At 39.8% G+C, this 120,264-nt stretch overlaps 1 protein-coding gene across 1 annotated transcript; it reads left to right on the top strand.

Moving 5' to 3' along the window:
* Positions 1-22,340: 22,340 nt before the first annotated feature.
* Positions 22,341-82,704, top strand: LOC148367677 (transmembrane protein 266-like). Its single transcript, XM_088334901.1, has 9 exons — positions 22,341-22,585; positions 48,438-48,592; positions 52,805-52,878; positions 54,213-54,269; positions 55,354-55,492; positions 59,718-59,833; positions 63,661-63,856; positions 77,167-77,229; positions 80,100-82,704. The coding sequence occupies exons 1-9, from the start codon at positions 22,341-22,343 to the stop codon at positions 80,537-80,539; spliced, it is 1,485 nt and encodes a 494-aa protein (XP_088191027.1). The 3' UTR covers positions 80,540-82,704.
* The last annotated feature ends 37,560 nt before the right edge of the window (positions 82,705-120,264 follow it).

Raw genomic sequence — 120,264 nt, forward strand, 5'->3', positions numbered from 1 at the left:
TACTGTGCGCATTCTTCTGCCGCCTCGGGATTTCCCATCATGCATCATTCCGATCACAAGTGAACTCGCAATGGCCGAACCTGAATTAAAACGCCGTAAGTCATTCTGATCTGAAAACAACAGCCGGGGTTGATTGAGTAAATTTGAAATACGTGTGGTCTTAAAAAACATCATATTTCATGTGGTAGTTGTGTAGTGAAAGGAAGTCTGTCTCTTTTTAGAGAACCGGCTTTTTCGGCTCAACTCATTCAAGAGAGCCGGCTCTCAAACGGCTCACTTGCTCTGATGCATTATATTACAAATTATTTAAATTTGTATAAAGAAGTTAAGAAAAAAGGAAGAAAGAAAGGAGAAAATGAAAAAAGACAGGTTTGTGGTTATCCCCTTAATCAATATATTACCAACAATAATTTAATGCAGAAAATGAAATAATAATTTGAATAAGAAAATGTATTATTCTACATAAATATATTTGCATGTAGTTTTTTCCTTCTGCAGTGAACGTCCAAGCTACCGGTACTTAATTTTTGAATTTTTTTTTTATAATAAACCTCATTCATGTGGAGCAACTCAGTATCTCACAACAAAATGTTAATTAACAATATATATTATAGAACGAAACACGTGTACAATATAACATGTTAAACTACATAAATAAACACGTTTGAAAAAAAATATGGTGTAATATTATTTTGTATTTTGTAAGGGAAAATACGACAGTTTGTAAGGGCAATGGAGCAGTGGAGGTTGACAGGTATGAAATCCCAACTGTTTGAATCTGCCCTCAAATAAATGCGAGACCTCAAACGAACGGAGTCGTGAGGCGTTTAAGTGCTTGTGTGATTTCCAGCTCCCACGCTGCGTGTCGAGCGTGTAACATGGGCAGCATTCATTGATTGATGTGCGCGTTAACCATCGGCTGGCTCATCCCGAAGAGTGACAAACGCTTAAGCCAATTGCCGCTAAGGAAAGCCTTTACTCCCATAGTTTCTTTATTTTTGGAATCCATAAAAAGGCTTTCTACAGGGGAGAGGGGAAACCTAGCGGGCGTAAAGCTAATAAAACATGCGTGCTTTTCGATAATCGTGAGTGAATCCATTTGCATGTTTGGCGAGCTCTTGTCTTGTTTACACTTTTGATTTGATTTTTTATTTATTTCTGTACATCGTGGTCGAAGCGATGCAAATTTGGCACGAATCGTCGGCAAATTTCCTCACGATGCCATTGGGGTGATGAGAATTCGCCCACATCGCTACCGCGGAGGAAGCCGGACCCCCGTTTCACTAGTCCCGGCCATCTCTTCGCACTTGCTCCCTCCTTCTCCTCCGCGGGAATCCCGCTGAGCTCACCGGGGAAGCCCTCTCATGGCTCGGCTTGGATTGGTGATGGTGGCACCGAACCGGGCTGCGGCTACTACTACGATTCCGGGCCACCTTTCGTGCCGTGTTTGAGGTTTACTTTTCGGCCACGTGAGCCGCGTGCAGGTAAGTGGAAAAGCTCTTTTTAATAATTCCAAAGTGGTTAAAGAGTGAAGTTTACCACAAAGCTACCAGAAAGTCATGAGGATTTGTGAAAAGTTTGACAACAGATGTCGGCGTTTTTGAAATGTTTATTATCCATCCATCCATCCATTATCTGCACCGCTTATCCTCAGTAGGGTTGCAGGGGTGCTGGAGCCCACCTCCGCTATCTTCAGGCAAGGGACATCCTGAACTGGTTGCCAGCCAACTTTGTCCTTTTCTGTTTATGCAACAAAACACTACAAAATTACTGCAAAATAAACATCAAATTTAAGGCTCGAAAACGAACATATTATTTTGTCTTCATTCTGATTAGAAAAATTATTCAGAATTTAATAAATACTACTACAGTAATATTCCGATCCAAAATACTATTACAAAAATGCCTCAAAAATACAACTCCAGTGATATGAAAAAGACTAAAGAAATACTACAAAGATATTGGTATGGAAATTATTCAAAATATTTCTACAAAAATACTATTGCAACACCACTACCGTAACACTATAGTACAAAAATGCTGCTACGTAGATATTACGACAGAAATACTACAAAGATCCCTCTACAGAAATAGTATGACAGAAATACTACAAAATAAACTCCTGTAATAGGAAAGAAAATGCTTCAGATATACTACAAAGCTTAAACTATGGAAATACTACACCAATACTACTAGAAAAATACAAGTACAGTAATACTATGAAAAATAGTACAGGAATATTACCAAAATCTTAGTACAAAAACCCAACTCAAGTAATACTGCAAAAATACTACAATATACTACAACAATTGTACAATGGAAATACTAAAAAAATACAATTGTAGACATACTACAAAAACACAACAATACTAAAACTATAGTAATACTACAGCAATACTACAACATTTTGAGTACAGGAATACTACAAAAAAATACAACTACAGAAATACTACAGATATACAACCAACATTATACTGTAGAAAATACTACACACATTTTACAACAGAAACACTAGGAATTAAATGGACTGAACCATTTCAAGGCAGTGGAGTAATTCTGATGCTGCGATGTTCACAGTTTTGATTTTGTTTTACTTGTTTTCATTTTTTTTATCTAGTGTTTTTAGCCTATCCTGGCCTTTATTAAGGAAAAAGAGTTTTAAATGCTATCATTTTTGGGGCTGCCTGGGTTGAATTTGGGGGTGCTGGTTATGTCCAGGGTTTATATAGTTTTATATAGGTTATTCCTCCTTCTCTGCCCCATAAGCAAAATTTGTTAATCATTTTTAACCCAAATTTATGGTTGAAAAAAAAACATTTTCATTCTAATACTGAGAAGGTTCAACCATTGCCAACATTGCTAATTTACACCTTATCTTGTATTCGAGTTAATGAGGCGTGAAGCCTTATGATGTGTTTTATTCATTTGTTGCAATCTTTTCGAATCATATTTAGGTAAATAATAAAAAACGTTAACTTCATTCCACGCAGCATCCTATTCCAATTTATTTTTCCAGCATCCTATTCCAATTTATTTTTCCAACAAAATGACATAAAGCAGTGTTTCGCCACTGGTCGGTTGGGACCTAAAAGTGGGTCTCAAATCACATTTCTGATGTAACGATTTAAATGAAATGAATCATTAAGCTGCCAATTAAAATTAAAGGGACAGTGTGTAATATTTAGTTCCTCCTTGTGGTACAAAAAACTTGTATTCAGTAAAAAAAAATATTGATTTCGAATGCTAGGCATGAACTATCATCCCAATGTAATTTTTTTTTAATATAAAAAAGCATATTTTTTTTACATAGTGAAATCCCTACTTAGGTCGCTGCGATGTTTGTCCGACTTCTTGTTTCTTGCTGTGGCATTGGTTTTCATTTGCAAGAGACAACACTGCCATCTAGTGGTCAAATATTACACAGCACAACTTTAAAAGTGGGTTGCGTAGTTTGAAATGACCTAAAAAAAGTAAACAATTAAATATGTTTTCTAGAATTTTGTGAGAACCCGGTGCGTGGACGGACTAGGGAGGTCCGGGGGCATGCCCAGGGCCCTAAAATATCTATCATTACGTTTGCGGCTTCTCTATCGCTTTCTGTTTAAAATTATCCACCTGTCATTGTTTGTTGTTACTTTTTCTTTGTGGAGGATTCACAAGGTCAATTCTGCACTGCCCAGTTCCTATCAGCGCGCATTTTGGCACGGTCGTGGAGTCGACCAAAATCAGCTTTCATCCTCCCGAGTCTTCACAAATAAAGCTTGTTGTATGCTTCGGGATTGGTCATTTAGATAAAGTTAATTGGTCGGGCTGGGTGGGTGTTTTTTTCATGCATATCGGGGGCATTAGGGATTTAGTTTATTGCCCAAGTACACTTCAACATATAACATGGATGAGCTGGTCATCGAATCTGCAACCTCTTGATCTCAAAACGAGCGCTTTACCTCCTGAGCTACTGCCGCCCCTAAGCCCGTTTTTACCTCTAAAGCACCTTTAGGGTAAAGTAATCTCCAAAAAACTAAATAGAATTTGTTGTCTACTACTTCCATGTCAAGATATCTTTATGTACAGCTGTTTCCTTTTTTCTGTGTTGCTTATTCTTTTATTCTGCCCAACAGGTTCAACATGAAATAACAAATGCTTTAAAGTTCAACATAAGCACAGAAAGAGAGACGGGTGGGAAAAGTGGGAACACGAAGAATACAACGCCATCTCACCAGACGACATGGCAAATGCCAGGTAAGTTTATGTACAAGTAGACCAGTCGATTGTCAGATTCTCGCCTCTTTACCAAGTCAGAAGCTCTTTGTTCACCTAAATCCACTCAAAATGCATGATTTCCTTATTTGCTCAACTGTGGCAGTGTTTTATTTCATTAGGAAATTTGCGAATAGAATTTACAGGGTTTATACGATTGCTTAAAATCCTGAAAAATGCTTGAATTTTAGGGTTGTGTTTTCAAGGTCAAGAGAATGCTTGAATTTTGGGTGAAGTGCTTGAAAATGATTGAAATTTGTGCCATTGCCATGTTCCTTGGTAGTCTAACTTTAGAAAACGCAATAAATGAAGATTTCTTTTAAACAAGTGCACCAAAATGACGCCCACACGCAAGGCATTATGGCGTTGTCATGTGAAGCTTCACCGCCCCCTTTTGGTGGCACCAAAGAGGACAGCTCTATTTAGAAAACTGGCTCTTTTGGCTCCTAAACGGCTTCTCAGATTTTTTTAATGATGTATTATCAATAATAATAAAACATGATGCACCAAACTATTTAGTAATTAGTTAATGTATTTGTTTTGCAGGGGTTTTACCTAAAAACAAATGTTCACGTATCTACTAAAGACATTTTAAAATACAAAACAATTTTAGCTTTTTATACACTGAACATATTTAAAGTCAAACAACAAGACAACATTTTTGAAATGCTAAACAAATACAATGTAAATTAAAAATATTAACTCTTCAGTGCTATAAATTATAATAAAATGCAAAAATATATCTGTTTACAATTACATTTTAACGAAATTAGACACAGATCCTCTGAAGAACACGCACTAATTATAGATCAAGTAATTCAAACAAAAAACAAGATCAGCTGTCTCTAGGATTAAAAGACTGCACTCTGCTTCAGAGCAATCAATAAAATTGTCACGACCGGTACAAGCAGGGGACCCAAATGCGTAATGTTTCACACAATGCTTTATTAAGGGATTTTATTAAGGAAACAGAATCAGGATACGAGTAGCCGGGACAGGAGAACGGAGCTCGGATCGAGGATCGATACTGGAAACAGAATCAGGATACAAGACAGGCAGGGAACAGAACGGGAGCTAGAGTAAAAAAATGCTTGCCTTGCAAGTGCGGAGGTTCGATGACGGACTGACCAGGAGTGAATGAGAGTACCGAGTTTAAATAGGAGGGGAACCAATCAGGAAACGAGCAGCAGCTGGAGCCAAATGAGCGGGCACAGGTGAGGGCAATGGGCAAATCATGACAATCATTTAAATGAGTCCATATTTGGTCAATTTTTTTTTTGCTTTTCATACATACAGTACTTTCTTTCGGTTTTGTCTTTCGTTCTGAACTCAATTATTACCTAACACCTATAGAACCTTCTGTTTTTGTAAACAAATGTGACATATTGAGGTTAAAGCAGAATGGCAGAATTCATGTTAGTTTATAGCAGCCCTTTGACACAAAAAGATCATAGATCGTAGATGGCAATAGCTCAAAATAGCACAAAGTATATGCTAACAGAGAGTGTGTGACTTTATTTTAGTCATCAAAGTAAACAAAAAAAACTTTTGATCCTTTGAAGTTAACGGATGTTGTATGTGTCAGAGTTTATAAAGATATAAACTCTTTGCTGGCGGAATTATTCAGATAAAAACACTTACTGTATTTTCCGCACTATAAGGCGCACCTAAAAGCCTTTATTTTTTTCAAAAGCTGACCATGCGCCTTATAATACAGTGCGCCTTATATATGGATCAATATTAAGTCGCAAAGTCTTGCAACTAAGGCAAGCAGCCGCCGACTAGACTTTCCCCCGAAGGCGAAGTAGTACGCGGTGTATGCTGGGATTTATATACCGGCGTTTCATTTCCTAACCAGTGTGTTAATCATCATTTGAATCAGTCACTATTGGCTAAAGTTATTCGGAGGTAAAGGGGGCGAAGCCTTTTTATCATTTACAGGCTCGCATAGGCTAAAGGGGCGAGACAAATTGCCCGAAAAAAATGAATGTGAATCACACGTTGGGTTGCACTACGGCATAGAGAAAACATTTTTTACTATTCTGTATTAGTAAATATTTTACTCTCCTGGATTTACTACACTCACGGTTGTAAGAAGACCATGGTTACGTATCATTATTGAACGTGATGGCTGCAAGAGAACTTAGGTGAGCTATGCGGCTTTATATTTTCCCGGTATCTTGTTTTAGAACGATCTTGATGTTTCTGTAATGAGTCTATTTTTAAACTAAATTCAATTCAAAGTGTTTATTGTCATATGCACAGTAAAGAACCTCGTTTCCCTGAACAATAAAATTCTTACTTTGCTGTCCACACAGTTGCCAGCAAAAAATAAAATGGAAACTAAAAAATGTTTGGCATTTCTTGAATCCCAAGACTTTAACCTTCCGAATGATATTTGGAACGATGCATTTGAGTGATTGGTGACATCGTACAGACACTGTTTCCGTACATGTCTGAGACACGTATTTGCTTCTTTGCAAGCTTTCGGAATGTTAAGGGGGTAATAAGTTTGACTGAACTATCTGACTGTTTTGTCGACCTTCCCATTGTAGCGCCTTATAATCCGGTGCGCTTTATGTATGGAAAATATAGGACAAAAACTATTTTTTGGGGGTGCGCCCTATAACCCGGTGCGCCTTATAGTGCGGAAAATACGGTATTTAGTTTTGACCTCCTTCGTGGATGAGGCGAGCACGGCCCAGTCGCCATCTTGCCCGGGCTGTCCTGACAACATCCGGTCAGTAGGCGTGGTTTATTGACGTCACACGTAAGCAGGAAATTGAGTCACACATGAGTGTCATATTACATTACAATGAAAATTAGACTGAAAACGTAATAGAAATAGACTGATCTTTGTAACGTGACTGTGTGTGTGTGTGATGATTACTTAGACTGATCTTTGAAACGTCACTATACGTGTGTGTGATGATTACTTGCATATTAGGAATATAAAAACAGGTTAATTTCATAGCATGGGAGTCTGAGAAATACACAACTAAAAATAGCTAACTTTACAGTATGCAACTCTGATAGCCTGTTGTATGCTGTCAGTCACACTGCGGGTGCTGCCTCCTTAAACCAGCTGGGAAGCATAGTGATCGCTAGCCTTTAGCAATTTGTTACATCGAAAAGAAATTCATCAAATAATTTGGACTCTGAGGAAAGTCAAAAGAGCGCAAAACAATTGTGACCACCAATTGTGTGGACTATTATCGGGTTCCCTAAGCAACTTTGGCAGCATCTGGGAGAAGCTGTGCTGCTGGTCTGGCCTACTGCTAACGGCTAGGCTAACAACTCTTTGAAGCCATCTTTTGCGGACCCTGTATCCTACCAACAGCTGGTCAATTAACCATGAAATGGACAACTTGGAGCAACGATTCGTCAGAAGCCCCTACATTTTAAACAGGTTGATTTTTTTCATTGCGGAGAAGTGTCTTGGATGGGTGTCACCAGGCTGTACTTGCTCAAGACACATCACTGAAAATGGTGCCTCTATGGTCCTAGGGGTTAAGGGATAACCAAACCGAACAATAAAAAATAATATATATGTATTGGTTGGTGGTTTCCTTTAAGAACTAGGGGCACCATTTCCTGTGGAATATCTTGGGCAAGTACAGCCTGGTGGCACCCATTCCTTTCCAGGCAAACAAATCCTTCCACCGGGTCTCTAATCGGAGCTAAGCACTGCACTGTTTTGGAGACTAGACAGTACTGTATTCAAATACATTTCATTTCTTCTAATAATAAAGATAAAAATAATAAAGCTCAATACACTATGGATATTTTAATTCCAACATTGGTTAGCCATTTAAAGCTAACTTGCTGGTCCTCTACGAGAGGTAAATGAGGGTCACCATAGCCATAAAACAGGTAGTATTTCCTGTATTGCAAGCTGGTATCTAATGCTCTTTTATATTTTATTGTGCTGGTAATATAAACAGCATGGTAAATTGTAAAAGGTACACAATAGTGACAAGACAAGGTGAGCTTGCTATGTTTTCTGCTCCTTTAGCTCTTTTCTTTCACTCACTGTAATCCGATTGCCAATAAAGGCGGAGAGGTTCAGCAGAAAAATTTGTCTTTTGCCTCATCTTCACTTTCAGTCGTAAAAATCCATATTACTGCACAAATGATTCTGCTAAAACCTTGCCCTTTTTACATTAAACTTCAATCACAAATTTGTATAGTCAAAAATCAGCATAGATTGTGAAGTTTAGGTTAATTGTTTGAGCTTTTTACACAGTAAATTGCCTGTCACGGGTTTTGTCCAGCTCTAGTCTTTTTTCTTGTCACCTCTTTTTGAGAGGGCCAAAAAAATGTTTATTTAAATAATGCATGACCTGGCAACTTTCCAGTTGCTACAGCAGGGGTCAGGAACGTTTTTGAACCAGAGAGCTTTTTTAGCAAAAATATTTTGATTTTGATTTTTCTTGAGAGAGCCACACCATACATTTAAAGACAAAATTCAACAAAAGCCCACCCCTCTCTCTAGAACAAAGCTCCTTTTTCCGTGCATTGTATTTCACTGTGTGACGTTAGATCAGTTACTTAAGATCATTTTTACCTTCGTTTTCAGGACAAAGTGCAAGCAAAGTTCTTTTGTAAAAATGTCACAGAATATAGCAAATGAAAAGTTTACGGCTGTACAATATTTCCTTTCAGTGCAATGGACGTGTGCGAGGGAGAGGGAAGCGTGCTATGTGCAGAGATCCGCCCACCCCTACTCCTCACCCAATCAAATTGCTCTTTTGGGGAGTTTACAGTTTGTTCTGTGGGTTTACATCCTAAATTGTCTCAACAGTGAACATAGATTATTTATGTGAGCTTCAATATAAAGGATTTCTTAGCGACATACAGCAAAAACTGGGACTGATGGTGTGACACCTTGACTGCAAACCAAATACATTTCCAGTGTTATATTGGCTTTGCTTGTGCCTAACACTGTTAAAGGAAAACCAGAATTGGAATAACACAAGTAAAAAATTGCATGAGCAAATGTTTATCTCTGCTCTACGATAAATTGAATCATACAGTAAATACATGGAGAGAACGTGTGATTTGTTGATTTTGGACTCGTGCCAATCAAATATTCTATTTTCAGCATCTGCAAGTGGAGTAAGTGGGTGCTGTAAGGCAGGAAAGCAGAGATGAAGAAGATTGTGAGCCCGTGCACACTTAAAGACGTTGCGACCAAAAAACGGTTACAACATCCAACTCAGTTCTAAAGAATGGGGTTCACATAGAATACAATCTAATCCTAAGATAATAAAAAGGGTTCGAGCTAGGGTTGGGTTAGCGCAGTGCTTCTCAATTATTTTCTATCGAGCACCCCCTAGGAAGAAGAAAACATCTCTACCCCCGACCCCCCTAAGGTCCCTCTCTTCCTTCAACACTTGACTTATTACTATATTTTATCTATAAAATTGTACACCTATGCACAATCCTGTATCCTTATCCATTTGTAAGAAAATCAGCTTATAACAAATAATTGCTTAATTAATTGTAAGATCAAAGATTTAAAGTGCATCGGAATTTCAAAAATAAAATTAATGTATTCATTTTTGCAGCACTTGTCCCATCTAGCATGACAGAGATCATATCTAAAGCTGTATCCCTTTATCACTTTTGTTTTTATCTTGGTCTCTCTCACACTCTCTTCTCATCCCTCATAAATATTTTCCCATGCCATCACCTGAGAACCTGCTACACTTTTTCGGTGCAAACGTAAACAATGCTTCAATTTGGTAGAGGGAGCGCCACTGCCCCCTAGCATAGTAAAGGTGCAACTGCACTTCGTTGTTAGATTAAAAAAAAACAACCACATGTTCCCAAAGGTTACGCGCGCCACCCCCCACTATCTGAGGATCACTGGGTCAGGGCTGGGGTACGGTTTTAGGGTTAGAGTTTAGGGTTAGAAGTTGGATCGGTGGTTAGGATTAGAGTAGCTTTAGGTTAAGGGTTAGTGGTTCGATTAGGTGTTAGTGCTAGGGGTAGTGTTGTAGGTAGTGTTAGTGTTGTATTTGGGGTAGGGTTAGAGTTTATGGTTAAGTATTAGGGGCAAGGGGTTAGGAGTTTGTTCAGTGAAAAGGTTAGGGTTTTCTTTGGGGGTTAGGTTAGGTTTTAGCAATAGTGTTAACAGTTGGGTTAGGGCAGGGCTCAGCAACCCAAAATGTTGAAATTAGCCCTATTGGACAAAAAAAGAACTTGTTTGGAGCCACAAAACAATAAAAGCCTTTTCTTAGCCTTATAATAAATGCAACACATGCTGTATCTGTAAATATAAGCTTGATTAGCCTGCTATCGAAGGGACTAAGTTTCATGCAGCACATCCTCTGGAGAATGTTACACCACTACTTTCTTGCAGGATAACTCCTCAAGTTTAACGTCGTTACAAAATTATTGAAGTATGATTCATTTATTTGATAGAACTGAATAAAGACAATAAAGAAATCCAATTTTGATGTCATTTTTATTTTGAGTATGAAAAAAAATGGAACATGCATAATGTGCCGCTTATCTGGGGAACTATGAGAATGCAATAAAACGCAGCGTGCATTCATAAAAATTTAACAGCAGCCTTTTAAATAATCGAATTAAAATCAAATTAATCCAACTAAATTTGATTTCTGTGCAAATGTCAATGCATGGGCAAAACACAGCAGCATCCTCTTCACTATCTTTTGATACCAAATAAACACAGCCATCCTTGGGTCTGAGCAACAAAACTCAAGTAATATTTTTCTGAGTTTATCATAGTATTTCAGGATTATTCCTATCATTCAGCCTACATTAGTAGCCTGCCCTACATATTATAATCAAGGACAATAAGGGATATTTTCCAAGCGTAACACATTTATCACAAAACAATCTGGGGAAAAAAAGATTTTAACTGCGTTATTTGGTTTATCATAACAGATTGAATGCAGTTTTACACCTGAACCAGTTCACCATGCTTTACAAACCTAAGTAGGAGATAATAAAAATATAGTTTTGCCTTAATTGTTATTACTGTTTTTTAATGAATTAAAACGTATTACAAAATAAAAGTTTTAGCCATGCATGTGCAATAAGTTTAGCTAAATCAGACCAAACTACAAGGCTGAGACTACTAAAGCTGATACGATATCTTTTACTGCAATTTAGTGGCCAGAGGGAGCATTTGGTTGGCATGTATCTTAAAAATCACTACTTCCTTCTATTTTGATATACTTGGACATTTTTGGCTTGCTGGATTAAATCATCCAACGAGCTGGGACTGGCCCACAGGCCATATGTTTGACATGCCTCGTCAGAGGTTAGGGGTTAGGGCAGTGGTTTTCAAATAGGAGGGTAGGGCATCCTGGGGGAACTTAACTCTGTTAAGGGGGGCACATCGGTAATTTTTTAATTATTTTTTAACTATCCCAGAATAAAGTGCAACTGCACTTCTACTACACTAGGGGGCAGTGGAACTCTCACTGCGGGGGCGCGAGAGATTTTCTTCTTCCTAGGGAAGGCATGACAGTAAATATTTAAGGAGCACTGGGTTAGGGTAAATTTTAAGGGTTAGGGTACTGTTAGGGTTTAAGGTTATGGGTTGGTTTTGGGGTTTGGGTTAAGAATTAGTTATTTGAACTGAGCTGTATGCAATTTGAAATTTGGTTACTCTATGCCGCCACCCCCTGGCTTAAAGTCATGATTGCAGCCATAGTCAGCTGGTTCATGAAACATGTGCAAGTACGTGTATTAATAAACTCTTTTTTTTTCTTCATCTCTTTTTGGGGTTTGGGTTGGCGTTTGGACTTTACCAGAAGTAAGCCTTTTCTTACTTTCACAATTTTTTGCTACTCTGACAAATAAAAAGCAAAATGCGGGTATAAGCATGACTTCCATCTCGAGCACTCCACCCAGGTCCCGTTCCTCGAACCTAATCTGTTCTGCCTCAAACAACTGTAAAAAATAAAAGCAGATAATGTTTTCCAGTGGTAAATTGTAATAGAAAGAACTTCCTTCCAACTGAAATGTAAGCTACATATTAGTTATCTTTTCCCGACGCTTCTATGGGGAGAGATTTGTCTCAAAAATAAAGATATTAGCATTTACTCAAGATCCTAGAACAGTGGTCAAAAACCTATGACTCGCACGCCAGATATGGCTCTTTTCATGGTACATATGGCTTGGAGATAAAATTGTTACAATGCATATTTGAACTGTAGCGTTCCAATTCTGACTAGCCCAGAGCCAGGTTTGGTATATGCATATCCCACGTAATGCCAGTAGTATGGATGGTACTTCCAGTATGTAAAGGGCACAGTCCCATTGATTGGTCACAGAGCAATATGATTGGGTGAGCGGTAGGGGTGGGCGGCGCTATGCTCACAGCGCATGTACTCACTTCTCTCTTACCGGCCCCGTCTTCACGCAAGGTAAATACGTCAGTATCCTTGTTCGCAGTATTTCGTGACAAAGGAACTCTGCTTGCACCTTGTTTTGAAACCATTAATCAGGACAAAATTAAAGTTAATAATGAGCCTTGATGATCTTAAGTAATTGGGGGTGGGAGACAAGTTTGAAGCGGCATATTTGTTGTTATGAGAAACAGGGTCTGGCATTATTATTCTATTTTTTAAATGTTATCAATTCATCAAATGTCACACAATAAAATAAAATGTGCTGAAAATTTAGATTTTGTCTGGAGAGCGGGTTTGGCAATCCTGTTGAATTTTGTCTTAAAATATATGGTATGGCTCTTTCTCAGAAAGAAAAATAATCAAAATCGTTTGCTGGTTTGGCTCTTTGGGTCAAAAAGGTTCCCGACCCCTTTCTCAGATCATATGTCTTGATGCGAAAGAATAAAAATCGAACATGTAAATCACAGATATACTTGTGGCTCTGATTCACACCGGATTTATTTCTCTGAATAGTACTAGAGGAATTAGAACATTTGCTTTGAAAGTCCTTAAAAGTTGCTTGAATTAGGCCATGAAAACGGACGATTTTATGGACTCCCTGGTTTTTCTTCAAAATGATGACAAGAAAGACACTCACGTTTGCTACATGTAGGATCATCATCGGCGGCAGCGCCTCGCAGTAACTTACATGACCTTCTGTTTTGGCCACTCAAATCCCCTGAGCGACTTTTGTCTCGTCATGACCTTTCCTACCTGGCGCTCAATATTACAGTCGGCTATTTAATTTTATCTGCCTCCCTCGGGGAAATTCCACTTCTCTGAATATGGCTTGGTTTTTGCATGTGCGTGTTCTACAGCTTGTTATTGTGTACATGTGCTAATGTCGCTCAGTGTATTTGCAATTACCGAGCGGCTTTTTGTCCAAAAGCGTCAGGGGGGTCTCAGAAAGGTCACAGTGTGTGTTGGAATGCAAAAGCATAGCAGTAAAAGATGTGAGTGCAATATCCCGGTCAATATTCCGGTTATGTACAATTTTTACTTTAGATCAAGAGTGTTCAGAGAGTCTGCCAAATTTGGTTAGCTGAAAATATGTGAAGTTTGACTAATCAGCCTGGCATTCTTTGTACAGTCTTTAATAAATAATAATAAATTCACCCTGCGTGAAAGGTTTGCAGTACTTGGCAATCAGCGTCGCGACTTCGCAGCTTACCTTTGTAGCATTTTCATTTGAATCCAACGGTCTCGGGAAAATCACCGCTGTGTCATTAAAACAGCTTCCGTTTGCTTCACCTTTTCACAGCAATTGTTTCCACTGAGCATAAAACAGAAAGCCAAGGGCAATGTGTACAAAGGCTACTGACATAATCTGGTAAAAATATTATTATTATTTTTTGTATCAATTTATTTTACACTGCAGTCAACATTACAATCGGACCACATATGATTAATTTTATGACCGCGGGCCAGTAAAAATTTCACTACGGGTTGTAACTGGCCCCAGAACCGGACTTTGGACTTGGCTGCTTTAGATGTTCTTGACTTAATTCTGAAACAGTTATGCTAAAGAAGATTTGCATAAGAAGTATTTTTGTGCAAACGTTCTTTACTTTATTTATTTTTGTACTGTTCAAGGTTTTAAATTGTACTCAGGGTTTGTACTAGTGCTTGAACTCCTTGAAAATGCTTGAAATCTAATAGTGTGTTTTCAAGGTTAGAAAAATGCTTGAATTTTAAATGAGGTGCTTGTTAATGCTTAAAAATGTTGCCATATTTCTTAAATTAGGCGTTCAAATAAGGCTTTTAAACTTATTTTATCGTTACAAAAGCGGATTGGGGTTAGAATTAGAAACTAAGGTTTAGTTCCTTTTTAGGGTATTAAACTGAATTTAGGGTCTGAAATAGGGTTGAGGCTAGTGTTACAACTAGGGTTAGGTGTAGCTCTAGGCTTAAGAACTAAAGTTTTAGCTCAATATCAGGCTTCTAAAACGAATGTAGGGTTCCAAAATACATTACAGTTTGACACATGGTTAAGGCTTCTGTTACAGATAGGGTTAGGTGGAGGGCTAGGGTTAGGAGCTTGGGTTTAGGCTGTAAGTTAGACTTTTATGGAAATTTTTATGGTTCTGAAATTAGGTTGGGGACAGAGTTAGGGTTCAAACTAAGGTTTAGGCTCCCAGTACTGGATTTCCTTTTTTATTGGTACTGGGAAAAAAACAAATTTGGCTTTGAAAGTTCTAAAAAGTGCTTGAATTTGTCCACGATAAAACGTACAAACCACGTGTACTGTTTACTTATACACAAATGACCGAATTTCCATAACTTTGTGAGATGGAATTCTTTTCATTTGTCACAATGACTGTTACAGTTTTAAGTGCAAGTCCTGTTCAATTGCAACATTCTGGTTGTGTATAATTCTTATTTAAGATGAAAATACTAGACAGTTATATTAGAGGCAAACACACTATATATATGTTTTTTCTATTCATGAGTCTTTATATTGTATATTTTTTTGCTAACTGAAAAATACAATGATAATAAAGGTAATTCCGATTGTGATTCTGTGTTTCTCGGAAACACGGCACACTATGTTAACTATTTTATATCGTGTCTTTGTTTTTTTTTTCAGTCCTCAGTTATATTCATGTTACATTAATCTTGTGCCTCTCAATTATTTTACGTCATGCTTCCTTCGGAAAAAGACATTTTCTTGCGGCCCCCTCATATATGACCGACATTTTTTTAAGTGATGACATAATGTTGATGGGGACAAAACAAAGATTTCTTGATCTGGATGCAAAATATCTGCCTTTCGGTATATTTTCGCTGAAGAAGGACTCAATTGTTTTATCAGCGTGATTGCGTTGTAATGGCCTTAAGTGACAGTTTGATTCATTTGGCTTCATGCTGTTTACTGCCAACATTTTTAACAAAACAAGCACACCGGTCGTTGATCGTCTCTATTTAAAAAAAACAGCTCTTTTGGTTCCCAAAACGCTCCTCAGATTTTTCTTTTTTTTAAAAAATAACATATTAACAGTAGGGCAGCACGGCGGCGCAGTGGTTAGCGCGTGTGCGGCACAGTTCTAAGGTCTTGGGAACCTCCTGTGTGGGTTCAAATCCAGCAACCGGACTTACTGTGCGGAGTTTGTATGTTCTCCCCGTGCTTGTGTTGGTTTCCTCCGGGCACTCCGGTTTCCTCCCACATTCCAAAGACATGCATTTCAGGTGGATTGGCTGGTCCAAATTGTCCCTAGGTGTGAATGAGCAAGCGAGTTGTCTGTGCCTGTGTGCCCTGCGATTGGCTGGCAACCAGTTCAGGGTGTCTCCTGCCCACTGCCCGATGATTGCTCGGATGGGCTCCAGCACCCCTGCAACCCTACTGAGGATAAGCGGTGCAGCAAATGAGATGAGATGAGATGAGATATTAACAGTAATCCTAAAACATTTTGCACCACATTATTTAGTCATTAGTAATTTTATATGTTTTGCAGGGGATCCCTGAAAAATAAATAAAATATGGGGCGGCAGTAGCTCAGGAGGTAGAGCAATCGTTTTAGGATTAAGGGATCCCAGTTAGAATCCCGGCTTGTCCGTGTTACATGTCGAAGTGTCCTTGGGTAAGACATTGAACCCCCAATTACCCCCAATAAGCAGGTTAGCGCCTTACATGGCTGCACAGATCACGGCCGCTATTGGGAAATGTGATCTGCAACCTCGGTGGAAATGTTTAAATCTAGGCTTAAAACTCACTTCTACTCTATAGCATACGAGTAACCTAATCTTATATGTAATAACTTGTGAAGCCCTTAGAGACTAATTGTGATTAAGGGCTATACAAATAAAAATGACTTGACTTGACTTGACTTGAAGCACAATGTAAAGCGCTTTGGGAAGTCATTGACTTGAAAAGCGCTATATAAATGCAGATCATTTCATTTCATTTCATATTCACGGATCTATTAAAAAAATTGTAAAATACGAATCATTTTTAGCTGTTTACACACTGAAAAGATTTAAAGTCCAACAACAACATAAAATCCCTGAAAATGTAAAACAATGAAATAAAATACGAACTCTTTGGTGCTATAAGTAAATGACAAATTGCAAAAAAATAACTATTTACAATTCTGGTTTAACCAATTATGACATGGATCCTCTGAAAAACTCTCCAAAATATAAACGGAAATAGATAAAACGAGAAGCAGAAGATTGACACACAAAGATCATTGATCATAGATTTGAACAGCACAAACACAGCACAAAGTATGTGCTAGCAGCAAGATAGCGACTTAATTTTAGTCATCAAAGTCAACAACAAAAAAAGTGTTCTTCTGATTGGTGCTGTATTTCTTCCTTTGAAGGTACTGGAAAATGTAAAAAAAAATGGCCTTGAAAGTGCTTGAAAAGTGCTTGAATTTGGCCATGAAAATAGTGTACGAACCCTGCAGATGGCATTGCTTATTCACACACATGCACACACACACACACACACACACACACACACACACACACACACACACACACACACACACACACACACACACACACACACACACACACACACACACACACACACACACACACACACACACACACACACACACACACGCGCGCGCACGCACGCAAGTTGCTGAACAGACAATAAAAAGTTGTAGTCCGCAGAAGCTCTTTTACTCCCCTACTTCAATATCAATTTTGTTGAATTGCACGATACATATTGCATTTGCTGGATGAGTCAACATCATCTGGGCCTTGGGTGAATTTGTTTTTGTGTATCTTCAAGGAAATGTAAGACCATCTCACGGAGGGAAATCATTTCATCAAATTGAGATGAGGGCAGCAGCTTTCGGGACGAGACCGCAATAACGTCCGATGCTCTGTCAAAGCTCTCTTCATTAACTAAGAGGAGCTGGAAAGTAAAGTATTGGGTCAAGTCATGTTTATTTGTATAGCCCTATAATCACACAAAGTCTCAAAGGGCTGTACAGTCTACAGACCACCATCCCCTGATCCAAAACCTACATGAGGGCAAGAAAAAAACTCAAAGCCTCAGCATGTGTAAATGACGAAACCTTGAGAAGGGGCTGCACATGAAGTGATCCCCTTTCCAGGATGACCAGTCTGCAATGGATGTTGCAATGGTATCAACAAAAAATACACATACAACATAAACATGAAATATAGGTCATTACAGAACTGTGTTTTAAGCCGAGATTTAAACATTTCCACTGAGGTTGCAGATCGAATCTCAGAGGGCGGAGCATCCCACAGCACCGGGGCCTTAACTGAGAACACTCTCAAACCTGCGGATTTCTTCTTGGTTCTTGGGATCTCTAGTAGACCAGCATTTTTGGAGGGAAAGCTCCGAGCAGGGATATTGAGGGAAATTAAATCGAAAAGATACGACGTGGCCATGTTTTTCTCCTACTCACCTGAGACACTTTATTTTCTTTTTATCTGTTACTGAGTTATTATAAATTCAATTCTAATTCAACAAATTCTCGTGATTCATTTAACTACAGAGGTACTACCAATGTTTCGTTAATTGAAGTTCGTGTCCGACTAAAATCGTCCTCTTTATACGATCAGTTTTTCCAGTATCCCAAATCACTATAGGTTGGCGTGGGTACGCACCAACAGCGTCCTTTGTGGTTTATCAGCTAAGTGAGACCCTACTCCCCTACATTAAATTGCCAAATGATTTAATCCAGGCATGTCCAAATTCGAGCCTGGGGCCAGTTACGCCCCCTGATCAAATTTTTACTGGCTCGTAAAATTATTAATATGTGGCCCACTAGTAATTTTGACTGCAGTATAAGCTACATTTGGACAAAAAAAAAAAATCACCATTTCATCAGATGATGGCAGTAACCCTTAGGCCACCTTGCCCTTGGCTTTCTGTGAGAATTTGAGCCCACCACATTTCCGACATGGCGACTGAAAAAAAGGAAACTTGACTGTGAGGTTTGACGCTTCCAGGACAAGTGGAAATTTCACTGAAATCCAAAACAACTGTGTCTGCCTAATTTGCCAAGAGACTGTTGCTGTTTTGAAAATATATCATATCAAGAGGTACTGCTAGATAAAACATGCCAACTACAAATAGTTAACTAGGAAACAAAAGGTGTGATTGGTGAAGCAACTGGGAGCTGTTTTAACAGAACAGCAGCGCTTTTTCACGAGACCTCGGGAGTCAAATAAAAATGCTACAAAGGCGAGCTACGAGCTGGCGACGCTGGTTGCCAAGCGCTGCAAACCCTACACAGAGGGAGAATTCATTGACGACTGTTCAAAGAATGCCCGGCTGAATAGTCAGCCCTCACACATTTTCAGCTTACCAAATCTGGCCTGCTTCCTGAAAAGTTTGGACACCCCTGCTTCATCATCTTATACTAAACAAATTAAGGTACTTCCCTCCCCTATCTGCAAATGTGTCAATCATTTTTTTGAGTTATTATTTGCAGATGGGCGTGACAAAGAAAGCCTTTTTGAACGATTCCAGAGCAGAAATAAATGTGCAAAAAGGCTGACTTGAACAGAATGTGGCAGCTCCATCTTTATGGCCCCTCATCATCTCCTTTCATTGCCCTCATCCTTCCCTCTCCCTCACATCCATCTTTCCCTTCCAATCTACAACTCCCTCTCATTCATTTATTACCTCCACCTTTCACATGCAAGACTCCCCGCCTCTTGGCACTATTTCTCCTCTTTTAGCGCTCGGAGCTCTCCTCTTTTTGTTAGTTGTCCCCTTGAGCTTGTTGCATAACCCTTGACGTGCCTCCCAGCTCCCACTCCACTTCCCCTCCCTCGCCTGACTTCCTTTGACGTTTGAAGTCGAGAGGGGATCTACTCGGCTGACAAAAGGAGAGGCGGTGACGTCACGGCAGACTCCATACACCGGCATCTGCTCCGGTCTAAAAATACAACAGTTACGCGCACACAATCACGTCTGCGGCCGCATTTGGCGTTTTGTTTCCACCTCCATGCCTCCTTGCCGAGGCGGCTCAGCTTTTGCACAACTGGGTCTTGGAGGGAAGCGTCAAAAGCTGCACATCCAATTTGTCTATCGAGACTGAAATCAGGGTTGCAACGTGTGCTTGAAGTTCTTAAACATGCTTGAATTTTATTATTGTGTTTTCAAGGTCGGGAGAATTCTTGAATTGTGAAAATGCTTGAAATCGTTGTCAATGCCATGTTTTTATGCAACAAATGAAGAAAAATGTAACAAAAAAACATAAGGGTGTGAAAATGACACTGACTCGTCTGCTGTGGTGGCTTACCATTATGGGATTCCCATGTAAGGTGTCCACTCTCATAAAGGCTGCAAAAAAACAAAAAAAGGACTCTACTTTCTTTCATGGGTGGTTCTGGTCCCTGATAACCACGAAAACCGAGGGATCTCTGTATATTTATATGGGACAAATTCTCTAGCATTAATAGCTTATTATTTCATACATTTATTTATATCATCAAAAGTCATTCGGTAAAATAAAATGTGCTGAAGAATACCGTACATTTTAATCTACAGAGTAGGTTCAGCGGTTTTATAGACTTTTGTCTCAATATGTACACTGGAGATCAAAATTAGAGAACAACTTATAAAACATTGAATAATTTTGTAATAATATCATATTCGCTTCTCAACAATTAAAGGACATTTTTCGTGTTTATACCATGCTAATACAACACTTTTTCACAAAATGACTAAAGGGATTTCACCCAAAAAATATTTTTCAGAAAACGCACTGATCAAAATGAGAGAACACTGATCAAAATTAGAGAACAATTATGACTTTAGCATGGTAACTAAAAATCGGAAGTTACAACATTTAGCAATTAGTAAGAAGTGTACTAATGTTAAAGACTTAAGCACAACTGCCGCCACCAGATAGCACTAGTCCCTTACACTGCTCTGGTGTGATTTTGGTCCATTCTTCTTCCAGCCTCCTCCACAAGTTCGGTGATTGTAGTGGGTTTCTTGACCTTAACTTTCTCACCAAAGGTTTTCCGAAGGTTTTCTATTGGGTTGAGTTCAGGATAGTTGGCAGGGTATGCCATTGATCCAATGTTTTCACCTTCAAAGAAATTCTTTACCCTTTTTGCTGTCCGACATGGGGCATTGTCCTGCATGAAGACTGCAGGGTGATCGGGTGATGAACGCAGGTAAGGAACTAAGCGCTGTTGCAGAAGGTTCTGCTAAACATTTGCATTTACTCGGCCACGTACAAGAAGCCCAACTCCTGCTGCAGTAAACAAGCCCCAGACCATGACACTTGCTGCTCCGCTTTTCACTGACGTATTTTACACACAGTTCACCTCAGTGATGAAAGCAAATTTAATGTATTTAGGTTCTATATGTATATGTATTTATTTATTTTTTCATTTATCTTTTTTAAGCAATCTCCCGCATGCACTGTAATTCTGGCCGAATATTATAGTGAATTAGTATGGCAATTTCGAACCCTGATTTTTAAGCACAGGATAGCTTTTCTTGTGCGTTGAGAGTGACTGGGCAGTGCACACGCTCGCAGCTTAGGGGAAACATTGGTGCTGACTATCCGGCGCTTTATAATGCATTAAACAGTGGTGGCAAATGTATGCGAGCGTTGCACTTGAAGCAAGACACGCCTCAGTTATTATGGTCCCTCCGAGCGAACGTCGGACCGGCAACTTCTCTGGTGTTGCTAAACTGTGCGAGCGCTCAGTGGTTTGACGATGCCGAGTGGGTGTTTGCGGCTGACCCTCAGCGGCCCAGCCTTGCCGCCCCAAGGGCACGGCACTGAATAAGAATGTGTTCTTCATGTTGCCCGACTGAATAATTAAAGTATTTTTCATCTGCACTGCTTTTATGCTGTGACACAGCTTGCTTTGTCTTGGAGCTATCTTCAAATGTTTTGTTTTTTCATCAGATGCTGCATAAAGCGGTAATACTTTATCAATTTGGTTTACTTAAACCTGGAGGTTGGTAGTAACGAGTTACGTTTACTCTGTTACATTTACTTGAGTAGGTCTTGAGTATTTTTAAATGACTATATTTTTTACTTTTACTTGAGTAGATTTGCCAAGAAGAAACTATACTCTTACTCCGCTAAATGATGCTACATTTAACCTATTACTTAAATAGGTACGTGTATTCTCCTTCGCTTGTTTTTTAAAAGGTCGCTATTCTATTTTTATAAATGTGTGATGCATTTTATTACATTATTTTTGTTGACCAGATAATGGGCACATTATAAACCTTTGTTCCGATATTCAAAGTAAAAATCAAATCAAAACTTAAATTTCATAATTGAAATTTTATTTTGTCAAAACAATTATATATTGTGTAATAAATAATATAATAACAAAGTTAAACTTGAGGAGGTATCATACAACAGAGTAGCCACGTCTTCTCCACAACTTACCGTAGTCATTTTAGGCTGTTATAGATACATACAGCATGTGTTGCTTTTATTATAAGGCCTATATAAGGCTTTTTTTTCCGGCTCAGCACAAAGTTAATTCTTTGTTTGTTTTTTGGTCCAATATGTCTCATTCAACATTTTGGGTTGCCGACCCCTCGGCTGGATTGTTCATTAAATCAAATGTAATTAATTGGCGATTGGATGGATTTTGATGATTTGATCAAATGGGTTAGGTAAAAATAATTAATTTTCCTTAGAACTTCCAATTTTTGAGGGATATGATGTTATGAGGAAGTGTTTACCATCTTGCGTTTCCATTGTTTTCTTGGTGTCCCCTAGGGATGTGGAGAACGCAGCTCTGTCAGACTTGGAGGTGATTTCTCAACAAGTGGATGATGAGAATCAGTTTTTGGCACCTCCAGTCCAGTTGGTGAGTTTGGGCTACCGAGACCTTCCGCTCGCCACGCTGGACCTCTCGCTGGCTGGCTCGCAGCTCCTTTCCAATGCTGATGACGACGAAAACCGGGAAGGGTGAGCCGCTTGTACGCAATTTTAAAAGGAATCATGTATTTAAAGTTTTGGAATAACTGAATGTGTCACTGTATATTAAGAGTGGGCGGATTGATGGTAATCTATATTTATCTATTATAGAGTTATTGCTTTAAATTATATTTATTTAAATCAGAATCGAATTCGGGGCAGCACGGCGGCGCAGTGGTTAGCGCATGTGCGGCACACTTCATGTCTTGGGAACCTCCTGCGTGTGTTCAAATCCAGCTCCAGACTTTCTGTGCGGAGTTTGTATCTTCTCCCCGTGCTTGCGTGGGTTTCCTCCGGGCACTCTGGTTTCCTCCCACATTCCAAAAACATGCATTTCAGGTGAATTGGCCGGTCCAAATTGTCCCTAGGTGTGAATGAGCGAGTGAGTTGTCTGTTCCCGTGTGCCCTGCGATTGGCTGGCAACCAGTTAAGGGTGTTCCCTGCCCACTGCCCGATGATTGCTGGGATGGACTCCAGCACCACCGCGACCCTACTGAGGATAAGCGGTGTAGCTAATGAGGAGATGAGAATCGAATTCGGTGGTGACTGATTCGGCCAGCAGGTAGAGCTCACGGTTTCCCAACCAAATTAATTCGACAAAGCTTCGTATAGTGCAGCATTTACTTTTAAGGATGCAATACTCTAAACATATTTTAATTTTAGCTTTGAATGATTGATTTTTCAGTTCATTGATGTGGATAATAATCGATCAGTCGAGAAGGAAAATAGAACAAACAAATAAATAAGGCACGTATTTGCTATGATGAAACTACATATATTTACATGACAATGAAAATTGAATCACACAAAATAATTAAAGGACATTTATGACCCACCCTTTCACAGTCTTAGAAAGCCGGAGTGCGAAAAGAAATTTGGTAATAAAGAAACCACTGATCCATAAACATGGGGTTAAGAGAATCAACTCATTTAAATGTGTCAGGACCAGAACGGAAACAGGATCTACTTGCGTAACGTTTACCATGAGTTTTATTGAGGAAACGAGGAAGGGCTGCGCCCACGATCCGATGTTCGCGGGAAGCGGGTCGCTCTCGGACTCGGCTTGAGATCCGTAGCGAGCGATGGCGGTGTCAGGGACGGGAAAACTGGTCGGTAGCCAGGACTGGAGAGCAAAAATGTGGTCAGGGTCGGAAACGGGTCGTAAGCCAGAACGAGAGAGTAGACGTGGTCGAGATCAAAACGGGTCGTAGCGGCAGCAAAAACGGGACAGGCAGGAGTCAGGGGTCGAAAAAAGGCTTGCCTTGACAAACAGAGGTTCGCAGACGGACTGACAACCGGGGATTGACAAGACAGGGTTTAAATAATGGGGAAGCCAATCCGTCAACAGGCTGCAGCTTGCGCCACACGGAAGGGGCCAATTGGGCGCAATGGCAACCGTGACAAAATGATCCAGAATTATTTCCAAAGCATGTCTCAAATGAAATATTATTTGCCCCTGCACCAAAAACAGTTTGTTGTGAAATCGTTTTTTGGTTTACCTTTGAGGACAAAAGGTGTGTCAGCCTCCTCTGGTTTGTGGCTGCATGGAGTACTGGCCTTCTGAGGAAACCATGACCAACCTGAGCTTTTAGCTCGGAAACAAAATAGAACTTTTGAAATTATTTAATGCATTGTTCCATGCAAAGCCAATTTTTCCACGTGCAAAGCCGCGACATCACTAAATGTGCGTTGGCTTCGGTATAGTATATACAGGGCACAGTTTTGACCCCGTTATGGCTGTACATTGCTAAATAATTCTTTATATGAAAGCTCAATAAACAATGCATGTTCACCGTTGAGACACTTTATCACGAAAACAGGGTCTGTACGGTTGACAGAAATACTTGAAAATGCTTGAAAATCTTTTATTTATTGTGTTTCCGTGCAGTCTGATTCGATTGACGACGTTTTTAAATTAAGAAAAAATGATGCCAATGGTGGTTTCAGTCCTTAGTATTGACTTTTCATGTGAAGTGTTACTGCCGCATACTGTTGCATCCAAGAGGATAGTTTCATCAGATGAGTCTTGGGAATTCCAGCACTTTTTTGAGAAATTGCTCTTTCGGCTCAGCTTACTGAAAAGAGCCGGCTTTTTGGCCCCCAACATCTCCTCAGATATATTTTTTAGTGATGTATGATCAATAATGAAACATTATGCAACAAATGATTTAGTAAATAGTAATTTCATATGTTGTTTTGGGCATCCCTGCAAAACACATGAAATATAAATTAGAATATTTACAGATGAACCAAAGCATTTGTATGAATCTTTACGCAATTAACAGATTTAAAGCCAGATGACAACACAAAATTTGTGAAAATGCAAAACAATAAATTATGAATAGTAAATATAAATTCTTCAGTGATATAAATAAAAAAATAAAATAAGTGAAAAATGTCAACAGTCTCTAAGGGCCCGGTCACACAGCCGTTTGCGTCTGTATCGCGGGTAAAATTTTGCGGCTTTTTTTTGCCCGTGGTTGCCCGCGATGGAAAATGCGCAAAATTGGCCAACCCGCTGTTCATCGGTGGTATGCCCGCAAAACAGACGCCGGCGACTGTTCCGCTTCCTCATCGCGTCATTTCCGCGTCATTTTCTCGTGTGGACCACGGGTATAAAAGCTGCCGAGCTGGCGTTATGCCGAGAAATGCATCCTTGCCGAGATTTGCATCCCCTCGCTACTACAACCACTTTTACCTCGTTTTATCTCACTTTTATATCACTTTTAGGGAATTTAATGGCAAACATATAACCAAAACCACTTCGTCTTGCATTTGTTGGGAATGTAATACAACTTAAACCATTCCGTCTTTGTATTTGTTGTGAATGTAATCGAACGGTAATGCACGCCGTATACAAATCACTTTTGAGCAGGTAACATGTTTATTTTGCCTTTTTCTATTCAAATCGCTCGTATTGAAACTGTTATGCACTCTACCATAGAGCTTATTTCTGCATAATAAACTTTACGGTAGAGTGCATGACAGTTCTCAAAAGTGATTTACATACGGTGTACATTACCGTTCGATTACGTTCACAACAAAAACAAAGACGTAATGGTTTATGTTGTATTACATTCCCAACAAATGCAAGAAGAAGTGGATTTGGTTATATGTTCGCCATTACATTCCCTAAAAGTGAGATAAAACGAGGTAAAAGTGGTTGTAGTAGCGAGGGGATGCAAATCTCGGCAGGGATGCATTTCTCGGCATAACACCGGGCTGTAGAAATCATAACCGCTCAAGACACAGTCCCGTGAAGATCAAGATTTCAAGCTATGACACCGAAGAAGCCAATATGTTATTATGGTAATAGTTTTTCATTTTTATTTTATCATCTTGTTATGAAATGAAAAGAAATGTCAAGAAATAAAAATGGATTAAGACGAGGTCACTACGGTGACGGGGATCCATGTCCACCCCTTGACGTCTCGAGCACAACTGACGTGTGCTCGGCAAATCGCGCTGTATATACGCGGAGAAAGGCGTTTGACCGTCACACGCGTAACACGCTAATTTCACGTAATAACACCGCGATACAGGCGCAGAACATGCTATGACCGTGCTCCACCCACGATTACCCGCTGAAATTTCGCGTCCTTCCCATGTGTAACCACGCCCTGGCCGCGGCCAGAGCACGTCGTTCCGCGTCATTTCTGCGTCATTACCACGTGTGCCGCCCGCGGTTAACACGTGGTCTAAAGTTTTGAGCAGCGCAAAACTTTTTCGCCGCGCGTGAATTTCCGACTGCGTGTAAAGCACTGCTGTATCTTGTCTATATGGCGATCTCAAAGCGTCCAATGTCGGCTGCTTCACGGGCAGAAATTTCTGGCCGTGATTCAGCCTCGATACGCCCGTGAAAGGCTTGATGACGGGGCCCTAAAGTTTTGAGCAGCGCAAAACTTTTTCGCGCTGCCAACCGCGTGTGAATTTCTGACCGCGTATAAAGCGCTGCTGTATCTCGTCTGTATGGCGATCTCAAAGCGTCCAACAGCGTCTGCTTCACAGGCAGAAATTTCTGGCCGTGATTCAGACGCAAACGGCTGTGTGACCGGGCCCTAAAATTGAAAGATTGAATGCACTCTGCTTCGGAACAATCAACATTATTAGAATTAGTCCAAATTTAGCTTTTTTTTGCCTTTTATACATACTCTACCTTCTTTCTGTTTTTGTCTTCCATATTGAACTTCATTATATACCAACACCTTTTCCATGTTTGTAAACAAGTGTGTTGTATTGAAGCTGCACGTGCATTGTTGAAGCAGAATGGCAGAATTCATGTCAGTTTATAGCAGCCCATTAACAAGAGAAAACAATGTAGATAATAAATAGGAACAGTGCAAAATATGTGGAAGCAGAAAGAAAGAAAAAACTATTTTGAACAGCACGGGATTTCTTCCTGCAAGGGTGTCAAACTCATTTTAACTCGGGGGCCACACGATAGAACAAACATTCTCTCGAGGGGCAGAGTAGTAGTTTAGAGAGAAATAAAAAAAGAGAGAAAGATATAAGAGAAAGAGAGGGAGAGAAAAGTATAGAGTGTGGGATAAAGAAAAGGAGAAAGGGAGAAAGAAAGAGAGATAGAGTTAGAGAGAGAGAGAGAGAAGAGAGAGAGAGAGAGAGAGAGAGAAGAGAGAGAGAGATAGTGTGAGAAACAAAAAAGATAAAACGAGAAATAATAAAAGAGGGGGAAAGAAAAAGAAAGAACACAATCCAAAGAGAGATAAAAAGAGAGAAGGAGAGAAAGAGAAGGAGAGAGAGAGAGAAGGGTAGGAAGAGAGGAGAAAGAAAGAGAGAGAGAGAGAGAGAGAGAGAGAGAGACAAAGAAAGAAAAGAGAGAGAAAAGGAAAAAAAGGAAGAGAGACCAAAAGAAGGTAAAAAGACACAGAGAGAAAGAGAAGAGGAACAAAGAAAGAGAAAAAGAGGGACAGAGAGAGTGAAAGAGTGAAAGAGAGAGAGGTAGAGAGTGAAAGAGAGAGAGAAAGAAATACAAGTACAGAATTTGTGAGGGGCACCTGGTTTTGGCAAGAGGATATATTGGATATACCTGCAGCTCATTTTTCTCTTGCGCTTCTCTGAACGTTGTCTTGAGGGCTGGATTAAATCCCTTAGCGGGCCTGAACAGGGCCACCTGTTTGACACCCCGGCTATCTAGGTAATAGAACAGTTTAAAATGCTTGAAAAGTGCTTGGATTTGGCCATGAAAATGGTGTACGAACCCTGTGAAAACAGAAGAAACTTTAAACACCCGAAAAATCAATCACAGAAACCAGAGCAGTTTGGGCGGAACTTTAAACACAGCGCACGCCATCCTTATGCTTCTTGCCCAGTGCCATCTGCGCCGAAGGTAAGTTATTTGATATCCTCAACGGGAATATTTTGTGACATTTTTACCATAGTACTTTGCCCGCATCTTGTAATAGAAATATTAATATTTGTTTATTTATACTAGGGGGCGGCACGCTGGATGAGTGGTTAGCGTGACTGCGGCACAGTTCTGAGGTCATGGGTTTAAAACCAGCTAGTAGCCTTCCTGTGCGGAGTTTGCATGCGTGGGTTTCCCCCGGGCACAAAACATGCATGTCAGGTTAATTGACGGGCCTAAATCGTCCCTAAGTGGGAGTGAACGCAAGATTTGTCTGTCTTTGTGAAACACAAAAAAGGCCTTTTTTCGTCAAAAGACACTCGTAATGTCAATTTTTTTCATGGAGGTTATACAGTTCCTAGAAAATCAATACGACCCAAAACTAGTGAGCAATTTTCAGAAGCTGTCCACTGCCTAGTCAGCTTTTTTAGGTTGGCTACCTGGTGCCCGCAGGCACCACGTTGGTGTTCTAAATCAGTGTTTTTCAACAAGTGTGCCGGGGCACACTAGTGTGCCATGAGAAATTGACCAATTTTAAATTTGCATGCCGTTGTACAGTATCTTTGATTTCTCAAACAACAATACATGTAATACATTAAATAATGTTAAAAGTTTTCACATGATTTTACTGATTTATTTCATTTTATTATTTCATTTTTTTATGAAAAAGAAAGATAGCAGTAAAAATAATTCCTTTTGTTACTTTTTGCTACTTTTTGTTCATTATAAGTATTGTTTTTGTTATGTTTGTTATGTTTTTGTTGTTTCTAAAATATCAAAATGCCAAAATGACAGCAAAACTGTACACCAGGGGTCTAAAACGTACCATCAGGGGGCCAGATGCGGCCCTTAATATGAAAGTTAAAAGGACAGTATGTATTATTTGAACATTAGATGTTGCTGTATTATGACAGGCATCCAAAAACGAGTGTTAAAACACACAAGGAAGAATAAAAACTACAGAGACTCAAAGTGACCATAAATAACTATTTTTCTTTTCATTTTTTTCTCAGCCTTTCCTAAAGTTTTTTCGGTCATAGAAGCATGATGGTGCACAATTATGAAAGCTACCTCAAGGTGAGACTTATGTCATGTTAAATAAATAGGCATTTCTTAATCTGCGTGTATTTAAAAACACATTCACATGATGCATTTTCAACCTTCCTGCTGTCCTAATGGATAATGGATCTATTTACTAAAAATTGAGTGATTCTGATGTGAATGTGTTTTAATCTTATTTTGTGTAGAAAATATAATATTTGGGAACAGTTGCCCCACCTCACCTAGACCCTTGATCGGGTGGCCCCACGTCAATTGAGTTTGAGACCCTTGTTATACACCAAAATGAAATATTAACCTGCATTGCCTGCTGAACCACGGTAACCACAAAAAATAAGAAAAACAATCATGCGAATTTAAGCAATCTGATTATTTAATCTGAAAATACAAACTGCCGGGGATTAAAAAGGTTGAACAACACTGTTCTAAATAATGAGTGAGTTTAATTTGGACGGGTAAAAACATTGATATTTACACATTAAACGTTAGCGAATGTGTGACATTTGGAAAACAGGTCACTTAGCACACATAACTTTCCAGCCTGCTCCAGTCTTTCCGTTGTGTTATTCACCTGCGCTTCCATCCCAGCCAAGCATACGCTCTCACCATGACACTCACTAACACCGTGGTGATGCCAATTGAGCCGTGCTGTTTATTATCAGCCGGACCCAAATGTATCAATTCGGTCACTAAACGGACTGTTTCACAGCAGTGGACTTGGCAGCACTCATACTCACTCAACGCTTGTACTACACTCCGTGTTCCTTTCATAAGGATAGATTTAGATCTGTATTGATAAACATTGAGCATCATTACCAGTGTTACCTTAAAAAAGTAATTAGTCATAGTTACTAATAGTAACTATTTCCGTTACTTTAAAAAGAAATTGTATGCCATTTTCTGAGCAAGTACGAAACACCGTGGTGACGTCTTTGACCGGAGTTTAGTTATAGAGATGGGAATTCTGTCTATTTTTAGAGAAACAATTTTTTGAGGGGCTCGCCTCACTCAAAAGAGCTCTCCTTTTTGGCACTCTTTTGAGTCCCAAATGGCTCTTCAGGTTTGATTTTGTTGCTTTAATCCCTACATTACCAATTGATATGTAACATTATGCACTGAATAATTTAAAAAGTGGGGAAAAATGATAAACTACTGTAATGTGAGAAAAAATTGTAGTTATTTACATTTTGATACAAACATTAACACTAAAAAACACAGGGCAGATAATTACATTTTTTAAAAATCCACAAAAAAAAGAAATACAAAACCATTTTTATGCTAAATACATTTAAAGTCAACAACACAGAATCTTCCAAATATGCATATTAACCCATCACAAAAGACAAAGGCGCCTTGGAGGAAACCAGCTGTTGATTGGTTGGGAGCAGGCTCCCCTCTTTCGCTTCCAAGAGCCGGCTTATAGAGACGTTTAGTTTGTGGACGACACGATTCGGGTGCTGTCAAAACTCAACTCTCATTCACCTTTGCTTTTAGCGTATGAGTGTGTTTCTTTCTGAACCAGGTCCATATGTACTTACAAACATCCATCCTTCTACACCCCACTTCAACCTCACCCACATAAATCTGGAAGATACCTCATTCTACTCCACCAGTTTTTCCTTTGCTTTCTCACTCACAAGCACAGCCACTCCTTCTCTAGCCTGTCCACCCGTTACTCCAGACCTTCTAACATACATACCTCCAAGCTGTAATTCACCCTTTCCTTTCATCTTTGTTTCACTCAAGGCTAACACATCAACCTTCCTTTTAGTCATCATCCTGATCTCCTCTTTCTTCCTCTCAGTCGCTTTACTTCCACATCCTCTCACATTTAGTGACCCTATAACTAGGGTTTGCGAGACCTTTCGGTCTCCCGCCCCCCTTTCTTTGCCTTGCTGTCTCTTAAGAAGTAGAGATAGAGAGGAGAGGATTCGCAGTCCCCTCGCTCCCTCCACTTTAGTCGCCTCTTACGACACGCAGCGGACCACGGTGGGAGAAATCTCTTACCTCTCACGAGGAGAGGTTTCCTCACCACAGGGAAGAAAGTACTGTTACTTCAGAATAATATTACTCAAGTAGAAGTAAAAGTGGTCATCCAAATACTTACGTAAAGTAAAAAAGTATATGGTGAAAAAAAATTACTCAAGTACTGAGTAACTGTAGGAATGTCGTATTTATTGATTTTTTTTAAACAACCAATCAGATCTTCAAATTATCAAAGTCCATGCAATCAGCAAAAAAAATACAATTTATTTAAAATTGGATTAAAATAATCAATGTAAATTCAAGTGCTTTAAGAAACAAAACAAAAATAGAAATAGTATGAATCAAATAAGTAAACTAAGAACATGTAGCACTAAGTAGCACCCAATACTTATCTTAACATGCTCTGCAAGCAGAACAACAAGCTAGCCTATGAACTCCAACAAAGGAGACATTGCATATTGCCGCTGGTGTTTGGCACCCTTTTTTAAGGCTTACATGCTTTTGATCTGAGGCTCTTCTGTGTTTTCATAGTCAGTCTTGCTAAGCGACATTTTCTATCTGTGTCATCCGTAAAAAATGTTTACCCCGCTGAAGTTGAATAGAAACACATGACGAGGCTGCTACATTTAATTGGTTGAACATGGTAGAGCCTTAGCAGAGACAGACAGATGCGTACTTACGTGAAGGGGATTTATAAAACAACGAAGTAACGGCTTCAATGTTGCCTAGTGTAGCGGAGTAAGAGTACGTTTTTTTTTCCCACAAATTTACTCCAGTAAAAGTAGTGGGATTCAAAAATACTCCTAGAAGTACAAAATGTCCTAAAACTTACTCAAGTAAATGTATCGGAGTAAATGCACTCCCTTACTACCCACCTCCGAAAGGGTTAGATTAACGCGTTACTGAAAACATAATGTTGTTATGTAACGGCGTTATTCCCAACACTGATCATAACTTGTTTTATCACAGTTTTTTTAAATCGTCCTGACAAAATCTAGGTGCAAACACAACTGTGTCTACAGTGTTGAATTATGCATGAAGTGTTTCCTATTGTAGCTCCACCAGTAAAGCACCTGCAAGGCAATGTTTGGTACACAAGCAAGACTATAACGCAGGGGTCAGATGTGGTTCACGCCACCTATATTTCCATTTATATCGCATAAGTTCTTGTCGCATTGAGAAGACGGTGTGTGTTGATTTATTAAATATATAATGCTTCAAGCAATTGAAATGAAATGAAATGAAATGATCTGCATTTATATAGCGCTTTTCAAGTCAATGACTTCCCAAAGCGCTTTACATTGTGCTTCACATTTCCCAATAGCGGCCGTGATCTGTGCAGCCATGTAAGGCGCTAACCTGCTTATTGGGGGTAATTGGGGGTTCAATGTCTTACCCAAGGACACTTCGACATGGGATCCCTTAATCCTAAAACGATCGCTCTACCTCCTGAGCTATTGCTAGCATTTTTAATATTATGGGTATATAAGGACATTTTCATCTTCATAGTCTAATCTAGGCATGACACTATACTACTTTTTCCAATTTAATTTGGATACTAAGGTAGTGTTAATAGTGTCTACAAAGTGCTGACCCCGTTTGGTAAAGTGCATTTGCCATTTCTGGTCACATTAGACCCGGCGGTGGGCAACTATTTTCAATTAGGGTCCGCCTTAAGTTGAGCAATTTGGGCTAGGGGCCAACCCTGGTGAACGATACAATTTTTTCATTTGGCAATAAATATACTTCATATTCGTTTTTAAATTGGTTTTGAAACAATCACAATTAAAGCAATGTCATATATTAGGGGTATAAGGGGTAAAGATCTGTAATTCACCACTAGGAGTGGAGAGGTGTTGTGAAAGGATTGTGGGATTGTGGACGCGTTCTTAAGGATGGGCTGGGCGCCCGTATGATGCGGCAGGGGTAAACCAGTGAAAGCTGTCGGGCCCTGCTGTAGAACAAAATAGTGTGTTGGGTCACCCTGACCCGAGTGACATGGCCACTTTCTGGTGTCCCTTTTCATCTGGAGGGACGAAAGCATGACCAACTTAGGTGCCGAGGGGCCTAACTTGTTTGGGTGTTTGGGCAATTGGGTTGGCCATGGTCCAAAAATGTTTGTGTGTGTTTTTTGCTATTTTTTTCCCCTTTTATCTTCTTTGTTATTGTATGTGTTTGTCTTGCTGTCGGTCACTCCTCTTGAGGGATATGACCAAGGTAGATAGATAGATAAGGGGTAAAGATATAAGCTTTAAAAGGAAAAAAAATAATTAAGCACAAATTTAATTTTTAGTTTTGTAACATTACTCTACCTATATTTTTGTAGTATATCTAGTATTTCCAGAGTTGAATGAATGTAGTATATTTGTTGTATTTTTGGAATATCACTGTAGTTTATTTTTGTAAGTTTGTCTGTAGTATTTCCATTGTAGAATCTTTGTAGTATTTCTGTCGTATTTTTGGAATATTACTGGAGTTGTGTTTTTGTAGTATTCATTAAATTTTTCTAGTAGTTTTTTTTTAGTATTTCTGTCGCAATATTTCGTATTTTGTATTATATAAATACTGTAGTGGTATTTTTGTAGTATTTATGTAGAAGCATTTTTGAAATTTTTATAATGTAAAAGTTTTGTAGTGTTTCTGCAGTTTTTATAGTATTTTCTTTGTCATTTTTTGGTAGTATATACGTAGTATTTTGTAGTATTTTCTTGGTAGTATTTTTGTAGTGTTTTATTCGTAGTATCTTTGTAGTATTTATTTTGCATGTGTGCCATATTACTGTTGTTGTATCTTTGCAGTACACCTGTACTAATAATTCGGTAGTAGTATTTCTTTGTATTTATGTTGTAATATTTCTGGAGTAGACTTTTCATAGTATTTCTGTTGCATTATTTCGTATTTTGCATTTTAATGTTACTAGAATTATATTTTTGTAGTATTTTTGTTTTATAAACACAAAGGGACAATAAGGGTATACTGTAATTGGCACCCAAAAAAAGGTTTATATGTAGCACCTATTACTTTATTTATATATATATATATATATATATATATATATATATATATATATATATATATATATATATATATATATATATATATATATATATATATATATATATATATATACACTGTGCATCCGGAAAGTATTAACAGCGCTTAACTTTTTCCACATTTTGTTATGTTACAGCTTCATTCCAAATTGTATTAATTTAATCTCTTATCTCAAAATTCTACACAAAATACTAATTGCTTCCCGCGCTAATAATTACTAATAATAGTTTTTTTTTTACATTTTTTCAAATTTATTAAAAATAGAAAACTAAGAAATCACGTTTACATAAGTATTCACAGCCTTTGCTTAATACTTTGTTGATCCACCTTTGGCAGCAAATACAGCCTCAAGTCTTTTTGAATATGATCCCACAAGTTTAGCTCACCTATCTTTAGGCAGTTTTGCCCATTCTTCTTTGCAATAAGTCTCAAGCTCAATCAGGTTGGATGGGACAGCCATTTTCAGATCTCTCCAGAGATGTTCGATCGGATTCAAGTCTGGACTCTGGCTGGGCCACTCCAGGACATTCACGGAGTGGTTCTGAAGCCAATCTTTTGAGATCTTGGCTGTGTGCTTTGGGTCGTTGTCCTGCTGAAAAATGAACCTTCGCCCCAGCCTGAGGTCAAGAGCGCTCTGGAGCAGGTTTTCATCCAGGATATCTCTATATATTGCTGCATTTATTTTTCCTTCTATCCTGACTAGTCTGCCAGTTCCTGCTGCTGAAAAACATCCCCACAGCATGATGCTGCCACCACCATGCTTCACTGTAGGGATGGTATTGGCCTGGTGATGAGCTGTGCCTGGTTTCCTCCAAAAATGGCGCCTGGAATTCACACCAAAGAGTTCAATCTTTGTCTCATCAGACCAGAGATTTTGTTTATCATGGTTTGAGAGTCATTCAGGTGCTTTTTGGCAAATTCCAGACGGGCTTCCATGTTCCTTTTACTAAGGAGTGGCTTTCGTCTGGCCACTCTACCATACAGGTCTGATTGGTGGATTGCTGCAGAGATGGTTGTCCTTCTGGAAGGCTCTCCTCTCTCCACAGAGGAACGCTGGAGCTCTGACAGAGTGACCATCGGGTTCTTGGTCACCTCCCTGACTAAGGCCCTTCTTCCCGATCGCTCAGTTTAGAAGGCCGGCCAGCTCTAGGAAGAGTCCTGGTGGTTCCAAATGTTTTCCATTTACGAATAATGGAGGCCACTGTGCTCATTGGGACCTTCAAAGCAGCAGAAATTTTTCTGTATCCTTCCCCAGATTTGTGCCTCAAGACAATCCTGTCTCGCAGGTCTACAGACAGTTCTTTTGACTTCATGCTTGGTGTTTGTGCTCTGACATGCACACTCAACTGTGGGACCTTATATAGACAGGTGTGCGCACCTTTCCAAATCATGTCCAATCAACTGAATTTACTGCAGATGGACTCCAATTAAGCTGTAGAAAGATCTCAAGGATGATCAGTGGAAAAAGATGCACCTGAGCTTAATTTTGAGCTTCATGGCAAAGGCTGTGAATACTTATGTAAATGTGATTTCTTAATTTTCTATTTTTAATAAATTCAAAAAAAGTAAAAAAAAACTTTTTCACATTGCCATAATGGAGTATTTTGTGTAGAATTTTGAGAGATTAAATTAATACAATTTGGAATGAGGCTGTAACATTACAAAATGTGGAAAAAGTGAAGCGCTGTGAATACTTTACGGATGCACTGTATGCAGCTGAACAACAAACTGGACTGGACTGCCAACACAGAAGCTCTATGTAGGAAAGGGCAAAGCCGACTTTACTTCCTCAGAAGGCTGGCCTCCTTCAACATCTGCAAAAAGCTCCTGAAAATATTCTATGAGACAGTAGTGGCAAGCGCCCTCTTCTATGCGGCAGCGTGTTGGGGAGGCAGCGTCAAGAAGAAGGATGCCTCTCGTCTCAATAAACTGGCTAGGAAAGCGAGCTCTGTTGTGGGCAAAGAGCTGGACAGCCTAACAACAGTAGCTGAGAGACGAGCACTGAAAAAGCTGAGGTCAATCATGGACAATCCATCGCATCCACTACACAGCATTATCTCCAGACAGAAGAGCAGTTTCAGCGACAGACTGCTGTCACTGTCTTGTACTACGGACAGACTGAAGAGATCTTTTCTTCCTCATGCCATGAGGCTCTTTAACTCCAACCGGCAGAGTAAAGGCCCACATTAAACCAAACCACCTACATTGGATATTACCGAATCTTACTGCAATATGTATTCTGTGTAGCACTATTTAGTTACTCTATATAACACGCTACAGTGGGCATTTGCACGTCACACTGGGTATTTGTATATTGTATTCTTTTGGCTTTATTATTGTACTGTTCTCAGCTCAGGGATGCTGCTGGAAATGTGAATTTCCCTTAGGGGATGAATAAAGTATCTATCTATCTATCTATCTATCTATTTATCTATCTATCTATATATATATATATATATATATATATATATATATATATATATATATATATATATATATAAATGATGTTCGTGTCGATACCTTGCGTGTTGTTGGTCAGTACTTATGTTTTGTTTTTTTGTGCTGATTTCCATCCCATACCGAGTTTTTCTGGTCAACATTACTGATACTAATTTTATGACAGAGCTTTGCGGGACAGTAAAAATTTGATCACAGGCCGTAACTTGTCCCTGGGCCGCACTTTGGACATGACTAATCTAATGGGAAGCTTCCGCGCATTTTATTGCAGCAGATTAATCAGGACGTGAGGCTCCGGCACCTAGCCGCCACTGCATGATGAAGCACTTCCTGTCGGCCTTGTTTGCATATTATAGCCGGCAGCATTGCAAAGGTGGACCTGACCTTTGCGCGATCTCCCCCATTGTATAGCGATGCATTCTTGTGCAAGCGCCAAAGGAACGCTGGCAAATGTATTCCTAGAACCAGTGCCGACAAAAAAAACGGAGCTGTGTGGCGGTTATTATCTAATCCCATGTACTCATGCTTCACTTCATATTCCAATTTATCCTGGGCTGTCATACCTCGTTAGGGACAATGACGTAGCTTCATTGATGCCTCTGTCTATTCATATAGACTTCATTTCAAATATACATTTATTTTTTTCTTAAATCTTATTATTTTTCTGTCCACGGGAGGACACCATAATGCAGGTGTCGGGAGCCATAATAGCAAAATATTTTTATTATTTTTTAATCAAAAGAGCAACACTGTACATTTTAGGACAATTTCAACAAAACCACCAAAACACGGTCTCCAGACAAAAGCTTTTTTTTCATTGTATGTCTTTGTGTGACGTTTAATCAGGTGTCTCAAACTCGTGGCCTGTGGGAGGACAGTTTGAGGCCCCCGCACTGATATGATAGTTTAAAGGGATAGTGTTTATTATTAAGAACCTCTTGGAGGTGAAATCATTCATTCCAAAAAAATATTGATTTAAATAAAAGCTATAATACATTAACTATGATATAAAAAACAAGCATGCTTTGAAATACTTGTAGGTGGGAAAATGTGCTTTTGAAATACTCGTAGGTGGGAAAATGTGCCTTTATCTGACATAACTTGACCTAATTGTCTGCCCTTGTGCTAGCAGGGTACCCAAAAAACATGAGATCAAACCTTCCTGTGTGGAGTTAGCATGTTTTCCTCCGGCACTCCCGTTTCCTGTCACATTCCAAAAATATGCATATCAGGTTAATTGGCTGGTCCAAATTGTCCCTAGGTGTGAATGGGAGAGTGAGTGGTCTGTCACTGTGTGTCCTGCGATTGCCTGGCAACCAGTTCAGGGTGTCCCTTACCCACTGCCCAAAGTTCGCTGGAATGAGCTTTGATAGGTGCAGATATGATAAGCGGTGCAGCTAATGTATGTATGTATGTGTATATATATATATATATATATATATATATATATATATATATATATATATATATATATATATATATATATATATATATATATATATATATATATATATATATATGTGCATGTCAGGACCAGAACGGAAACAGGACCCAAACGCGTTACGTTTCTCGCAAGTTTTATTGCAGGGAGAAAAAAGGGCTGCGCCCACGATCCAGTGTTCGTTGAGCGCGGGAAGCAAGTCGCTCTGGTGCTCGGATTTTGCTCCGAACACGGAATTGGATCTTCCGTAGCGAGCGATGGCAGTGTCAGGGACGGAAAAACTGGTTGATTGCCGGGACAGGAGAGCAAAAACCTGGTCAGGGACTGAAACGGGTCGTAAGCCAGGACGGGAGAGCAGACGTGGTCGGGATGAAAAACGGGTCATAAGTCAGGACGGGAGAGCAGACGTGGTCGGGATCAAAACGGGTCGTAGCCGGAGACAAACGGGAGCAAAAATGGGACAGGCGGGGGTCAGGGTCGAAAAAAGGCTTGCATTGTTAAAAACAGAAGTTAGCAGACAGACTGACAAAAGGGGACAGACAGGACTAGGTTCAAATACTGACAGGGAGCCAATCAGATCCCGCGGCAGTTTGTGCCAAATGAGTGGGCACAGCTGAGTCACATCAGTAATCATGACATATATATATATATATATATATATATATATATATATATATATATATATATATATATATATATATATATATATATATATATATATATATATATATATATATATATATATTTAATTTATGTTCTTTGAATGTCCGCAAAAAGGGCTTTGTTATATCAAGGACAATCCATAGAATCCAACCGTCTAAAATATTTACTCCAAAACACACAATAATGCCCACAGATGAATAGGATCCTGCTTCGTTGGACATTGCTTATTGTTAAACCAGATTCAGACCAACGTTATTTAGACCCCAGCTCAGGCGGCTCCTGAGTCATTTGAGTTGGAGACCCCTGCGTTAGCTGATAAAATTCCTCAGAAATATGTTAATGCCAGAGCCTGTGTCCCATATCAACAATTATACCACTTTAAACTTCTCTCCCCTGCAGTTATACAAGATCGTTGAGACTCATTTTGATCTTCATTTTTTTTTTTTGTAAATAATAGTTTCTGACAAGGTGCAAGCAGTTGTAAAAAAATTATCAAATACACTGTACTGCAAATAAAAAGTTTGCAGCTGTACAGTATTTCCCTTCAGTGCAGTGGGCGTGTGTGAGAGAGAAAGAAGCGTGCTGTGTGCAGAGATCTGCACTTCCCCTACCGATCACCTAATCAAATCTGTCCACTTCTAGAGGTAACCCAATTATTTCCTCTGTGTACATGGCTGGCACTTTTGGGAATTTACACTTTTTTCCTCGGTTTTTATCATAATAAGTCTCAGCAGTGAACACACATTGTTTAATGAGCTTCCATTTAAGGATTCCTTAGTGAAGTACAGCCAAAAAAGGGTCTGTTGGTGGGACATTTGACTGTAACTGTAGTGGAAACGGTGCCCTTTATGTACTGGACCAAATCAATTTCAAGATTAGTCTTCAATTGGCTTTTCAGCTGACTATGATAAGGGAAATCAGAAGGGATTCAATATATATTAAATATGTATTAACAAATGTTATGTGCGAGTCATATGAATTAATGAAAAGAACCATATATGGCCCGCAAGTCTTCAGTTACCGATCCCTGTGATAACGTGTTGTAGATTGCATTTTGCTCATTCATGGCTTCATCCATCATTGGCTTGCAGTCATTAGATCCAAGACAACCTCCAAGTTGCGCTTTGAGTGTTGGGTTAACTTCAGTGTGTCTCCAATCAGGTGGGCGCTGTTGTGATAGGTGGTATTCAGAGCTAGTATCAGGGGCCGATTGCAGTGTTAGCAGTTTTGGCGCCCTGATGAGTAAGGTTTAGCCTTTAATAGATTTGGGCCCATCCATCTTTCTGTCTGTAAGAAATGCTGAGAAGATCAGGGTGGGGTGGGCTTGTGTTCAGCACTATTATAAACGCCCATACTCCTCTGCAATTTTATATGTTGACCCGCCTTATTTCGATATTATTTCAGGTTTCACTTTATTGCTTTTGCATGAGCTAATGGAGTTGTCAAGGCTTGTTCATTCAACCTTTTTAGGACATCTTGGGCAACAATCAAAATGCTGATGGTTTCTCTTTCTGCATCCCTTTTTACTTTTTCTTTTTTTTCATCTCCATCCTCTGAGTTGGGGGAGTCGTTTTTTAACACAATTAAAGGCAAATGAATGCTTACGAAAAGCGGGCGAATCTGAATATACAGTAAAATACGGACTATAAGGCGCATCTGATTATAAGCCGCACCCAGTATTTTTCACATACATAAGCCAACCCGACTATAAGCTGACCTGACCATTAGCTGCCCAAGAGGCTCGAATGTTAATGACCTTCCCATTCAAAAGGCTATGAAAAGGACCGATGTAGCAGAGCTTGTTAGGGGCGTGCTGCAAAATCAGCATCTTCATTTCGACTCAGGTGTCAACAGTGTTGAGTATGTTACTTTAAAAAGTAATTATTTATTATTAGTTACTCACTACTCCTTCCCAAAAGTAACTGAGTAAGTAACTGAACAGTCTGAATCAAGATACTTGTAAACTATAAAGCTGGCTTAACACACCTTTATGTCGTCTTCAACTTCTTTGAATTTCCGCAAAAAATGGCTTCGTTACATCAAGGACAATCCATAGAATCCAACCGTGTAAAATATTTACTCCAAAACACACGATAAGCCTACAGATAAATAGGACATTGCTTCTTGTAATCCGTTTGTTTCGTCACAATATTTTTGTTTACAATTAAACAGACTCTTCAAATTATTCCCAACAATGGAAAGTTCAACTGGGGCAAAATTTGTGATTTAAAAATAAAATTAGATAAACGTTAGTTTAAAATTGCCCCTAATTCATATGGTGTTTTATGTTCTATTTACTTCAATTGTGCTTTTTCTGTTGGATTGGTCTTGAATTTGGTTTCAAAGACCATTAAAAATCTTAAAAAGTCTTGAATGGAACATGCTTTAAGCTGTAGGAACCCTGCTTTAGGATAAAATAAGATTTTGTTTATTGCTTGACATTTGCTTTTTCTCAGTAACTGTACTCAGTGTTGTCAGACTACAATTTTCCGCTTCTTTGGTTTCTTGGCTTTACCAAAGCACACCTGAGCTGCACCATCATGTCACCTTCCATATTATCAGAGTGCTTTGAGCCTGCCAGTGACATATGCTGCTGAAGCGACCGTTCTAAATGTGCAAACGCTCCATATGGTTCATCTAAATGTGACGTGAGCGAAGGTACAAAAGTGGGAAGTTTATCATCACCACCCACCACCTGATTTTGGACAAAGGTGGAAAAATCCAATTTTAGAAACAGCTTGTTTGGTTTTAGGATGTGGGGGGTGTATCCTGCCTGTTTTTTGGTGTTGCATCAACTACCAACGTCAACTTCACTGTCAAATATGCTAGATACACAACATACAGTACACATGAACTTACTCCCTCTTCCCAGCGTCCAGACATGCAATAATAAAAAACCAATAACAAATAAACACCAAGGTTAAGAAAAGAAAATGTATGCACATAAAAATGGAAAAATATATTGGGTTTAGAGTAAAAAGCACAAAGTTTAGCCGGAATCTAAAGAGAGGTTTAAGAGGGGGTAGGACTGGCGGAGATAGTTCAGAGTCTTGACAGACAGATAGAAAAAGCTGTCCTTGAGCCTGCTTGTTCTGGCTTTTAGACTCTGCAGTTTTCTCCCGGACAGCGGCAGGTTGAGGAGACAAAGTGGGTGGGGTCACCTGCAATCCTGGTGGCTTAGAGGTGAAGTGGGAGTTGTAAATGTCCAGGAGAGGGATGAAGGGGACACCAATGATCTTTTCCGCTGTTCTTACGATTTCTGCTTTCTATCAGAAGTGAAACTAAAGCGAAAGTCTTAGCTCGTTGAGCCAATTTAGCTTTAATTAGCCAGTTCAGGAAGAGAGACACTACTTCATATTATTTACATCATGGAATCTAGCCAGTGTGATAAAAAAGTGTAAGGGAAACCTACAGCTAAAATCTACATTTTGTATGGATGTAGTATTAGTCGTAAACCAAGAGTTGCTATACTGCCCATATAGACATTAGTAGACTTTTATATCTGAGCTCACGATCAGATTCATGAGTTCTCCATTTCCGTGGCCCAGTCAGGTTGCTGTTATCGATTACCCTATGTGATTTAATCTCCCTCCGCTGATACCCTGTTCAGGACCACTCCATTTCAGTCCTGACAGCCGTATCAACACATGCTATGAAAGTACAAAGAGAGAAGTACTACGGGCAGGGGGCAGGGGAGGGATTTCAGCCGTTAAATGTTATTTCCAGCTGTAGTAAGTTTCTTGTTTGATCATCACATCATTGCTTTGATGATCGCATTGTTCATTTAGTAGTTGTAGATGGTTATCATGTTAATCAATATATTTTAGTGTAGTATTTACTCGCTGTATCTTTTCTTATCATTACTTTCCTACCAATGGTCTTATCTTATCATACAACCTTTGACGTAGTGCCTGTTAGAGTTTCATGTTCCATTTTGCAAATCCACACCCCTTCCCCGATAAGACAGGGGCCAAAACATTCTTCCTGTCCTTTTGGAGGGAGCACACTCCTGGCCAATATCTTGGTAGGAGGGCGCTTCCCATCGACTGGTCCTGAGTGTATTCTGATTTTATTTTTATGTTGAAACTTTGGAATAAATGTCCTCAACTGCATTGCTTCTCTCCAGTCCAAATACTCGGTCTGGTCCTCGCAACAGAACACGCGGCGAGACATTGCAATGTCATTTCGCCATTACTAGTTACTTCTACTATAGAGTAGTTCAGTTACTTACTCAGTTACTTTTTAGAAGGAGTAGTGAGTAACTAATAATAACTAATTACTTTTTCAAAGTAACATGCCCAACACTGTTGACACCTGAGTCAAAGATGAAGATGCTGATTTTGCAGCATGCCCCTAACAAGCTCTGCTACAGCGGTCCTTTTCATAGCCTTCTGAATGGGAAGTTCATCAACATTCGAGCCTCATGGGCAGCTAATGGTCAAGTCGCGAGTTGACAAAGCTTCCCTGTTCCTCCTTGCGTCAATGGCCTCTCTCATCTCAAGTCTCAACGCCATCACCTTCGCTCAATTAAGGTATCATGTGTACAAATGTCTGACCTCTGTTGGCCACATTGGAAACTGCATATTTTTTTTGCAATACTAAATTGTCTGCCTCTTTCCCCTATGTATGCCACATGACAGTTGATTTAGAGCAGTGGAGTCCAACTAATTTGAGCTTGGGGGCCACATGGTCAAAAGAAATATTCCTACGGGAGATGGACTAGTAGATTAAACCGTGAAAAAGAGAGGGATAGTGAGAGAGAGAGAGAGAGAGAGAGAGAGAGAGAGAGAGACAGAGAGAGAGAGTGGGGGGAGGGAGAGAATAATATACATAGATATAACAAGAGAGAGAGAGAGATAAATAGAGATAAAATAAGGGGGAACAAGTTTGCGATAGAGAACAAGTGAGAGAACAAGAGAAAGAACAAGAGAGAGATAGAGAACAAGATTGAAAACAAAAGTGAGAAATAGCAAACAAGTGAGAGGACAATAAAGAACACGACATAGAGAAAGAACAACAGAAAGAGAGAACAATAGAGAGGAAAAAGAGAACAAGAGAGAGAGAACAAAAAAAAACAACAGAGAGAGAATAAAAGACACAGAACAAGAGAGAAAACAGGAGACACAGAGAAAGAACAAGATCGATTGAACAAGGGAGAGAGAACAAGAAATAAGGAAAAAGAAAGAAAAAAGTACTAGAGCTCCAGTTGCTTTGCAAGTGGCGCCTGGCTTTGGCAACATCAAGTAGACATATCTCGAACCGCAGCTGTTTTTTTCTCCTGTGCTTCTTTAAGTGTTGTCTCAAATAACAAACTGTGGCGGGCCTGATAAATATTTGATTTTTTTTTTTTGCATTTACTTTTCACCAACGTTACATTTGACGGCTGCATGTTGATAGATTTTAAAATGACATATTTCAATGTTAAATAATGAACAGTAAATGTCAGGTTCTCACATGTGCTTGAAATCCTTGAAAACGCTTGAATTTTAATGTTGTGTTTCCAGGGATTTAAAACTGCTAGAATTTTGCACTCATAAATGCTTTAACTTGTTGCCATGTTTCACAACATGTCTGCTTAAAAATAATGTTGACGCTACTCGCTCAAGGATTTTGTTTCTTCTCCAGTAATTAACTGCAGCTGGCATTAGTTTTTATGATATTGTTCTATGAGTCGTCATTGCCTCCAATGGGTAGAGCTCATAAGGACAGGTCCATGCAACATTTAAACAGGGCACTATTAAATGTGTATAGGTGCAAGGGTTTACGTATCAATTATGGACATTTATTTTGCACAAAATTAAGACAGTGCTTCCCAGTGGTAAATTGTAATAGGAAGAACTTCCTTCAAATAAAATGTAAGCTACATATTACTGTCATTTTACCCAACTCCTATATCTAGAAAGATTTGTCTCAATAACAAATATATTTGCAATTTACTCAAAATCTTAAATTCACATGTCTTGATAAATGTGCATGCACGATTAAAAATCACATATGTAAATCGCAGATATATTTATTCACCCCAGATTTCTTCTTTAATGGTTCTGAATAAATTAAAAATGGCATCAAACGTCTTTAATATGTTCTTGAATTGTACTATGAAAAAGGTGTAGGGACCCTGAATTGTAATAAGTTCAATGTTAGCAAGCTGAAGCTTGCTTATTTGGACTTATTTGGAGAATTGCGTGCCTCACTCTGCATCTGCACAGAAATAAGCTAGATACTAATTGTATTAACCCTCGTAATACCGCGGAGGCGCCTGCACCAAGTCAAGTCAAGTCATTTTTATTTGTATAGCCCTTAATCACAAAGAGTCTCAAAGGGCTTTACAGGTTATTACACAGACTATTTTTTCAGACTATTATTACACCATCCCCTGATCTGGAACCAATATAATGGCAAGAAAAAACTCAAAAACCTCAACATGAGGAAAATGAATAGAATAGAATAGAATAGAATATACCTTTATTGTCATTGTTACAAATGGGCTAACATATTGTGACAACGAAATTGGGCATGACACTCCAGTTTTACACATAGTGAAGGTATGAGCAAGAAGATAAAGGAACAGAGAAGATAATGTTGTAAAACAAGGGGAATAAGGCTATAGTTATAATTTACATGGTATTTACACAAGAATGTCAGCATGTGGGATGTTACATACAGGGTTGTCGTGATAACGTTGTATCGTAACGGTTGTGCAATATTGCATTTGGTGCAAAGTCATCATGGTGCAAAAATAGTCCGCATATACATTGGTGCAAGCATAGACATCATAGTGCAGAAAAAGGAAATGGTCAGACATTGTGCAATTTGAGCATTAAACGTAGTGCAGTCGACATGTGCAAGAACAAGACTTGAGTAACATTATATTCGTATGAGGTAGTGTTGGCACGAGTTTTCAGTTTTTGTGCGGTGTCTGTTGAGCAGTGTACAAACATAGTGCAGACAGCATGTACGTGAGTACCATTTTACATACGTGTGAGGTATTTTTTTTTTTTTTTGCAACAGTTTTCAGTTTTTTGTGCGGTGTCTGTTTAGGGTGGTAATGGCTGTGGGGAAGAAACTGTCTCTGAGTCTGTTCGTTTTTGCTTTGTGTGACCTGTAGCGCTTGCCGGAAGGCAGCAGGTCGAAGAGATGGTGGCCGGGGTGAGAAAAGTCCTTGACGATGTTTTCTGCTCTGCTGAGGTAGCGAGAGCAGGCAATGTCCTCCAGACTGGGCAGAGAGCAGCCGACGATTCTCTGGGGTGTTTTTATGATCCTCTGGAGCTTTTTCCTGTCTGCTGCTGTGCACCCCGCATACCACACCGTGATGCAGTATGTTAGGATGCTCTCCACTGTGGCTTTGTAGAAAGACACCTGCAGCTGCTGTTTTAGGTTATTTTTCCTGAGCAATCTCAGGAAGTGCAGTCGCTGCTGGGCCTTCCCTACCACCGCTCTGGTGTTTGCAGACCAGGAGAGGTCGTCGGAGATGTGCACGCCCAGAAATTTGAACGAGTGGACTCTCTCTACGCAGTCTCCTTTTATGATGAGTGGTGCTGGATTCCTGCCATTCCTTCTGAAATCCAGAATCAGTTCTTTTGTTTTTGTTGTGTTCAATATGAGGTGGTTTTCCGAGCACCACGTTGAAAGTGACTCAACCTCATCCCTGTATGCCGCCTCGTCCCCTTCAGAGATGAGGCCGATCAAGGTGGTATCGTCAGCAAACTTAATAATAGTGTTTGTGGGGTGGGTCGGTGAGCAGTCGGAGCTGTAGAGGGTGAAAAGCAGGGGGCTCAGTGCACAACCTTGGGGGGAGCCAGTGTTCAGTGTTAGGGTGGGAGAGACGTGGGTACCGAGTTTCACCGACTGTGGGCGGTTGGAGAGGAAGTCCATTATCCAGTGGCAGATGGAGGGAGAGAGTCCTAGGTGTGCAAGTTTCTCCACCAGGATCTCCGGGATAATGGTGTTGAAGGCTGAGCTGAAGTCCAGGAAGAGCATTCTGACGTAGCTCCCCCGGTGGTCCAGGTGTTTCAGCACGGTGTGAAGTGCTGTGTTTATGGCGTCGTCAGTGGAGCGGTTTGCCCTGTAGGCAAACTGGTGGGACCTTAAAAAGGGACCTCACATGTGGTATCCCCCTTTCAGGATTACCAGGCAAAGGATATTGCAATTACTAATAATACAGATATAATGTCCACAAAAAGAATAGCTTATTCATATGCTATAGAGTAGAAGTGTGTTTTAAGCTTAGATTTGAACATTTCCACTGAGGTTGCAGATCGGATCTCAAAGCGCTATTTAAATTACCATAACCAATATATGAAAATCGAAATAAATCAAATTATTTATCCAAAAACACCCACAAGATGGCAACTTTCTACAATGGTATTTCACAGTTTCCATGTGTGGCAACAGACCAATTACAGACAACAAATAACACAGACGGGGAATAATAAGCAATGGATTTTGTAAAGCATTTTGGGTTATCTGTAACCAGTTATATAAAAACATTTAAATCCTTTAAACATTAATTATTTGTGTTGATTGTCAAAGGGGCAATGCATTGGGGTACTGATGGCTGGGTATGTATGATGTGGGTCTCCAGGATTTTCACCTTCTACCACTCAGGCTCACAAAATGCCTGGTCATGGTGAAAATTAGTTGACAGTACTGTATATGGACAACTGAGAGAGCAAGACTTAAAAATGTGTTTTGTATCTATTTATAACAGTTTATATTTCTAGTTTATGTTGTTTTACAATGTGTTCATGTCCAGTTCAGATTCAGATTCAGATTCAGATTCAGATCTACTTTATTGTCATTCTAGTACACGTGTATACAGAACGAAATGTCGATACATCCGACCCGCACAGTTTCCTTGAATGTACAGATATAAGTAAAAGTTGTATTTTATTATGGCTACGTATAGTATTTTACCATAGTGCCGATAGTGCAAGAGGAGTAGCTAACCAGATGTGCAAAATGGGCAGTCAGGTTAACAAGTCAGGTAAACAGTAACATTTCAGTTATAACAGTCATAACAGTTCCGGTCCCTACTTCATTAAAATCCTTAATCATCGAAGTCTACTTTTTGATTTGCTTTTTATTTTAAACTCTTATTTCATGATTTTAATATAGTTATAGTAAATATTGCCAAATATTGAAAGTTTGGTTTGTTATGAAATACAGTAAAGGGCATACAGTAATCACTCAAAACATCATTAAACAATTCCAAGTTGCCTGTATACTACTTGGTCAATAAAGGATTAATAATACTCATTTTTGAAAAATCAGCGTATTTTGAAAATGAAATAGTAATGTCAAATGAGAAATAACTTTAACACGTTGAGTTGAATTGTTCTGATAAAAGTGGCCAAAAGCGATCTTTTATAACATGATTTCAGACTTTTACGCAGCCAAAATAACAAATCATTTCCAGGCAGCATGTACAGTATGATACTTGGTCTATAAAGGAGCTATCATTCAGCGCCTCTTAGGGGTAAAATAAAACGTTATTCATAATTATAAACTAACTCAAGGGGTGAGCAGTTCAATTATTTAATGATCATGACATTTCTAAGCAGAAGGTAGTTGTATCGCAGCATTAGCTATCAATAAGATGTATTTACTTAGATCGGATTGAGACAACATTTTCCAGTATTCCCCACCCCTAAAAAACAGATATTTCAGTTAACTTGATCACTTGTCATATGAGCCTTGTGGGTAAGTCTTAACTCTTCCAGAAAACAATGTCATTACACCTTAGTAGTTCAAATGGGAAATATGTTGGACTCCTCAAACCTGCCTTGCCTACTGCTAAGCTCGGCCTCTGGTTGCAGGTCCAACTGGCTCAAGCCTTGCTGCGGCCGGCGAGTGTCCCTGTGGCAGGTGGTTCTGCACAGCGCCGGCTTCAACTGTGTCCTGGTGGCCTGCGTTATCTTGGTGGTGCTCTTTCTCTCCTTGGAGCTGCTCATCGACACCAAGCTCCTTCAATGTAAGTTACTTGGAGCAAGTATTTGGTTCATACTATACAGTAATAATAATGATGTTATTACAAACGTACACAGTACCTTTAAGTTAAGGGCTGTGTATCAGACAGAAAAAATAAATCTAAATTTGTTTGTTTTTATATATTCGAGGTGACCCCCACAAAACGTTACATTTCAAGAAAAGGAGGAGTGATGTAATGTTTTTTTAGATATAGTAAATTAAACATTAAAATGTGCCATTCTAGAAAAAAAGTTTTTTCACCGACTTTTTAAGCTTTAATTCTGGAGGACTCTTCAGTAGATTTCAAGAATGCATTTGTACAAGAGGACTAAATCTACTGGACGTCTTTTAAAAATGTAATCGTTTATAAAATGGCATCTTTAAAGGTGGCACATACTTTGAATTAAATATTATCTTACATCACTCTTTATTCTATTGGATTGTTAAAAAATTAAGGGTCACTCTGTATATGTCATACCCACTGAGTAGTATGGGGAAACTGTCTTTGTTAATATACAGTATGGACAATTATTGTACTTGTAAAAAAAATACATACACAATTATTAATTGCGAATCATTTTTTCTTTTAATCATCCCTGTTCTGAAAAGACATCATTAGCGTGCACGGCTGTGAAACGTGCATGATGCCAAACGGTGCCAAACGGCAGAGCCGAGACACGATAACGAAGCAGGCATTTTGTCAATGGCCGCGGGCACACATCGCCATTGATTAGTGTCTAGCACTCCGCTTTAACGACAGCAGTCTGCAGGGAGCGTACTGCAAGATTAGCCCGGTGACACTTTGACACCGGAGTAAATGATGGTCTGGTGATTAGATGCGGCTTCCTTGCTTGTCCAGGGGCTGCTTCATGTTTTAGGGGTTCAGCGATTATTTGTTAAAAGGTGCAGAATAATTATCTTATAACACCTATGCAAATAGTAAAGATCGACCAATATAGTTTTTTTCAGGGCCAATACCAATTATTAGTATTAAGAGGAGCACAGACAGCACGGATGTCCTCCACTCCCTTTGGGTGGCCTGGGAAGTGGCAAGGGCCCTGGTAGAATGGCAGTGTACCCCCAAGGACTGGAGGCGGCCAGCAGTTGCATAAGACCACTCTCCCTGGGTAACTGTACGCTAAAGTATGCAGAACGGCATTACCTTGAGGGAGTCGTTGAGGCTCTTCAGGTCCAGTACTGGTCGGAAGCCACCTTTCTTCTTTGACACAAGAAAGTAGGTCGAGTAGAAGCCAGGGGAATGTGTTGACTGATCTACCGGCTCGATGGCATCTTTAGCCAGGAGGGTGGACAGCTCAGCCAAGGCCTTTGCTCAGTCGGGAATGAAGTTTCACTTAACTGACTGGAGACATGGGTCCAGAGCGCCTTCAGCCCAGCAATTGAGCTGCCGCCGGGAAAAGCTTCCGACGGCGCCCCCAAATCCTCAGTCCCTGGACCTCCGGGCCCCGGGAAGAAGGGGCAGTTCTCTAAGGCCATTCTGCTGTTTACCTGGAGATTTTGAAGGATAAGTTCCGGGCAGTAGTATGTGCCCTCAAACTCAATTGCTCTTGGATCATGCTGCAGGACAACAATCCAAAACACACCAGCAAGTCCACCTCTGAATGGCTCAAAAAGCAACAAAATGAAGGTACTTGACTGTCCAATTAAAAGTCTGGCTTTAAATCCAATTCAGATGATGTGGTCTGACCTTAAACGGGCAGAAACCCCTCCAATATGGCGGATTTAAAAAAAATTTGCGAAGCAGAGTGGGCCAAGATGACTCCAGGGCGTTGTAAAAAACTCATTACCAATTATTGTAAATGTTTGTAAACGTGATTCGGTATTAGGTTCAGGACCAATTACCATTTCACATAGGGCCAGATAGGTTTTGACTTTTTTTGTCCCGTAATAAATTGAATCAACATTCCAACACTGCATTTTGTATTTTTTTTAGGTTGTCTCTGTGTGGTATTAAAATTGGTTTGATGATCTGAAACCTTTGAAAATGATAAATATGCCAAAAACACCAAAATCAGGAAGGGGGCAAATGCTTTTTCACAACACTGCTAATTACAGTAAAGTAATACTCTTTTTTTGGTTTAAGGTGTTAGATGGGAAATCATAAATTTGTTTCATCTTTTACCAACCCTGTCTTTTTTCCATGTCAGTTTGTGACCGGTCATCTTCGGGTTCTCTAATTTATTAGTCGCACCACCGATTTAAATCTGTTGTGTTGGAATTTGAAGTCAAATGTTTCCCAACTCAGGGAATCCCTAATCCATGCGTATTGTTGTTTTTTTCCAAATTCATGAATCCACGTTCAAGATAAAAGAAATTACACAATTCCTACCGCAACCTTGATGTAGAGCACTTTGTGTCATGATTGCCGATTAAGCGCAGCGGCTTAATTGGCGCCAACGGCCCGGACAGCTGATTGCCTGCCACTCTCTTTTTAAACCCCCAGCTTCCCCTGGAAAGCCGTCAGATCGTTATGCGAACTGTTGCCTTCAGCTCAGTAAGCCTTTTTGTCCGACTCTGCCCCGCTTTTTTCTTCCTGATCTTTGTTGCCAACCTGTTTTCAGACCTGACTACGCCCCGTTCTGCCTGCCTGTTACCTGACCTGTTTTGCCCCGTTACCTGCATTGCCTCCTGCTACCGACCTCGCTTATGAACTCGACACCGCCTTTGATCTTCAGTCCCGGGCCAACGACTTGCTATTCCCGCCTGTCTCCGATCCTCCTCGCCAGACACGGAAGTGCCACTTCCGCACCACTTGCTCCTTTTGTCCGTCAGCCATCGGATTGTGGAAGCAAGCCTTACTCTCCCTCTTTTTCAATAAAAACTGAGAAAACAATTTCTATTGGGTCCAAACAATAGCTATTGGGTCCTGTGTCGGTTTCTGGTCTGTGACACTTTGATGAATCAGAGCCTTGTTGGTTTCTTGGGCTGGGGTGGGTCACCACGATTTCCAATCATCAAAGGGATCTAGTATATTTCCGGGTGGGAAAAGAACCTGCCCAAAACACCTTTAGTTCGGGTTTTTCGTCCATTGTCATTCACACCATCACTGGGTGGAGTCAAAAAGAAGAAAAGGAGAGATTTGTTATTTCCAGGCAATGTTTTGTTGTGAAATGCTTTTGATAATCTAAGGTCCTGTCTGTCATCTATGCTGGGGTTTCTGTTCTGCCAGCAACGTGCACTGACGAAAAACATGCAATTGGTTCTTGCCATGATGTCTTTTCTTTTCTTTAATTCAAATTATCGGGCGGTACAATTATCGGCTTGGTCGATTATCGGCACTAATATTTGGGAATTTGACGGATATCAGTATTTTTCCGATGGGCCAATTGTTAAGCACAACACCGAGCAAATACCAAGCCTTTATTTCCCTCTCCTACCTTCTGTCCCTGACACTACAACCCAACCCCCCCGGACTCTGCTTCATTTGAACGTGCACTCGGTTTTTCCTACACTTCTCTGCACTGCACCTCCAATAGAACGAGTGTCGAGATTGTATGTATCACGTGTTTATTAAGAAATATGGATTGGCGTGATTAAAACAAAAAAGCAAATATTCTCTATACAAAGAGTTTATTAAAACATATTCATACGAACGTCACTGGAGGGGACCCAATGTAGCTAAAGCCTTATTGTAAAGCACGTTTATTGTACCTAGTTCTTCACTAATTGCAACATTGTGAATGAAACCCTGGCTTTATTGGATTTCCTCAAATAAACAAATGTTTGAATTGAATTTAAAATTGGACTCCCTAATCTATTATTTGCAAAGATAGACACACTTCAAACCTATTGTTTTGTAAGGCTTTGTGAGACTACAGAGGAATACCACACTTATTGTGTGAAAGTGAAACATTAGTCATGTTAGTTGTGTTGAAATTCTAATTTATTCTCTGTAAATGGTTTCAGAGCACTATTAAAGTTTTATTTGAATGCATAGCAAATATTCTTCATTTTATTTTATTGTTTTGCATTATTAAAAACGCTTTACGCCGAATTTAAAGCTTTCACAGCAAATGAATATCGGCTCCGAATAATGGTTATCAGCCTCCTCCTAATACTAATAACTATCTGTGTCGGCCCTGAAAATTCCATATTGGTCAATCCTTTACCTTGATTTTTAACAGGAGTTTCATTCTTTGTTAAAAAGGCACCGAATTGTGATCGATTTTGACGTCTGTCCACTTTCTCTCCCTTGCAGTTAGCAATGCATTCCAGTTTGCCAGCATCATCCATTGGATCAGTCTTATCATCCTCTCGCTTTTCTTTTCAGAGGTAATGGGATTATACTCACTTATAAAAACTTTACTTACTGTAGCAGTTAATTTGGTAAATCAAATAAACTTGTTTACACGCATTAGCTTTGTTTTCATTCAACACAGTCCGTCTTGCTGTGAGTCAATAGGTATTGCATTGTTCTTAAGGTTTATTATTGTTTAATAAGAGTAGTGGCAATCATTAATAAAGTTGTTGGAAGCAGGAAAGGACAAGGTGGTCAAAAACAGATGGCATTAAATAACAAACTCATCAACAAAAAACAGACAAACAGTCTAAAACAACAATTAAACTGTCTGAAACAAAAACCAAACCTCAGAAATTACGATAGACTGGAGAAGGTGGAAAACCAGGGTAGAAAATAAAAATCACCCAACACTGGGTGCTTTCTTATTTTACTGTTTAAACACATCTAGGGTAATACAATAAACTAAACCCTTAACATAAGCAACTTTCTGACAGATTTTGGTTTGTACAAAAGCGTTCCCTAAAAACCAGGGCAGATCATTCACTGTGACAAAAGACATTCAAATGACAGCATACCAATTTACAACTCTTCAAATCTCTAATTTATTGTTTATGATTGTAAAACAGTAAAATATTTTTTAATAATGTGTTTTAGGAAAGTTTGGTGATAAAAAAGTGTATTTTCCTCTGATCCAAACAGATTTAAATTATGAGTATCTTATGTGTAAATTTGTCAGCAGGGATTTAAACTTAACTATAAACCAGCTTTTTTTGATTAAGCTCTTATAAAATCTAATTAAACACTTTTTGCCTACTAAGTGTATTTCAATATACAAATGCAATTTTCACACTTTTAAGATACAACTTTTAATTTGTGCAATTCTAAACTATGAGGAAAGCGTTTGACCTGCAGGCCCGCTCCAGTGCAAAACAATTAAGCTGACAGTATCGGCCTCAGTGCCCTAAACCAAACGTTAATTACCATCTTGCCCGCAGCAGCAATAATTGAAGAGGAATTTAATGAGCATCAGAAATAGGTTCCGGGCGTTATGATCCGTCCGAGCACCTAGCCGATGACGTCATATGTGAAGAGTCAACGGGGGACATTTAAAGAGTGTTTAATGACTTTGGTGTTGTGCAGCAGTCAGAACGCACCGTTCAAGTTTGGCTTTATTGACTCCTACCTGTTGTCTAAATGGCACAGAGGCATGATGGATTTGTAGGCCCACTTGTTGGTGGCCTCTCATGCTAATCTGTGGGTGAATCAATGATGTTGCTGAAAGTGTCCACATTGGTCAAGTGCAAGGTGGACGTTAATGCGGAGGGTCACATAATCTGATGTCTTCATTTGTCTCCCTGCCCACTAGACTGTCTTCAGAATTGTGGTGCTCGGTATCTGGGATTACATAGAAAACAAAGTAGAGGTAAGTTTGTTCAGCGCTATTCGATTACAAAATTTATTGGTCCCATCAGTGAGGTAGTATAATGAAACAGTAGTTAATCGAAACACGTTTTCCCATTGAAAAGTATTGAAACAAAATTAATCTGTTCCAAGGTCATCAATTGCAACTAAACCCCTAATAAATCAACTGCAACTGCCCTGTAGGTACACTAATGTTCAGTCAATGTTAATAAAAATACCAAATAGTATGAGTAAAATGATGAAATGTCAGTTAAATGTTTTGGCATGCTTTTCCAATCACTGCCGGTTTCGTCACTGGACGTGTCAAATAGCGATTGACAATTGTTGTTTCTGTCTAGATCTCAGAATATTTTGTCAGTTTTCATCGATCATCTGCATTGTCCGTCCTCTTGTATTAAAAGCCTGCAATTTTTCCCAAGAGCTAACGCTTCCTTAATTTCTGCTGTGGATATTGTGATCATGTCCCCAACGAGTTATTTTTCTCGTATCTAAATCATGAAAACAGGGTTTGAACATTTGCTTGAAATGCTTAAAAATGCTTGAATTTCGGGCGAAATGCTTGAAATGCTTGAAATTGTTGCCATTGCCATGTTTGTGTGAAAATGATGCCAACAGGCCTGCTCTGTTGCCTTGTCATTATGGCGTTGTCATCTGAAGCGAGTGGCACCCAAGAGATCAGCTCTATTTAGAAAACTCGGCTCACTGAGCAGAGCACCTTCGGCTCCCAGACGGCTCCTCAGATTTTATTTTTTCGAATGACATTTTATCAATAATAATAGCAAATTATGCACTAAATTGTTTAGTTATTATTAATTTAATATGTCCTGCAGCCGACCTGCCTCGTCTCAATTTACACAGCTCTTTTCACCAGCAGTAACAGTAACGCTGTTGTAACGGCGTTATAACGGCATTGTAACCAGCCTTGTAGCAGCAAACTTTTTTTTTTGTCAGATTACCCCATTGTGTAACAGCGTTAGTTACAATGGCATTATTCCCAACACTGATTTCTGGGCAATCATGAAAAGTACAGTAACAACAAATCTATCAGAATCTTGTTCTGAGTTTTCTTGAAATTTCGCCGTTAGGTTTTTGACGGCGCCGTCATCGTCTTGTCCCTGGCCCCCATGGTGGCCTCCACGGTGGCCAACGGGCCCAGCAGCCCCTGGGATGCCATCAGCCTCATCATCACACTCCGCATCTGGAGGGTGAAGAGGATCATCGATGGTGAGTTACACATCGTCCACACGAGAGTTGGGAGTAACACATTTCAAAATGAAATTAGGGTATTTTCCGGACTATAAATCACAATTATTTTCATTGTTTGGCCGGGGGTGCGACTTATACTCCGGTGCGACCTACGTTTAAAATTGCCAATACATTATTATATCATTTTGCATGTTATTTTCTCACTTAAACGTGAGTCAAGACTTTAAGCCAGGAGATGGCGGGAGATGGCGGCAGAGTAACACATGATTTGTGTGCATTTCTTGGTTGTGATAAAAGAAACTTCTTTTTTCATCTTTTGGGGTGTTTGTTCCCCCCTGGAATATATACACAACATAGAGAAAATATTTTACTTTCAAACTTTTAAGGACACCTCAAACTACGGACCCCAATTTTAACCTTATGTTAAAAATCATCCCATTATTACATCATTTCACATGATATTTATCGTTTTACACTAAACCCTATGTGTGAAATTGTTTACACTTTGTTACATAATTTCACATGCTATTTTCACAATAAAACCGCAAGATGGCGCTCTAGGCCCATGTTGATTATTTCAACAATGCCCGTAATTTATAAAAACAACTGAGAAGAGCCAAACACAACTGTCACTGAAAAGAAAATCATATCACAAGCTGCAAATAGAGAAAGATGCATCCTAAAACCGTCATCGAGCATCAGAAAGAAAAATTGGAGTTGGCGATAAAGAGAATGGCGAAAAACAGAGGTGACGATGAGTCTAACGTAAGCGACATGGAAGAGGGAGCGGCGGATCATCTACTTCTCGAGTTGCGGGAGTTGTTTAATGGTAAAAGTGACACTGGGAAAAACGATTTCATTGGGTTTAGTGATTTGGAGGGAAACCGATAGTTTGATAAGTCTGTTATTTATGCTAGAGTTACCTGAATAACTCTTAATATGTTAATTGTTACCTTACCAGGCATGTCAGGCATGTAACATTTGTATACCCTACAACAGGGGTCTCCAATGTGGGTGCCCCCATAAGGACAGTTGAGGTTCCGAGAGACATGTTCTGAAAATATCTCCCCAGTACTGGGTCATTATGATTTTCTAGTAAAATAATATGTATTTCACACATTTTTATAACGATAGGTTTCGGTGTTTCCAAAAGTGGCCCGTTGGAAAACGTCTAGCTCAAAGCACTAAAACTGTGTATTTAACTTTGGCCATTTTAAATGTCTAACATTTTGAAAGACTTGCCTTTTCTGAAGTCAATCAATGATTTTGCACGCTTGCGTGTAATAATAGTGTGTAAAAATGAATCACGAGTGTTGTTACACACATTTATTTTGGGGTTTAATTTGAATACACTCTGTACATCTGCGTGTCGGTTTTTCAGATTTAATTGGCTAACCAAGGTGTCAATCCTCTTTTGATTTGGTTACTACTGGCTAAAATTCTTCAAAGCTTAAATAGGTGATGTCCGTTTATAAATACAGGCCCTTATAGGCTAATAATCCAGGCTGTGTGAAACAAGCCTGTTTTAGGCTGAGAGGGATGTCAATCAAAAGGTCATACGCAAACAGCCATATTGGAAGTCATCTGAGTCTGTTTATTTTCCAAGGGAAGTTTTGGAACCAATCGCATTGATTACAACAAGGATTGTCAATTGATGCAGGAATTTTTTTTAGGCTGATTTTTCTTAATCAGTCAGCATTATCGTGTGTTTTGGAGTAAATATATCACACAATTTGATTCACTACTTACTATATGTTACCAGTCCACGATTGCGGACATTCAACTGATTTGATGACTACCATGGGACATAATTGGTGAGGTACGTGAGCTTTATCGTTATCAGGTATCTTGTTTCTGGTTGATTGTGATGTTTCAGTGATGAGTACATTTTGAAATGGTCACCATATCTTGAATCCCAAAAGTTTAGGTTTTTTGATAATATGTGGCATGATGTATTTCAGTGACGGGTGACATCGTGAAGACATGACGGCCGAAGTAACTATTAACTGTAACTAATTGCTTTATGTGCCCAACGCTGGTCCACACTCTTATCAGGCCATACAGACACAGTTAACTTCTTGATGGGAGGACCTGATTTCCCCTCAACCCAATTCTACGAGGGGATAGGAAACCTTGTTCTCTCTGTGATTATACAAATGGTTTACTATTCAGAGCAATATAGCTATTGATCATCCCCGAGAGTAATTTGCTGTCACTCGTCTGCTCCAGCCTGTATCGATTCTAGGGTCCGTATAAGAGCATTCACAGGGACCATAATGAATATAGTGGTTGTTCTCCTCTATGCTAATGTGCTCTGGTTCAATATCCCTATCGAGGTCACCCTCAGCGTGGTCTTTCTGCTGCATGCAGGATCAGCCTACCAACAGACCACACAGCAACTTTGTTTGCACTTTAGTCATCTGTGAGCAAGATATTTTTCTCCGATAATCCTCAGATTATGTCAGCCACTACAAACTTAAACTATCCCAAATGTATCCGCCTAAAAATCAATTAATCAATCCTGTTCAGAAGCTATGGCTTCCCTCTAAACATGTTGGATAGTATTTTATGGTTTGTAAGATTTAGTTTTCTTCAAATGTTCATACTTATTAAGGGTGGGGTGCATTGTTTGGGGTGTCCTTACAAAGTTGAAAGTTAAATATTTTCTTTAATAAGTATGCGTGAACAATGCCCAACTGAGTCTAAAGAACCTTTATGCCAGGCGTGTCCAAAGTCCGGCCTGGGGGCTAGCACGGCCCTTGATCAAATTTTTACTCGCCCGCCGCCTCTGTCATAAAGTTAATAATATGTGGCCCACCAGTAATGTTGACCTCAGTAAAAAATACATTTGTACAAGAAACAAATATCACCCTTTCACCAGATGATGGCTAACTTGCCCTTTTCTGTGAGAATTTTAGAAAACACGTGTACAAGTGTTGATCATCAGTATATTGATAAATAATTAGTCATTACACTTGAAAAACATTTTTAATTTCCTAATCCTAACCCTAACCTTGCATTTACTAACCACATGCAAATGACTAATTCATAAAGGAATCCTGTAATCAAAGCCACCACCTCTTTGACCTGTTGCCCTCTGGAAGGCGCTCCAGGTCCCTTAAAGCAAAGACTAGCATGTAACCCCCTTTAAAAAAGTGTGTTAGAAATAAATAAAATACATCAGGGTTAGAGACAATTTATTCTCCAGGGTCGTCACAACCCTAAACAAGCGCACAATATTAGTACTTTTTTTTCTTTTCTTATTCTTGTTTTATTTCTCGACTTATTTTGAAACTGTGTCGCTGCTAAATGGCATTGCAATACACTTTCATTACACTATTGTTCTTGTGTACTTAGAATTTAGGTCAGTCTCCAGGCACTACCTTGGACTTATTTTTGCCTTTTTATCCGGACTTTCTTTTTATCAAATTTTTCTATTTTAAGTCGTTGTTAAGTGTTTATCCTGGTGTGCCATGTGTAATCTTATTAAAACAATGTTCACTACGTTGTTAGTCATGATAATAAGGGCAATTGGGATTGTAATCATTTTAAACACACACTTTATAAATAATGATAATTTAATGATAATTATAAATGATAATGATGCACTGTTCTTTCTCATTCACGAACATTGCACTAATTTTGGAATTTAGGCCCGTATCTAAGCACTACATTGTAAATATACATTATTCAATAGCACCCAATTACTATGTTAATGTGAAAAAAATCAACATCAACAAAATTTTGACCACTCTTTGGATAATATAAAAATGCTGTAATTTTACAACGTTGGGTCTTACAGGGTTAACGTCCTCATTACACGTTTACTCTGGCGTGCCATGTCCAATCTCGTTGCATACAATGTTTCACAACGTTGATATCAAGGACAATAAAGACAATTCCATTGGTAATGATATCTGTATGTATTAATACTCAACTAATATTTAATACAGTCAAATAAAAGAACTGTAAAATAAAAGTACCGGTATTAAAAATCAAAAGTATTTTAACTTCTTTTCACTCGCAAAATGCAGTGAAACTATATTTTTAATAAATAGGAATTATCTTTACTGGCACTGTGAATGACAACATAAGCACTTTGCTTCCATCTAGTGGTCAACCTACTGCATAAAAAATTGCACACAGTCAATGGATTTTTTGAAACTATTTACTAACAAGTATTTTTGCGGGTATCTTTAGAAATACGAACCTCTTCCCCTCATGAGCGGTCACTTTGTGTCAGCTTACGTGCTCCAGGTCAAAGTGGAGATGGAGCTTGAGATCCAACAGTGCGAGAAAACCAAAGCAGTGCGGGAGGAACAGCTGGAGCGTCTCACTCAAATCTGCCAGGAACAGGCGGTGAGCGCATTTTCTTTATCCCTCAACTTACAAAAAGATAACAGAAAGAACATAATAGAAATAACGATGCAGATGCTGCTGATATTAGTTCATATTGAGCCTTTTCTGTGTTTTTAAAACAAGTGTGACACAGACAAGCTTGCTCACACAATGCTGAGGCAGAATGGAGAAATTCACGGCAGTTAATAGCAGCTGATTGAAATGAAAATATCTAGATAGTAGATAGTAACATCTCAAGTAAGCACAACGTTTGTGCAAGCAGCAAGATAGGGACTTTAGTGATCCGAGCCAAAAACAACAAAAGAAATGTTTATTTGGCGTTAGACATTGCATGTGCGAGTTACATTTTGGTCCGGTCTGTATCGGGTAACTAACGGGTAAAATATATTTTAATGCCAGCAAGTTATGATGACCAGTTCATCTCCACAGTAGCCTCGTTAACACATAAGTTCATGTTGGGAATTTAATATCAAATGTACCGTTTAACAAATTGTTTGAATAAGTTATCTCACTCCATTAACCAAACACAACCTACATTCACCCAACAATTTGCACACTCGTGTCTTGATGGAAGAGATGAACAAGAGAACCGACATTTTCACACGGGGGCAGATTTAATTTCATTAACAATTTAACTAAATGTAATCCATCAAAAACGGCCGAATTAGTGTCGTCAAAGTCTCTGGGCAGCCTTCTCTGAAGTCCTCCAGTCTTCTTTTCTCGGCCCACGTCTCCCTGCAAGATAGTGTGCCGGCTCCTCCCATGGGCGTGCCAATGAAGCCCAACGCGAGCTTCACAATCTCAGAGACGAGCGTTCCGATGTCTGTGGTTCCTCAAAACAACGGAGAGCGTTTCTCAAAACAATGCCTGCCGTCCTCCGTCATAAGAGCCTTTCTGCGTCTGGATGTGCTGATTATTTTATCAGCCTTACGTCCCGTTCCCGCCATTCCTGTAAACAATATTTCCTACTAGGGTGCCCTGAACTTTCACTGCCTATTGAATAAAGGCACAGTCAGTAAATGACTACAGCATTAAACTCAATAAATGTAACTTGTATTCAATCATATAAAATCCTTTATAGTCAAATGTATAAAATTCTTCAATAGATCCCTAAGTTTTTGCGGTTAATGAAGACCAGAACCACCCGTGAAAAGTAACGTCACACTTTCATAAAAGCTCCCAAAGGGTTAAACTTAGCTTGAGATGACTTCATTACGTCTGAGATTATACGACTGTAATATAAAGATAATGATAGATCTCCAAATATTAACACACATCACATAATAGCAGATGAATTTATTGTTTTATTGTAAATATATAAAATTAAAAACGAAATTGGAGACATCCGTCAAAAGCACACGCAGATACATGTATTAGCGAAGAGCTTGTCCACCCTTGTGTGGTCCGGGTTTTATCACCCTCCGACCACCACAAGAAAACCGGAACACTTGGACCCTTGGTTTTATGGTCATTGTACAACAGTAGAAGGAAATTGGAGGGTTTCTCCTTTTTAGTGTAAGAAAACCATTCATAGAGCGGCCGGTTAGTTGCATGCTAGCATTGAGTGTCCTTGGATTGAGACAGATCTCCTCAATTATTAAAAGAAAACCGTCTCGAATGTAGTGGTTCACGACAAGTTTTGGCTTCAAGTCATCAATTTCATGGCTTATGGACCTGGCATTGGCAAGATAAAGGGTCTGTAGCAGTGGCTTTGCAGAGTTGTTAGCCTAGCCATAAGCAGTACGTCGGACCGGCAACACCACTCTTGCTTTTTCTTAGACGCCGCCTGAGTCGCTTCTGGAACTCGATAATAATTCAGGAAGCACCCACTGGTGATCAGCATTTCTATGCCTTCTTCTGACTTTCCTTAGAGTCCCATTTAATCAATGAGTTTCTTTTCAATGTTACGAGCCGCTAAAAGCTAGCTGTAGCTGTGGCCTAGCACAGAGTTTGTTTTGATTCAGAGACGTAGACTGCACATGCCCACCCCGGCTGTTTGACTGACGGCATACGGCAGCCTATCACTGTCGCGCATACAAAAAGTCTCACCCAAAAAAAAAAGACATTATCAACACTTGAACGGATTTTTTTTGTCTACGAAGCCCATGAAGTGGAATTTTTTATCATATTAGTATGTTGTTACTGTGTTATAAACAGGTTAATTATTAAAAATAGGGTTCAATGTACTTAATGGATAATGGACAATATCTGTTTATTATTTGTAATTGCATCTATTGCCGCCTGGTCACCCTGGAAGAGGGATTACTTCATGTGCGGTCCCTTCTCAAGGTTTCTTCATTTTTCATGAGTTTTTCCTAGCTCTCGTGTAGGTTTTAGATAAGGGGATGGCGTAATAATAGTCTGTAGCCTGTACTATTCATTGTTCTGTGCAGCCCTTTGAGACTTCCTGTGATTAAGTACTATACAAATAAACATAACTTGACTTGACTTCGTCAACCAAGAAAACAAAAAGTTTTTACTAGAAAATTACAATGAGTCAGCACTGGTGAGCTAGTTTCAAAATGATCCGTATTCTCTCAGGCCTTAAAAAACAGGTGCTAAAATCCCAAAGGAAGAAGACAAAATATGGAGACTCCCAGTGACCCATGTGACCTTATAATTTGAAAAAAGAAAAAAAAGAAAATAGAGAAAAAAAGAAAACAAAAACATGAAAAAAAAAGACAAAAACAAAAAAAGGAATCAGACAAATACTGTAGTAAATATCAAAAAAAAGGAAAAAAAAAGAAAAGGAAAATAAAAAGAAAAATATAAATAATATAATTGCAATTTATGTGTGTTTTGTCCCCTTTTTCTCAATTTACCTGTTTTTGCTTTCTTTTTCCTTTCTTTCTTTTATTCCCGTTTTAAATTGTTTCCTCTTTCTCCCTCCTGATATTTCTATTACTTTTCTTTTTTTGTCTTTCTATGAGAAAGGTTGAGTAAAAATGGAAGAAAAACGGGTACTTTTGCTCACTTTCAGTCTCCGTAGTTTGTAGTCTTCCTTGTTTTCATTTTTTGTTGCACTACACATTACAGCGACATCTCATGGACACATATAAAACACTGTCTCTTTAAGAACAGTGGAATGTTTTGTTGAAATCTCATCTGTCCCAACCTCACCCGGATCCTGGCTTCAGCGGCCCCCAACTCAATTTCCTTCAAACCCCAAATGGAAGTGAATTCGCGAGTGGAAGTGTGTGCCAAGCTTATGCCAGTAGAGGGCAGCAAAGTCTCATGGACATTAAGTCTCTTCCAAGCAACGTCACGACCCCCCACAAGCAATCTATTTTGTATAAAACACGTTTTTAGAAAACGTCATGAGTGAAAATGTTCAATGGCTGCTAACAAACAACTTTTACTTTAATACCAATTTACCTAACAGATGAAACCGATTGAATATGTTTATACACAATGGTGTCACTATTCACCAGTCGCAGGTTATCAAATGCATGGGGGGGGGGGCACAAATATTATAACCCCCATTTCTCTCTCTGCTTTTTTCTTCTTTTTTATTTCTTTCTTTCTTCCCTTTTTTTTTCTCCCTAGATTTTTGCTTATTTTTTCTGCTGCCCCCTTCTTTTGTTCTTACTTCCCCATTTTTAATTTGTTCTTATGTTTCATTTTTCCTACATCCACTTTTTGGGGTGGGCATTGCGTATCTGTGGGTGGGTACTCCCCACCCCTTTGGCAAAGCCCCTGTTAATACACAAGCTTTGCTTTTGCTTTTTTCGTCTTGCACTTTATTAATCTGTTTTCTTTCCGCCTCCCCTCCGTGTCTTCATCTTCATCCCTCCTCATTTGCAACACGGTCGGTTGCATCTTTGCAGTTTGAGATCAGGCAGCTGCGGGCACATCTGGCCCAGCAAGACCTGGACCTGGCGTCGGAGCGCCAGGCCGCAATGCGGATCCATCGCGTGTGGGCCAAGCAGGGCAGGAGTCTCGAGGTGGTGGAGGGTGCAACGCCTGGGGAATCGGACGACGAGGGCGCTCACAGGAATGCCAGGGAGCTGCACAATACTGCAGGTCAGGGCCGTTGCCAGACATGAGTCTCAGGAAGGGGTGGGGGATCTGGAGGGGTCATATGCACGGAGGGGCACAAATATTATTACCCCACAATATTTTTTGCCCAGCACTGTTGCCAGTGTTTTTCCAGGACTTGTTTCACGTTTATTTTTCATTTTTTATGTGAATAGTTTATTCTTGTATTTTGTAGTGTATTTGTTAATGCACCTAAAGTCAATATTCTTAATTGACATTTTGTTGTGTCATGCAAGGATTCCAGTTTAAAGTTGTTTGGTATAAACAAGTTGAAATTAGTTAAAAACTCATGGCAGAGTAAAAAACAAACGTTTTTATAATTTGGTAAAATAGTAGTTTAAAAATACATTTTATCTATATATTTTGTGAAGAATATTACATTCTTATTAGAAATAGACTGAACAAAAGGACCCCCAAAACTTGTATTTTGTCTGCCTTTTTTCCCTTCTTTTTATTTCTTTTTTAATTTATCTTTTCCTTTTTCTTCTTTTGTTTCTTTTCCCCCTTTGCTTTTTACTTGTTTTTCACTGCTTTTTATATTTTCGTCTCCACTTTTCTTAATTCTTCTCTTTGATTTTCTTTTCTTTTTTCTTGCTTTCTCATCTTTTTTTTTGCTCCTTTTACTTTATTTCTTTTATTTTTAAGTTCCCCCTGAGCTTTTACTTAACTTGCTTCAATATTTTTTCCTCCTTTTTCTTCCTTTTTTCTTTGATTTTTTTCTTCTTTTGTTTGTCTCTTTTTCCTTTTTTTCACAGTGCCCTCACCACATCCAATTTTCTTTGGGTGTGGAGAGCGTGTTCGTGGGTGTGCAATGTACAATTCCCCCCACCCCTTAGTTGTGCACCTGCTGCAGGTACCATTTCCTCCATCTCATCATGCACGTCATGAAAAATCAAGGCACTAGACCACAAGTGGACAAACTTTTTGAGTCGTGGGCCTCATTGGTTTGAAAAATTTGCAAAAGGGCTTTAAAAGAATAGAAGATTGAGCTATTTCATTTTTACTTATGCTGATAATGTCTGAAATCACCATTATAATTACTCTCCTAGTTGTGCTTGGCATCCAATTTCCTTCAAATTCAAGTGATGAAAAATGCTGATTTTAGTCTCACTGCATGGGGAATAATACACATATTTTACCAAATTACACACTCGTAGTAAAGTAAAAAAATAAGCCAATATGAGTCCAGCGTGGAACAATCTACTAATCAGGATTTTCTCTGGCCTCAGCTTCCTGGGTTATTTTGCTCAACCAAACCCCCAAATTCTGTCAATTTAATAAATAATGATAATAATAATATTAATATTATTAATATTCTGAAGTAACAGTAATTCTACTTGAGTAAAATACCCTCCACTGCTTATGCCTATATAACTCCAAGGGGTGGGACTAAAAAAAGAAAATCGATTCATGTATATATGGTGATATATATATATATATATACGTATACATATATACATATATATATATATATATATATATATATATATATATATATATATATATATATATATATATATATATATATATATATATATATATATATATATATATATATATATATATATATATATATATATATATATATATATATACACAGTGTTCTCGTTTGCCTGCGTCCCTGCGTCCTAGACGCATCATTTTTGCTGGGGACGCATAGTGTCGAATCAACGTGCGTCCCCGGAACGCAACTTTTTTGACACAAAATTGTCATTATTACCCCATTATTGTTTTTAACAAAGATTTATAGCACTCCAAACTTTTCGTCAGGCAGATCTGCCATTGTTGTTTTGGTCTCGCGGTTCGAGTTTTTGTCTGCACGCCGATCTCGGCCAATGAGATCTTGTTGCTTCGAGATTACGTCATTGTTGTGGTGCTTGTTGTCGAGTTAAGGTGAAAATCAACACAAAATTGGTAATTTCTTCAGTGTCAGTAATATGTCGAAACATAATGCAGAAAGTGATAACAATGGCAATAATTCCGGTACAAAAAAAACGGTGGAGAAATTCTTCAGAAGATCGCGAAGGCAAGGAAAACACGTGCGTTGAAGCGAACGATTCGACGAAAGAAAATAAAAGAATACTCCTAGCAAGAAAAGGACTTTTCTGCCAAAATGGACTAAATTATATTCCTGGTTACGCTATGAGGAGGATGATAATGGAGGCTACATGTTCTGTGATGCGTGTGCCCAGCGTGACAAAAAAACTGGACTGCATAAATCATTTTGCAATACGAACTTTCAGAAAAGCACATTGTATGGGCACAACGACAATGAAAACCACAAATTAGCTATGTAAATTCTGTTGCTGCAGGAAGAGAGAGGCAAGTATGAACGGATTTGACATCAAAAAGAAGACTTGGCCATGCTTTCACTGCTAAAGATAGTTTGGTGGATGGCAGTATTTTCAGTATGTTGTATAATGTACAATATTGTGAACTGAAAATTCTGAAGCGATAACTGCTTTGTATTACCAATTAACTGTGATGATTAAAACTGAATGAAAATATCTCATCTCATCTCTTAGCTGCACCGCTTATCCTCAGTAGGGTCACGGGGGTGCTGGAGCCCATCCCAGCAATCATCGGGCAGTGGGCAGGGGACACCCTGAACTGGTTGCCAGCCAATCGCAGGGCACACAGGGACAGACACCTCGCCCGCCCATTCACACCTAGGGACAATCCACCTGACATGCATGTTTTTGGAATGTGGGAGGAAACCGGAGTGCCCGGAGGAAACCCACGCAAGCACATACAAACTCCGCACAGGAAGTCCGGTAGCTGGATTTGAACCCACACAGGAGGTTCCCAAGACCTTAGAACTGTGCCGCATACGCGCTAACCACTGCGCCGCCATGAAAATATAGATTTATATAATTATTTCAGCAATATTATTTTGTATAATTTACAATATTGTTGTAAACTGAAAAATTTTGAAGAGATAACTGATCTGTATTACCAATAAACTGTGATGTTTAAAACTGAATGAACACATAGATTTATATTACATGTTTGTCGCCGATTTACAATTTCAACCTCGATAACACAAAATTTTGGGGACCCATAGATCTCTGTTGGGACCCATAGATTTTTGAGCATGCGAGTCCCCGGGACCCATAACTTTTCAGAGGTAAAATGAACATTGTATATATATATATATAGAGTTTTATTTTGTACTGTGGTCAGTATTACTGGCGGGGCACATTAATTTGATGACAGATGCCGCAGGCAAGTAAAAAGTAACTGGCCCATCGGCTGCACTTTGGACATGCCTGGCTTATGTGGTAACAAGGGAGTCTCTGAAAGGTTGATGCAGAAGTTTTGAGTTTTAGCGCGAATAATCAGGGCAGGTAAAGGGTCCGCTCAAGGAAGCAGCATGATAAACCAGGATAGAAGGGCAGCATCCCGTTTGTGCATAATTCTGTGGAACAAACAGTCCCTAATGGCGCAACATCGGGCTAAGCGGATGCCGGCACAGCTCGGGGTTGACATGGCCCTGGAGCCGCCTCTTAGCTGCCTGCGTTGGCACGCAACGCAGCCATCTGACCGCAGGCGCTCAAGATCAATGCCGGGGCAAAAAAAGCTTTTAGGATGCGCCGAACGCCACAGAAAACAAGCTTGTTTTTTCACACCGTGTCACTCTACGCTCCTCTCGGCTCAGCCTATCAGGGCAACAGAGTGCTCTGTGCATTGGGCCTTGTTAGGAGGGCAGTTGGCTCCTGTCAACATCTGTTCCCGTTCACCTGCAAACCGCAATCGGGCACCGCAATATCGCCCCGAGGGCGCGCAGGCGTGGCAAATCTGGCCGCGGGATACTAAGTGGGCTTAAGGAGCGCTTGCAAGGCGACGGGCGCAAGCTCGGGTCATGTCGCCTCCAATCAATTCAGACCACTAACTTCTTTCTCACCTGAACGTTGACACCGTGCCCCAGAAAGCCGTCTCCAGGGACAAAGTCTTGCGACGCCTTCCAAGTACTAAATCGTGTCGCGCGGCGACGTCATCCGCTGCCACTCAAGCTCCAAAAACCAGGTCATTGAGTGTTTACGGCTGGTGTGTCCAAACTTTTCAGAAAGCGGGCCAAATTTGGTAAGCTGAAAATGTGTGAGGGCCGACTTTTCAGCCTGGCATACATGGAACTGTCTTGAATAAAATCGCCCTGCATTAAAGGTTTGCAGTGTTTTGAGATCAGTGTTGTGACCTTGTAGCTCACCTTTGTAGAATTTTCATTTGACTCGCAGGTCTCGCGAAAAAGCGCTGCTGTGCCGTTCACACAGCTTCCAGCTGCTTGAGGTTTTCACAGCGCTTGTTTCCAGTTCGCTTTTTGTAGTCAACATGTTTTGTCCGGCAGTGCCTCTTGACATAATACTCTTTGCAAACAGCCACAGTATCTTGGCAAATTAGGCAGACGCAGTTGTTCCGGATTCCGGTTAAAAATACTCCAATGGCCCATTAGCCATGAAATGGATGACTCATGGTGAACCACTACACTTCTTATTTTAAAATTTCCAACACTGCAAATAAATGAACCTTCATCATATTCATCATTTGATTGGCAAAGCAAGAAAGCGATACATAGAAGAAAATGTTTTATTGTCTTACAGTGGAACCTCGGTTCTCGACCATAATCCGTTCCAGAACCCTGTTCGAAAACCGATTTGTTCGATCACGGAAATCATTTTTCCCATTAAAAATAATGTTAATCGTTTTAATCCGTTCCAACACCCTGAATGTTTACCATGAATGTTTAACATAAACATAAAGCTAGCCCAGGCTAATCGTACGTTCTCGTTATCGTAATCTTCCGTACGAAAGATTACGCTAACATGAACGTGTAAAAATAAAAAAATCAGGTCGTTTACAAGTCATTTAGCCCCCGGGTCTCCACAACAAGTGGTGAGCGGTTCATTGGAAAGGGGGCTCCGTTCCAACACCCTCAATGTTGGGCTCCGTTTCAACACCCTGAATGTTCAACATAATCATAAAGCTAACCCAGGCTAATCGTACGTTCGCGTTATCGTAATCTTATGAATAGGATTTCTTACCTTTGTGGTGGTCAGCAGAAGGCGCTCGCACACCTCCTTCATATTTGGCTATTATTTCTTTCTTAAATGCAATAGTTGTACCCACTACTTGCTGCTTGCACTGACTTTTCGGAGGAATAATAAGGGGCTAAAACACCCGTACGGCGCTCAGCATCGCACCCTAGCGTACGCACTCATTACCGGCGTTCGAACTGTGATACCTGGACTGTAAACTTTATCGAAATTTTTGGTCGGACTCCGATTTGTTCGAACTGAGAGGTGTTCGAAAACCGAGGTTCCACTGTACTTCAATTTATAAATATAGTCTATGGGCTGCTCCTTTTGGATAAAAGCAATCAATATCCTCCATTATTGGTAATACTATCACAAATTCTATTGTTTGGAGATTCGGTGTGCACCTAATCGGAATCCACAGTCTCATTATCGCACTCCGCCATGAGGTGGGAGAACTGCGTGCCTTACTCTGCATCTGCTGACACTCAGCATGGAAATAAGTTAAATACTAATTGTATCAACCTTCTTAGTACCATGGGGCACTAGCGGCCCTGTTTTACAGGCGCTATTTAAATTATGTTCACTCCGCGACCATATAAAAAAAATCAAGTATTTCTCCAAAACACTCACGAGATGGCAGCAACTTCCCACAATCTTACCTCACAGGCATCCACTTGTGGCAATGGGCCAATCACAGGCAAGAAATGACACAGACCAAGCATAAAAAGTAATGCATTTCGTAAAGCATTTTTTGTGATCTATGACCAATAAAAAACATTTAAATTCTTTGAAACTTACTTTTTGTGTTGATTGTCAACGGGGCAATGAATAGGGGTACTGTTGTGTCATGTGTTATGTGGCTCTCTGTCTTAAGGAATGGCTTCACCTTCGACCACACAGGCCCATAAAACACCTGGTCATGGGGAAAAATATTTGACAATATATGGATAAGTAAGAGGAAGACTCAAAAACCTTTTTGTCTATATTTTAAACACTTCATATTTCCCGTTTGTGTTATCTTATAATGTGTTTCTGTTTAGTTCCAGTCTCTACTTCATTCTAATCCTAAAAAGTCCAAGTATCTTTTTTATTTTAAACTGCTCTTACATTGTCTTAACACATATTTATTGTAGAAATTTTCAGATATTTAAATTTGGGGTCAGGGGTTGGGAATCTATGGTTTAGAGATAAAGTCACACAAATTCAATTAATTTCTGAATTTGGCAAGCAGTAATGTGGATGCATGGCTGACATATTACATCTTGTGCCAGTGGTTCAGTTGTCTATAAGGAGCATACTCCCCGCAACACTTTACAGTCACCGTCTCACACCAACAGACCCAGTTTTGGCTGTAAGTCACAAAAAATCCTTTAATTGGAAACTCTTCAAACAATTTAGTTTCACTTTTGAGACACTTAATGATAAAAAACCCAGAGATAAAAAACAGACGGAAATACCAGGCACAAAGAGCCATTTGGGTGAGCTGTAGGGGTGGTCGGAGCTATAGACATAGCACATTTTTGTCTGCCTAGCGCCATTTAAACCGAAGATAAATATGACAGTATTCACGTTTGCAGTATTTTGTGACATTTTTACAAAATAACTTGTTTTGAGACAATTTTTTATGGAAAAAATTAACTGTCAAAATACACTTCAACGATTTTAAGTAATTGTGGGAGGTTCAAAGCTGTATATTTGTTCATATAGAGAAACATTTTTGCTGAATTTTCTCTTAAAATATATGGTATGTCTCTTTTTTTAGATAAAAAAGCCAAATAATGTTTCTATTATGGTATTTATTGTTCAGAAACGTTTCCGACCCCTGGTTGGGTTGTTTTGAAAAAACGACTAAAAGCAATCACTCATAGCATGATTTTTGAATATTTCATGGCCAAAATCACAAAAAAATCCTGAGGCCAGTCTGATACTTGGTAAATGAGGGTTAATAATAACCGTAATGTTAAAAATAATGTGAAAAAAGAACGCTATGATGTTAAACAAGAAAGAACTTTAATCATGAATACGTATAACCATTTAATATATGTTTAATGTTATATTTTCATGAAGACAGGTGAGGTACTACCTCACTTGCCTCACTTAATTGTACGTGTCTGTCTATGGATCTAAGAGTGATCGCTTGAACTAAAAGGGTCCAGCGTGCCACCTTTCCTCTTCCACGCACTGGTGGCAGCTCGGTAACTGGGCCGACTGACTAGAGAAGAGTCGAGAGCCTTTCTATGTTTGCTGGACAGCCAGTCCCAAGTCCCCCACCACACCTCACCTCACCTCCATCACTCATGTGTTATTAATTGCGCGGCAATTGTTTCCGTCTTGTTTTAGAGAGTGCAATGCCTCCTCTCCGGGGTGGCCCAGGGATTAATATTTTAGAATGAAAAATAAATGAGATTACCCATCAGAGTCTGCAGCGGCGCGTCCCTCGGGACCCCGGTTTGCACTCAAGCTACTTGCGCTTCGCACTCAGCCAGCAGACAGCGAGCTCAAGGCCAATCAAGCGAGCACAAGATCAGCGCCATTCAACCACACACGTGAGATACCCCCGCCCGCATGCATGACCCCTTTCCACAACAAAGAGCTCTCATGCGGGCCCACTTTAGTCAAGCCGAGCCTTGGCTAAACGGGGCTGGTGTTGTGCCCCAATCCGACTCCCCTGCAAAATCTGACTCCCCTTTGCGTGAACGCGCACAATGCTTCTCAGCACTGCGCTTCCGAAAGAACGTGTGTCGCGAGCGTTGTCTACATATATAGGAATATTGATTGCTGTGATTGAAATAAAAACGCGATCCTAGTCTATATAATAAGTTTATTAAGACCTATTCATGCAAATGTCACCAACACTGGAGGCGACCCAACGTAGGGTCGAAAACATAGATAGATAGATAGATAGATAGATAGATAGATAGATAGATAGATAGATAGATAGATAGATAGATAGATAGATAGATAGATAGATAGATAGATAGGTAGATAGATAGATAGATAGATAGATAGATAGGTAGATAGATAGATAGATAGATAGATAGATAGATAGATAGATAGATAGATAGATAGATAGATAGATAGATAGATAGATAGATAGATAGATACTTTATTCATTCACATTTCGAGCAGTATCCTTTGTTGTTTATTAACAGAATGCCCTCGGGGTGCTTTGTTGTAGTTTAGCAACAGCAGAGTGGGTGACGTCACACGATAGTCCGAAAGTTCGACGTCCCTGCAGCAGATGGAAATCTTTGTGCCCAGGGTTGCACCACCTCATGTTCACCTAGATAGAGAGTCTATCTCTCCGCTTCCCGCAGGCTTTTGTGTCTCTGCCTAACAGCGCTGGCAGCTCCGGATAGCTCCACATTAGCGTCCGGGATGCTAGACGTGAGCCACGTTTCCGTAAAACATAGCAAACTGCACTCCCTGTACGCTTTGCTGGTTTACACCAGCACAGCAAGTTCGTCTGTCTTATTTGGTAGAGAGTTCACATTTACCATGATTACAGACGGTACCGAAGACTTATAACGCCGCTAGCTGCTTAGCCTTCACTTTAGCTCAGGCACTGCAGCCACGATAGGGCCCCCTCATTACGCCGGCACGAGAATTCTTCAAGGCAAGGAGTTGATTCCTCGAATAAACGCATTTTTGTGCGTTAAAACCCAGAGCGATAGGATAGAAAGTAATCCAAAGTGTAAATACGGGACAAAAAACACCGAAGATAGAAGCAGTCACTTAAAACAAAAAATCACAAAAAGTGTGGAATAACATAGAGCTGCTGGAAAGGCTGCCGCTCGTGGCGGCGCCGCTTTGATGTTTGGCTGTGCTATGGCTGAGTACGTATGTGCAATTTTAAGTATATTACTAGATGTGGAGCCAATTGTCATATATGCGAAACCGAAACAATACTGATATAACAAGGGTTCAGTAGAGTATATATTGGACACAATCTTTACTACAGTTTACAGTCCAGGTATCACAGCAACAGACCCTGCTTTGGCTGTAAATCACAAAGTAATCCTTCATATGGAAGCTAGTTAAACGATTTAGGTTGACTGGTGAGACATTTTATGATTCAAACTTGCAGAAAAAAAAACTGGCAAAGCACCTAGAGCAATTTGATTGGGTGAGCGGTAGGAATGGGCGAAGTTATACACACGACAGTACGTGTACTCTTTCTCTTTTGCCCAGTGCGGTCTGCACTGAAGTTAAATTTGTTGGTATTCTACTTGGCAGTATTTTGTGACATTTTTAGAAACTTTGCATGCACCTTGTTTTAAACCCATTATTTAGGACACAAATTACAGCTAAAATGAACACTTAACTATTCCAAGTAACTGCAGGAGGGAGACAAAATTTAAGATTTATATTGATATTTATAATGGATATGGGAAACCATCAAGCCTCACACAATGAAATAAGATGGATTAGCTTTTGTGGTTTTGGGGAATTTTGTCTTAAAATCTATGGTGTGGCTTTCTCGAAAACAAATCCCCCTTCTATATGCTATAACGGGTCAGGAACCTTTTTGACAAAAAGAGCCATAAAGGCAAAATATTTTTATTTTTTATTTCAAGAGAGCCACACCATATAGTCTAAGGCAAAATGCAACAATACTGCAAACTATTCCCCATATATATAGGAGTGAGCCCCTTGTAGTTTTAGTGTTAAATCGGGTTTGTATATACTTAAAGTCTATGCGACTCACATTTGGAATGTCCCAAAGGAGAACTCCATATTTTTGATTTTATTTCCGAGCCATATGTACCATATATGGCTCGCAAGCCATAGGTTCACGACCCCTTTACTATAAAATCATGATCACGAATAGTTGTACACAAGTAGGTTGTATTGGGTGTACTTTATTAGCCTTATTGTAATGCAAGTTTATTCTACGCAGTTGTTTACTGATCGCTGTAACCAGAGGACCATTGGGAATGAGACACCTGCCAAAAACAGACTCCCCCCTTAACTTCTGAGAAAAAAGTCTGAAACACTTCAAAATTACTGTGGTGACACATTATACATCAAGGTTACTATAGTACACAAAATAAAGCCTACTTGTGTCCAACTAGTCGTGATAGTAAATCAGCGTTCAAGTCCATTGGGTCGCCTTTGGTGTTGGTGACGTTTGGATTAATATGTCTTGATAAACTCATTTTATATACTGGAGATCAAAATTAGAGAACAACGTAGAAAAAAATCTACCATGTTCTACAGTTAAAATATATTTTATTGTGTCTATGTTATGGTATTGCTACACTTTTTTCACAAAATGATTTAAGACATTTCACACTAGTCAGCAATTAATTAGAAGTGTAAAGGCTTCTGTTGTAAATGACATCTGCAGCCACTGGAAAGCACTAGTCTCTGACATTGCTCTGGTGTGATTTTGGTCCCTTCTTCTTCCAGCGCTCCTCCACAGTTCAGTGATTGGGTTTCTTAACCATAACTTTGTCACCAAGGATTGTCCTTTTTCAGATTTGTTCAATTCTTTATAAATTGTTCTCTAATTTTGATCTTCAGTGTAGACTACGATGTTTTTTTTTTTTGTTTAATCACGCCAATTAATCTTTGTCAGAAAACACATTGAACAGACGACGATCGCGACACACGTTTTGTCTAAAGCACAACGCTGAGAAGCCTAGTTTACGCGAGGGGGAGTTTTGCAGGGGAGTTCGATTTAGGCACCGGTGTATCTCCTGGTGCACTGATGCAGCGGCAAGCAGAGCGTGAGCTCCTGTAGCACCTGTGGCCTGAGGCACAGGCTGTTTCTGTTGATATATTTTCTTGTTAGCAATAGAGATGATTTACCATTTGGTTTCGTTTTTCGCGTTAACCCTGAAATGGATCGGAACCCACAAGGGTGCAAAATCGAATTACCGTATTTTTCGGAATTTAAATCACACCAGCCAAAAACATAAATGAGAGGGAAAACTTATATAAGTTGCATTGTTAGTCAAATTATATTTGATCAAATCCAACAGCAAAAACACAAATGACATCTTGAAAGACAATTTAAATTCAAAATGTAAAAAATGTCCCACTACGTGAAATGACCCGCCTGCTCCGGTAGCTTGTCATAATGGCGTTGTCACGTGAAGCGTCACCTCCTCATATGGTTGCACACAAGAAGATCGCTCTACTTAGGGAACCCGGTCTTTTGGCTTGGCTCATTGAGAGGACACATTTAATGTGTTTAAAACACATGAAATATAAATTGAAATAATCACGGTTCCCCCCCAAAAATTGCAAACTACAAAACAATTTTAGCCTTAAGCCCACTGAACGGATTTAAAGTCAAACAACAACACAAAATTCCTGAAAATGCAAAACATAAAATATAAATTGAAAATATTAACTCTTCAGCACGGTGGGGCAGTGGTTAGCGCGTGTGCAGCACAGTTCTGAGGTCATGAGATCGAACCTCCTGTGCGTAGTTTGCATATTCTCCCCGTGCTTTCGTGGGTTATCTCCGGGCACAACGGTGTCCTCCCACATTCCAAAAACATGCATTTAGGGTAAATTGGCCGGTCCAAATTGTCCCTAGGTGTGATGAGCGAATGAGTTGTCTGTCTTTGTGTACCCTGCGACTGGCTGGCAACCGGTTCAGGGTGTCACCTGCCCACTGCCTGAAGTTAGCTGGGAGGGGCTCCAGCACCCCCGCGACCCTACTGAGGATAAGCGGTGCAGATAATGGATGGATGGTTGGATGGAAATCTTCAGTGCTATAAAAATAAATTGTAAAATGCAAAAACAACTAACTTTTTGCATTTCAATTTAACCAATTTAGACAAATGTATGAAAATAAAGGTTGAAATAAGTAAAACAAAAAGCAAAAGTTCAGCAGTTGATTGAAAGATTGAACGCATCATGCTTCGGGGCAATCAATATCATTAAAATGAGTCAAAATGTGCTTCATTTTTTGTTTTTTATACATACAGTTTTTTATACGTACAGTACTTTACAGTATTTTTTTGTATTCTGTATTGAACTCAATTAATACACAACACCTATAGAGCCCTTTCTGAATTTGTAAACTAGTGTGACGTAGCCAAGCTGCATGTGCATTGTTGAGGCAGAATGGCTGAATTCATGTCAGTTTATAGCAGCCCATTGACACAAAATGATCGCAGATTAAAAATAGGAACAGCTCAAAATGCAACGATGTATATGCTAGCAGCAATATAGCGACATTATTTTAGTCATCCAAGTCAACAGAAAAAACATTCAATGCTGGATTTCTTTCCTTGAAGGTATTGAAAAGTGCTTGAATTTGGCCATGAAAAAGGTGTACAGTAAAACAGAACATTTGCACCTTGTGTAGAAATCCCTTTTACTCTGGCTGAATGACACATTATCTTCTGAACATTCATCTCTCCTTTTATCGGTTGATGATTTGACAGTTCCATCCATCCCTTATCTGCACCGCTTCTAATCACTAGGGTCGCGGGGGTGCTAGAGCCCATCCCAGCTATCCTCGGGCAGTGGCAGGAGACACCCTGAACTGGTTGCCAGCCTGTTGCAGGACACACAGAGACAGGCAACCCACTTGTTCATCCACACCTACCGACAACTTTTGGGGGTTTTATCAATTGAATGTCAGTTTTAAGAATAGAATAAAATATACCTTTATTGTCATTGTTACAAAATGGGTTGAACATATTGTGACAGCGAAATTGGACGTGGCACTCCAGGTTCACATTTTACAGTGAGGATAAAAGAAAACAAAGAAGATAAAGAAACAAAGAAGAGAAAGGTTATAATTTACACAATATTTACACAAGAAAGTGTGGGCATGTTGGATGTTACAAACAGTTATGGGGTTGTAAGGGGGCGAGATCAGTGCTAGGAATCAAATGGACTGAACCATTTCAAGACAGTGGAGTATTTCTGAAACTGCATTGTTCATTTATTTGTTTTGTTTGAATTCTGTTATATTTTATTTTAGTTAAACCTATCCTGTACTTTATTAAAGAAAATAAAGTTTTTAAAAATAATTTTGAGGGAGCTTGGGTTGAATTTGGAATGCTCAAGCACCCCCCAAAAAGGCCTGATCAGCTGAATGCTCTGCTGCCCACGGAGCTGAGACGGGCAGCGAGATGGAGGGAGCAGGATGATCTGAGGGTGTGGGATGGCGTGGCAATGTGAAGGGGGTCATAAAGGTAGGGAGGAGCAAGGTTAGAAATGGCCATGTAGGTGTGTCATACACAAATAAATACGGTACATTATCATGATTATGATTTATTTTTTCTCCATCAGATCAACTTGCACGTGATGACATGAACAACTACATCAGTCAGTATTACAGTGAAGCGAGCAATGGTAAGTTGTGGTCACCAGAATTTTTTTTAACCAGAATGTGACTGATTTTTAATAAAAAAATATCTAAGAATATAAATTAATCGTTCTAATCATTATCCATGCGCAGCCAAATATGCACAATTAAAGCAGGGAGACCACCAAGTCAATAAATGGTTTGGTCCTGTATATAAACGGAATGTCTCAACTGCAGCTTACAGTCAAGATGTCACACCATCAGACCTCGTTTTGGCTGTAAGTTGCTAAAAAAATCCTTTATATAGAAGATCATTCAACAACTTATGTTCACTGTAGAGACATTTTATCATAAAAACCCACAAAACAAATTGCAAACACACAAAAGTACCAGCAAACCACCCAGGGCAATTTGATTGGGTAGCAGTAGGGCTGTGCGGAGCTATAAACCCAGAACACTCCTTTCTCCCCCTTACCCAGCGCCGAAGATAAAAACATCTCGATTGATATATTTGTTGAAATTTGTACATAATAACTTTGCTAGCACTTTGTTTTGTCACGAACCAGAAATGGAGACAGGACCCAGTAGCGTTTGTTTACTCAGTTTTATTAATAAAGAGGGAGAGCAGTGCTTGCGCCCACAATCCGATGATCGACGGACACGGGTAGCAGGTGGCTGGAACGCGGAAGTGGCACTTACGTGTCGAGCGAGGATTATCGTAGATTTGCAGGAATACTAGTCGTTAGCCGGGACGGGAGAGCAAGGGCGGTATCGAGTTTGGAAACAAGGTCGGCAACAGGTGTGAGGCAGGAAGTAGGGAAAAACAGGTCGGATGTCGGGATGGCAGAACAGGGCATAAACGGGTGCAGAAACAGGTCGGCAACGGGTATAAGGCAGAAAAAAACAGGGCAGGAAAAATGTCGGACGGAATGAGCTTGCCTAGCTGGGAGCATAGGGTCGCAACGATCTGACCGGGCCCTCTTGAAAGCCGGGGGTTTACAAAGAGTCTCTTAGCCAATCAGCTCTCAGGGCTGTTGGCGCCAATTGGGTAGTCACAGGTGCCTTGAATCGGCAATCATGACATGTTTTGAAACCGATATTTAGGACAAAAATAAGCCCAAAACTCTTAAGTTACTGCTGGAGGGAGACACATTTTAAGTGATTTGTTTATATTGATATGAGACACAGGCTCTGGTATGATTATTAATAAAGAGATTTAATTACATCATCAAACGTCTCACAGTGAAATAAAATGTGCTGACAAATCAGCCTTTGTCTGGAGAGTGTGTTTGGCATTTTTGTTGAAATACGTCTTCAAATATATGATGTGGCTCTCTTACTCCTCAAAAAAATCTAAATATTTTTGCTTTCATGGCTTTTTAGGTCAAAAGGTTCCCGACCCCTGCTCTAATGACTGAGTACTGTGCCTAATTGGTTTTAGATTTTATTTTATTGTTTATATGAATCTGCAGTATGTTCAATAAAAGAGGTTTTTTTCTCATAGTGCCTTGTTTTTCTCCAGTGTTTATTATGATTTTCCACATACCTAAATCAGAGTGTGTTTTGGCATTTTTGTTGAAATACGTCTTCAAATATATGATGTGGCTCTCTTACTCCTCAAAAAAATCTAAATATTTTTGCTTTCATGGCTTTTTAGGTCAAAAGGTTCCCGACCCCTGCTCTAATGACTGAGTACTGTGCCTAATTGGTTTTAGATTTTATTTTATTGTTTATATGAATCTGCAGTATGTTCAATAAAAGATGTTTTTTTCTCATAGTGCCTTGTTTTTCTCCAGTGTTTATTATGATTTTCCACATACCTAAATCAATTTCATGCACAATTTAAGAAAACAATAATAACAATCTAGTTGTTGAACTAGTCGACTATCAAAATAATCGATAGTTGTAACCCTAATGTTTTAACTTGTATTTTTTTATTTTTCCTCTTTTTCATTGCTCTTTTATTGTCTTTCTTTTTTCCTAATTCTTGCCCTTTTCTCCCGTTTTACATCATCCATTTTTTCTTCTTGTAGTCTTTTTTTCCCTTTTGTATTTTCGTTTATTTTTTTCCCTTTTGCCCTTGCCTTTTTCATCCTTTCCCTTTTTCTTATTTTTTTTCCTTCTTCCTTTTTTTCTCCAATTTAATTATTTTTCTTTTCCTTTTCCCTTATTAGTTCTTTAAACTTTCTTTTTCATCTGGAGGGACGAAAGCATGACCAACTTAGGTGCAGAGGTGCCTAACTTGTTTGGGTGTTTGGGCATTTGGGTTGGCCATGGTCCAAAAATTTGTGTGTGTGTTTTTTGCTATTTTTTCCCTTTTTTATTTTTTTAATTGTATGTGTTTGTCTTGCTGTCGGTCACCTCTCTTGAGGGATTTGACCAAGGTAGATAGATAGATAAATAGAACTTTCTTTTTTTTCCCTTTTTTGTCTTGGTTTTAGCCATTTTTTTTCTTTCCCCCCCCCTCTTTTGCTTTTCTTTCTTCGCAAAGGGCCAGGCATAAAAAATAGAAGGAAATTAACATTTTAGTCCCCGTGAGTTTTTGTAGTTTGTTGTCTTCCATGAGCTTTTTAGCACTCGTTTTTAGTTGTAAAACACAATACAGCCACATTTCGTGGTCAAATCATACACACTGCCCCTTTCGTGTCAGTGCAGCATTTATTTGTTACTGATTAATTGATTTCCTTGTTTTTTTTTCTTTTTCAGATCTTATTATGAGAAGCAAATTTCTTATTACATATTTTAGAACAGTTTTACGTCATTGGTGAAAATTACGTTTCAGCCCAACCTCAAACACCCTAGTTCCTGCGGACTTTTAGTCAATTGAGTTTGGGAACCCTGTAGCAAAAAAGTTGTGGCTCAGTACGGAATTGTCGGTAATCTTTTTTTCTCTGACGTTTTCTTCCAAATGGTTTAGGGACCGGCGTCACGACAGCCTCTATTGATGTCCACCTCCCCACCAATCACATCCAGTCCAATGTCAGCTACAGCTCCCTCCCCTGCCGTCCCCCTTCCTTCTCCGGCCAGGACCAGAGCACGGTGGTCCAGGAGCTCCTCTCGTCTCTTTCCGAGGACTCCTGCCTGTCTCGGAAAGGACTGACGGTGGATCCGGTCAACTTGAAGCTGCCCAGCCCCACCGGTTCCGAGAAGGCAAGCCCTGAGCTGGACAACAGGATCAAAATCTTCAACCGCAGGAACCACCAGGAGAGACGGAGCCGAGGGGGACGAGGTTGCGTCCTGCTGCAAACAAAACCCCTCATCCACCTGCAGGGGGGCGCCACTGAGGCCTCGTTGGAGGAGAAGTACCGTCTTCTCAGTTCGGCCAACACGCCACTGGGCCACGTGTCGGACACATAGTACAGGACACTGCTTTTTCTGTCTTCTCATCCACGAGTTGTTTTGTATTCACGAGGGACCGAGACGAACATTTTCCAGGATCTCCAACATTCACTAGCTCTCATTGGTGGAATAGAGGTGGAGAGATGCCCTCAATGGAGTACAGCACAACAAATACAACAAAGTCCCTTCTCGGGCCAGCACATTGGACGGTGGTCCAGGACCTCCTCTTGTCTCTCTCCGAGGACTCCTGCCTGTATCGAAAACAACTGACAATGGATACGCTCAACTTGAAGCTCCCCAGTCCCACCGGCCCGGAGATGGACGACAGGATCAAAGCCGTCAACCGCAGGAACCACTAGGATAGGTGGGGCTGAGGAGTGCAGGGTTGCGTACTACTTCAAACAAAACAGTGAATCCACCTCATTGGAGAAGTACCAGCTTCTCGGTCTGGCCAACACGCCCCTGGGCCATGTGTTGGACACATATCACAGGACGCTGCTTTTTCTGTCTTCCATCCACAAGTTGTTTTGTGTTCACAAGGGTCCTAGCAGTACATTTTTCAAGATCTCCAACATTCTCTGGCCCTCAATAGTGGAATCGAGGAGCGATGCCCTCGATAGAGTACGGCAAACTATACTACAAACTCCCATCAAGTTGGACTTCAGGGATGGGCAGAAAATGATGTCTTGAAAACCGCTTACAAAAATCTAAGGGAAGTACTTGGCTAAATCTGTTTTCCACAACACTGAGAGTACTCACGCTAGGTTATTGGAAACGTGCCTGATTTCTATACTCTCTGGTGTTCAAGGTGTGAGTGCCTTCAAGTCAAGGTATAAAATAAGTCGGTTTTCCTGTTCAGAGGGTTTTTTTCTAGTCCAGGGGTCTCCAACCTTTTTCAAGCTGAGAGCAACTTTTTGTTACTAATTAGCGCAAAGGGCATCCAAATTTATATACATTTATAAAATAGCAAAATAGCTAGAAGGCTTGCTAAATGGCTAAAAAGGTAGCTTGATAGTTAGCAAGCAAAGGTAAACAGGTAAAAAACGTAAAGAAAGCCAGAAACCCAGCTATAAGAGTAAAAAGCTAAGTAGGCCAAAATTTTGCTTGATATTTGACAAAAAAGGTTAGTGTAAGGTAGATAGCAAGCAAAAACTTAATAAGCTATCTTGATTGATTGCTAAATAGCTAAAAGGTAAGAAGACTACTAGCTACATGAACTGGAATTTATTTTTGGGGGAATTTCTAAAATAAGACTTATCATGTTATTATTAAGTTGTTACTATGTTATTATTAGGTCATTGTGAAAAATAGGCTTAAATAGACTCATTTAACTGATAAAAGAACGATTTTACAAGAAAAAAAGCTATTTTCAGAACATGTCCGCGGGCACCTCAACTGTCCTTAGGGGGCACCCACAGGCACCACGTTGGAGACCCTTAGTCATTCTCTTCTCTTGTGTTTTCATGAAAAGTATGAATGAATGAATGAAAATAGTGAGTGTCATATTAGTCACACGCAAAACGTGTAACGAAACGTGATAGGAGATTGGATTCAGATGCTCGGAGTGGTCGGGAGTTGCAAAACGCAATTTGGCCGCCAGAGGGCAGTAGAGACCGCATGAAAACAGACATCACAAAAGAAGATTCTTATTGATTTTATTGGTATTTATTGGGGGTGCCTTGGCAGAAAACCTGGCTAAAGACATTTGAGCCTATATATCAGGGGTCAGGAACCTTTTTGACTCAAACAACCATGTAAGCAAAATTTGTGGATTTTTTTTTCCTAACATAACCAAATCATATATTTTAAGAAAAAATGAACAAAACCGCCAAACACACACCGGACTAAAGCTAATTCTTCAGCGTATTTCACCCCAACTACTTAGACTAAGCAAAATCTTCTGCCAATGACAAAAAAAATTAACCTTATGTTTAAAATGTTCCCTTTTTTTTAACATACTTTTGGTAGTGTGTGGTCTTTGCAGTATTGAGCAAACAATGACGTCTTATGTTTGCTTTAGATTTTTTATTATGTGATTATTTAAGTTTGTTCTTTTATTTTCTGGTCATCAAAAAGCTACAAAACCCAACCTAAACCTTACCCCATTGTCAAAACATATGGCTCCCTTTAAGTGTCATTTTTTAAATTTTTGAGAGATATTTTACTTTGTTTTTGTAGTCGTCACAACTCTGTCATCAACTTAAAATGTTGATCCTCTGCTGCCATCTCCTGGCTTCAAGTCATAATCCCAACCTAAGTTCGCCCATTCCACACGCACAATACTAATAAACTCTTCTTTCTCTATCTTTTTTTGGGGTTTGGGTTGGCGTTTGGTCTGGATTTGATACCGGCCTTTTTTAACTTTTATCATTTTTAGGCTACACTAACAAAAAAAAGAAACACTTGACTAGCAGGAAATCACCCCCCCCCCCTTTCTGCTTTCTAATGTGTTACAAGTTCCAGGATACATCCGCTTTTATCTCTATCAAGACTGTTTGGGCCGGAACAAACCCCCAAAAAGATGAAAAAAGAAGAGTTTATTCGAGCGCGTCCAAGAAATGCTTGCAAATCATGTGTTTCTCTGCTGCCCTCGCCTGGTTTAAAAGTCATGATTGCAGCCTTAAGTTTTCAAAGGCTGCACTCCACTCTGAGTATAAATATAAGATTTAATAAAATGAGCAAACTTATGCTACTATTCTACATACATTTACTTATTTTTAGGGAGATCTTAGTTTATTTGAGAAATAAGATACAATATCTTAAAAAATAAAATATATACTTTCGTATAATGAGCAGAATCTTCAGCCGTTTGTGTAAAATGCATTTAAAATACATATTTTTGGGGATTTTTTATGTATATCATACACACTGATAGGTGGTGAATAATAAAAACCATTCATTTTTCTCATGCTGGGGTTTTGAGTTTTTCCTTGCCCTCGTGTAGGTTTTAGATCAGGGGATGGTGTAATAATAGCCTGTGATAGTCTGCAGTCTGTGCAGCCCTTCGAGACTTCTTTAGATTAGGGCTATACTAATAAACATGACTTGACTTCAGTTTGGAACAGCGTTTAAATAGCCCAAGTGTAAGTGCATACTAAGTCCTGTGTGATCCAGACATTAATCTACTGGACTACAACTTTCCAAACCGTTAACTATGATTTTGAATCACTTCTTATTTTCCCAGTGGTCCTATGGCCATTTGTCGTGGACTTGATTGTAATAGTTGATGAACATATTGTACATCTGAAATACTATCTTGGAACTATTTCTAAAGGCACATAACTTTCTACCAATCAAAACCAGCAAGTGGGCTGTCAAAGGCTTCGGTGAACTTTTTTGGTCAGTGTTCCAAACAAGAAATGCGTTCCTCTGAACTTTGTGCAGGTGAACATTTTTATTTTGTAAGCTCAATTTGTATCTACCGTGTACTCTATTCCCCGAAAGAGACTCACAGGTTGGACGTGACTGGATTCCATTTTTTGGGGGTAAATAATGTTTCCAACTTGTCTGAGTGGAGATATATGAAAGAAAAACATTTTTAAAAAAGGTTTATATACATATATACAGCATACGTTTTTGTTCTTGTTAAACAAAAACAATCAATAAAAAGTATTTGTGCAAAATGTTTGACATAAAACAACGACGAATAAATTATTTTTCACTTAAGTGACATTGTGTGATAATTTACCACTAGAGGTCATTGTAGCTAATGTCAGCATAGACATTTTGTGTCTCTCCGCGTGTTCATCTGGGATTGGACCGAGTACATGCACTAAGAATAAAATGGAGCTGGAGAGAGAATTTAAGTGGAGGACTTTTATTACAAAATTGAAAAATAAAATAAAACAGAGTATTCTCTGGGCTGGTTGACCAGGAGCGCATTCCCCCACAAAAGGCATTGAAAAGTGGCTCTTCCCTGTCTTATAGGAAAGGAGCATCGATTTCACAGAATGAAACTTGATTACAACTCTCCAGACAAAGTTAAGAAATCACATTTTCACATACTATTGTTATGACTGGACCAAGCTGGATGTTCACGGTTGTATGATAAAAGTATGGCAGTTTCAAGGGGAAGACTTATTGGGCTATACAAAAACCATGACTTGACTTCAGTTTGGAGCAGCGTTTAAATAGCCCTAGTGTAAGTGTATACTAAGTCCTGTGATCCAAACTCGAATCTTCTGAAATACAACTTTCCAAACTATTAACTATGTATGATATTGAATTACTGAAGTGCTGACAGCAAGTAAATACTTTATTCAAATATGTAGATAAACATAAGCATACCTGTCAACCTCCACGGCTCCATGCCCTTACAAACTGTCGTATTTTCCCTAACAAAATACAAATTAATCTTACTCCATATTTTTTTTCAAACGTGTTTATTTATGTAGTTTAACATGTTGTTTTGTACATGTGTTTCGTTATATCATATAAAATTTTAAATCACATTTTGTTGTAAGATCCTGAGTTGCTCGACATGAATGAGGTTCATTATAAAAATGTTCAAAAGCTTGGACGTTCATTGTAGAAGGAAAACATACGTGCAAATATAATCAAGTAGAATAATACATTTTCTTATTCAAATTATTAATTCATTTTCTGCATTAAATTATTGTTGGTAATATACTGATTAAAGGGATAACCACAAACCTGTCTTTTTTCATCTTCTCATTTTATACCACCTTTTTTCTTAACTTCTTCATACAACATAATAATTCGTAATATAATGCATCAAAGGGCAGCACGGCGGCGCAGTGGTTCGCGCGTGTGCGGCACAGTTCTAAGGTCTTGGGAACCTCCTGTGTGGGTTCAAATCCAGCTACCGGACTTCCTGTGCGGAGTTTGTATGTCCTCCCCGTGCTTGCGTCGGTTTCCTTTCGGGCACTCCGGTTTCCTCCCACATTCCAAAGACATGCATTTCAGGTGGATTGGCCGGTCCAAATTGTCCCTAGGTGTGAATGTGCGAGTGAGTTGTCTGTCCCTGTGTGCCCTGCAATTGGCTGGCAACCAGTTCAGGGTGTCCCCTGCCCACTGCCTGATGATTGCTGGGATGGGCTCCAGCACCCCCGCGACCCTACTGAGGATAAGCGGTGCAGCTAATGAGAAGAGATGAGATAATGCATCAAAGCAAGTGAGCCGTTTGAGAGCCGGCTCTCTTTAATGAGTTGAGCCGAAAAAGCTGGTTCTCTAGAAAGAGAAGGACGTCCTTTCACTACATCAAACCGCTCGCTTCGTTTGCAATGAAAAAAGACGATACAGAGATAGAGGCTACCGCCGCAAACTCGTTTGACTTGATTGATTTGCCGTTTGGTGATAGTCGGTGTATACCGGATGGTACCCATAATTTACAAATTTGCGTTTTTACGTACAGATTCTCTCGTACACGTCTTAAAATGCATAATGAACGTACTTTGTACGGCAAAACCGTACAGGTTGACAGGTATGCATAAGTGTGTGTATAACAACTAAATGAATAATGTGATTATCAAAGTAATAGTGTTATTAATTAATAGTAAAACTAATATAAGTGGAAATCTAATGTGGTAGTAACAACATACTCAGTGACACATTATGACAACCTAACTCTAATGGAGCTGAAGTGTGCGAATTCAAAGAAGCTCGAAGAATAGCATTTTGAGAAATTCAGAAGCCAATTTCACAAATTTATTGTTTTGAACAATGGTAAATTTCAGCCAGCAACAGGACATGAAAGCTGGTGAAAATCAGAATACCTCAATCGCGGCTGAAGAAAGCAAATAGCTGGAGTGGCTAACCTTCGCGTCCAGCTGCAGGATGTACAAAAAAGGCCAGTAAAAGATTAAAGGGGAAGCCTAGTTTGTTACGTTTTGAGACCCTGAATGACATAACTCAACGACGTTTGCTTGCTTGACCATCTGTGGAAGATGAGTGACATTGAATGACAGGTAACAACCTGAAGCCGGGTGGTATGTCGGCTGAGTGGCCTGTGCGGAATTTGCATGTTCTCCCGGTGCTTGCGGGCACTCCGGTTTCCTCCGGGCACTCCGGTTTCCTCACACAGTCCAAAAACATGCATGTCAGGTAAATTGTCCCGTCAAAATTGTCCCTGGGTGTGAATGAGCGAATTAACTATATGTCTCCGTGTGCCTTGCAACTGGCTGGCAACCAGTTCAGGTGTCTCCTGCCCACTACCCGAAAATAGCTGGGGTGGGCTCCAGCACGCCCGCGACCCTACTGATGATAAGCGGTGCAGATAATCGATGGATGGATAACCTGCAGCCAAGTGACTAATATTCATGGCTAGAGAAGCAACCAGTCTGGGGAAAAGTCGAAGGTTAGGGGGTAATCGATAGGGTAAGCTTAGGGTTTGGAGTTTAGGGCTGGGGGAGCAGGGGCTAGGGTGATAGTGTTTAGAGTTAGGGGTAAGGGTTTAGGATTTGGTTTATGGTTTGTGGGTTAGAGGGTTTGGGGTTTAATGTTAAAAGAGCCACATAAGACGCCCCCCCCAAAAAACATGTTTGGAGCCGCAAAAAAATAGAAAAGAAAAAAAAGCTCATTATAACCTTCTGAGTTAACGGTAAGGGTTAGGAGGTTAGAGGTAAGACTTAGAGGGTAAGGGTGTCGTGTTAAGGGTTTTTGGTTAGAGGAATACGGTTAGTTGTTAGGGTTAGAGAGTTAGAGTTAGTAATTCTGATTATAGGGTTAGGAGTTATGGAGTTTGAGTTTAGGGTCAGGGTTAGAGGGTTAGGGTTTGAGGGTTAGGGTTGTGGTTTGGCGACCATCTTATGCAGGGCTCAGCTGTGGAAGGTAAGTGGCTGTTAAGCACCATTGGGACAAGCTACCTTTATCAAATTGTCATCCAGGCTTTTAATGGAGTATGATGGCGGCCAAACACGTCAGCTTTTTTAAAGGGAGTCTCAATTTGTGTACCGTATTTTCACGACCATAAGGCACACATAAAAGTCTCAGATTGTTCTCAAACTTTGATTGACATGACTCTCAGCCAATACCAGGCCTTTTTTTTACAGTCCACAGCCCCTATTAGCCGATATGGGCCTATATTTAAAAAAAACGAACATCACCTCCTTTAGCTCCCAATAACTTTAGCCAGTAGTAACTGATTCAAATGATGATTGACACATTGGTTAGCCAAGGAAATTTTCAAAAGAACAATACACAGATGTACGAATTGTATTACAATAAGACCCCAAAATAAACACGTGTAACGCTTCTTATGATTTTATGTAGCATTACTACGCGCAAGTGTGCACAATCATTGATTGAAGTTAAACATTTACTCTTTACTCTTTCAAAATGTCTAAAATAATTGGCAAAAGTAAAATACACAGCTACAGAAGTTTTATAGCACTAAACTGGTCGTCTCCGAATGGCCACTTCTGAAAACGCCTGTACCAGGGGTGTCCACATTTTTCATAAAGTGGGCCAGATTTGGTAAGCTGTAAATGTGTGAGGGCCGACTATTCAGCTATTCAGAACAATTTTTAAACCATTTTCCACGCCATTAAAGGTTTGCAGTATTTAAAACAGTTTCTAGTTCGCTCACCTTTTCAAAGTGTTTCTTTCCAGTTAGCTTTTTGTCGTCACGCATTTTGTCTGGCGGTGCCTCTTGATATCATTTACTTTGAAAACAACCACTGTCTCCCGGAAAATAAGGCAGACGTATGTGTTTCAGATTTCAGTAAAAAAAAATACTCAAATTTCTGCTTGTCCTGGAAGCGGCATCGCTCACAGTCTACTTTCCTTTTTTTATATACAGTAGCTATTACAGAAATGGGGCCTAGACCTACCCTTGGAAAACTGTGAAATACAATGTTTAGTTTTTCAGATTGTGATCTAATTTTACAAGGTACCAGGTAAGGGTTTAAACTATTGTCTCAACTGTTTTCCATCTAAAATGGCCACGCTAAACTCAATTGCAGTGTGTTCCAACTTAAATTACTCATTGTTAGTAGCACTTGTAGAAACTTTCAGTTAATTCGGTGTTACCTTTCAGAAGAGACCAGATCCGTCCCTATTCTCCAAACGATTCTAGAAGAGCATTTAATCTACTTTGGGTACGTCTTGGATTGGAATTTTAGGTTAGTTTTAAAAGAAAGTTAAGAGTTTTAAAAAACTCTTATTTTCTAATGAGTGTCAGTCCGTTATTTGTAACAGCCGCCACTGCAGTTTTACATACATTGTTCATTGTCACCTTGATGCTTACTTACTTGATGAGGATCAGCAAATCTATTTGCACACTTTTAACAAATATCAATTATTTATTTGAGATGAGAAGAGCTGTCACAACAAGCACTAATTGGCCGACTCATTGCGCTTGTGTAGCAAGAACGTTCCCAATTATGCCTCCAGTCAGGAATTCACAAGAGAAGGTCAAAGATAGAATCAAGTTGCTTCCTTGAATTTTGGGCTTCTAGGGAGGATTATGTCTTTCAAACCTTGAACATTTTTAAACAAGTGTTTAGGTTTCAATTAGAGCTCTTAGGTACTGTAAGTGGTAGAGTCCGAATTGGCCTCTCAGGAACTGTCCTCTTATGGTTCAGATCCTACCTCTCAGATAGGACGCATTGTGTTACATATGAAATAACATCTTAACCCTGTGGTGTTACCTGTGGTGTTCCGCAGGGTTCAGTACTTGGCCCCCTTCTTTTCAGCATATACTGTACATGCTTCTATTAGGTAATATTCTTCAAAAGTATCATATCAGTTTCCATTGCTGCGCAGACAACACCCAAATATAACTTCCGATAGAGGAATCTGCCCCACTAAACTGTGGAAATTTGGGAGGTCAGCCTCACTAAGATAAAAAGATGGGATGTCACTCAACTTCTCGTGCCTAAACTCTGAAAAGACCGAAATGTTAATTATTGGTCCATCTAAATGCCGTAACTTGTTCTCAAAAACTGCTCCGAATATTGACACCCAGAGTGACTCAGCCAAAAATCTAGGCGTCACATTTGACCTCAATCTTTCCTTCCAAACACATGTTAAGAATATTACTAGAACAGCTTTTTTCCAAGTTCGCAACATTGCAAAAATTCGGCCTATGCTGTCCCAGTCTGATGCGGAGATTAGAATTCATGCGTTTGTAACCTCCCGTCTCGATTACTGTAATGTACTACTCTCTGGTCTCCTTATTCAATATCTTTATAGACTTGCTCCCTCAGATCTTTCAGATTTAATTTCCCCCATATGTTTCGGTCCGGGAACTTCGCTCTGAAAATGCTGGTCTACTAGTGATCCCAAGAGCCAAGAAGAAATTCGCGGGTTCAAGAGCATTCTCCATTCGGGCCCCGTGCTGTGGAACGCTCTGCCCACTGAGATTCGATCTGCAACCTGGGTGGAACTGTTTAAATCTAGGCTAACTGCAGCACACACTTGCCCAAATTGAGTTTTTAACTGCGACAAACTTTGACCAAGTGTTTTACGCAAACAGAGACTCCCGTGAGACGTTTAATAAACTCATTGGAGAGGCTAACGTCCACATGTGACAGTTGGAAAACGCCGGGGACGAAAAGGGCGTCGCTGGCTGTCACGCTGACATTAAGCTAAGAAATGAACAGTGACCATTAGCCGCTTCATTATTGACATGTTTTAATCATGGCACACAGGGACTCACTTAAGCTGCATTAACATTTCATGAACATTCTTTGCATTCTCATTAAATAGGAGCTGATGGGATAGGATTTGATTTTTGCAATTCATAAACTAGCTAAACTAACTTAAATATATAAATGGTAGCTTGGGAGTTAGCTAGAAAAGTAAACAGGTAAAACCATAAAAGAGTAAAAAGTAAACTAAATAGCCGTCTAAAAATATTTAAAAAATAAATAAATAAAAAAGCTACCTAACTAGTTAGCTACAAAGAAGCCAAAAATTTAGCTAGATAAGTACTAAAAAAGGTAAACTGTCGTTAAAGGGGGTACCTATTTTTCATAAAAAGAAAGAGCAAAATCTGTTCTTTTAATAGCTACCTATCTTGCGACCCACTTAGCTTTGTAGCTAGCTATCTTACGATATTTTTAGCTATTTAGCAAGCTATTCTAGCTAGTTTTTGATATTTTTTGAATGTCTTCTAGCTAACATTTTACCTTTTTGGTAGCTATACAGCTAAATAATGACCTCCTTTCTAGCCGGCTATCAAGTTTTGTTATTAGATTTAAATCTTACTTTTTTTTGGCCTTTTTCTTTCCAATGAACTATCAGGCTACCTTTTGAACTATTTATCAAGCCTTGTAGCTAAGTTGCTATTTTTTAATCTCATATCAAACTGGGTGCGCTTTGCGCCAGTAAGTGACAAAAAGTAGCTCTCAGCTTAAAAAAGGTTGGAGACCCCACCTGTATAGAATGTCAACAAGAGAACTAAAATACCTTCCATCGCACAAAATTGTGAAAGTAAAATAAGCAATACAAATAAGTGTCAATTGTTTTTACAGCACAATTTTTTTTTTCAGGAAAGGCAAAATATTTACCTACCAGTATATGGTTGCAACTCTCTGCAGGGTGAGTTTTTTTGTTCATGTTTTTATGTGTTTACCACGCAAAACCCGCCTTTTCTGTACTTAAAAACAAAAGTGGCTTTGCTTCCTATTTGCCTCTGTCATTTTTATTTTCTCGTAGGCCCAGAAATTTGTCTCCATGACAGACAGGATGCAGCAGCAGGCCAGGTAGGGAGAGTTGCCAAGCATTTGCCTGTCAGAAACACATTCAGGCATAGTTAAAACGTAAAGAGTTGCAGAGGGCGCTGTTTAAGAAAAAAGGGCTAAACTATCTACATATACAAGCGGCACTTTGAGGGAATTGGTGGAGGAGTGAAGTATTGATTCCAGGACAATAGTATCAATCCTATCCGAAGACTTGCTTAATATCAATACTATTAATATTTGGATGGATCTGTCCACCTACATTTAGTGTAATTTCGATTAATTTGCCATATAGTCGTACGTCTTGCATCGGGATTTCAGGCGAATTGAACCGGGTTTTTAAGGGCTTAATCTTGACAATAGGTTTTTGTAAATGTACGAAGATTTTCAAGAGCTCGGCACTAAACATCCGACCATGTCCATTTGAGAACTCACGGACAAAAAAACATATCTCATTGAGAACAATGAGAGTGACAGATTGAGAACGTGGCTCACACAAACGCACAGAAAAAAATGCGAATGAATTATACATTGCGCTTTAAAAAGCTTCTCAGGTTCTCCTTTTGCCGTCATTTTTCTTAAGTGCTCTCCCAACAAGTGTGCAAGGAATCCACTCTGGAGACTGTTGTCATGGCGACAGCAATGTTTTGTTTTTTTTTTCTTCGGATACTTTGCGTAAAAAAGTGGGTCAGGGATGCTGATAATAGCAATGAACCATAACCCTAACCCTTGGAGCTGGGGTGTCAAACTTATTTTAGCTCAGGGGCCAGACAGATAGCCAAAAGATAGAGAACACATATATTTATATATATATATATATATATATATATATATATATATATATATATATATACTGCACTGTCTCAGAAAATTAGAATATTGTGATAAAGTTCTTTATTTTCTGTAATGCAATTTAAAAAACAAAAATGTCATACATTCTGGATTCATTACACATCAACTGAACTATTTCAAGCCTTTTATTATTTGAATATTGCTGATTTTGGCTTACAGCTGAAAAAAACTCAAAAATCCTATCTCAAAATATTAGAATACTTCCTCAGACCAAGTAAAAAAAATAATTTTATAACAGCAAAACTAAATCAAACATTTGAAAATGTCCATTGATGCACTCAGTACTTGGTTGGGAATCCTTTTGCACGGATTACTGCATCAATCCGGCGTGGCATGGAGGCAATCAGCCTGTGGCATTGCTGAGGTGTTATTGATGCCCAGGATGCTTGGATAGCGGCCTTCAGCTCATTTGCATTTGTAGGTCTGGTGTCTTTCATCTTCCTCTTAACTATACCCCACAAATTCTCGATGGGGTTCAGGTCAGGGGAATTAGCAGGCCAATCAAGGACAGTGATGCCATGGTCAGTGCACCAGTTACTGGTGGTTTTGGCACTGTGGGCAGGTGCCAGATCATGCTGGAAAAGGAAATCCTCATCTCCATAGAGCTTTTCAGCAGATGGAAGCATGTAGTGCTCTAAAATCTCTTGGTACACAGTTGCATTTACTCTGGACTTGATGAAACACAGTGGACCAACACCAACAGCTGACATGGCTCCCCAAACCATTGCTGACTGTGGGAACTTCACACTGGATTTCAAGCAACTTGGATTTTGCTCCTCTCCAGCCTTTCTCCAGACTCTGGCGCCTTGACTTCCAAATGAAATGCAAAACTTGCTTTCGTCTGAAAAGAGGACTTTGGACCACTCTGCAACTGTCCAGTGCTTCTTCTCCATAGCCCAAGTCAGACGCTTCTTCCGTTGTCTTGAGTTCAGAAGTGGCTTGACCGTGGGAATACGGCTATTGTAGCCCATTTCCCGGACACGTCTGTGAACTGTGGCTTTTGATACCTGGACTCCAGCTTCAGCCCACTGTCTTTGAAGCTCCCCCAAATTCTGGAAGCGGCTCTTCTTCACAATTTTGTTAAGGCTGCGGTCATCTCTCTTGGTTGTGCAGCGTTTCCGGCCACATTTTTCCCTTCCGACAGACTTTTTGTGGATATGCTTTGAAACTGCACTCTGTGAACAGCCTGCTCTTTGAGAAATTTCTTTTTGTGTCTTACCCCTCTGATGGAGGGTATCAATGATGGTCCTCTGGACAGCAGTCGGATCAGTAGTCTTCCCCATACTTGTGATTTAGTTTACTGAACCAAGCTGAGTGTTTTTAAGGCTCAGGAAACCCTCGCAAGGTGTTTCGAGTTAATTAGATGATTCAGGTGATTAGTTGAATAGCCTACTTGTATACTTTTTCATGATATTCTAATATTTTGAGATAGGATTTTTGAGTTTTTTTCAGCTGTAAGCCAAAATCAGCAATATTCAAATAATAAAAGGATTGAAATAGTTCAGTTGATGTGTAATGAATCCAGAATGTATGACATTTTTGTTTTTTTAATTGCATTACAGAAAATAAAGAACTATATCACAATATTCTAATTTTCTGAGACAGTCCAGTATATATATATATATATATATATATATATATATATATATATATATACAGTTCATGTCATGGGAACCTGTCTTGGGTTCAAATCCAGCTCCAGACTTCCTGTGCGGAGTTTGTATGTTCTCCCCGTGCTTGCGTGGGTTTCCTCCCATGTTCCAAAAACATGCATTTCAGGTGAATTGGCCGTCCCTGTGTGCCCTGCGATTGGCTGTGTGTCCCCTGCCCACTGCCCGGAGATGACTGGGATGGGCTCCAGTTGGGCATTAACACATACTTAATAGAGAAAATAATTAATTTCAAACTTTTTAAGGATACCTCCAATCAAGAATAACTAAGATTGTTGTATGTGCTGTTGTGTCATGTGAAAAACATGAACACATCCGCGTGAGAGCTCCATTTAAGACATCTTCGACATTAATTCAGCGTCTGACGAGGATCGTGTTCCACTTTACGCTTGGCTAGCTGCGCGGCGGCTCAATTAGCCAACATTTTGGAGTAAAAAACTTCTCTCCGGGGGAAATGTCACCCGTCGCCTTGTGTGGAACACAACTTGGATCGGAGGTGATCTACATATTCATATCCGATAAACAAGTGGACTGACATGAATATACAATGAGGGTGTTTGGGAGACACGCCTACACGCTCATTTATTCAAATAGGCAGTGAACAATAATAGGGCAGCTTTTTACATAGCGCCCTCTGCTGGTGTAATTGTCAAGTCATGTCACATGTATTAGTGTAGCCCTTAATCACAAAATGTTTCAAAGGACGGCACATGCCACAATTACAACAAACCCACATGCGGGCGAGGAAAAACTCAAAAACTTCAGGAAGAGAAAAACAAGAAGCCTCGAGAACGGGACACTTATCAAGCTATCAAGCTAGCTTTTGACATGTTTTGCTTTCTATTTAGTTTACACTTTACCTTTTTTGGTACTTAAAACACAATTCTATTCTATAGCTTATGAATGACTTATATTTCCTGTTGATGATATCTTTGTATTAATTCCTATTAAAACATCCATTGCAGCCAGGACATCCTGGAAGGTGCGTTACCTCATGTGGGGTCCCTTCTAAATATTTCTTCATTTTCCTCATGCTGAGATTTGAAGTTTTTCCTTGCCCTCATGTAGGTTTAAGATCAGGGGATGGTGTAATAATAGTCTGTGGCTTGCAATAATCTGTGGTCTGTGGAGCCCTTTGAGAGCTCTTGTGATTAAGGGCTATACAAATAAACATGACTTGACTTGACTACTTGGTTAGCACCTGTGCGCCACAGTTCTGAGGTCATGAGATTGTGTCACGGTTGCCATGGCGCCCAATTGGCCCCCACCCTTGTGGCGCCAGCTGCGGCTCGTTAACAGATTGGCTTTCTGTCTATTTTAAGCTCACACTTCCCTTGTCAGCCCGTCAACGAACTTCTGCCCCGCAAGACGTGGGTTTCGACTCGGTCCTGTTCCTGTTGGTATTTCCTGCCTGGTATTGTTCCCGTTTATTTTGTCCTGTTTGATTTCGGTTTCCAGTTTTGTTTCCATCTAGTTTTGTTCTGTTTATTATTTTCTCCAGTTTTCGTTCCCGTCTAGTTTCTCCTGTTGGTTTTTGATATTCTGATTTATTATCTATCCTGTCTGTCCTGTCCGGTATCGACCCCATCTGTCCGATATCAACTCAGGCAATTGGAATCAATCTCGTCGGTCTCTGGCTTCCTGTGTTTCCACGCCAGACCGCTGCCTAACGAGCATCACTCCCCATTTCACGTAAAATAAAAGACTTGAGTGAGAACGTCACGCGTTTGGGTCCTGACCCGGTTCTCGTTCTTGACAGATCGAACCTTACTGTGTGGAGTTGGCAAGTTTTCCTCGTGCTTGCGTGAGTTTCCTCCAGCCACTCCGGTTTCCTCCCACATTCCAAAACCATGCTTGTCAGATTAATTGGCCGATCGAAATTGTCCCTAGGTGTGAATGAGCGAGTGAGTTGTCTGTCTCTGTGTGCCCTGCAACTGGCTGGCAAATGGTTGAGTGTATTCCCTGTCCACTGCCTGAAGATAGCTAGGATGGGCTCCAGTACCCCCGCGACCCTACTGAAGATAAGCGGTGCAGATAATTGATGGATGTTTTTGTATTGAGTAGTGCAAGTTTTTGGACCTCATTATTGGAATAAAGAGGCTCTTTCTTTCAGTGTAAGGAAGCAGTTTAGCGAGAGTCTAGCTAGATGCATGCTACCATCAGTTGTCCACGAATTGAGCCAGATCTCTTCAATGATTCAAACTGTCCCAAATGTAGTGGTTGTCCACTTTGTTGCTCCAGGTCATTTGTTTAATGGATAATGGACTTGGCTTTGGAAAGATACAGGGTCCTGCAGAGGTTACTTGGAAGAGTTGTTAGCCTAGCCGTTAGCAGTACGCCAGGCTTTTGCTTTCCCTTAAGACACCGCCTTAGTCAATTCCCGTATGTGATACGAATCCACATAGCAACTCTTGGACTATTCTGTCTTTCCTTAGAGTCAGATTTAATTGATGACACTTTTTTTCAATGTTACGAGCTATTAAAAACTAGCGGTTCCTATGCTTCCAAGATTGTTTACAGAGGCAGTGCCCGCCCGACGTTTCATTGACACCATACACCAGCCTGTTACAGTCTTGCACAAGGACAGTAACATCAGCCAATTATAGTAGCACACACAGATAGTCACACTCACCCAAATAAAGGTGCCCTCCCTAATCAGTCCCTTCTGTCTGCAGAACACAATACGTTGATATCAATAACAGTAAAAACAAATCAATTCAATTCAAAATCTGCGAAGGAGTAAACCATCGAAGCGCGAACTAGCTGCCATGAGCTCTCTCTCTACCGGTAACCAGCACCAATCACCTCCTTGCTCTGTCACTGCACTCTGATTTGTTCCACCTGTCTGTTCTCATTTACCACCAGCTGTTCTGAATTTCCTGCCAATCAAGCTCAGAATTTAAAGCCCTGCCTCACAGCCTACCTTGGTCAGATCGTCTGCAAAGCCTACACCTGGAACCTGTTTGTCTGCGCTTCTGACTCTGAACTTAGACCTGTTCGACCCTTCTGCCTTCTCTTCTGCCCCGGTCTTCCAGACTCATGTTTTACCTAATCCAAGACCTGCCACACCAACCTTGTTGCTTAATTTCCTATTCGTTCCATCTTTCAATCCATCTCGCTTAAAGGTAGTCCCAAATTTCCACTTCAAGATTTCTATTCTCTCCAAGACCCTCTCTCCTGTTTCCCTCAGCCAAAAATAAACTTTCTTAACGTGAGGCAATTTTGGTCTTCGTCTGTCTGATCCATGACAGTACCGAGGGGGTCTCTGTATTGAGACATTACAGTATGTGTTTTTTTAACGGTTTTACATGAATCCTTTGTATTGTCATTGTTGACTACTCAAGAATTAACATTTCAAACAGAAATTAGCCCCAAATTCCCCAGAAAAGCTAAATTTATTACATGGGAAATGTTCTTGCATTTGCTCGGAAAAAAAAAGGATAGAGGGGTTGTATTAATTAATGGTTATGATCATTAGAATCCTTAATCAATGAGTCAGATAAACTTTTTCAATCCTTGGATTATAACTATTACAACATTAAAACACACACCTATCCTATAGCTTATGAATGACTTATGTTTTATGTTGATGATGTCTGTGTCTTGAAACATCCATTGCAGCCTGGTCATCCTGGAAGGTTGATAACCTCTTGTGCGGTCCCTTCTCAATCTTTCTTCATTTTCATCATGCTGAGATTTTGAGCTTGTCCTTGCCCTCATGTAGATTTTTTTTGTAATACTGGTATGTACAAACCTTTCAGAACAAAATATAAGGGAGTACAAACAAAAATCAGCGGTGCAACAAAAATGCAAATATGGTATAAAAATGGCTCTTCTTTAAGATGCGGGACAATCTTTACACTGAAAACAACGGCAACCAGATGATGAAGGTGCTTTATCTGAGTCAGATCAAGAGGCTTCCCTCACTTCTGGTAACCATGGCAACCAGTGTTATCTGTTTCATATGGGGGAGCAAACCCATACCCCAAAAAATCGTCCTCAAAAAGAGATGGGCTGTACTCACCTAAGACACAAAACAGGGTGTGATGCTCCGATGACACAGGTTGTTAAGTGATCCGCGAACCGTAATCCATAAATATGAAATATTTTTTATTTGCGCTGTTTTTATCATTATTGTAAACCAGGCATGTCCAAAGTCTGACCTGGGAGCCAGCTATGTCATTTTTACTGTGTCATAAAATTAATCATATTTTGACTGGAGTATAAAATACATTTGTAGGAAAGAAATTATGCTTTTTGCCACCTTAGCTTTCTGTGAAACCTTTATCCCACCCCATTTCCGGGCTTCTGCATCCAGGACAGATGGAAATTGGAGTTTTCGTCGAAATCTGAAAAAATTGCATCTGCCTAATTTGCCAAGAGTCTGGATGTTTGGAAAGATTATAATATCAAGAGGCACTGCCAGATGAAACTTGCTGACTACCAAAAGCTAACTGGAAAAAAACCGCTCTGAAAGGGTGAAGCAAGTGGAAACTGTTTTACCGATAGAGCAGCACTTTTTCGCGAGACCCTGCAAGTCACATGAAAAAAGTGGCACATTCGTGTCTAGCGAGGAGGGTCGACGACGGGCGGGAATTACAAGTCGTTAGCCGGGACTGGAGAGCAAGGGTGGTGTCGAGTTTTTGAAACGAGGTCGGCAACAGGAGGCTGGCAGGTAACGGGGCAAAACAGATCGGATAACAAGCAGGCTGAATGGGGCAGAGTCAGGTCCGGAAACAGGTTGGCAACGAGGATCAGGCAGAGAAAAACAGGGCACGAACAGAGTCTGACGTAAGAGCTTAACGAGCTGGGAGCAACGGTTCGCATAACGATCTGACAGAGATCTCTTTGAAGTCGGGGGTTTAAAAGGAGTACATCAGCCAATCAGCTGTCCAGGCTGTTGGCGCTAATTAAGCAGTTGCAGGTGTTCTGAATCGGCAATCATGACACATGGAGGGTGAATTTATATAAGACTGTTCAAAGAATGCCAGGCTCTGTCACATTTTCAGCTTTACAAAGTTAGTCCCGCTTTTTAAAAAGTTTGGACACCCCTGTTATCGAATAACGCAAGGGGGAAGTCAATTTTTTAATGATTATGACATTCCCAAAGGAAAACAGTATCTGATTAGTAATAATCTATACTACACCGTATTTACATGGATCAGATCGATACCAAAGTCCCCAGTATCGCCCACTCCTACATTCCATTGCACTTCACCTAATACTTGAGTGTCTCAGGTTTTCGAACACAACAATTCCTCTATGGAAACATGAGTGGTTTGTGCACCTCCTCAGCCATAAACTCAAGTCAGCAATCTTCTGTTTGTCCTCGACAACATTTTCAATTTGTGCCGCGTTCAGCAGCAACGCTTATCTCGGCCCTCGGCTCAATCAGAGTCCAGGGTCTTTCTTTGGGTGCTGTGTGTTTGTAGAGTGGGGGCCAAAGAGAGGAGGGCGGCAACATTTCCATGCGGGCTCAAGGGAGTCGCACAGCAATTGCTCTCAGCTAAATGCACTCACATATGAATATTTCAGTACAATTTAATGCTGCAGCTACAGCCCCACTGGAGCAGAGCATCAATTTGTGAACACAATTCTGCCGGAGTTAAAAGCCGGGCCGGATAATACACTATGAAAGCCACTGTCGATCCAAAGGGACGCACAAACACATGCACACACACGCACACACAAAATAAAGGCACTTTACCCGGCCTTCAGAATGCAAACTGCTTTTGGGTTAGTTTTCGGGAGGAAAGTGGCAGAGAGCGGCTGATATTTGAGGGGAAGAAAGAGCCAAGATTTTCCTTGCTCTTGACACACATACACACACTGGCACTCATATTTGGGCACTAGTGTTGGGAATAACGCCGTTATGTTACGCAACAACGTTTTTTTTTCAGTCATATGGTAATCTAAAAATTTTTTTTATCACCGTTACAAAGTAGTTACAGATACTTTCAAAAGTGGTACGCCACTTTGAATAAATTGAAAAAAAATCAGCCATAACGAATCAAAGAGAGAGAGAGAGAGAGAGAGAGATAAAGAGAGAGGGAGGATAGAGACGGAGGGAGAGCGGGGGGGGGGCGAGAAAGGTAGAGAGAGGGATTGTATTGTAACTTCGTATTGTTTTACAGTCGACTTTTGTTGAGAACAAAATATTTGAAGTGCACTTGCCTATTTCTACTTGACCAGTTGTCTCAGGTTGTGGAAGTTGCTTTTTTTATTTTACTCTGCAGTGTTGAACGCACTTTATATCATTGAGCCTTTAATGCCCCGAATGGCTGACATGGCAATCAGGGAATGATTTAGCGCTATATAAATGCAATCCATATACCATAACTTTAAATTCTTGTTGTGTAAAACTACTTGAAATATAGTAACATATGTCTCCTTGATCAGTAGTCTCAGGTTGGGAAAGTTATATTTTATTTATCAAACTCACTTTATGTTGGTTACTCCTGATTGCTATTTTCTTGTATTGTTTACTGTTTATTTTTGTTGCAATTCAAGTGTAGGATACATCAGTTACTGATGAGGTGCAATAAATATTACATGGTTCCCCAACACAACTTCTTGTCGGTTTTTCTCTATTCAACTGACTCGAATACCATCCATTATTTGCACCTGGGGTGCTGGAGCCCATCCCAGCTATCTTTGGGCAGTTCGAATTATTTTATTTTATTATTGTTATTTTTTAGACCTGCGAACTCTGAACCCGCGAACGTGGAACCACGAAGTAGCGACGCCCCTTCAAAAATGCTTAAAAGAAACCTTTTTTTATTTTTTTTTAATTGTTTTATTTTATTATTATTATTATTTTTCAGACCTGCGAAGCTCTGAACCCGCGAACGTGGAACAGCAAAGTAGCGACGCCCCTTCAAAAATGCTTAAAAAAAATGTTTTTTTATTTATTTCTTTATCTTTAATTATTTTATTTAATCATTATTATTTTTTAGACCCGCGAAGCTCTGAACTCGCGAACGTGGAACCGCGAAAAAGCGAGGTCCCACTGTACACTCGCATATAAGCCTACATCGCAAATAAGAGACCCCCAAAACTGCTAAAATGGACATATACAAAAATAATTTTAAAGTATTAATGAAGTGTGTACCTAAACATAAATAATACATATATATATATATATATATATATATATATATATATATATATATATATATATATATATATATATATATATATATAATTTGTGCAAAAAAAAACTTCAAAATGATGCATAGGAACTTTTGTCAAGATTACTGATTCGGGGCACGTGCGGCTGCTGCGTTGGCCTCCCTGTTACCGGCGTCCGATCGTTGCGAACCTTCAGCTCTCGCTAAGGCAAGCCTTCTGACCCTGACTTCCTGTTTTTTGGGCTCTAGTAGTTTCCCGGCTTCGACCTGTTTCCGTTTGATCACATCCCTGCTCCTGCGCCCCGACAACCCGACCGGTTTGCCCGTCTTCGACACCGCTATCGCTCATCAGAGAAGTGCCAATTCCGTGTCCTGAGCGGCCTGCTCCCCACAACCAGCGATCACTGGATCGTGTGTGGCAGCTTTCGTCTCATTGTCAATAAAACTAAGAAAGTAACGCAATTGGGTTTTGTCTCCATTCCTGGTGCATGACACCTTTTAAGAATGGATAATATGGTCTACTTGAATTGAATTGAATTGTCTTATTGATAACAACGTAGTGAAACATTGTATGCAACAAGATTCCTAGATAAACATGTAATTAAGACTTAAAGAGAAAAATATGACAAAATACTTTCAGGATAAATAGGCAAAAATATTTACAATGTAGAGCGTAGAGACTGGCCTAAGTTATAAAAATAGTGCAGCGTAACAGCTCTGGAACGGTGTTGTAGCTCTGGAACGGTGTTCACCTACGTGGATAGCACTCCGGTGCCTTTATCCGGGTCGTCTGGGCCGTGCGGTGCCCTGAACTCTGCTGATTTGGTCTCCACTGTCCGTGAAATCGTGAAGGCCATGGTACCAACTTTAGTCCGAGAGATCATGACGCAGATGATGCCAGAAGTTGCCAGAATGTCGACAAGCCTAATGGAGGAAATGCTAGCAAAGGAGGCTAGGAAGCATAATCTCGTGGTGGTTGGAGCAAAGACACATCGAGAAAATGGGGAAGCTGTCCAGGATACCCAGCTCTTTCAGGAAGTCGCCGAAGCAGTCCTGGGAGTAGAGAAACAGGACATTCTGGAAGTTTTTCATGATGGAAGGCTGAGGAATGATGGTAAACCCAGGATTGTAAAGATCCGATTCCGGAATACAAGATCAAGGCTGGCGTTTCTCCGTGGATTCAATCGGGTGAAAAGTACCTTCCCGACGTTGTCTTCTGGATTTGTTCGTCCAGATATGACACCAAAAGAAAGGGAACGCGACAGGGAACTACAGGATGAACTTAAGCGCCGTCGGGACGAAGGTGAAGTAAACATTATTATACGGGACGGGAAAATTATTGTCAAGCCGGGAAATGCCTTTGCCTTTATTGAACAGCCCCTTGATTCATCTCATTAATGCCCAATGTTTGACTTCTAAGGCAGATGACTTGGTCTCGTACATCAATTTCTACACCCCTGATATTTTGGCAATTACAGAAACTTGGTACTCCGCTGGTGACACAGGGCCAACTATAGAGAAATATCAGACCATTAGAACTGACCGTAAAAATGCCCAACATGGAGGAGTTTTGCTCATGGTTTCTCATGGTATAACTGTGTTTTCTGTCGCTAATTATCAATTCGATAGAATTGAGTTATTGAGATGTGATATTCTTATTTCTGGGGTGAAGCTGAGAATAGTGCTTGTATATCGCTCTGGTCTGAGCTCTTTTCAGGCCAACGTCGCTATGTTCGAACATCTGAATTCTATTTTTGATACTAAATTGCAAATTCTACTTATGGGTGATTTTAACTTTCCTGACCTTCACCACAGTTTTCTTCAAAATTCTGATTCTAATCTAACTTCAATGTTCAAAAACTTGGTTTGAAATGCAGGTTTCTTTCAGCATGTCGATAAACCAACCAGGGGGTCCAACGTATTAGACCTTGTGTTTTCCACTGACAGATATCTGATTAAAAACATTGACGTTGGGCCGAGTTTCTCTACCAGTGATCACGATTCTGTTACTTTCCAACTTAACCTGGCTCTTAAAAAAGACACCGCTGCTCAGAATTACATAAATTTTAAAGACTGTGATCTACATGGCATGAGATACTTTCTGTCTAGTGTCAACTGGTACCTCTTATTTGATAATTGTGGGAATATTGAAGAAATGTGGGCAATATTTAAATCTGTTGTTTACACTTTGATATCTGTATACGTACCCTCAGTTGCTGTTACACCTCACGTCAACCGTGATATAGCTGAATTGCATATGCGAAAGCAGTTTATTCACAAGCTTTATAAACGTAATCAGTTGGCATACTTGGAAAGTTATCAAGATGCTTCAAGGGAACTGCGGCGGGCCATCAGGCGGAAATGGGTGGCTGAGGAAAATAAAGTTTTAGAGGCTAATAATACTCGTAAATTCTTTTCATACATCAACCGTAAACTAATTTCTAGGGCATCTATTCCCAACCTGAAGGCATCTGACGGTACCGTTGCTACAGATAATGCTGACAATGTCCGTATATTAAATGATCAGTATGCCAGTGTTTTTGGTCGTGACAATGGTGTTTCACCCGACTTTCCCAGCAGAACTTCAGCTGTTCTAAATTCTGTGGAACTTTCAAAGGAGTTAATTCATAGATACTTGATAAAACTTCCCAGCAAATTTTCAGCCGGCCCTGACAAAATTCCAAATTTCTTGCTTAAAAAGCTAGCTGACTTTTTATGTGAACCATTATTTTACCTGTTCTCTGGATCTTTTGAGGATTCACAGCTGCCTGAGGACTGGCTTAGTGCTATTGTCATACCGATTTTTAAAGGGGGAGCACAACAAGTGCAGCCAACTATAGACCAGTTAGCTTGACTAGCTGCGTCTGTAAAGTGTTTGAGAAAATTATCCCAGATGCCATATGGAAATTTATACAGGAGCACAATCTTTTTACGTTTAAACAACATGGGTTTAGGTCCGGACATTCTACCATGACTAACTTAATAGCTCATTTGAATAATATTACCAGTATGTTTTTTGTTCACAATATGGCTGGTCATGTTGTTTACTTAGACTTTTGCAAGGCTTTTGATAAAGTGTCTCATAACAATGTCAGGACCCAGAATGGAATCTCGGACTCAAATGCGTACGTTTGAAAGGAATCTTTATTGATTAGTTGACAGAGCTGGCTTAGGAAGTCGGCGGGCGTCGGTCGCTAGCAGCGTTGGGGCGGAACGGCAGTTCCGTGACAGGTAAGCAGAATCAATCGTAGCGGACAGGTCGATGGCCAGGGCAGGAGAGAAGGTCGTAACGTGGAGCGGAAAACAGGTCGGAACCGAAGGCAGGAATCAAAACAGAGAGTAGTCTTTAGTTCTTGATAATCTGGCATGAACACAGAAGTACGCTCGGACGAACTGGTCTGGGCGCTGACTGCTTAAGAACAATACGTAAGCCAATCAGGGAGCGCACTCCAGCGCGCCACACAATTGCCGCAGGTGTCTTCACTTCAGCAATCGTGACAAACAAGCTTTTACAAAAACTGGAATGCTATGGTATTAGTGGAAAACTGCTTGAATGGATAACAGCATATTTGTCAAATCGTAAACAATGCGTAAAAATTGATGATGTTCTTTCAGCGTGGTCGGAAGTTTGTAGTGGGGTACCGCAGGGCTCAGTACTAGGACCATTATTATTTCTGTTTTTTGTGAACGACCTACCTGAGGCCATTCAAAGTAGTGACATCTCAATTTTTGCCGATGATGCTAAACTGTCGGCTTTCTTACCAAAAACCCAGGTTACAGGAACAATTGATTCTCTCCAAAATGACATTAAATCAGTTTTTCTTTGGTCCGAAAAGTGGCAACTGCTATTGTCATCTCATAAATGCTTAGCACAGTCGTTTTTACATGGTTCTGTTCCGCTGTATAACATTAATGATCATGATTTGCATGTTGTTACTGAACATAAGGATCTGGGTGTCACTCTTACTTCAAACTTAAAGTTTATAACGCATATCGCCAAAATTACCAACAAAGCCAATAACATAGCATCAAACATTTACAGAAACTTTTACAACAAGAACCCAGCATTCTTAGTTCGAATGTTTTGCGTTTATGTTAGAATATAACAGCGTTGTGTGGAACCCTTACTTACCCAAGGACATTAACCTACTGGAAGGAGTTCAACGACGGTATACGAAGCGGATACCTGGGATGCACAGCTTGTCATATCCGGAAAGACTACAAAGACTGAACTTGGACTTTTTGGAGCTCCGTAGAATTCGATTTGATTAAATTTTTGTGTTCAAAGTACTGCATGGAATGATCGATGTGCCTTTTGATCAATTTTTTGAGTTCTGCCGTGTTGATGGTTTACGTGGTCACAGATATAAGTTACGGGTGCCTAGACCTACCAGCAACTTGCATGGAAACTTTATTTCTTTCAGGATCCCAAAAATTTGGAATTTTTTGCCTGACCGGGTTATTAGTGCAAATACGGTGCAAACCTTTAAGCAAAGGTTGGCAGAAACAGATCTGTCAAATTTCCTTAGGGGAGGGGGCGTAAGGTGACCATATTTGGCCATGCTCACTCTCAGCATTAGTTTTTCTTTTTTTGTCAAGTTTTGATTAATGTATCCAACAATACCTTCAATAAAAAAAAAATAATAAAAAAATAAAATAACAGAAGTGCAATAACATTAAGCCGTAACAAAAATTCCCAAATAAGACGCAAGAAATATATTTCTCACTGTTTATATATATTACATCACATAAAACAAAAACATTACAAATTAATGTGAATGTCTTACATTGAAATTTGTTTGGGAGGAGATTGAACCCATAATCATATCTGGTCAAGGTAAGAGTCTTACCAGTTGAGGTATTTCTGATTACAGTACATTCATCTAGTTTAGGGTGGAAACCTTAGCCCCATAAACCAATGTCCAACAAATCCAAGCTCCAACCAAACCTTTCCTCCAAACAACAGCTTTCCTCCATCACTGTTGGTTTGTACTGGCATGGATGGCCATTGAACCCATGAAACTGTGTGTGAAAATCAAAGATCTTACCAGTCTAGCAAATGGTGATGGTTACGGTGGTAAGACATCTTACATCTGCTTTAGGTTTCAATCCTTAGGTCTTTAACCCTACCTCCAAAATCAACACCCTGCTTCAGGGGGACAGACTTTATCTGGCCTGTGGGCTGCAGTTTGGGAAGGCATGTGCTAAACATACAGATTCAGATTCAGATTTACTTTATTGTCATTCGTGTACACGTGTATACAGGACGAAATGTCGATACATCTGACCCGCACAGTTTCTTTGAGCGTCAGCCGGGATAGATAAGATTAACCATGTCTTCGTCAGAATTTTAGCACAGCAGTTCGTCATCTCGCGGTTTGATGACACTTCCAGTTGTTAAATGGTCCAGTTTATTGTCCAGAGAGCGAACGTTGGAGAGGAAAATGGATGGGAGAGGCGTTTTGCAGGGTTTAGCCTTTAGCCTAGCTGTTAACCCGGCCCGACAACCTCGCTTCCTCGTCCGGCGGTCACGCCGCTGTCTTGCCACTCTGCTTCGCTGCTTTGTAGGCCGCTGGGTCTTGTTGACATAGCAGCTAATAAACACTCCCGAGTGGTCGTAGCACCGAGCGCTTGATGTCTGGATGATCGCATATCCAGCAAAAAAAACTGCGATCGTATCTTAACTGCAGTTCGAGCCGACTTTGTGTGCCGTCAAAATTGGGTCGAAGACTGGGTCTTATGGCCGATGTGTAAAAAACTGTTGCGATCCGATGTAGCCGCAGCCGAACAGGGACGCCGCCATATTGGATTTGGGATTCAAAATCCCACTTTGGATGATTGTTACTTTAACTGTGCAGCAATTAATTTTAATTCTTCTGCTTTACTAAAAATGACAGAATACAAAACACAGATAAACAAAAAACTTAATGTGATACAATCCCTCTTCATCTATTATGACATAAATATTTTTTTAAAAAGCTGAGTGATGCAGGAAGTGCTGAGTGACGGCCATGTTTTGACTACGACGCATTGAAGTGACACAGCTTTTTGTTGCGGACGCCCACAAGCAACAAGCCGGCGAGGCCTAGCTACAAGACCGTGCATTTGTTAACTCTAGCAAGCGCCTGACAGTTACACTAATAAGGCAATAATGGCCGTCTCCAAAATGCAGCGCTGCCCTCAGGCGCCAATCAAAAATTCATCCTAATTATCATGTGACAGTTGCATTAACTCCGCACGTGTAATGAATTATAAATCTGCAACATGCTTATCTTTTAACAAAGACTTCAACATGTGCCTTGTTTTTCTCCAGTTTCCAAATACCTCTTTACCCGAGAACCTCTACACACAAAAATTTCGGTATACGTGTTTATTGCGTATGCAGGAAAATCCAGATTACGAGCATTCCCAGAAGCTAACACTAAAGACCGATCAAGACCGCTCACCGCTTTGACTGCATCAATCTGTCCAGTTTATGCATGCGGACTACAACAAGAAATAACAAAAAATAAAAATAACGAAATATTGTGCTGTTAAATGTTTTGGTGTGTGCATTAATTTAAAGTTACAGTAACTTGAATTTTAAGTCAAAGTGCTTACAGTCTCTCAATCTCATGCATGTCAACCTACGCCAATTGCTCCCCTTAATAATAATTGCAAGTCCACCTTATTAAGTGATAATACATTTTACAAACACAACGAGGCACCTATTTACTTAAAGTAAGGCGGATTATGTAGAATACCGCGACAGTTTAAGCAATGTAGTGTCATAAATATGACACCAAGCTAAACCACTAAAAAGAACCGTGATCACAGGGGTGATTGAAGCTTTAATTCCTTCTTCAGATGGTGAAAACTGCAAAAGTACAGTGCAATGCATTGAAACAATTTGCCAATAAGTTCAGAAAAATAAAGTGCATACATTTTACATATATCTGAAGAATTACAAGATATCGTTGTTTATACACACATTTTCAGAAACTTACGATATTGCCTTGTTTATCCTTCTACATGGATGAGGATGGATCGGACATTTAGCTGTCCTTTCAGCCATGGTCTGAGTCTCTGTTTTTGTGATTCAAAAAACCCTTAAGTAGTTTTGTTTCACCACACTTTTAAACTTAAAGTTCAAATAAACACAAAATATGTATGTAGAACACTTCCTAATGAATCTGTTTGTAGCATTGTACTACAAAATACCGAATTTAATTATTAAAGAAAAACAGTTGCCGTATGGGCAACACAAGTAATTTCCGATGACTTTGACAGCAAGACAAACACATACAATAGCAAAGAAAATAAAAAGGGAAAAAAAAGGAAAAAAACACACACAAATTTTTGGGACCATGGCCAACCCAAATGCCCAAACACCCAAAAAAGTTCGGCACCTCGGCATCTAAGTTGGTCATGCTTTCGTCCCTCCAGATGAAACGGGACACCAGAAAGCGGCCATGTCACTCGGGTCAGGTGACACAACACACTCTTCTGTTCAACAACAGGGCCCGACAGCTTTGACGACAGCCATCCCTAAGAACGCGTCCAAACATCCCACAATCCTGTTACAACACCTCTCCACTCATTCTTAGAGCTCTAGCTTCCACTACGTTTAGACCTCTTTCCTGCAATGCACTCATAACACCATCATACACGTCAATCGCGGTCTTCCTCTTGGTCTCCTTCCATTTTCTTCTGCTTCTGCTTAAACTTGCATTTTACTTTGTAAATATCATCCTATTTCTCTTATGAATGTATTTTTATGTTTGAATTCCCTTTAAATGTGTTTGAGTGATCAGGAAGATGTGTTTTAAAGCTATTTATGGTTTACTTGTATGCTTTAGGGAGGACCAGAGAGGACTCATTTGTTTTCAGCAATTTAATATCGGGAGAATTTGCTCGTCACACGGGCATTTCGAGCCATGAGCACGATCCTGGAACGAAATAGGCTTGCAAGAAGTGGTACCACTGTACAAATAATTACAATATTAAAGTCAGATCTTTCTTTGCATCAGGGTTCACAAAACCGAGAGCTACTTTTTTGTTAAACTGGTGCGAAGGGCTACCAGTTTGATATGGATTTCAAAACTTACAAGCTATTGTATTATTATTATGTTAATATTAAATTACTAGCAAGTTGTAATTACAATAAGTTGTGTTGAAAATAAGCTAGAAATTAAATTTCCATGACTGGTGAGCTATTTTTAGAACCGGTCAGCAGGCCACACGGCTGTTCTTTGAGGGCTACGTGGTGCTCACAGGTACTTTGTTGGAGACTCCTTCATTTGAATCGCCCACGAATTTTGCTAGATAGGTATTTAGCTTATCAATAAACATGATTTTACTGTGCTCGTGTACCGTTTTCCATTTTAAAAGAATTGAACGTTCGTTTGTGTAACCCAATGCCACATGATGATGCGAGTTTGATTGCAGGATGAAACTAGCTTTAATATTTTCCAAGAGACATTTAAAAAAAACACATTCTACAAAATAATATTTCTTAGTCAAAAAAAAAAAGTTGTGTTATTTTGATTAATTGAAATGTTCTTCTGTTTTACTTAACATGCTGTACACAAATAAAAAAATTGTTTTTAAAAAACTAGAATAGAACATAAAATAATGAAAACACATAAAAAGCACGAGAATAATAAAACAGAAACAATGTCTCCAGTTGGGTCAAACATGTAATAGAAAGTTATAAAAATGGGTTTTAAGACTAGTTTTAAAAATGGACAGTGAGGGAACCTGTCAAATGTGTAAGGGCAAAATGTTCCAAAGTTTGGGGCAGAAAGAGAAAAGGCTCTGTCCCCTTTGAGCTTCCTCTTAGACTTTGGTACCTCAAGCAGCAGCTGATCGGCTGACCTGAGGCACCAAGCAGGAGCATGACAGTGAAGCAGCTCACTGAGGTAAGGAGGCCCAATGCCATACAAAGATTTAAAAACAAAACAAATTATCTTAAAATGAACCATGAATTGCACGGGCAATCAGTGAAGGGAAGCCAGAACCGGTCTAATGTGCTCCTTCTTAGATGTGCCAATGTCGAGCCGCAGTATTTAGAATTGCTGTAAGCCTGATATGGAAAATCGACTGAGTCCATAATACATTACAGTATTCCAACCGAGATATGATGAAGGCATGAACAAAAACCTCAAAATGGTCACATATGAGAAAGGGCTTCATTTTTGCAAACTGCCCTAAATGAAATAAGCGTGACTTCACTATTGCACTTATTTGTTGATCCAGTTTAAAATCAGTGTCCATCTTAAAACCCAACTTAATATTAGTTGGCTTCACATATAGCGCCAAGTGGCCAAAGTCAATAGGTGGAGACACACCTGAGCCACTAGGACTGGGACCTCACTTTTCTTTTCACTAAAGTTTAAAAAGTTTAGTGCCATCCAGGCTTTAATGTCATAAAGACAGTAAAGAAGGTGTTTAATGGAAAGTGGATCCTTCTTATTTAATGGAACATATATCTTACTGTCATCAGGGCAAAAATGAAAAGAGATGCCATGCTTTCTGAGAATGGAGGCCAGAGGGAGTAAATACAAACACAAGACGAGTGGTCCTAGATTTGAACCCTGTGGAACCCCAAAAGACAAAGGACAGAGGAAGATTCAAAACCAGCTAATAGTCCTGCCAGTTAGATAAATCCTTAACCAACAAAAAGCGTTACCACAATTGCCCACTAGTTGCTGCAGCCTGGATAAAAAAATATTGTGGCACACCGTATTAAAGGCAGCAGTGAGCACCAGCAGGACTATGATCACAAAATCTAATTAGTCGGAAGCCTGGAGGATATATTTAAAAACCTTAAAGAGCGCTGATTCCGTGATATGCAGAGACTTAAAACCTGACCGGAAACCCTCCAGAACATCATGCTCATCCATAAAGGACTTTGATTGGGCATATATAACATTCTCTAGGATCTTGGAGAAAAGGGCACGTTGGAGATTGGGTTCAAGTTAGCAAAAACAGTCTTGTCCAGGCCAAGTTTCTTTAGAAGTGGTTGCACTACGTCATGTTAAAATTTTGAGGACAACACCAGAAGTAGGCCTGCTGTTAACAATGGCCTGACTGACTGACCAATACCAAATCTACTGCTCTCTAACGGCCAACAAGTGTGAGGTGCAATTGAATTGAATTATGATATTCCAACCCCAGGCCATTTGCACCCCACAAGGTGGTAGTTTGGGCCTTCCTCTATAATATACAAATTTAAATGGATGCTAGCTCTGCACTAATTAGTTAGATAGGCCTCAAAATTGACATGCTAATGTTTGAGATCAATGTACTGTATGTCTGCTCTGCAATAGGACTTGCGTGCTACTTCCTGTTTTGGCAGTGTGTACACATCACAGACTTTAAATTTTACCAAATTAATTGATTTGTAATTCATTTTTTGCAACCTTATCCCAAAATATCTTATCTAAATTGAAGCGCAAAACGATAAGCGCGTGTGCGGCACAGTTCTGAGGTCATGAGAATGAACCTTCCTGTGTGGAGTTTGCATGTTCTCCCCGTGCTTGTGTGGGTTTTCTCCGGGCAATCCAGTTCCCCCCACATTCCAATAACATGCATGTCAGGTTAATTGGCCGGTCTAAATTGTCCCTAGGTATGAATGGGCAAGTGAGTTGTCTGTCTCTAGGTGCCCTGCGACTGGCTGGCAACCGGTTCAGGGTGTCCCCTGCCCACTGCCCGTAGTTAGCTGGGATGGGCTCCAGCACCCTCGTGACCCTACTGAGGATAAGCCGTGCAGATAATGAATGAATGAATGAAATCCGAAACGAGGGGAGTGCCAGCGTCAGGGTAAGGAAGAAGCCTGTCACAACTGTTGACCTAAAACTTGAAGGACAGTGAATGCAACTTGCACATAAGTATTGGAGCATTTCTGCCTTTGAGTCAAGTTTGTTTAAGATGTTTTCTATGCTAGGTTATAACATACGTTGTAATACTTCTCAGAAGTTTGACATGGGTTGCGGTTGCCTCTTTCAGACACAATGATGCAGAAAAACTTAATCAATGAATTTACAATGGCCACGTGCAAAACATTTCATGCTATTTTTTGAACGAAAAAAGGATATTTGAGGATACTGCTTTTGTCAGAGCTTTTCTTGTGGAAATCCCGATGCGGCCCAACCTCACCCATACTCCAGCTGCGAGGGCCCTCCAGTAATTTGTCTCTCCTTTAACTGCTTGACATTCTAAAAATATAAAATCTATTACTCCTCAAGAGTAAATAAATTTTCAGCAATTTTAATAGGGAAATAGCATTGAAATATGAGTGCTTTGATTTACAAGCATGCACATTACCCAAATGGAACTCGGAATTCAAAGCAGCAGGCGATGTCTTTATTTTCCCTGTAGTTTACGGTTCACGGGGCAACACTGAAAATGCAACTCTGGACTGCTTTCTCCACTGCTGACGGTTCCTAGCCTGTTTTGGGTCATGGCAAAGTCGACACCAGTCCATTCCATGATGCTGTCGGCCCAATTATTTTTCGGTTTTCCACTCTTCCTGCCCTCTTGGACTGTGCCCTGGAAAAGAACCCTGGCCAGACCTGATGATCTTGTGACGTGACCATAATAATGTTCAAGTTTTCGTAAATGCACAGTTGACAACAGTAGTGTCCAACGTGCTCTCTGACTGTGTTGCGCACTGTTTCGTTTGTCACACTGGCTATGTAGCTGTTGCTTGGAAGAATTCTGTATCAGACGGGTTGCGGACATTTTTTCCCAAAGTGTCATAAAAGCACAATAATGTATATACATTTTTTTTAAGAAAGCCACCTTATACTGAATATTTTAAGACAAAATCCAACAAAACTGCAAAACCCACTCTCCAGACAAAAGCAAACTCTTCAGCGCATTTTATTTCGCTGTGTGATGTTCAATGATTTGATCAAATCTATGCAATAATAATTTTTCCAGAACCTGTCTCCCATATCAATATAAATATACCACTTAAAATTTGTCTCCTTCTCGCAATTACTTAAGAGTGTTGAGGCTCATTTTGACTGTCTTTTTTTTTGTGCCAAATAAAGATTTCCAAGAATACCAACACATTTACTTTCATTGTATGCGGCACTGGGCAAAGGAGAAAGAGTGTACGTGCCCTGTGTATAGCTCCATCGATTCCTACCAATCACCCTAACAAATTGCTCCAGGTGCTTTTTTAGAGCTTATGGGTAAAACGTTTGTTTCGGGTTAAAGTTTGTTCTGTGCCTTTTCATCATTAAGTGTCCCAACAGTGAACATGGACATCATAAAATATGGCAGGCGAGGATACCACCGTATTTACCTTCGATGCAGACGGAGCTAACCGAGGAGGAGTAGTGCACACACCCTGCATAATTCCGCCCATTCCTACGGCTCACCCAATTAAATTGCTTTAGGTGCTTTGATAGAGCTTTGGGTGTTTAAAATGTGTTCTGTGCCTTTTTATCATAAAGTGTCTCAACAATGAACATAGGTTGTTTAATGACCTTCCATAAAAAGGATTATCTAGTATTTTACAGCCACAACGGGGCCTGTGAGACACCTTGACTGTAAACTGTAGTTAGAATTGTGTTTTATATATACTGGACTGAAACCTCTGGATATTTGTATTCTCTTAGCTTTGTATTTGCCACAAGCGGCTCTGTATTAAGCAATATATTATAAAATTGCGTCCTATTTGCGAGCCATATGTACTCATGAAAAGAGCCATATATGGCTCGTGAGCCATAGGTTTCCCCCCGCTGTAGCATCACATTTCCTTGGCCTGGATTTTCCCTTCCAACTTTGCTGTGAGAGTCCATGTCTCGCAAGGGAAGAGGAAAATGGATATAACCGGTGCATGAGTCTGATCTTTGATTTCACTGTTATGTTCTTGTTCCTCCAGATGGGTTTAAGTCTGGCAAGTGTGGTTGTAGTTTGAGCTATTCTTTATCCTATTATTTCTGGTTCTGACCCCTCTTCTGTAGATCATCATTCTCTGACATCCGTCTGGCAATACTTTGGAATAAAAAAATCAGGAGGGGTCGTGCTAGCCCCCCTGGGTCTGGGAGGTTATTGGAGCAACTGCTGTCTGGCAATACAATGAAGGCAGAGTGCCATCGCAATGTAAAACATTCAAGAGAGGGTGGCACTGTTGGAAACTTCTTGAGATTGGCTTGGGACACACAAACAGACGCACACACACCCGAGTCGGTTGCCAAAGTTTAAGTGGATGATGCGAGTGTTGCATGCATATTTGATGACGTTAATGGCCCATCAAAGCAGGATTTGACTTTCTTTTGGGAGCTTTGTCATGTGATTAGGACAGCCCAGCTATTGGGTGGACGATTTGTTCTGTGTAACATTTAAATATTTCAATTTGTAATGATCTCCTTTGTGTCATACTTTCATTTTTAATCAATAACAATGCTACCTGTTCAAAAAAACACCATCGATCAAAAGTGTCATATGAAACTCGTGCAATGATTTAAAAGGCCCCTCTTCCGATACACCTGATTCATCTGATCAGATTTTTAAAGGTATAGTAAAAAATACAGTGGCTGCCGTTGCATGCAGTTTATAAATGTTGCTTTTTCTGATCGTTCGAAGGCAGTGACGTTTTATGAGGTTTTTGTCATTTGATTGGCAGAGCAAAAAAGCCATATAAAAAACAGTATAAAAAAGAAGATATCATTGTTATGTGCTGCTCCTTTTGAATAAAAGCATTAATAGATAAGTAATGTTCCATTATGAAAAACGTCAATGCAGAGAGAAAAGGATTTCCTGAATGGCTTGACATGCTGGTAGCTTGGTAATGCTGTTACAAATTCTATTATCCGGAGCTTAAGTGTGCACTGTTATACGTTACAATATAATTGTATTTATAATATTTATAATATTCATAATATAACGTGAATATTCAGGGATTTAAAAAAAGAAAATCCAAAATACATATGAGTTATGTTTTCCGATAGTCTGGACAATGAAGGCAATGAGAGCCTCCATTACATTGCCTCGTTATTTTTTTAACAGTACAATGTAATCAAAACTTAGTCCAACTTATTATAGGATAAGATTCCCTTTAAAATTGGCATACATTACATTTATAAATATGTTTTCGTTTTATTATAGGCATATTTGTTATATTCGTTTGTTTTGTGGATTTTTATTTGGGCACAGCACGCTAAGAACAGCATCAATCGCTAATTGATAAAATGTCACAATCAATGCCGAAGAGAGTAATGGGAGATTTCCTGAAGGGCTGGTTTATGTCAAGGTCGAGTTTGGGCTAGCTGGATGAGAAAAATAATTTCAAAATGTCACTTGCACTATTTAACCTTTCTTGTTCATTCCTTTTCTAGTCAGCTATATTATATCTGTACATTCAAGGAAACTGTGCGGGTCAGATGTATCGACATTTCGTTCTGTATACACGTGTACTAGAATGACAATAAAGTGGATCTGAATCTGAATCTGAATCTATTTAGCCACATTCAGGGCAAACCCAACATCGTAGCAGATGAGGTGGGTTTAACCATTTTGGGAACCGATGTTTTAAGTACCATACTTTCACGACATTAAGGCGTACGTATAAGTCTCAGATTATCTCCAAATTGCAGGGCACGCACTATCGGGCAGTGCGTCCAGTCACCTATGCAGAGCAGCAGAAGTAGACCAGCTCGGTGGCCTTAGGGTTGGGTGCCCCTGCCTGAGAATAAGCTCGGTGAGCTTAGGGTTCGGCGTGCGCTCCTGAGAATAGGTGGTCACAGGTTCAAACCTTGTTTGGTCAAGTATTACAACATTTTGGATACAATCCAATGTTTTTGTCAGAACGTTCACATTTCCAACTAAATGTTACTTCTATGCATCTCCTGAGACTTCAAAGTGTCTTTTTTTTTTAATGGCCGTCATATCCTGCTTGAGCGCAAGATATAAGCGTGACGTCACATGCAACACATTGGTAGGAGTAGTGTTCATGGATGCTAACGCCATTGCATATTCAGCAATTTGAAAGGTATCGTCTTAATCAAGGGGCGGCACAATGGATGGGTGGTCAGCCCGCAGCCCCACTGTGCAGAGGTTCAGGGTTCAAGTCCAGCTACCGCAGTCTCCCCGTGTGGAGTTTGCATGTCGTCCATGTACCTGCATGGGTTTCTTCCGGGCACTCTGGCTTCCTCAGGTTGATTGGCCGGTCCAAATTGTCCCTAGATGTAAGTGAGTGAGCGATTGAATTGTATGTCTCTCTGTGCCCTGCGACTTGCTGGCAACCAGTTCAGGGTGTCCCCTGCCCACTGCCCGAAGATAGCTGGGATGGGCTCCAACAGCCCCGCGACCCTACTGATGATAAGCGGTGCAGATAATGGATGGATGGATGTGCTGATGAAGGCTGAACAGAGTTGTCCCTTCAAATATGAATACAAAAACCTCCCTTTCCCTCTGTTGAATGCTTCCCGTTTTTTGTCCGCAACGGTGTGTTGATTTCTACGCTTTCCGGAAGAAAATGGAAACAGAGCAGCCGTCAGAGAATTTAAGATTAATGAATCGAAGGTTTGCAAGTGGAGGAAGCTGGAAAAAAACTCAGTGTTTAGTTTTACTTTGCAAATGATACTTGAATAAATCTCAACCCAACTCAGATTTGCTATAGCTGTATTTTAAATTACGCACTTGAATGCCCGTCAGTGTTGTGTCGAAAAATTACCCAAACATCTCCCCCTGCAAGAAAACGTTTCTAAAATGTCTTTTGGGAATATATTAGAACAGTAAAGAACTGAGCATTTGCAAGCAGAGGGCACCTGTACCCTATCATTCGGATACGCTTCCAGTAGTGTTACATTTTGGCACTTCTCGCAGTGCGTCCGAAGGTGAAAATACGGTAGCCTACTTAAAATACGTGTAGTGAAGCTACTCTAGGAGAGTTATACGAGTGCAGTGTAAAGCCTAACAATCTGTTGGGAAGGCAAATGCAATTTTGATTTAAAATTTCTGATACTGTATATGGGTAAATATGTTTTCATCTACAGTATATCAAAATCTTTATAAAATTTTCCTTCAAATTAAAATGGAAACTGATTTCTGTCAACTTATCAACATATACCTGAATTTATTATCAAAAATGCATCATAAGATCTCACTAGTGTTCCATTCAATCAAATTCCTCCTACCTACCTGGGCAAGCTTTGCAAATAAAACTACCGGGATGAAACCGGGGCCCACTCCGGTCTTGGACACAAAATGCAATTTTCAATAAAACAATACAGTACTTAAACATGTTCCCAGAGGGCTGAATCAGTCAAAAATTGAACAACAACTGGGCCTGAACAATCTTACCTTTCAATTCCTGTAAAGGACAATTGCATCAACTGACAGCAAATTCAAACAATTTATTTTGAAATGGTCAGGTCAGTTTTCCCATTTCATTCAAATTAAACAAACAGGAGTCAGTTAAATGCATTCAAATTGAACAGAAAGTTAAGCCTAGAAATATGACCTGACAGAGCATAACTTTACCTAAACACATTACAACTAACAATTTGATTACTCTGAAAGTACAACTTCTGAATACGAATCCATTATGACCGTGCAGTTTTATTATTCAAACGTTATAATGTTTCCATTTTCCATAAATTAGACTGAAAAATAAGAAGAATATCATGACCCACAACATTTCTGTGAAAAGTTATTCCTGCCTTGATGATGACAGCCACAGGACAAGGAAAATAAACCCATCAACGTGTGGTTGCCATTTATGTTCGCTAGATGTCAACCTTGTGCAGATGAGTCGTGCGTGGCCGCCCTTGCCAGCAAGCACAGTTGAACGACTCAACTGCAAATATAAAAATAAATAACATATTTTCTGGATTCTTTTTTTTTTTTTTTTTTTTTTTTTGGCTCAATCTTTAAGCATTAAAAGTAGTCCATGTCCAAACTATACTATACCCCAAAATACCCCCTTCTATTGAAACACGTCATAATTAATCATTTTCTTTTTACTCTATTTATTTTATGTCATTACTTTTTTCTTTTCTATTCCTACAGCACTTTGTGTTCCCTTGAGACTTGTTGGGTTTGTATAGTTGTTTGGCTGTTCCATGGCTATTTTGGTGCAATGTTCAATTAAAAAAAAAACATTTTAAAAAACATATCTTTCCTAATCTTTTTTTATAGACAGACGGACAGAAGGACGGACGGACAGACGGAAGGACAGACAGACATACAGACAGACATACAGACAGACATATAGACAGACATACAGACAGACATACAGACAGACAGACAGACAGACAGACAGACAGACAGACAGACAGACAGACAGACAGACAGAAAATCAAATTGTCTTTATGGACATTGATAACGACATAATGCACATTGTTTATAAAGAGATTAAACGTGGCACTCCAGGACAGACATCTGATAAAAGGCTTAAAAGAAGATTAACTAAGATAAAAAATAAAAGAATATTAAAGGGTCAGTGTGTATTATTTAGCACTTTTTAGTTGGAAAAACTTTATTCCCCAAAAAAACAATACTGCTTTAAACAATTTGCCAAAATATTTGAGCTATGATATACTCATGCATTGTAAAATGTATTTGTTCGTTGGGATTTATATCAAATAACATGAGCCTCATTTAGAGGGGGCTGACGTAACTATCAATCATCTTGTAATTATTCACTTTATTGTCAATGCTACATGTACAACATACAGCACAGGGGAAATAACTTCCTCTCAACCCGTGTGCAAACATACTATGTAGAGAACACACACATGCAAACATCAACTAGATTTTTGAAAAGTAAGCATATAGAGATATAAACAAGATATAAGGGAGAGTGGTGTAAGTAGTGCCAATTTTTCCGTTTTAGACAAGGGAATTACTGGAATGCCTCCGATTGAAATACTTAGCTTTTAGTAAAATGTAGCAATCACTTTGGATCTTAAATAGACTGTTTGAGAAATATATCTTTATAACAGAAATTGGTGTTATTGCACCTCTTGCCCCCAGTGCGGGGTGAGTTAGCCATCAGTCAGAATACAGTGGGTTAAATTGTGCTGTTGATAACTGAAGTGAAAATATTATTATAATCTCACAAATGATAATGTTGTATGAAGGCAAGACAAATTCAATGCAAAAGTACTCGTATAATGTTTCTTTAAAGTTTAACATCATCAAAAGTCAATTTGTTTCAACAAGGCCTGGCGCCAATGAACACATGCTTAGAACAAAATGAAAATGAAACATTCAGGCAACTAATGGCCATTCCGCTTGTCAATGCTGCAGGGGAAAGTAAACTTATGATCCCTTCTGGCTGTACCACCAAGCTTTTGTGTTGTGGGCAGTTTCTTGAGCACATCACCACTTGGGATGATTCCTTCATCATTTTCTCTAATCGGGAACTTTGCTTCAGAAACTTTGCATTGATCTTGTCACCTTCAACATTTTCCACCGATCCAACATAGTTATAGGTTTTGGATTTTTTTACATGCAAAGTTCACAATGACAACGTCACCAGCAGACAAATCCTTGTTGTCATCATCCTCATCATTGTCACTCCGGCCATCTCAACTCTCATCTTCAGTGGCATCATCGATGCAAACTCAAAAACCAGGTCACGGCATTTCATGACACTTAAGCCATGAAAAATTGCTGTTAGTGTTTTAATATAGTTGGCTATTTCTGTCTCCATACTCACTGAAGACGTGACTTTCATAAACTGACTGCAGCGAGGCTTTTAACTAAGACAAGAAAGTTTGATCACATTACCCCGATATCAGCATACCTGCATTGGCTCCCTGTTAGCTTAAGATGTGATTTTAAGGTTCTGTTGGTAGTATACAAAATCATGCATGGACTTGCTCCCTCATATCTTTCAGATTTAATTTTGCCCTATGTTCCGGTCTGGAGCCTTCGCTCTGAAAATGCTGGTCTACTAGTGATCCCAAGAGCCAAGAAGAGATCCGCAGGTTCGAGAGCATTCTCCATTCGGGCCCCGGTGCTGTGGAATGCTCTTACCCCTTAGATTTGATCTGCAACCTCAGTGGAACTGTTTAAATCTAGGCTTAGAACACACTTCTATTCTATAGCATATTAATAACATATATTTTATGTTGACAATATCTGTGTATTATTTCTCACTGCAACATCCATTGCAGCCTGGTCATCCTGGAAGCGGGATTACCTCATGTGCAGTCCCTTCTCAAGGTTTCTTCATTTTCCTCATGTTGAAGTTTTTGAGTTTTTCCTTGCCCTCATGTAGGTTTTAGATCAGGGGATGGTGTAATAATAGTCTGTGGTTGGCAATAATCTGTGGTCTGTGCAGCCTTTTGAAACTGTGTGATTAAGGGCTATACAAATAAACATGACTTGACCTGACTATTTTCTTCTTATCCGTCTATCTTTTTATGGTCATCCTGCAGATCTTCATCTCCGTTCCAATCTGACGTATGGTCTTCCCCTGTTGCACCTCTTTTACTGCGCTT

The sequence above is a fragment of the Urocampus carinirostris genome, chromosome 4 (genome assembly GCF_059441175.1).
Source record: "Urocampus carinirostris isolate Australia breed hairy pipefish chromosome 4, RoL_Ucar_1.0, whole genome shotgun sequence".
Taxonomy (NCBI): domain Eukaryota; kingdom Metazoa; phylum Chordata; class Actinopteri; order Syngnathiformes; family Syngnathidae; genus Urocampus; species Urocampus carinirostris.

What these genes read in the sequence shown, in the direction of transcription:
- LOC148367677 (XM_088334901.1), top strand. Translation starts at nt 22,341, where the DNA reads ATGAGGAAGTGTTTACCATCTTGCGTTTCCATTGTTTTCTTGGTGTCC. An exon ending in GGAGCTGCACAATACTGCAG is followed by an intron (nt 63,857 to 77,166) that starts GTCAGGGCCGTT and finishes TTTCTCCATCAG; the next exon opens with ATCAACTTGCACGTGATGAC. An exon ending in TTACAGTGAAGCGAGCAATG is followed by an intron (nt 77,230 to 80,099) that starts GTAAGTTGTGGT and finishes CAAATGGTTTAG; the next exon opens with GGACCGGCGTCACGACAGCC.